The sequence below is a fragment of the Tenrec ecaudatus genome, chromosome 2 (genome assembly GCF_050624435.1).
Source record: "Tenrec ecaudatus isolate mTenEca1 chromosome 2, mTenEca1.hap1, whole genome shotgun sequence".
NCBI lineage: Eukaryota > Metazoa > Chordata > Mammalia > Afrosoricida > Tenrecidae > Tenrec > Tenrec ecaudatus.
The window spans coordinates 95,064,170-95,171,266 of NC_134531.1; the positions used below are offsets into that span (position 1 = coordinate 95,064,170).

Sequence of the window (107,097 nt, forward strand, 5' to 3'; positions counted from 1 at the left end):
TAATAAAAGAAGGTATTCATGCATTGAGGGAGTGTTTGAGTAGAGGCCCAAGGTCCTTCCGCCACCTTAATACTTGACCTATAAATATAGACACATAGATCTATTTCCCCATCCTCCTATATATATTTGCATGTACATGTCTTTGTCTAGACCTCCATGAATGCCCTTTGACTCCTAGCTCTTTCCTCCATCTCCCTTGACTTTCCTCCAAGCAGTAATTTTTATTGGAAAGTTTGCTCCGTTGCAGGGTGGGGAGAGATTCTGTTTTCACTGGTCATTGGGCTTCGCTTCAGAATTGTGGTAAAACTTTGAGACTCTTTTTAGGGCCACACAGAATCAAACACTCAGAAGTTTCCAGTGAAAATACCCCAAAATGTGCAACATAAGAGCTCCAGCAATTAAATATAACAGAGTAAAAAGAAAGCAAACAAATAAAGGCAGAGTTTATTTTACTTAAAAGAAAAGCAAACAGTTTAGTACTCACTAGCTATTGACTTAAAATGGAAGAGTCTGCAAATTCTAAAACAGCTGAAAATTGCACCCTGTTAGTAGCGCTCCATGCTAAACTCTAAAATTACGGAGCATTTTCAGCCCGTGCATTTTATTAACTCACCATGACTGCTGATAATTTACTCACTCCTCTTGCATTAATTATGATTATAATAATGTTATACAAGTCACCTCGTCATGGACTCAAAGTTTTTCCTGCAGGGCATCAAATTGATCTAAATGCAGTGGCCATTCACAATGACCAATCTAAGTGCCACTGCGGGAGGCCAGCGGGGCTGTGGGGGCTGGGTCGTGGGATGGTAACATCTCCCTCAGCCAAGTCACGATTCCCAGGACCTGTTCTTTGGTTTTGCAAGTCTAGAAACTTAATCTTTATCAGAGTGCCCAGGGTTGAACACACTCAAGGGACCAGGCTTGTGCTAACTCAATGCACAAGGGGCTAGTTTTGTAAACTACAATACCAGTTTGCTCATTTATAATGAGAAGGGCAATCATCAAAGGGAGCAGGAGCCTATGATGTGTGGCCAACATCTTCTGTCGCCTGCAGAAAAGTCTTCGTGGGAAGTCTCTGGTTTTTCTTTTTACTTCGGCAAACATTTATGAACCACCAAGGGCTTAGGCCATTTTGATTCTAAGGATATTTTGCATATATACACACTTTACTCAGAATTATGACAATAATAAATGGTCATGAGCCCCTGCCCTGGAGTCAATCTGACTCACGAAGACCCTCTGGGACACAATAGGACTGCTCTTCCGCGTTCCAAGTTGTGGATCTTTAGTGGAACAGAAAGTCTCATCTTTCTCCCTCTGGGTGGCTGTTGGGTTTCAAACGGCATTAAATCAACTTATCACTTCATCAATTTTCAAAGTAGTTTTCCTTTCTGCTTGATTGGGAGGTTTGGCCATTTAGGAGGGACTATGTGCATGATGCCAATAGTTCACCCAATGCGCACAAAGCTGCCCTCTGAATATGGTATTTAACCTGGAACTGCAAAGAAACCTAATAACACAAATAGCAATCACATGTACACTCTTGTGTATATATGCATAAATAGTTGTTTTCCCTTACTAGTTCTCAAATCAGGGTGTGATTAAAAAACTTGAAGTCTTCCAGAACCAACCCAATATCTAAGCCACCAATACCTCCCACCTTCAATATCATTAATCCTATTTCCAGTGCTAATTCTTCTTGACATTTTATAGTCAGTTTAACCTATCATGCCTCATTCCCTGACATCTGCTGCTACTATTTCTACTCATGAACATTGTCATTTAGTAAAACTGTGCAGTCAATGGGACTTTGAGGATGAAAGGTGTTCATTAGAGCAATTTAAATAACTTTGGTAGGGATGTACAAATGTCTATGAGAACACGGTATATACTTGGAGACTTTGGCGGAGTTATATTTATGTGGCGTAGTGGTTGCACCTTGGGCTATGATTCAAATGGTCTGCAGTTCAAAACCACAGCTCCTTGGCTTTCTACTCCCATAAACAGTTACAGTCTTGGAAACTCAGAGGGGACTCTATGGGTCAGCCTTGACTCGACGGCAGTGAGTTTGTTTGTTTGGTTTGCTTTGTTATTAATTTGGCACAGAGAAGCATGATATAAATGAATCTGTAGTGATAGTGACTCTGAGCCTGAAGGCTCAGGACCATCATCTCAGAGGACACCAACTTCAATTGGTTTAATAGGCCACAAAGACAATACCTTGGTGAGGAGCAGCAGGGATCTTAAGAGCTCATGGGTGACCATCTGAGGTGCAACTCTGGTCCTCTTCCTCCATGGCAGAAGGAAGCATGAAGGAAGTCGAAGATAAAGGGAAGCAAGTAGCCTGATGGACTAACGGACCATGAGCAAAGCAGCCCGCATCACCCTGAGACCCATAGAAGCTACTTGGAAAGGGGCCACATTAGGCTTTACACAGAGTGGGGCAAAAACCCCAAACCAAACTTAAGATCACGAAAAAAGACCAGGCTTCCTGATCAGGTGGAGACTGATGGAGCCCTTGAGACTAGGGCCCTAGTTACCCTTCAGGTCTGGGGCTGAACTCACCCCCAGGGCTCAATTTTCAGCCAAATAACCAACACCTCTACAAGAGGAATAAAAATACTAGGGAGGCACACACTTCTTAGAAGAATCAATCATTTGTGATCACAAGGGCAGCATTCACCCAAGGATAAATTCCAGGCGGGTTAGGAAAGTTGGGCGACTAGAAACAGGAAACACAGGGAAGAAGTGGTATCAATGATATAACATTGTGGGGATTGCAATCGATGACATGAAACAAAATGTGTACGAACTGTTGAATGGAAAATTGATTTGCTCTGCAAACCTTCACCTATCACACACAAAAAGTTAGAAATAAAATTTAAAAATTATTCAGAGAATTTGCTAATATGAGTATATAGGTCACAAGCATTGGGTTCAGTAACAAAAATCATAGCACATGGAAACAATTTCCAAACATCAGTTCATTAAAGAAACATTGAGTCTACTACTAAATACCAAGCAGGTGTTTTAGGTTCTGGGAATAAGCAGAGAGAGAAAGAGATTAACAGGGACAAAATCCATGCCTTCCCAATGCTAACATTCTGTTTTCAAAGGCTTTCTCCACAGCACAAGTTTCTTTCAAAGACCTGTTCCTTCCTCATTCACTAGTGAAATGTCACTATTATCTTGTATAGAAACAAGCTTAAGTGTGCCTACATATATATTTTTTCCCGTAATGCTTACTACGGATTATCTATTGGGTGTCTAACCACAAGGGCAGCAGTTTGAACCCACCAGGAGAAAGATGAAGCGCTCTGCTCCATCAAGGTTTACAGTCTCAGAAAGTCACAGGGCAGTTCTCCTCTGTCCCAAAGGGTCCCCATGAGCTGACCCTGACTCACAGCCAGTGGGTCCTAAGGGTTTCACAATACTCTCAGCCGCCTCTCATTACTAAAAGGTCTGTAAATTTGGAATAATTACCTGTCTGTAAAGACACAGTTTTTCTTTAAGTTTGACAACAGGAACAACAACAACAAAATTATGTGTTTAACATTGTTTATTATAATTACACCCACCTTGTTGACAAAACGGAAGTGTGAAAATATCATGTCAAACACTGGTGGAGACAAAGCAGCATGGTGGGTAGGGGCATGTTCTATGGAGCCAGTTGCCTGTGTGGGGACTCCCCGTATCTGCTTATTAGTCACGACGCTGTGGGCAAGTCACTCAACCCCTCTGCGCCCTGGGTTTCCTCTTCTGTAAATTACAATAAGACCAACTCTGCCAATTAAATGGCTCACGGTTAATAAAGAACTCAATGCAATTCCAGACACACAGTAAGTATAAGTATGTAAAGGATTCTAGGGAGAACTCTCATGACTTACTGATGCGAGTATAATAAGTAAAATAGTTTTAATGCTAGTTGAATATTATTTACTAAGACTAGAAATGCTCTTCGGAGTCCTGGTAACACAGTGGTTACCAGCTGGGCTGCTAACCTCAAGGTCAACAGTTTGAAACCATCAGCTGCTCCTACTCCCATAAAGAGTTACAGTCTCAGAAACTCGCAGCAGTTCTACCCTGTCCTACAGTATCACTATGAATCGGAGTAAACTCGATGGTAGTGAGTTTGTTTGTTGTCTCTGTTTGTGGTTTGGATATTGTGCTAGGCTGGGTAGACTAGAGAAACAAATCCAGGGAGATGCATTACTTTTAAGTGGAAATAACAATTCCATTGGTAGTTATATAACTTTCCTATATAAAAAATATAGTTTTTAAAATCCTGATCATTATTTAAAGTATTGTTGAAAGCGACAGTAGAGGAAGTTTAGCTTCCTAGCTTTTCTTTAGTGCCTTGGGTGGAAAAAAAGGCATTTGAAAATGTATTCCATTTTTGAAACACAATCTAGCAAACATCACACTGAAAAAGAATTTATCAAATATAAAAAGTGGGGCACATTAAAAACATCTGTGCTTTCACTTTAACCTTAAAGTGCGTACTTCCCACATTGAGAGACTTGTTCAAACACTTGTTTCTTCATGTCTTTAGAAGAGTTTTACATGCATACTCTAAAGACATTTGCTGACAAAGAGTGTAGCTTCTTTGTTCTGCTTTTTCCCATTTGTGTTTTATGTGTTATTTCAGGCATTTTTTTCTTGGCAAGAAGAAAAACTACTTCCTGAATGGTATGTTGTTTTTGACTTTCATTTTTAAGAAAGTTCAAAACAGACTTTGAAGACTTTACCACTGTTGACTTTTCTGTAAAGTACTGGCTATGGTAGTATACCACTCTCCTGTGCATAGAACAAGTCTTCACGTTTGGAAGTTGAGTTTGAAATCCACCATCTGTCAGCTTGTCCGACTGTGACCTGCATGCCGCTGTGATGCTGGGAGCTAGGCTAGCTGTATATCAAACACTATCAAGGTCACTCCTGCTGGACACGTTTCAGCAGAGACTCCAGAGTTAAGACAGATGAGGGAGGAGGATCTGGCAACCTATTTCTAAAAAGAAATTGGTCAGTGGAAATCTTTTTTAATACATTTTTATTAATAACTAGTTTGAACTTTAAAAGATTATAAATCAAATGAAATGAAAAAAATGTTTACACAAACACACAAACATTCACCTACAGACAATGCTGGGTGCATTATTTTGGTGTTATTAAAAGCAAAACTTGTTGCCTGAGTTTTAACTTTCTATCTTTATACATATTCTTTGGTGGGAACACACATATTAATATACTACAGAGTTAAAAGTTAACTAAATGTTTAGGGCTTAATCTACAGTCATCTGTATGAAGGCATATTGAAAATACGAGGATGCTCACAAGGTGCAGATCTGGGCAGGTAGAACTGTGCTCACGAGCATTCAGGATGCAATCATCAATATCCTTTTCACATCTCAATCCCGCATAGCCAGGGCTGCGTACACAGGAGAAGCCACCAATCCGTTGGCCCTGGAGCCCATGGGGGAAGGTTTCCATATCCATTTCTGCTCTGCAAACAGCTCCATTCTCACAAGGGTTGTTAGCCTCACAGGGTCCAAATTCACAGTTAGAACCTCAGAGCCAGAGTGAAGGAATCATGCATTCTCTCACCAGCTTACAGAATCTTGGGCATTCAAGCCACATCCCACACATACATAACAGGAAGGGGTTATGTTAGAGGCATGCATGTAACAGGAGAGGGACCAGCTGGGGCTATCGGTCAGTGGAAATCTTAAGAACAAAACATCTGATAGAGTATCAGAGATGAGCCTGTCAGGGGGAAGGCACTCAAAACAGGATTGGGATGAGCTGCCTCTTTAAAGTACAGTTGATGGTAACCATGAGGATGGAGCAACGCTTTGGGGACCTTCATTTGCTGATGGGGCAAGACTCAATACGAGAAGAAAAATTGCAGACATTCATTAATAATCAGACCTTGGTGTGTATAAAGTATGAATCTAGTAAAACTGGAAGTTGTCATAAAGGAGATGGAAAGCTTAAAGATTGATATCCTAAGTGTGTTAGTCTGGGTAGACTAGAGAAACAAATCCATGGACACACATATGTGTATAAGAAAGAGATTTATATACAAGAGCAATTGAACATTGCGAAAACATCCCAGCCCAGTCCAGATCAAGTCCATAAGTCTGATATTAGCCCATATTTCTGATATCAATCTATAAAGTCCTCTTCAGACTCACGAAACACATGCAATGATGCCGAATACAGAAGATTACAGGCCAGTGGGTAGAAAGTTTTTGGACCCAGTGTCACTGGAAACATCTCAGCACTGGCAGGGGTATCCCTGTGGCTTCTCCGGCTTCTGAGGTCTGGTTGCGTCCATGTGGCCTGTCTTCTGCAATGTCTCCCAGGGAGTAGCAGAGAGAGAAAGAGGTGTCTGTCTTCTGCCTCCAAGCAGGAAGTACCAGATTTCCCAGAATTCTCAGGAGAAGGCCATGCCCACACAGAAGTCTCATTGGCTATCTCCAGATTGACAGCCTAGATTCCACCCCTACACTCTCAATCCTTAAATTGACATCAGATTAGGTGACTACCACACTAAGACATAGTGAGCTGAGATCGATCGGTATTGTCCATTTTGTATCAAATAATTCTATGGTCTATTATGTTGGGGGGGAAGCAAATTGAAGAGGAATGAATGCCATCATGTTCATAATTCAAAAGGACATTTTAAGATCTACTTTGAAGTACAAAGCTGTTGGTGGTAGGATAATCTCCATGTGCCCCCAGGGATGACCACATAATTTGACTATTATCCAAATTTCTACATCAAACATTAGTGAAGAAATGTAATTTTGTATCAACTTCTGCAGCCTGAAATTGATGAGGCATGAAATGAAGATAATTACTGCTAATAGGAATGAAACAGAAACAAAGGAGAATTGGTAGCCAAAAATGTAGCTTACAAATAGAAAGGACGCTAGAGATGACAGAGCAAAGTTTTCTTCAGGACCAACAGCTTATTCTTTTCAAATACATCACAGGCTATCGAATACACAGGAGTCAAGTCAATACTTCTATGGAAATGGACAATGAAGCAGTTCAATAGCGTCATTCTGGACAAGACCAGGGGCTGACTGCAAAGAGATCATCAATTGTTCATAGGTAAGTTCAAGTTGAAGCTGAAGAAAAATTTAAAAACTCCATAAGAATCAAAGTACCACCTTGAGCACATACACCTGGATTTCAAGAATATCTTAAGGAGAATCCAAAGTAGACACCGGAAAAGAATCTGAAACTGATGACTGAACCTAGAATCACTAAAGGAATTGGAAGAAGTGAAATAATATACAGAGCTGCAGAAAAGATTATGAAGGGTTGCTCAAGAAGACCCGGTAAGTATTAAATGTACAAAGACATGATGGTATAAAATCAAAAGTGAAGAACTTGCCCAGTATTTCACAAGCTTAAATAACGGAAGAAGTCCAAGCCTCTAATTGAACTCCTGAAGGGCTTGATGGGCACATTATTGAACGATGCAAGAAGCACCGAAACAGATGGAAGAACAGAATTCGTAACCAAAAGAAACGACTGACGCCCAACGTTCCAGGAGGAAGCATCTGGTCAAGAACCAACGGTATGGAAGGAAGAAGCCCAATACATTCAGTTCTATACTAAGGGCATTGGTTAAAAACAAAGATCTATGAATCGATGGGATACGCATAGAAATGTTTCGATAAATGCAGAGAGCACTCACTTGTCTGTGTCACGTGATTTAGACAACGGCCAACTGATGGGAAGAGATCCATTTCAAAGAAAGGTCATCCAGTAGAATGTAACAACCATTGAACAATATCACTTATGTTAAGCAGATCATTTAAAAGTGAGGGCAGCCAACTATTAGAACAGTGGTTCTCAACCTGTGGGTCGTGACCCCTTTGGGGATGAAGAGCCCTTTCACAGGGGTCGCCCGACTCATAACAGTAGCAAAATTACAGTTATGATGTAGCACCGAAAATAATTTTATGGTTGGGTGATCACCACAACATGAGAAATTCAATACAGGTGAACCCCTCAGGAACAGTAATGGGAGTAGTGATACCACGAGGGCAGGGGGAAAGTGGGGGGACAAGTGGAGAAAGGGGGGACCAATTACAATGACAGATGTACAACTCCCATCCATCTACCACCCGCCCCCAGGGAGACTAGTGACAGAAACATGGGTGAAGGGAGAGAGGACGGGGTAAAAGAGAGGAGCTGATACCATGGGTTCGAGTAGAAAGAAAATGTTTTGAAAATGATGATGGCAACATATGTACAAATGTGCTTGGTACAAATGATGTATGGGTTGTTATAAGAGCTCCAAGAGCCTCCAGTGAAATTATTATTTTTTTTAATGGTGGCAGCAGACATCAATAGGATTGTTGTTGTTGTTAGGTACCATTGGGTTTGCTCCGACTCATAGTGACCCTTTTACAACAAAGAAAACGCTGCCCAGTCCTGTGCCGTTCTCACAGTTACTCTTATGTTTGAGCCCATCCATGTAGCCCTGTGTCAACCTACCTCGTCAATAGGGAGCGCCTAGGATTCAAGAAAGATTCAAAAGGATGTGGAATGAGGGATCTCGTTGTCGATGTCAGATGGGTATTGTCTAAAACTAGCAAATACCAGGAAAACATTACTGTTTTATTGACTATGCAAGCCATTTCCTGTGTGGATCATATAACAAATTGTGGATAACACTGTAAAAATTAGGCATCAGGGGGAAATTAGTTGTGCTCAGGTGGGCCTTGTACGGAGACCAAGCGGCGGTCACTGGAATAGGATTCTGTTATTTAAACCTCCTCAAGGTTGAAGAGTGCTCATCAGGGTCAACCCTTGTAGTCACAGTGGTATACGGAGTACATAATCTGAAATGCTGGACTGTGTGAAAAAGAAGATGCCATCAGCACCGGAGAAAGTTCATGAACAACTGTGCCACGCAGGTGACACAACCTTGCTCTGTGAAAGGACTTACTAATAAATATCAAAGGCTTCAATATGTTTTACCTCAACATAGAGAAAAAAAATCTTCACAATTGTACAAACAGAAAACATCATGATAAATGGAGAAAATGCTAAAGCTTTCAACGATTTCATTTTACTTGGATCCACAGCCAATGCTGATGGACGCAGCCGTCAACAGATCAAATAATGCACTGTAACATCTGCTTCAAAATATGCCTGTAAGTGCTAAAGACAAAGATGTTCCTTTGAGGATTAGGATACACCTGGCCATGCTATTTTCCCTTGCCCTGTGAGCATGCAAAAGCTAGATAAGGAATAAGGAAGACTCATGGGAAACAGAAAGGTTAGTCCCCAGGTTGTCCCCCATATTACATGCCACACCCAAGATGCTGCTTGCTGCACATGGTCAAGGGCTACACACTTGGAGGTCAACTGCTTAAAGGTCATATCAGCCATCTCGAGCGAGCAGACCCTACAGTCTGTTGGCCCCTTCTGATCAGGATAGTGCATTGTTCCTCTGAAGGGAGCCCAAAGACAAGGTCAAGCCAACTCAAAGGACCAAGGTTATGCTGCCATGTTGATTTCAGAGTCCAGATGTCACGTATATACCTCTAGTGCCGTCCCTTCCCACTGCATGTACACCCCTAGCCTGTCCCCCTCCTGTTGCACGTCTGCCTATTTCACAACCCCTCCCTGTTACGATGTACTTGGGGCAGGGGGAGCTGGATTTGCTCTCTCTGCACAGACCTGGCTGCTGAGGTCATGGCCGTCCGTAGGTGAGCAATTGCATGGTTCATATTGTCTGATGTCTCTTTAATTTTACCCCTCAATTACACAACTGCCCTTTGGACCCACTTGATTGTGGGGGCTGGTACCCCACAGAAGACCGAGGAAGAATCGGTGTATTTGAATGGTGGTGTTGGGAAAGACTAGAAAGAACACTGTGGAATGGTGAGACAAGAATAACATATATACTCATGTATAAGCAGAGTTTTCCAGCACATTTTAAATGCAGTTTTTGTGGTAAAATTAGGTGCCTCGGCTGATATTCAGGCCGGCTTATACTGGAGTATATACGGGAAATCTAGTTTGGAAGATCTACACCAGAATGCCTCTTGGAAACACAGATAGCGAGACTTAGTCTTATGAACTTTGGACATGTTATCAGGAGAGACCAGTCGCTGCAGACGGGCATCATGCTTGGTAAAGTAGAGGGCCAGCACAAAGCAGAAGGTCTTCAGTGAGAAGGACTGACACTGATTGTGAGGATGGCACACACCCGGCAGTGCTTTTCTATTGTCAGAGGGTGGCTATGAGTCAGAACTGACTAATGGGATCCAACAACAACAACTAAATGGGTTGCTAATTGTGTTTCAGAATATCACTATCTGAGTATCCTCCCTTGCCCCCCCTGAACAGTGAACCACACAGGTGTGCATTCAGGCATATTGTCACCTTAATATTATGATCTCATATACCCTTAGGTGGCTCGGGGTTGCTGGGCGAGGAGATAAAATACCGTTGTTGTGGGGTTCATTTTTAGTGGAACTTTTCTTAGAGTCCATTCTTGTTTGAAACCTCCAGAAGCGGAGTTTATTAGGTCTTCCTTCTGTGGGGTCCTTTGATTGGGTGGGTTCAACTTTCCAACCTTCAGGCCAACAGCTAATTGCAGAACATTGGTGCCACGCAGGCTCTTGGTTAACAAACTCTAAATTCATATTTAAAACAAGGTTCTTTGTGATTTCAATCATTTTGCGCTGATTAGTCATCTCCTGTTCACCTTACAGTGCAGCTGCCGAGGGCTGTGAGAACTGCATCTCCGCCCGTCGTCCATTCTTGCATTCCTAACACGACTTTGTAACAGTTTGTTTCCTTCACTGACAAATATCACTCACTGGGCCATTTACCTAGACACGGAACCTGCGACGTGCGTCAACAGGTGAAAATGAACGACGAAGCACCCCGTCCTCACAGCTCCACGAGGTGTGCGTCCGCCATTCCTCAGAAGACCTGGGGCCCACTTAGGCATCAAACGAGGGGCCAGGAATGATTCCTGCATGCACCTTAGGTAAAGCTTAAGTTCTTTCCTCTTTGGGAGTTAAAAAGTACAGGTGTTTATCAACAGCAGTTCAAATATTTTTTCCAGGAATTTCAGGGGTTATCTCTGCGCATATCACTCAGCAGATCCTTGTCCTAGAAGAGCAGCCGTGTTAAGCAAGTAAGGGATTACAGTAGGCTTGTTCTAATAGACTGTGGGGAGAGAGGAAAGTTTACCCTCTGGCCACTAAATAGCCTTCCCCCTCACTCCTCATTAGCTCCTCTGTGCAAAAAAAAAAAAAAAAAAAAAAAAATTACGTTTCTCAAAAGATAGTTGGAAAGTTCTTGTGCCCAACCTAGATTCCACCCTCGCCCTTACCTGTACTTGCTTTCTCTCTGCTCATTAAGGAACCCCCACAGGGTGGTTTCAAAAGGCAGTACACTGTTAATCCCTGCCTCAAGCACAGGGGTAGGTTACTGAGTTACCCTATACACATGGCTACATTTTATCAAGGGAAAAGAACATCGAAGAGAATGAACATAAAGTAGTAACATGTTGCCACTATAAAGGGAAAAAAAAAGACCTTTTGTGTATCCCTCAATCACTTTGAGGTCAGAGGATGTTTGAGAATCCAATTTGTTATACTTTGGAAACTTCGTTAACTATTTAGATGCAACAAAGGAAGGAAATTTATAAACCAAATAAAAATCTGAAATGAAAGTGAAATACTTTTTTAAAAAAGTCTTCAGATAACTATGACGATGACTCAACATGGAGCCTTAGTCAGATTCATCACATGGTCTCCCTAGAGCGAAGACCTAAGAAACGATGTGAAATAGATCCAGATGAAAATCCTGGTGCTCTGAGCACCCCACAGCAGGAGAGAGAATTAGTCCAAACACTGATCGGAAGCAGAGACAAACCAAGAACAGAGAATAGGGCAAATACTGAGCAGAAGTGTTGTCAGACTCTCCGGGAGATACTGTCACCATAGGCCAAAGCAGAGACCAGGTTGATTTGAGAAATTCTAAGTTTATTCCTGTAAGCACTTACCGTATACACCCTTGTGTAAACCGAGTTTTTCAGCACATTTTTAATGCAGTTTAATTAGGTGCCTCAGCTGACATTCTGGTTGGCTTATACTCGAGTATATATGGGACTTGTAGGAGGAAAACAGCCAGGTTTCTCCTCTGAGCTGTTTCAGAGTTCTGTCCTGACCCCACAAGTTAATATACAAAGTTTTTAATAATGATTAAAAGAAACTAGTAGGGTTTTACAATGTCACAAGATGTAAGTGTAGCTGGACATCCCCTTACAGAAGGATATCCGGGAGGAGACAAGCCAGTCAGGGTGCGATGTAGCAACGATGAAACACACAACTCTCCTCTAGTTCCTAAATGCTTCCTCCCCTCCCCCACCCCCCACTATCATGATCCCAATTCTACATTGCAAGTCTGGCTAGACCAGAGGATGTCCACTGGTACAGATAGGAACTGGAAACACAGGGAATCCAGGGTGGGTGATCCCTTCAGGGCTAGTGGTGAGAGTGGTGATACTGGGAGGGTGGAGGGAGGGTGGGTTGGAAAGGGGGAACTAATTACAAGGATCTACATGTGACCTCCTCCCTGGGGGATGGACAACAGAAAAGTGGGTGAAGGGAGATGTCGGACAGAGAAAGATATGACAAAATAATAATTTATAAATTATCAAGGGTTCATGAGGGAGCGGGGACAGGAGAGGGAGGGGAAAAAAGAGGAGCTGATGCCAGGGGCTTAAGTGGAGAGCAAATGTTTTGAGCATGATGAGGGCAATGAATGTACAAATGTGCTTTACACAATTGATGCATGTATGGATTGTGATAAGCATTGTATGAGCCCCTACTAAGATGGTTTAAAAAAATCAAAGATGTAGTGCAGGTTCTGCAGTGATCATCAGAAAATGATCTCTTCATTTCTCCAGGGGCCATTTGACATCCTCCTCTCCGCCCCCCTCTCCCCCCTGCCCACTGAAATTTCATGCCCCCTTGTTTATCTGCATCGGGGTGATGTTGTATGTCTGGCGATTTAGCTTACTGACCTTGTTAGCTTCCTTCTTGAATTGTAACATCTCTGCTAATTCAGCTTAAAGGGAATGTTTATTGTAAGGGAGTGGAATTTTTGTTGTTGTTGAGGATTTTGGTTTTCTTATCATTGAGTTCTTTTTTTGTTTGCTTCTTTTAATTTTTTATTATAAATCATTTTATTGGGGGCTCATACAACTCTTATCACAAGCCATCCATCCATCCATCCGTCCATCCATCCATCCATCCATCCATCCATTGTGTCAAATATATTTGTACTTTTGTTGCATCATCATTCTCAAAACATTTTCTTTCTACTTGAACTCTTGGTATCAGATCCTCATTTCTTCCCTTCCCCTACCCCAATCCCTCCCTCATGAACTCTTGATAATTTATAAATTATTATTATATTTCTATGCCTTATACTGTCCAATGTCTTCCTTCACCCACTTTTCTGTTGTCCATCCACAGGGAGGTTATATGTAGATCCGTATGATCACTTCCCTCTTCTACCCCACCTTCCCACTTCTCTACTCTCATTATTGGTCCTGAAGGGCTTATCTGTCCTGGATTCCTTGTGTTTCCAGCTTTTATCTGTACCCGTGCACATCCTCTGGTCTAACCGGATAACTAGAAGAAAGTTGTATGTTTGGTGCTATACTGCACCCTGACTAGCTCATCTCCTCCCCGCGACCCTTCTGTAAGGGGATGCCTAACACACAGTGACACCAAGGATTCTTCAATAAAAATGCCCCAAACTCCAAAACCAAACCCAAACCTTTGTTCTTGAGTCAATTCCAATTCATAGAAAATCTATATACAGGGTTAAAGATTTTCATATAAATCTTTATGGGAACAGCAAATGGGTCTGGGCCATTGACCTTGGGATTGCAGCCCAATGCTTGCTCCCTAGCACCATCATGTTCCTTTCAATACATAAGATCTAAAGAGCACAGTCAACCAAATTTATGAAGTATACAGACACAGAGCATACCCACAGAAGCACAGAGCCCCTGTGGACCACTCTCCAGGGTAGAGAATATTCCAGACAGCAAAGTAGCCTCCACAAATGAAAAACCTTTGACATAGTACAAAGCGTTTTCTCTAACCAAATTGTTATAAAACTAGGACTAAATAGAAGAGCAAGAAAAAATATGGAAACTGAATAACACCTTGATCAAAAACAACTGGGTTGCTAACAGCAATGAGTATGAGAAGAAAATGTTCTGAAAGTTATTGTGGTGATAATTGTACAACTTTTCCTGATACAATTGAACCATTACATTGTATGGTATGTGAAATATACGCCATTAAAATTATTTTTAAAACTGGGTCAAGGAAGAAATTAAAAACGAAACTTTAAATTCTTAGATTCAAATGAGAATGATGACATAGCTTCTGGGGCACAACAAAAGCAGTGCTGGGGGGGAATTTATACCAACCAATGTACACATGAAGAGAAGAATAAAAAACATCAATGACTTAGCTCCATACGTTGAGCTCATAGAAAGTAGCAGTGAGAGATGTCCACAGACAGCAGAAGAGGGGTATAGTAAAGACAGAAACACACAAACCAGAGAAACCATAGAGAGAATGCACAGCACCATTAGTTGGTTCTTTGACAGGACCAATAAGATGGACAAACCACTGGCCAAACTGATAAAGCAAAATAAGGAGAAGACACAAGTAGCTAAAACATAAATAAAATGGATGGCATTACAGCTGAGCCAAGTGAGATAAGAGAATATTAGGGGGGAAATTGTACTCTAACAAATTTGAATACCTAATGAAACGAACAAATTTTTAGGAACACACTACGTGAAACAAAAACAACAACAAAAAGTGAGAAACCCTAAATAGACTCGTAACAAAAGGTGAAATGGAAGACATCATCAAAAAGGAAAAGCAACAAGAACACGTCAAACAAACAGAAAAGGACTGATGGTCCATTTGAACTACAGCTTCCTCAAGCATGATACCGGAAGGAAATGACCCCTGCTTATCTGACTGGCCACTTTGACCTGGGAAACAATAGAAGTTCCGTTTAGAAGGGGATAAAATGTGGACCCAAACTCAAAGTCCTGAAAAAAGACCAGGAAAAGGCTAACAGACTAGAGGAAACCTGAGACTCTGGCCTGAAGACGCCCTTGCACCTGCAACTCCCTGAGGCTCTCCCTGAGGTTGCCTCTCAGCCAAATACTAGATTGGCCTACAAAACAAGCAATCACACCTATGACGAATGTGCTTCTCAGAACAATCGCCTATGGAAGACCAAACTGGCAATGTGTGCCCCCAACCAAAATGGGAAGGCAAGGGAAACGAGGGATGGCTCCATAGGGTGCTGACACACTGGAGCTGGGAACTACATCACAGCACAATTTGTGGGTGAATTGTGGATCGGAAAATTACTTTGTTAGGTAAACTGCTACCTGCAGACTCATCAGACAGTTTGGCTTTCAGGTTCTGTGATGGGAGAAGATGCAGGTTTCATATGCACACGAGATGGTTGAAAAGATCATCCTCAAGTGACATCTTTTGTTCTCTTGACACTTTCAGGAAATCTTTTACAGCAGATTTCCCCCAAGGAAATATGTCATTTGATATCTTTACTCCTGAATCCAGGATCACTGATTGCAGTGCAAGTAAAATGAAATCTTTTTTCACTTAGACGTTTTCTCCATTTGTGATGATGTTGCTTAGTGATCCAGCGGTAGGGCTGCTTGCTCTTTCATGCTGAATTCTAATCCATACAGAAGGCTGGAATCTTTGATCTTGGTAAGGAAATGCTTCAAGTTCTCCTTGCTTCCATCGGCACATCACAGGGTACTGATGCTTCTCCCTCCAAACCTGATGACATGGTTGCCTTCACAGAGTCTAGCCTCTCAGGCCATTTGCTTAGAAGATAGTACGCATGGGTGTGGTGAAAGGATACAACCGGGATACACACTTTTCCTGATTTTAAACCCTGGCTCTATTTGTATGACTATCTCTTAATTCCATGTCCAGGTTCTACATGAGCACAGTTAAGTTGTCCGGAGCTTCCATGCTTTGCAATGTCCACCATAGATCGTTATGACCCACCAAGTTCAATGCCTTTGCAGAGTCAAACACAAGCAAACATCTTTGTAAGTACTCTCTGCTTTCAATCAAGGTCCATCTGACAGCAGCAGTGCTTGGGAGAGAGATGGAGCTTTCTACCCCCCTAAAGACTTCCAGTCTCAGGAATCTATGTGGGCAGTTCTACCCTGTCCTGTAGGATCACTGGGAGTCAGTGTGGATTCCATGACAGTGAGTGTGTGAGCGAGTGAGTGAGTGAGTGAGTGAGTGAGTGAGTGAGTGAATGATAATTCGACGTCCTCTTTTGAATCCTGCTTGAGTTTCTGGCAGCTATGAATGATATTGTTAAATAATTTCTGCAATATTTTGGGCCCTCTTTCTTTAGAATGGGTATAAATATGTTTCTTTTCTGGTGAGATTCACCATCAATGCCCATTAAAATAACAGATAAGAAATCAAATGACCATGAATTGGGAAAATCTGCTGCACATGACTTCTTTAACATGTTTAAAGGCAAAGGCATCACTCTGAGGACTAAGGTGTGCCCGGCCAAGCTAGGGTATGTCCAATGATCTCACATGCATGTGAAAACTGGCAGCAAAAAAGAAAGATTGGAGAGAAATTGATGTGCCAGAATTACAGTGTTGGCAAAGACTAGCGAATGCATTATGGACTGCAGGAAGAAGCGATGTTGTCTTAAGGGAAGGATAGCCGGAGAGCTGGTGAGACTTTGCCTCACCTACTTTGAACATGTTATCAGGCAGGATTGGTCCCCACTGCAGGACATCAGGCTTGATAAGGTCAGCATAAAATCGGAAGACCCTTGACTCAGTGGATTGACACGTGGCCAACACTGAGGAGGGCACAGACCAGGCAGTGATTTGTTCTGGTTCACATGGGGCAACCAAGAATTGGAATTGACTTGATGGTATCTAATAACAGCAAAAAGCTTCATGACAGTAATAAACACCATTACATTTTCAAAAAGAGATAACCATGGAAAGAATTTTTAAGATATAAGAAAATGAACCACTGTGATATTATATCATTTATAGTAGCTGCCTGTAAGAGTTGTGTCCCAAAGCATCTATTTCATCTCAATAAAGAGAGGTTTTTAAAAATTGTCAATTTATACTGGAAGGACGTTCTGCCACGGTCAGCTATCCAGGCAGTCAAGCTTCTTCCAACCTGCAGTTCTAACATCTTCAAACTCAGGGCTTCAAGCTTGGCCTGGTTTTATTCCAGTTAAAAACGAGAAGGGTAAAAGATCCTTGAAAAGGACACATCTGCTCTACTGCAGCAAGGATTATATTCCATGAGTGAGAACGAATCATCTGGTCCTACTTGCAAAATGTTGGAATATGTATTTTAGCTATGGGGCCTGGAAGCGGAATGAGTCTGGTAAACATTTAGCTGGGCTAGGCTTAGGTTCCTTTGTCTAACATGAACACCACTTAGTCTGAATTTTAAAATCTCCTGTGAAGCATCCTTGCCTCTTCTCTGCCTGCCTTCACCCAGGAATCTGCAGGCAATACTCATGTCACCATTTGTGACTCCTTGCGGAAGCCATGATGCTCCATGTCTCCACATCTTTGCATATGACATCTGTCTCTTTGCCTGATACTCCTTTCCTTCCAACTTCCTCTTCCTCCAAATATGGCAGGCACCTCGTTTCAAAGGACTATTTCCTCTGTGATGACACAGAAGACACAGATTCTCCTTAATGCTCACTGAACTTTAGCCTGCACATGTAAGTGTTACGTAATCTCCTGTCAACTTGAGCCAAGGGTGTAGTCACAGCCAATGATGCTTCTGTGTGGGCATGACTTTCTCCTGAGGATTCTTGGAATGACTGGCTTTCTCAATGGAGGCAGGACACTCATTCTCTCGGTTTCACCTTCATGTTGACAAACTATGCTGACGGCAGCTAGAGCCCTGGACCTGGAGGAGGCACATGGAGTGCTGAGATGCTTCCACAAGACTTTTCACCCACTGGCCTGTGATCTTCCTGCTTTCAGCATCATTGCATGTGCTGTGTGAGTCTGTAGAAGAATTTAGGGACTAGTATGGGGCATAAGGGCTAATATTGGACTTATGGGCTAATATCAAATTTATGGACTTGATGTGAACTGGGCCAGGATGTTTTCTTAATATACAATTGCTCTTTTATCTCAAACCCTCTCTTACATACACATGAGTGTCTCTGGATTTGTTTCTCTAGTAAACCCAGACTAATACAATAAACTTCTGCTACAGTTATTTAAAGGCATAACAATTCAATGTAAAGAGAACCAAAATGCTCACCACACAGTGCCTCTTTGAGAAATAAAGTGCACCTGCCCCAAACCATGGCGTTTTCAATCACTTCATATGCAAGTGAACGTTGAATGTATAAGTGAGACCAAAGAAGAATTGATGTATTAAATTATAATGTTGGTGAAGAATATTCAAAATACCATGGTCTACCAAAAGAACAAACAATTCTGTCTTGGAGGTGTAGATAGAATTCATTTTAGCATGGAGGATGGTGAGACTTTATCTCATGTACTTTAGATATGTTATCAGGAGAGACTTGCCCCTGGAAAGACATCTTGCGTGGCCAAGTGGAGGGTCAGAAAAAAGAGGAAAGCCTTCAATGAGATGGACTGATCCTGTGACTGCAATAATAAGTTAAAATATATCAATTGTGAGGATGGCTCAAGACTGGGTGATATTGTGTTCTGTTATACATGAGGGACGTTGCTATGGATCAGATCCAACTCAGCAGCACCAGACAACAAGGAGCAGGATTTTCCCCCAAAGGACACAGTTCATTAATATCCATATTCTATTAACCCTTGCTTCTCAAGGGCCAAGACTGGGTCCTTACTATCTTAGTAGCCTTTGTGCACAGGGCAGGCTCTTCTACTCATTAACTGAGGACAGAATGGCTAATGTCTGCATTCCTGCAGCTGCTCAGTGACTATACTCTTAGTGTCCTTGTTTTGACTTGTGGATTACGGGAGGGGCCTGATAAGGAAAAGCATTTTCTATGGCTATAAAGGGAGGCCTGGTGGTACAGTGGGTTTGGCTGCTAGAATGCAACGCTGGTTGTCCAAACCCACATCTGCTGGCAGGGAGAGTGAGTCTCTCGCTCCAGTAAAGATGTCCAGCTTCAGAAACCCTAGGGAGAGATTCCAGTCTGTCCTATGGAGTCACTATGAGTCAGAGATCAACTCACTGGCACTAGGTAGGCAGGTAGGTTGGTCCGCAGGCAGGCAGGCAGGCAGGCAGGCAGGCAGGCAGGCAGGCAGGCATTGATCTAACAGAAAAGGTGATCCCTGTGCTCTTGATTTCCTCAGGTTCTAGAAACAAAAGAGTAAGCTGACTGTAGCCTGCAACTGAAATTCTATTACAACAACAGCAAAATCAGTGACCTCTTTTACATGCCTCCTATTTTATCCTGAGGATGAAAAACAATTACAATTACTTTTTCCCTGAACAACAAAACGATTAGCCAAAAACAAACTAATAAGTCCAAATGGATACATAGTGACCCAAAGGGAGAGGGTAGAACGATCCGGTGAATTTCCAAGAAGTCAGTAGACAGCTTCTTTGTCCTACAGAGCCGGTGCTCTGTTCAAATTGCAGCCAACATGCAACCATGATGCCATCAGGGCTTCTAAGCAGAGCAAAAACTCCAAAGAAACCCTCACTGCCATCGAGTCAGTACTGACTCCTAGTGACCTATGGGCTTCCGAGACCAGGAGTAGAGTAGACATCCCAATGGTTTTCTAGTGGTTTCGAACTGCTGACCATGCGGATCGCATCTCAGCTCATAATCATTACACCACTAGGGCCTCAAGTTAAGAAGTTCTAGAGATGCCAAAGGCTTCTTTCACTAGTCTGCAGTGCCCTAGTCCTTCAAACCCTCAAAATAGCTGAGGATTTTAAAGTAGGGGAAATAAATAAATAAATAAATAGATAGATAGATAGATAGATAAATGATTAAATAAATAAATAAATAAAAGGATGAACAAGAACTCTGCGTACTTGCAAGACTCATCATGTTTAAGGAGAAGCTGAGCCCCAGAGCACCCCCTACTGTTCTCCTTGGTATTTGAAGGTGGCCTCCAGTGTGTTCGGAGGTGGCTTGAGGTCCTGGGGGAACGTACATAATGTTAACCTAAGTGCATTGTCATCAAAGCATCTAAAGTATCCTTTCATTAGTATGATTGCCTTTTCCAGTTCTTTGGAGAAACTACAGTTATGTAGCCATCAGGTTTTAGAGGTCATTAGCACTTGTAAACATGTTAAGAACCTCACCCAGAACTTCTTTAAAAAGCTATCACAATAAAAGCCCCAGCACTTACAAACAAACAAAGAACTCCTGCGGTTACTACAATTTGCCTAGAGTTTGCCAAATAGCCCAATATAGCTAGACCTAGTAAATAACCCTTTAAAAGTGACATTAGCAAATCACTTGACGTCTGAACAAAGAACCCTTTCTGCAGCAGCATGAATGATGCCTTTATTTTTTCGAACGAGCATGATTTTCGAAAACAGCTGTACAGCGCATGTTGACAAATGACAAAGCAGCAGACGTGGTAAAATACTTTCGGTCAAGGCCAAGCATGGACAAACCCCTCCCCCAAAGAGGGTTGCCAGCAGAGGAAAGCAGCCTGAATCCCAATCTCCCTTGCCTCTTTTCCGTGGTGTTCTGTGAACCCCCACCCCCCCACCCCGCCCCAACGCCTCACTCCACCCTCCTGGGCTCGGGTTACACGCAGCCTGGCGAGTTCAACCAACTGGCTGCAGACCGATTGGTGGCCGCGGGCTCTCGGGCCGGTGCGCTGCGTTAGTTCGTTTCCCGCTGTCCCCAGGGCCGGCCAGCCGCCCTCCCCACCACCCTTTGTGTCCCGCGGAGGCTCCGGGGCCCCTTGGGGGAGAGCCCTCCACCCCGGGGCCCCCGGCCCCCGGCACGTGCCGCGCCCGCCCGCCGCCGGGTGCACCGAGGGGGCGGGGGTCGGGCTGGGCTCCGCGCCCCCCCGCCCCCCGGCGGCGGCAGGAGGCGGAGCAGCAGCAGGCAGGAGCAGCAGGCAGGAGGCGACAGCTGCGCGGCCGCGGAGGCGCGGCGGAGAGGGGCTGCGGTCAGCGCAATCCACTCCGGGCTGCACACGGGCCCTGCGCGCTCGGCCGCTCGCGGCCACGGCCAGGGAGGCGGGGGTTCCGGCACTTCCTGACTGGTTGGCGGCGCGCACTCTCCGCCTCGCCCGCTCGCTGCCTGGCGCGGCCTCGCTCTGCATCGGCCGCACCGGGTGGAGGCGCGCGGGGAGGGCTCGGCCGGGGATGAGCGGATTGCGGGTCCACTCGCCACCGACGGGCCCCGAGAGGCAGTGAGAAGAAGCCGCTTTGCTCGGAGCCGCCGCCCTGCCCTTGGATTCGGGATCATGTACGTACGCGTCGCCTCCTGCCATTGTCCGGACCCCGACCGCGCGTCGTGCGTCCCGGGCGAGGGGCTCGCGCCCATCCTCGCCGCGCGCCCGCCCGGCCCCCGCACTTCCTGTGCCGATCCAAGTGCTTAGGTGCGCTGACCGTGGTCTTTTCTCCCTCGCTCCCTTCTCCGCCCGTGTAGGTCTATTCACATCGTGGCGCTGGGGAACGAGGGCGACGCGTTTCATCAGGACAATCGGCCGTCGGGGCTGATCCGCACCTACCTGGGGAGAAGCCCTCTAGTCGCCGGGGACGAAAGCAGCTTGTTGCTGAACGCCACCAGCACGGTGGCGCGGCCGGTGTTCACTGAGTATCAGGCCAGCGCGTTTGGGAACGTCAAGCTGGTTGTCCACGACTGCCCTGTCTGGGTAAGGGGCAGCAGCTGCGCTGTGCCCAGGCCTCAGGAGGCTTTGCCTTCGCCTCTCCCCTCCACCCCCTTTCTCCGTTAGCCCCCTTCCATGAGTGCGGGCGGGGCGCCTGGGTCAGTCACCTGGGTAGAGTTGTAAAGCACTTTGCCGGGAACTCTCCGATTCTTTGTTTCAATGAGCAGAGGGAATACTCCCAGTTGCGGAATACTCCTGGGAAGTAAAAAACCCCAGTGGGCATGCGGAGCGTTTACTCTCCACTCCACTACTGTGGGTTGTCCCTTGGTAGACAGCTGACAGCCAACTGTGCCAAGCCCAAGCGATTGGGTCACTGGGTTTCACCAGCAGCACTAGGGAGCAATACTTTTTCATGATAATGTGACAACGTATTCAGGGGGGCCCTTCAGAAATAGGATCCCTGGAAATGGGGGTGGGGGAGGGGCAGACTATGAATTAACTTCCAAGTAATTCATTTCTAGAGTCCACTTCTGAAAATTTTAGTGTTTTTCTTTTGAATCATAATGACCATTCTTTTAGGGAACATTATTGATGCTGCTTGGATTTTTTTTTTCTTTTTAAATTTTGGGCGAATTGAAAGAAATAGTAACAGTAGACCAGTTCCAATTAATTCCTGAGTATTTGATAAAAGGAGAAGGGAATGTATTTCCTCACACCTAAAGGTTTTCAGGATGTAATTCCATATATTGATTGAACACGGCATTTGTATATTAAGTAAAATATCATACAATTCCAGATACTAAATGAACACTTTCTAGATATCATTCATTTAATATTTGGAATTTTCTGATATTGGATTTAAAATTGTAGTTTAAGATAGAATTTTATAATGGAAGAATCTTCAGGTTTGAAAAGAAAATATAGATTAGTATCAGATGAGAGTGTTACATTCAAACAGCAATTGAAAAACAACAAACGCAACACCTGGAGTCCGGAGTCATAAGGAAAGAAAGAGTATATCTTCCTATAGAAATGTAGACAAGTTGAATAGAAACATTCCGTACATAGTTTCCATATTACGGAAAAGACATCATATGCCCAAATGAACTGTCAACTAATGGAAAGTTCATTGTTGCTATTGTGTGCTATTGAGCCTATTCCAACTCTAGCAACCCTGTATGATAGAGCAGACCTCCCCCATAGGGGTGCCAATGCTGTAATCTTCACTAGAGCAGATGGTCCACTGCTTGAATCCACCGGCTTGAATCCGCAAGAACTCAGACCTGGTCTTTGCTTCTGTAAATACTCCTTTCAGGACATCCCACAGCTGCTACCACTTGAATTTCACCCCAAGGCAAAACCAAAACCAAACAAAAACCAGAAACTAACAATAAATAAAACCATGCCTTTTCAATAATTAAGTCCCTAATGATGACCATGGTGATACTGTTCATAAAAAATATTGATAGATAACTTGTTAAAACTTGGATGGCTATTCAAACAACTGAGACACCTCCTTTAGCTCAACCCTTTTGTTGTGAAGAGCCTTAGAGTCTGTCCGCTTTTATTGGATCAGCATACAGTTGAATACATAATGAGAGAGTAGAGTAAATAAATGTAGGGGGAAAAATAAGCTGATTTCGGATGGTAGAATTGCCTTTCCTGCCCCACATCCCGGTTTGAGCTATGAATTCCTTCCTGTTTATGCTGCTAGTTTAGCAAAAAATAAATAATACACTGACCCTATGTATTGTGTACACACAGTGAAATCTTTCATATGGATCCAATAAGCCTCTTTAGTCTGGCGTTTTGCCATACTCTCTGATTGTATGCTTTATCATGTTAATCATTTTTTGTTTGGTTCAACCCAGGCCCTGCTTGAGGCATTGAGTTTGTAATGAGATGCAAGTGTTTAGGTTATAATGGTAGATTTCTAGGGTTAATCTTTATAAAGTGATTTTTTTCTTCTGGTGGTAAGGAAAGCCCATCAGAGGTACCAAAGTTCATTATATCTATCAGCTGATATTTGATTATGTAAAATGAATGGGAATATTAAATATATCAAAAGGATTTGATTTTAAAAGTCTACACTGCACTGAATGACTGTGTGTGTGTGTCCTTGGTCGGCATTTATCTTCTCTCAGTCTTATATTCTTGTCTCCTAGAGCTGTGTAAAGGGTTACATGAGATCCAAACCAAAAGCTCTGTGCTATCAAGATGATTCTGACTCACAGTGTTTCTATAGAGACCATGCACCAGTCTGTACTATTCTGGCTTACTAAGGGTACTTGTTGGGCTGCTAACTGCAAGGTCAACAGTTAGAATCCAGGAGTGGCTCTGAGGTGGGACTTTTTGCTTTCATAAAGGCATATAGCCTCAGAAACCTCTGTCCCATTGGGGTTATTATGAGTTGGAATTGACAGATGGCGATGAATTTGGTTTGTCTAGTCTCCGATCTCTTACACAAAGCAAGAATCAAGTGTTCTTGCACATCAATCATTATTTACACAAAGTACCCCGAGGCAGCGATGTTACCACACATTTGCAGTTAGTAATAGTTACAGTTGCATAGTCAAGTAGAATAAAATTGTTTCACTGTAGAAAATCAATGTTTTTAAATGAAAGATCTTTCCAATGAGTCTCAGTTCTCTAAGTTCAACGCTGTGCCTTGAGTTGCGTAAGGCCCTGGAGGAAATCCTGGAGCTGGTTCACCCAGGGTGGGAGAATTTCATTTTCTTCGTCATTCTGGAAGCCACTTTCTCTTGGACCTCCTTTGACAAGAAGCGCGTTGTTTGAGAATTGGAATGAGATAGTTGTGCTTCTCCTCTGTAGGTCTTTAATCTGCCTCTGGCTCCTTGCCCTGCGGCCTTGGCCCTTTTTAAATAAATATGTTTCCCATTCATTAGCTGCGCTCATTATTTGGTAGCTCTCTCCCCCACCCACTCCCTTGTCCCGCATATGGTTGCATTAGTATTTCTTTGCCCACTTCTCTGTATCTTCCTGTTTACCAGAAAGGCTCCATAGAAGGCAGTGAGGTAATGCATTAACAATGTGTGTGTGTGTGTGTGTGTGTGTGTGTGTATGCAGTATTTGAAACCCTGGTTTGTATTATATGCTTATAATTGTGGTCTCTCTCTTCTCCATTCCATGGTATTAATGATGCCCAAATCCATTTTCTCAAGACAGTTTTTCCTTCAAAGTTTCCTTTCTCGCTGTATACTTTTTCTGGTAACCTGAATACCCAGAGAAAAAATTTTTTTCTCTTTAACTTCTGTTCTTGCAGTGTGAAATGGCTGTTAAATATTGCTCTCCTTTGTATTGAATTTCATGGCCACTCCACTCACTTGGCCACACTCTTTGTTCCAGTTGTATACTTTGTAACACTTCTATGTTGGAAATTGATGAATCAGGCAGATCCAGTTACAACTGAAGGGGTTTCGTGGTTTGGGATTCTGAAATTAGGGTAGAATTCTGCTGGGAAGCTTGCACATTGCCCTGCCCTGTCTCCCTCTACTTTCACCCACTATTGCGTCCTCTGCCTAGTGCAAGCGTTTGCCTTTGTCTTTTTACGCCAGTTGGCCAGTTTTTGACGTGTTTAAATTTCCTTCAGCCAATCTATCGGTCCCACTTGTGCAGTCCTCTGACTGTGGTGTGTGTGTGGGGGGGGGGGGGGGGGAGGGATGGGAGAAGCTTTGCAAGGGCAAAGAGCCCAGATGAAATGTCAAACCCACCACTGCCCCTGACAGAAAGGTGCGGCTGTTTGCGTCTGTAAAGATGACAGCCTGAGGCCATCAGTCTGTGGGCAGTTCTATCATGCCCTTAGGGACGCTGGGAGCTGGAAACTGACAGATTTGCGTGTAAGTTTGGTTGTAGGAGGCTGGGGAGACCCTGGAGAGGCAGCTCTCACAAGGAAAGGGTGTTTCCTGCCTGCACTCCTCAGAGCAAAGGTCTGTCATACTGATGGGGATGGACTGATTGCTTCACATACTGTTACCCAGATTTAGAAGAATCGTGTTTCAAAGCACACACTTTCAAAAGTCCGACAATGTTCAGATCCGTTAGTCACATCCAGTTGTCTATCCCTTATCAAGTTTTATGAAGCCCTAGAAACACATGGCAGCAAACAGTGATGAAAAGTTAACTTGATTAGATTCAAGCTGTGGATGATATATGTGTCACCGATGTTATGAGACATAAAGATATAACCAAAACCTCACGGAATCCAGGTAATTCTGACTCATAGTGACCATAGCTATAGGATTGAGCAGAACTGGCCCTCATGGTTTCCAAGACTGACTCTTCCCGGGAGGAGGAAACCTCATCTTTCTCCCAAGAAGAGGCTGCTGGCTTCAAACTGCTGACCTATGGTTAGCAGACCAATGTGCTAACCAAATATGGAAAATCATTTTAAAATGCCAATATAAACATCCAAGTACTGAGCTCCAAGGAATGCGATTTGTAATAAATTTCTTTTGGTCTCAGTCGCAATCTAAATATTGTTAAAATGTAGTTGTAAAGATTTCAAACTAACAAGATTTATCCTGATCTTTTCATATACTTTTGCAATACACTAATGGCAAATAAATCTCTTACCATGTTAACCCCTTAACAGAAAACACAAAACCTATTTTGGAGGCATAAGACTCCCCCTCTCGTTCCCCCTACCCACATAGACAAACACTACATACATATTGTCTTATCCAAAGAATGGATCAAGTTGAAACATAATATATGAATTTTGGAAATAGGAATGGGAAATGCATGGAATAGCAGAGCTCATAGTTGATTTACCATATCAAAACTCTGAAAATCCGGCAGTGTACACACAGGTAAATAGCCTTTGAAGTGTCTATATTTAATACCAGTGCATCATCTCTGCAGCCATGGTATTGCATATTTGAGATTTCCATACCTGGGATTTAAACAGAATAATTTTGATGCCCCAAAATAGTTGAATATAAATATTGAAAAAGCGTTTATCAGATTCTCAGGGATTTTCTAGGTCTTCTGTTTTACAACTGATTTCCCACTCCCACTCCTTAAGGCTAAATGATTAATTTAAAAAAATTAGACTTGGAAAAAAGATGGCCAACTTAAAACATCTAAAATTTTATGTCACTTTTAAAACATCTAACAATCACAAAGAAGTGTACAAATTAAAATGGAGCAAAACATTTCCTATGTTTCCATGGGTTTTGTGATTGAATTCATATCAAGCAAACTAACAACTACTTTTTGCCTTTTGGTTTAGGATATATTTGACAGTGATTGGTATACCTCTCGGAATCTGATCGGAAGCGCTGACATCATTGTGATAAAATACAATGTCAATGACAAGTTCTCATTCCACGAAGTCAAGGATAATTACATTCCTGTCATAAAGAGAGCATTAAATTCTGTGCCGGTGATCATTGCTGCTGTCGGCACCAGACAAAATGGTGAGTATGATTATTTTTTTGTGTTGTATAATGAGATAGCAAGTACCATAGTACTTACCAAAGCACTGACTTATAAGGAGTGGGGATTAAAATGGAAAGGACAACAAACAATAAAGAAGTGGGATTCATAATAAATTCCTTTTGGTCTCAATCTAAATATAAATATTGTTAAAATCTACTCCCAAAATTAAGATTTCAAACCTAAATAAGGTTTACCCAGATATTTTCATAGAAATAAAATACTCTTACTGCAAATCAATCTCTTACCACGTTAACTCTTTAATAGCAACTATACAATCTTTTTTGGAGGCTTAATATCCCCTCTTCCCCTACACACATATACCTTACACATCTTACATGCACACGATCTTGTCCAAACAATGGATAAACATGATATATATATATATATATATATATTATATATTTGGAAAGGTGAGTGAAATATATCTAATAATAAAGCTGCCATTTCTCTATAACTGTCTATGCTAATACAAATTCAGAGAAGAGTCTCTCAAACTTCTGGGATTCTGATGGATACAAACTTGTCTTCTAAATTGCTCTCCTACCATAGTGAATGAAGACAGTAATTGTGCTCTTTTGACATATGAGAAGTTGGAGGCTGGCACAGTCCTCTGTTTTGGCAATCCATTGATCCGTCCAAGTGGGAAGGATAGATCGCACACAGAAGGATATTGGCAGTACTTCCAGGTAGACAGTCAGTAGTGAAGACACTGACAATGTTGCCCGTAAGAGCAAGGTTTACTCATGACCGATGGGTTTATGAATGACTGATATGCAGATTATTCTAGAAAAAGACAGGGTTTTAGACTCCCGCAAAGATTTCCAGTCTGGGAAACTCACGGGCAGTTCTACGCAGGCCTGTAGGGTCGCTATGAGTAGGCAGGGACACATGGCAACGAGTTCGGTTTGTTTGGGATGCAGATTATTGTCAAATATTCCCAGGCCGACTCAAGATTCACTGTGACTTGGCGGTGATTTTCAGATCATCTTAATGGTTCTCGCCCCACTAAAGCAGTTCTTAGTGGTTGTTGCTTTGTGCTCACTTTTTTATTGCAGTATGGAGCAAGGTCAAGTACCTACAGTTCACTCATCTTAGGGGTCAGCGTAAGGCATTTTCACCTGGGGAGACAGCCTTGCCAGTGTCGCCCAGGTCAAGATATAGAGCATTCCCGGCCCTCTCCAGCTAGTAATCCCTCTCCCCCCAAAGCCCCCACTCCTCTGACATGGAACAACTTAAAGTTCGTGTCTTAAAATGTACTTCAAGTACAGTTACACGGCATATAGACTTTGGGGTCTGGCTGATTTCCCAGGGCTCCAGCATTGGCAGTTCATCCATGCTGTCGATAACCTGTAGTTGGCTCTTCTTGCTGCTAAGGTTCCAATGCATGAATGGGTTTCCTTAGTGCCACGCCCCTTTTGACAGTAGGTCTGGGTCATAGGCTCGCGTATGCTTAGCCTTAGTAGATGCAAATGAAGTAGCATGACTCCCCTTGGACCCTATCCCTACACCACTTCCGTCCCTTCATTTTACCTTGTCTGTGATTCTAGAAAGAGGCCTGTTTTCTTCCTGAGCCCTCCCCCTGACTTCCCATTCCTTCTCCAGACCACTAGGGTCTGACGTCCACTTTCACAGTCCCACGGAGCATGTGCTCAGTCATGTCGCCAATTACATGCTGATTGCCAAGTTCAGTACACTTGAATACCAATTCTTTCATTGAGCTTATTCAAACATACCTTTCCCCCTGCTTAATACAGTTAGTTTTCCTATCCTGGTTCCCCACTCCCCGTGCCTCACATATGGTCTAGTGGTTCCCCAGGGTTCCTTCCATCATTTGGCTTCTTTTCCTGCTCTATGCCTGGACCGCGGGCCTTCCAGTCCGTTGCCCTGGCTTCTGCATTATCCATCACTGCTGATGGTCCAGTTGGCTTCTCTGTACCAGTCTCACTTTGATCTGCATTTTCTTAGACATCATCTTTTCCCACTGAATTCCGTGTCTGGGTAAAGGGTGCTAAGACTGCCCATCCATGCCAGCCAGTACCATCTGGAGCCCCCTTCTCTTGCATCCCCGATAGCTAGTTGATTAGGAGACACTTGATTTTCATGTTAAAATAAGTCTCAAACTTAGCACTCTGCCTTCCTCTCTGTTGGACATCAGGTTTAGTTATTTAATTATCGATAGTAGCCTTATTTGATTTTCCAATGGACCAGTTCTGGATTCTATAAAGACTAAAACTTGTATCATTTGGGGTGGCCTTTGTTTAAAAAAAAAAACTCAAAAAATTACAAGTAGATGTCTCCCTGGCGCGTGCTCTCGCCCTCCCTCCATCCCTCCCGCGGCGACGTACTTTGGGGCAGCACCGAGCGCCCCACCCCCATTCTCTGCGGAATCACCATGGCGGCTGGGACCCTGTACACATATCCAGAAAATTGGCGGGCCTGCAAGGCTCTCATCGCTGCTCAGTACAGTGGGGCTCAGATCTGCGTACTGTCCACAACACCCCACTTCTACTTCGGCCAAACCAACCGCACCCCCGAATTTCTCCGCAAATTCCCTGCTGGCAAGGTCCCGGCGTCCGAAGGTGATGATGGATTCTGTGTGTTTGAGAGCAATGCCATTGCCTACTATGTGATCAACGAGGAGCTACGGGGAAGAACCCCAGAGGCAGCAGCCCAGGTGGTGCAGTGGGTGAGCTTCGCGGACAGCGACATCGTCCCCCCAGCCAGTACCTGGGTGTTTCCCACCTTGGGCATCATGCATCACAACAAGCAGGCCACCGAGAACGCCAAGGAGGAGGTGCGGCTAATCCTAGGCCTGCTGGATGCTCACTTGGAAACCAGGACTTTCCTGGTGGGTGACCGAGTGACCCTGGCTGACATCACAGTCGTCTGCACCCTCTTGTGGCTCTACAAACAGGTCCTAGAGCCTTCTTTCCACTAGGCCTTCCCCAATACCAACCGCTGGTTCCTCACCTGCATTCACCAGCCCCAGTTCCGGGCCATCTTGGAGTAGGTGAAGCTCTGTGAGAAGATGGCACAGTTTGATGCTAAAAAGTTTGCTGAGATCCAGCCCAAGAAGGACAACCCTTGGAAAGAGAAGGCACCCCGGGAGGAGAAGCAGAAGGCCCCGCAGAGCGGAAAGAAGAGAAGAAGGCCGCGGCTCCTGCCCCCGAGGAGGAGATGGACAAATGCGAACAGGCGCTGGCCGCTGAGCCCAAGGCCAAGGACCCCTTTGCACACCTGCCCAAGAGTCCCTTTGTGCTGGACCAGTTCAAGCGCAAGTACTCCAATGAGGACACCCGCTCGGTGGCGCTGCCGCATTTCTGGGAGCACTTTGACAAGGAAGGCTAGTCCCTGTGGTATGCCGAGTACCGCTTCCCCGAGGAGCTGAGCCAGACATTCATGAGCTGCAACCTCATCACTGGAATGTTCCAGTGATTGGACAAGCTGAGGAAGAATGCCTTCACCAGCGTTATCTTCTTTGGAACCAACAGCAGCTCCATTTCGGGGGTTTGGGTCTTCAGAGGCCAAGAGCTTGTCTTTCTGCTGAGTCCAGATTGGCAGGTGGACTATGAGTCGTACACATGGCGGAAACTGGATCCTGGCAGTGAGGAGACAAAGACGCTGGTCCAAGAGTACTTTTCCTGGGAAGGGGCCTTCCAGCACGTGGGCAAAGCCTTCAACCAGGGCAAGATCTTCAAGTGAACCGCCTGCCACTGGCCCACCGCCTGCACCTGCCCTGTGGGACGATGGATGGGGGGGTCATTAAAGGAAGCTGAGCAGTGAAAAAAAATTACAAGTATATATGTGCACAAATGTAATTATTTATTTAGGATATAAAAAGAAAACACAACAAACTAGAAATTTAAAGGGAAAAAAAAGCTGCCAAATACCCACTTTCCAGATTAGCGTGATGTTTTTATTGTGTATCAGTGGGATATTTCTTTAACTTTACTTCCTATATTTTTTGGGCTGAATACTCTTTCATGAAAATTTCCCTTCTAATTTGTGGGTGCTGTTTGCATGTTTCTGTCCCTGTCTCTTCCTCTCTCTTCATCCCCCAGTGGTTTCTAGGCTGTGGCAGGTGGAGGAGGTCCGTGTGTGGGTGGAGGTAGCAGACCATCTTGAAATCAGAAGTGAATGCATCCCAAGTGCGGTAACTCATGGAGTCAACACCCATGAACCTCTTGAGGCACCAAAGCATCCCAAACCCTCAGTAATATGTATTATCATTTTAATTCTCGAATAGAATCTGCTACATATAATGACACATTACCTAAACATATGTTCAGGAATACCAAAAACAAAGCTGAATTTTGGAAAATGATTCTACATTGAATCACATCATTAGGAACTGAGTGGAAACCTTCCTTTCTTTACCAGCTCATTCCCCAAAAAGTTATGGATAAATGTCTGCAAATCCTAATTGCCACAGTATGATAGCTCAAACACTAGAAAATGGGACAAAATCGGTGACTGTAAAACACTAGTAGCACGTGCATGGCAGTGCGACCGGGAAAGACGACTGTCGCTGGTTAACAACGACACCTCGGATAGCAGCACCGAGAAGCTTCACAAAGCAAATGTGTACAGCATCTTAGCCTGTAAGCACACTGATAGAAAAAAATATAAAAGCTAACTAGCAAACCCAAACCAACCTCACTGCCGACTCATAGCAAGCCTGTAAGACAGGGTAGAACTGCCCCTGTCAGTGTGAGTTTCTGCGACTGCCATCTGGATGGCAGTAGAAAGCTCCATCTCTCCCAAGGAGCAGCTGTGGCGTTCACAGTGCTGGCCTGCACAATGGGCTCAATGTGGGGCCATTATGCAACCAGAGCTCCTGCTGCAACTGCAGGGGTAGTTTTAACAATAATACATTTCAGCTGAAACTCTGCTCCAAACTATCAGAGAGTCCTTTTGGTATCACGCACATTGCCAGTGCCACCTGGTACAAGGCACATCCCACTCTCCTACAGACCCCACTGTCCCTACAGCCCCCACCTTATCTGTGTAAAACTTCATATTTATCTTAAATCCTTACCTTTCCTGTAGAATCTTTCACGGTGCTCTCGGGCACAGGTAATCTCTTCTCTGTCCTCTTGGTGACTGTATACTTCTATTACAATGCTTCCCATGTTATGCTTGCTGCCAGTCATGTCTATCTGGCCTCAGATGGGCTTCTTTTATCTCTGTAGCTGTATCCCTCCTGTTCCATGTGTGGTGGGTCCTCAGTCAACATTAGCTCAATGAGTGATTGGATGGCTTCATAAATGATTTAAATAAGTGAGAAACTCAATTTCACGACAAGATGAAATGACCCTACTGCATACAGAATGATTTCAACTGATGATTCAACTCAAGGGCATCCCCTGCCCCCAAATACGCATCACCATGCTTGGAGTTCTCATTGTAACTCCCTCTTAGAATTCGTTTTCTAATTCATTCCACAAAACCATCCGTCTCACCTCTCTCCTTCGTCACACATTGTTTTTGACAAGCTTGGCTCTGTGTGCCTTCTAGATCAGACTTGGCTCTTCATCAGTTTGGTTGTTTTATAAAATGTGGAATGGGTGAATGACTTTAAAGGGAACCCCCCCCCCCAATTCCTTAGAATATGCCTGGATTACATTCATTGCCTCAAGGTCCTAAAATTGGGAATCATTTTGTGTTCTTTTTGGAGTGCTGATAAAGGCTAATACCTTGCTAGCATAAGAATACATGAATAGGCTTCTAAAAGGTTTCTAAACAGAGTTAGCATTCTAAAAATAAGAACTCTACAGGCCCTCAAAGCAATTACTTTGAAGGAAATGCCATTCGTTTGAATTCCAGAGATGCATTTTTTGGAGGGGGAGGGGCGGCTGTTTTCCTAAGTGGACATCTCATTATACTACTGTGAAAGATAACATGGCAGCAGAAGACTGTCAGACGCGTAGGAATAACTCCCAGTCACTATGACCTTGAGACACAGCTACCAAGGATGGGTTGCTGATATAGACACGGCCATGTATGGTGTTGGTATGTCCGCTGAATGTGCCTGCTTAAAGGCTCAAAGTTCAGCTGTGTGGTTTGGAAATGTTTTATTGGCTCTCCTGCTGTACAAGTTAGACTTTTTCTTGGAATGTTCGGTTCCACAGTTGGCCCGTGTGGAAGAATATAGGGATGGTTCGGAAGAGAGCCCCAAATAGCTCAGGATGGATGGAAACTCACTACAAAGGACGTTGTGCAGCCAAGGATGCTCTAGAGTCCGTATCCCGGTTTGCTCAGTTAATTCCAGGTGCTAGTGTGAGAAGGACGAGGCGCTCTTCCTTGGCTGGTGAGCGTGAACAAGAAGACACGACTTCAGTGTGCTGTGGTCACTGCAGAAAGAGCCGCTCCCGAGAGCAGTGGAGCTCTGACGGGGCTTACAGCAGTGGGGCATGCCCTAGAGAGCACAACTCGGCAGACTTGAACCTGAAATTAGCTGTACTTTCCCCTCAAACCGTGATTAGTTATGGTTTTCACATTGTTCACATTGTGTTCACATAGCTTTTCGCTGGAAACACTACAGACTTCGATAGGCTTTCATCCAGGAACCCAGTTTGATAGGATGATCTGCCTGCCCACCCCATCCCATCAGCACAAGGGGAGCTTTGTAAACAGAGGGTCCTCTGTCTTCAGACTTTCTTTCCGAAACCAAAGGCACTGTTTATGAAGCCCTCGTGAAGAATGCGAAATCTAGCATGTTGCATTTTTGAGATAGGCCACATTCTTTGCGAAACCTTTATTTGCTCCAGTTCCAAGAGGATGGTGTGAAGAGCAAAAATTCAAATTGGACTTCTTGGCATAATTTAAGGTCCTCGGGCTTGATATTAAAATCAGCATATCTTTGGCTTCAGTACTTGTTCACTGAAACCACATCTCTGTCTTGCCCATTAACGTCACAGTTCTGCTCTTGTTTCTCTGTCTAACTCACAACGGGACGGGACAAATTGCTCCGACTCTCCAGTTTCAGTTTCTCCTCCAGAAAATGGCAAGGTGAACACAAGGTTTCTAAGCTCTAAATTGCTTTGTATGAAGCCAAAATTATGCAAGTTGTGCTTGTGCACACGCACACACACGTATGTTTGTACATGCATAGTATGCAGATGCATAGCATGTCCCTCGTGTGTAACCATGTGTACACCTCCAGATGCTCCTTCAAGTCCGCTGCGCCTGCGCCCTCCGTCACGGACTTGTTGGCTGCTGGCTCCTCAGAGCTGACAACGTCTTTCAGGACTTGCCCTTTGTGGATGGAAGTGCCTTGCCCAAGGTTATACCCTCGTTATCCAATTACTGGTCAATTTAGGAGTACAAAGACTCGGCCTTCTTTCCCCAAATGGAGAACCGCCTCTACACGGCCATCCGGGCCCTGAAGTGTCCTGTAAGACTGACTGAGGTCTTTGTTGCAGCTGCATATTGCAATTCAGCCTTTTTCCTGCCCGGTCCCATGGCTGTCACCCCTGGGAAGACCTCTTCCCAAGATCACTCTCGAGCCACCCTGCACTCAGTCGTTCTCCGAGTCTTATTTCCTAGGAGGTCATCTATGGCTTCATGCATTTCTTTTAGGGACATGAAACCCCCTCTTTTAATTCAGCTGCCTTTGGAACAACCCATTCACATCTAGTGTGGTGGTCATAGAAAGCAGCAGTATCAACCAAGAGTTGAGCTCACACTTTTAGCTTCCTGAGAGAGTCTTCTTAGGTTAAGTTCATCGAAGCTGACCTATATAAAGAAGAATGTGCCGTCAAGATCGGAGGAGGGCTTATTAACAGCCGGTGGTATGCAGATGATACAGCTCGCTTGCTGAAAGTGGCGAGGACTTGAAGCCCTTGCTGATGAAGATCAAGGATTGTGGCCTTCCGTGTGGGTTACAACTCAATGTAAAGAAGACCAAAATCCTCACAACGGGACCAATTGGTGACATCACGATAAATGGAGAAAAAGCTCAAGTTGTCAAAGATTCTGTCTTGCTTGGATTCACAATCAATGCTGATGGAAGTAGCAGTCGAGATCAAAAGATGAGTTGCATTAGGTAAATCTGCTGCACAGACCTCTTTAGAGTGTTGAAAAGCAAGGATATTACTTTAAGGACTAAAATGCGCATACCCAAGTCATGGTATTTTCCATTTCCTCGTATGCATGTGAAAGTTGGATTAAATAAGGCACACTGAAGAAGAATTGATGCGTTTGAATTGTGGTGCTGGAGAAGAATATCGAAAGTACCATGGACTGCTCAAAGCATAAACTGATCTGTCTTAGAAGAAGTGAGGCAGAGTGTTCTTTAGAGGCAAGGATGGCAAGACTTTGTCTTACATACATTGCGTATATTGTCAGGGGAGACCAGTCCCTGGGAAGGAAAAGATGCTTGGTGAAGTGGGGGCGGGGGCATAAAAGAAAGAGGAAGGCCCCCCCAATGAGGTGCATTGACATTTGGCTGCAACATTGGGTTCAGGCATAAGAACAATTGCAAGGATCATGTAGGACCATGCAGGACCATGCAGGCTTTTGTTCTGTGGTGGATGGGTTGCTGTGGGTCACTGTCAGCTCTATGTACCAGCAGTACCAGCACCTACCTACAACAATAATCATAGACATAGAAATGAGGCCATTCAAATTTTGAGTGAAATTCTCTTTATTCTTCCTATTTAAAAAAAGAATAAAGAGATTGAATATGGTCTCTGTATCTGCACAGTCGAATGATTTGGTTTAATATTTTAAATGTCTAGGTTCATGGGAATATCCTTTGTATGAAATTTATGAAGAGAGTGGCAACTTGTAGTCTTGAATACCCCAGAAAATTGGGGATTCTATTCAGACTTGGTGAATATGTTGTTGTTATAGTTAGGTGCCCTTGAGATGTCTGTGACCTAAAATAACCTTATGCAGAACAGAACACTGCACGAGATCTTTTCATCTCTTGACTGCTGCTTCCATGAGCATTGATTGTAGATCCAACCATGACAAAATCCTTAACAACTTGAACTTTTTTTTCCCATCTGAACATTTTCTCCATTTATCATGATATTACTTATTGGTCCAGTTGTGAAGATTTTGGTCTTCCTTACATTGAGATGTAATCCACACTGAAGGCTGCAATCCTTGATCTTCGTCAGCGAGTGCTTCAATTCCTCCTCACTTTCAGCAAGAAAAGTTGTGTCATTAACAACTTGCAATATGTTAATAAGCCTTTTTCCACTCTTGATGCCACATTCTTCTTCATATAATTCAGCTTCTCTGATGAATATATTGAAAGTGTATCTATCTATCTATCTATCTATCTATCTATCTATCTATCTATCTATCTATCTATCTATGCAACTCCCTCTTCTCCCTGTTCTATATGCATCATTAAGTTTTTCAATTTGTATTCTTGCCTGTTAGCTGAGAAAGAATGATGCTCAGAACGTCAAGGAAGCAGGCCTCATTACTGGCTGGTTGCACTGTAGTCATTAAGTGAATGTAGATAATGTACATCTATCACTTTTTAATCCTTTTGATTTTCTAGAATATTATTTGTTCTTCTTGCAGTTAAGGCTTATTTAATTGCACCTTTGCATTACTACCGACACTTTTGATTTGGAGTTTGTAGATGGTAGATTTACCGAAGATGCTCGAATGGAGATTCTGATAAATGAAACCAAACTCACTGCCATCGAGTCAGTAGGGTAGACCTGCCATTGTGAGTATCTGAGACTGTAGCAATTTATGGGAGTGGAAAGCATCATAGTTTTCCTGAGGAGCAACTGTGGTTTCGAACTACTGACCTCGAGATTAGCAGCCCAGTGTGTCAGCACTAGGCCAACAGTGCTCCTTAGATTTGAATTCTTAATTTGTTATTCGGCACTCACTTTGTCTATAGATCCTCTTTTCTGTGTAACTTTAAACTCTTCTGTTATTCAAATCATTTTCTCAGAAGAATTACCTTGCACGTGCCCGCTCTGTACCTCCGACCGAGGGAGCTGCGTCAGTACCACCGAAGGGATCCAACTCGCCAAGGAGCTCGGGGCCACCTATCTCGAACTGCACAGCCTCGATGACTTCTATATAGGAAAATATTTTGGAGGAGTGGTAAGTGGAAAACCCAGTTACATAAATTAAAGCAATCTCTGAGGTCGACTAAAGAGCTAGTTTATGGAGCCTTAATGAGAATTTTCCTTTAAGAGACATGATTAGTGTTAATTGAGAAACAAGGTAGGAGTAAGTAGAAATGACTGGAGGATCCTCAGCGTTAAACAGTGGTTAAGTGCTCGACTGCTGATAATAAAAGCTTGGTGATTTGAATCCATCACCCCCCCACCACCGGCCACCACCCCTTCCCCCCTTCCCCCCCCCCCCGCCCCCTAGAAAAAGATGCGGCTGCTGCTTCCATAAAGCTTCCAGCCTTGGAAACCCCGGGGGCAGGTCTGCGCTGCCCTGCGAGGGTGCTGTGACTCCGAGTCAGCACTGTTTGTTAGAAAAGGTTTTGTGAGAGTAAAATTAAAATTCCATTTTTCTCTTCAATCAACCAGTTTACATTTCTTAATGTGATGTTGAGTCATTTTTTCCCATTTGGTGATACTTTGGTTCACATGCCAGATGCTTGATTTCGTTCTCAAATCTGTGGCGTCTTTTCATCCTCACCGTCATCACTGGAAGAGTCTGTCGAGCTCACACAGTGCGCCCCAAAGGTCTCCTCTTCCATTGCCTGGTGAAAAGAAGGTTGTTTCTCTCTGGTTGTATGTTTCAGCAAGATTTTTTATCTTCTGACCTTATGGTAGGTTAAAAATATCCAGAGAAACTATTAATAAAAATGATTTATTGTCAGCTCTGCAGGGAGTCAGGAGTTCCTTGCTTGGTTGCAAGGACAATAAGTGAGCTTGCAGGAATTTTGAAGCTCTGTTAGCACGCAGCAGATGCCCTAAATGTTTGGATTGCAAAGTGCTTGAGAAGACAAGGGAGTTGCATCATTTAAGCATTTACTGATTTGGCAACTATCTTCGTAACTCTCCAAATGGTAACTCTTCTCAACAGGTATCTGATACGTGTCAATAAAAGGTTCAGTCCAAAGTAAACCTTCCCATAAGGAGGAGCACCTTGGAGTTCCTCATTGACCTGTTCTAGTCGTACTCTAACGAAACTTCCCTAACCCCAAATAGAGTGAAAAGCCCACTGCCATCGAGTTGATTCCAAGTCCTAGCAAGCCTAGAGAACACAGCAGAACAGCCCCCACAGAATTCCCAAGACTGTAACTTCATGAAAGCAGACTTTTCCCAGTTCTGTAGAATATTCATTATGAAAACTCACGACTGAGTATTTTGAAATAAGGATGTTTCTACAGAGGACAGATGGCTAAAGAAATTTTATTTATTCTGAAGCTACTCAAGGGAGTTAAGTAAATAAATAACCAATTATAAATGGTTGCAAACCAACATAGATACATAGTGATCCGATAGGACAGGGTGGAACTGCCCCTAAGGGTTTCCAAATCCTTGATCTTTGCAGAAGCAGATGGACGGTCACGTCTCTCCCCACAGAGTGGATGGATGGTCACGTCTCTCCCCACGGAGTGGGTGGTGGGTTCCAACCTTGGACCGTCCCACTAGCAGCTGCTTCGTGTTTAACCACGGTGCCACCCAGTCTGCATTTACACACTGGGAATTACTTTCATTGGCTCAGGGATGTCAAAAGGTGTTCATGATAAAGCACGCAGGATGCTATACCTGCAATGATCCAAGACAGTGACAAATTTTTGCTTTATTTTGTTAGTGACACAGTGAGTGGAATGGGAAAGAAGGACAAACATCTAATTTTTCTGTCAAACAGATGCTATTCTAGTGACTTATTAAAATTCATTTTGTCTAAGAATCATCCATTCCTAGGAGTAGACATGGGTGTTGGGCGAAGGCAAAGAGAATATACAGGAAAGGGAACCAGCCCCAAATGACCAGGGCCAAGGAGACATTGAGGGTCGAGCCAGGGCTAAAGGCAAGAAAGGTCAATACTACCACATGCACCGTCCTGCTGGACCATTTCATGAAGGCGCATGCACAGATGGCCGCTCAGGCAGAACGGGGAGGAGGCTAACAGATCTGCATCCCTGGATCTAGGTATAGTTTTGGCAGAGCGTGCCTATGTGCTTACGTGTGCTGCAACTATGGGTCTCTCTTACCTGGAACACAGAATGACAAAGGGACAGACAGTGTAACACAAGGCGGGAGCGGGGGGAGGGCTGCTGTTACATTGTGGGATTGCAGTCAGTGTTACCAGACACAGTGTATGTGAATTGCTGAATGGAAAACCAATTTGCTCTGGACATTTGTACCCGAAGCACAATAGAACACTAAAAGACACCAACAAGCTACATCTCCCCCTCACAAGGCCGTGAATTGACTGCTCGTGGGCCTGAATGGACCTGGCAGCCATGGACAGCTTTGGAAATGAGGTGTCGACATAGGGGTACTCATTTTTACACACAAACACATGCTTCTCTCGGAGGTAGGGGCGAATCTTACATTGCTCATAAGACCTCTGTAGAGTTGGGAGCAAATTCAACTTTGGTGTCGTTTGTTCAGAGCAGAGGAAGGGACTGGTTCCTTTGAGGGCCTTAGATCTCTTTGTTTTTGTTTTAAATTCCTAAACCTGAAATACTCAAGTTCACGGTTCCTAGCTTCCAGACACCTAAAAAGCTGTGAAAGCCAGAGCTAGACTGGATGGCCTTGTTTTTCTAGGTCTCACAAGTTCCTTGCTTTGACAGGGTGCAATCTGAATACTTTTCTGTGGCTCTTTTTAGGGCAGTGGCTCTCAATTCTCAACCTTCCTAATGCAACAACCCTTTCATACAGTTCCTCAATTGTGGTGACCCCCAACCACAAAATTATTTTTGTTGCTACTTCATAACTATAATTTTGCCATTGTTATGAATCAGGTGACCCCTATGTAAGGGTCGTATGACCTACAAAGGGGTCACAACTCTATCCCTTTTTCTTCTCTCTCCCCAGTGTGTGTGTACGCATTCATTTTGGTTTTATGTCGTTCCTGAAGCCTGGGATTGCACCTGGGGTCAGCTGTGTTGAGGACTGTGGTGAAGGATGGGATGAAGACGGGGTCATTTATTTTTGCCTCCACTCACATTTTAATGACACGATAGAAATAAGATCCAAAGGGCTCTTTGTAGGCACTTGAAGGGCAAAGTAGTACTGAAATCTTGCGAAGTGGTGACATTTACAAGAATCATGGATAGGAATGATTGTGTGAGAAAGAAAATCTGGCATTCGAGAATCAGGGATGGATGGAGAGCCATGCAGCCTGACCATGAGACCTGGGCAGGAGATGGGCAGGCTCTGTCTCTGAGTTTGAGAGTCCCGTCTTGCTGTCCTCCAGAACTCCTCCTCCCCATAGAACTTGAACCTGTGGGACACAGACTTTTCCCACAGATTTTTGAAGTGCTCTTATGTAAGGAAGCTGGTTGGTTGACCTTACCTTTTGCTGGACAAATGGTGAAAAAAGATGACCTCAGGGCTTTGGAGTCCCAGCTCAAGCATCACACACAAGGCCTGAAAGTTGCTACTTGTACCTGGAAACTAAATCCTATTGCTTATAGCAACAGCAAATAAAGACAAAAACAAACCCAGAATCTTTTTTTTTAAATCATTTTATTGGGGGCTCATACAACTCTTATCACCATCCATACATACATCAATTGTGTAAAGCACATTTGTACATTCATTGCCCTCATCATTCTCAAAACATTTGCTCTCCACCCAAGCCCCTAGTATCAGGTCCTCATTTTCCCCCTCCCATCCCACTCCCCTCTCCCTCATGAACCCTTGATAATTTATAAATTATTATTTTGTCATTTCTTACCCTGTTTGATGTCTCCCTTCACCCACTTTTCTGTGGTCCGTCCCCGAGGGAGGAGGTCACATGTAGATCTTTGTAATCGGTTCCCCCTTTCCAGCCCACCTTCTCTCTACCCTCCCAGTATCGCCACTCTCACCACTGGTCTTGAAGGGATCATTCGCCCTGGATTCCTTGTGTTTCCAGTTCCTATCTGTAGCAGTGTACATCCTCTGGTCTAGCCAGACTTGCAAGGTAGAATTTGGATCATGATAGTGGGGGGAGGAACCATTTAAGAACTAGAGGAAAGTTGTATGTTTCATCATTGCTACATCATACCCTGACTTACTCGTCCCCTCCCTGTGACCCTTCTGTAAGGGGATGTCCAGTGGCCTATAAATGGGCTTTGGGTCTCCACTCCACACTGCCCCCCTCATTCACTATGATAAGATCAAACCCAGAATCTTGTCATAAGAATGGCTTGATTATTAATTATAACACTGAATGAATTCCTAACTTTAATGATGTTGGCAACTAATGGGAAGGCAATGGCTGGGAAGAAAAGAGAGCGGGGGACATATGGACCATTGATTAGGAAGCTGGGCACATAGAGCCCCTAAATTAAGTCTAATCATGTTTACCAAGAGAACCAGCCCTCTTACTTCCATCTGAAGTGATTCTCCACCTCTGTCATATAGGTCACCTTGCCCAGAAAAAAAGACATTTTTCCTTCTTGATCAGATCAGTCCAGCTCTTCCTGAAGAGTCTTTGCCCGAGACAGGTGTCTTACAATTCAATGCCAAATGTCGCCAGGACCCACTTTCACCAATTTGTTTCCAGCTTTGTACCTAGCCTTGGGATACAGTAAACCCTGAAACACAGTGGTGAAGGGAAATCCTGAGCACCTGCATGTCCGTTTTGTCTGGAAGATGTACGACTCTACTGATTTATTATCCAGTGCGGGTAATGATTTGGCTGAAGGTTAGGTATTTGAAATGAACAAGATTAGAATATTGGTGACAAGAAAGTATGTGGGTAAACCTCTGTGTATAGACTAAAGAGATGTAGATATTTGTGTTTCATATGAATGCTCCCCAAAGGTTGACTTAGTTAGAGAAGGGTTTTAACAATTGTAAAGATAGGCTGACACCATCTGTGGATACCAGCCAGCCTCTTTCCCCAACCACTCCTGTTATTGCCCAGTGGGCTCATGAGCCAAGAGTTCATGGTGGCCAGGATAGAGGTTATGCATGGGTCCAGCAACATGCCCTTAGACACACTAAGGCTGACTTTATGACAGCTACTATTGAGTGCCAAGCGGAGCAGCAGAGGTCCGCACAGAGTCTGCGACAGGGGACTGGTTCTAGGGGAGCTCACCCAGCACCCTGAAGACGCAGGTGGATTTCAATGGAAGAGTTCCATCCTGGAAAAGCTGCTGTTCCATTCGTACTGGGTTAGACAATGTAGATATGGACCTGTCTTCTCTCCATGCAGTCTTCTGCCAAGACTACCATCGATGGACTTACAGAACACCGGATCCACTGTCTTGGTATCCCATGCAGCATTGCCTAAGATCAAGGAACTCACTTCGAAACAAACGAAGTGTGGTAATGTGCCCATGCTTGTAGAATCCTCTGGCCTCACCGTGTTTGCCGTTGCTCTGAAGTAAGGGTGTCATGGCATGGTGGAATGCCCTGGTGAAGACAGTCACCATATCAATTGGTAGCAGCACGGGGTGGGGGGTGTTCTCCAATAGGCGAACTATGCTCTCAACCAGTGTCCAGTAAACGTGCTGTTTCTTCCATCGCCAGGATTCATGGGGCAGGAACCAAATGATGGCAATGGCAGAGGCTTCATTCACTGTTCCTCATAGTGATTCATGTGGAATTTTTTTGCTCCCTGATCCTGCAACCATATGCCTTTTGAGTCTGGTGGGTCGTAGTTCTAAAGAGAGGGGTACTCTTACCTGGAGACCTGTCTCTGATTTAATTGTACTGGAAGTTAATAACACCCCACGGATCACGTTGGGCTCCTCACGTATCTGCTTCGACAGAAAAACAAGGGAGTTACTTTATTGGATGGTGTGATTGACCCTGATGACCAAAGGGAAGTCGATTTGTATGATGTAAGAGGGTAAAGAAGAATAGTTCTGAAATGCAGGAGATTCCTTAGGACTTCTCTGTGACGAAACTACAGCAACCCAATTCCAGCATGACTACTAATGGCCCAAACCCTTCAGGAATGAGCGTTTGGGTTACTCCCTGGCACAGAGTCATGGCCATTTGGGGTGCTTGCTGGGGGCAAAAGGAATCCAAAGTGGATGGGAGAAAATATTTCTAAATACCAGCTCCTACCACGTGGCCAGTTATAGAACTGAGAGGACTATAATTTTTTTCAGTATTTATTTCTTGTTTTGTTTTACATGGTATATGTATATACGAGGGGAGAATCAAAAAGTTTGTAGAAAAATTTCAGTCTTATTTTCCCATGAACTTTTGAAGCCCCCTTTGTGTGTGTGTGTGTGTGTGTGTGTGTGTGTGTGTGTGTGGTTTGTTTTCTTCCCTCCCTTACTCCATTATTTATTATAAATTGTAAGATGTAAATGGGGCTAGTACCATTTTGGTTGTTCACATGTTCGTTATCCCATGCAAGGAGTAAGTATGACTTCGTAATTGTCTTTATGTAGAGTTCATGTATCGGTTAAGATGTACATAAATGTCAGGTGGACACGGGGTGGACTGTAATGGTTATTGTTCTGTGTCAACTTGGCTAAAGTGTGACTCGCAGTGTTTTGATAGATACTATGTAATAATCATCCTCTTCTCTTATTCGTGGGAGTGAGCCAACAGCCTGACTTCTGACCTATTGGTTTTGGGTTCATCAGGCCTCTGGACCTTGTCAGCCTCCACAATGGCTTGAACAATTTTCTTGAAATAAATCTCTCTCTATGCTTCTATCTGTACACTAGAGTGGGTTTCCTCCTCTACGTCACCTCACCTAAGGCGTGCGTGGTTGGTATGTGGACCGCCATGTGCTTTGCTCTAGCCACACAGTGCAGACCCAGAGCCCCAGCAATAGCCAGGGACGGAGTTTCCAGTCACTTGTCAAACAAAGGATGGACTTGAAAGTATTCTGTTCAGGAAGAAGTTCGAGCATACATGACATTTCCTAGTTGACATAAGGATCTGTAGGCAGGGACCCCACCTCGCCTCTGTCAGTTTGTTGTACTGTGAGAGCATGCGTGCTGTGTGAGGCTGGAAGCGCTGTCGCTGGTTTTACAAATACCAACGGGGCAGAGCTCCCAGAGAAGAGACTGGGAAGAAGGATTGGCAGCCGACTTGTGAGAACATTGCCCTGAAGACGTCAAGAATACCAGCAGAACACTGTCTGATGTGCAAAAGATGAGTCCCGCAGGTAGCAAGGCACTCACAACCTGCCTGGGGGCGAGTGGCTTGGCACCGTGGCTGAAACAATGGGCTGAAACCTAACAACAGCTGTGAGGGTGGGGCTGGACCAGGCCGTGTGCCGTTCTTCTGCACGCGCAGGGTTGCTGTGGGTCGGAACTGACCTCATGGAGCCCGACACCAACAGATACAGAGCAGAGCGCTTTCTGCCGTGCATTGCTCCCCGTGTTGAGTCCTGTGATTGTCTACCGGGATGACCCACAGCCACACAGTGGAGGGCTTGGATTGCTTCGTTATTCAAAAGTATCCGTAATCCCTCCACGAATGGATAGTTTATTAATACTTTAACAAGGTACAGTATGTACCACTTCTTTTGATAAGATGAAAGCATTAAAAAATAGATCTGTAATAAACACTTGCTGGAACGTTAGTAGGTTTACATAAAATGTTAAAAGTCTGTTGCTGTTTACATGTAGATAACACACAGTTGGCACTTGTGATTTGGCAGATAATTAATCATGAGATACAATCTTGTTGGTGCTTTCATTGAAATTCTTCTCATGCTCTAGTTGGAGTATTTTATGATTCAAGCCTTAAATCAGAAGACAAGTGAGAAGATGAAGAAAAGGAAGATGAGCAGCTCCTTTCACGGAGTCAGGCCCCCGCAGCTGGAACAGCCAGGTGTGTTGATGAGCAGTGTCCAGCTGTCCCATGGCGCTGGGTCTTTTTGCTTATTAATTAATTCATTTTCATGTAGTAAAATAATATGTCATATCTTTATCCTTAGGAGAGGAATGTAAAGTAAGCAGAGGCAAATGTCCAGATGGGTAAAGCTTATTTTTAGGTGATTCAGTGTTGTGTGTGTGCCTGTCCATATGCAGAGAAGGCAGTTCTGCTGATAATTGCTGACCCTGAATGGAGGATATATGGGTGCTCACCTTTTTTTAATAGTTGGAAATTTTAAGAAGTCACAGAATTTTAATTTGCTTAGGCTTCCACCCCGTCTTCTAGACGACCTGGGAGGAAGAAGCCGAGTGTAGACGCGGGGTTCTTTTCTTTGGAATTCATTCAGTGATAGGAGTGGATTTGCAACCAGGTGAAAGTAAAGGATGGTGACTGCTAAACGTCAGTATTGGGAGGAATGTTTTATTTTAAAAGCAAAACGATAACCCTGCAGCTGTCAGGCCGATTTTGACTCCTGGTGGCCGTCTCGGGCAGAATAGAATGCTCCTGGAGCCTTCCTACGGTTGGAATCTCTATCGAAGCAGGCTGTCACACCTTTCCCCTTCGGAGTAGCGGAGAGGTTTGAACCCGCACCGTCCGTGAGCAGCTGAGCGCATAACTACCCGGCCACCATTGCACTGTTGTGTTTGAAATGGAAATCCTCTGCCTGTGAGTGATTCGGATTCGTCACAGACCCAGGACAGGACAGGGTAGAACTGCTCCGTAGAGTTTCTGAGGCTGCAGGTCTTCTGGGGAGTGGAGAGCTCATCTTTCTTCAGCAGAGTGGCTGGTAGATTCACACTGTCCACATTTCAGCACTTACCCTAGTTCGTTGCTTTTATTTTTTTTTAATCATAACCACCTGCCACTGTGTCCATTCTGACCCATAGTGACCCTCTGTAGAGTTTTGCATCTTTAAGGAAGCAGAGAGCCCATCTTTGTTCCACTGGTGAGTTTGATCTCCTTCGCTGGCAGCTTGCAGGCCAGCACTTGCCCATTGTGCCATCTGGGCTCCTTGAGGATTATTATTTTATTGCTCTCTACATCATTGGATAGGAGCTCTGGTGTTTAGTGGTTATGCGTTTGGGCTGCGATCTGCAAGGTCAGCAGTTCAAAACTACTAGCCACTCCTTGGGAGAAAGACGGGGCCTTGCACTCCTATAAACAGTTAGTCTCTGACACTCAAAGGGCAGTTGGATCCACGTCATTAGTAGGTTTCCTATTTGCACTATAAAAAGTACCATTGCATAAATGCATACATGTTCAAGTGTGTGTCTCTGTTGTGAAATTCTACAACAGAAAAATGCATTTAAATATTGTTCTTAAGTTATACAAAATTGCTGCTTTTATTGGTGGAAATTTGGCCATTTCATTTGGTTCAACCTACTATTTTGTTGTACTTAAAGAAAAGCTGAAATCATAGATCTAAATAGAAATTAAATTTTTTTCTTTTCTTTTTTTTTTTAAAAAACAACAGAGAAGATGCCCGTCTTAAAGGCTGAAGCATCCCACTATAATGCTGATTTAAATAACTTGCTCTTCTGCTGCCAGTGTGTCGACGTGGTGTTTTACAACCCTGATTTAAGGGAAGTCGTGGAGGCCCACAAGATCGTTCTGTGCGCTGTGAGCCACGTGTTCATGCTGCTTTTCAATGTGAAGAGCCCCAGTGACATCCAGGACTCCAGCATTGTCCGGACTGCCCAGGATCTCTTTGCTATCAACAGAGAGCCTGCATTTCCAGGTGCTAGCCAGGAGTCCTCCGGCAACCCACCCTTACGCGTCATCGTGAAGGACGTCCTCTTCTGCGCCTGCTTGTCAGACATCCTGCGCTTCATTTATTCAGGTACTTGCCCAGCCGTTCTGGTCACTTCCACTGCCTTCGGCTCTTGAAGTGAAGTCAACCTGTGTGGTCCTCCAGGGGCTTGGCTTGTTTTCTATCTGTCTTCTCCCTCCCATCCAAGGAAGGACTGTATGGCTACTGAGCTCAGAAACCCGGCCACACTTTCTGCCTTTCTTGCAAGTTGATTTGCCTTATTGCTAAACCTACTAGTAAAAACCAAAATCCCTTTTCCTCCTGAGTGGGGATGTTAAGAGGTTAAGGACCCCAAATAGGAAAACACAAGGATCTACTGTCTAATTTCACTTTCAAGAAATACAAATTTCCCAGTGTATGCCAAGTTTCTAAATCTGCAGACCTAGCTCTGGATTCTTTATTTTTAAAAAGTTTATTATCAATTGAGAATTAATACATATATTATCCCATAGTTCATTCATGTCAAACAGAATTGTCCAATTGCTACCACAGTCAATTTCCAAACATCCTTTTTCTTTCTGAACTCCTTGACATCGTCTTTTCCTCCCCCTCTCCCACTGTAACACGCTCCCCAAACGGATTCTACTTGCTGTCCCTATAGGTTCATCAATCCTGAGTCTCATATGTTTAAATATTTTTTAAATTATAATTTAATAATGTTTAATCTTGAATCTCACAGCTCAGAATTTAAAACTAACATCGAAGAACCAAAATGATAAACTGAAAATAGCAAAAATGTTTTAATGGTGCACTTAAGGAATCATACAGGAGAGTGCTTAGTTTCTCTTTTCAATATGTTCCTGTGGAAAGTATGTCTGACTTACTCAATGAGTTTGCCCATGACACCCATTGAGTATTCTTAGAGACTAGTGAGGCCTTTAAGGTGGTGGGTGATTGCCTGCTTAACATAGTAGCAATAAAAGAGCCAGATGCATTCCCAGTGACTAAGCCTGCAAGTAATGTTCTCCTAAGGAGGAGTGGTTTCTACCTTACTTGCAGGATTAGTCCATGCAGGTAGACGGGGAAATATAGGAGGATGGGAGAAAGGGGAAACAATAAAAAGAAACATTGTCCGCATCTGGCAACTACCAGTTTCCATGACCCTTTCCTGAGAGCCAGTTACTTACTATGTGTCTGATGTCCTCTGATAATGTTTGAAAGAGATGAATATTTACCCACTTCTCACTTAGGACTACCTCCTTATTGACAGGTCACATTTAACATAGTAAACAATCCAACCTACTGTATATACTCGAGTATAAGCCAACCGAGTATAAGCCGAGGTACTTAATTATTACCTGGGAAACCAGAAAAACGGATTGACTCGAGTATAAGCCTAGGGTGGAAAATGCAGAAGCTATTAATGAGTTTCAATAATCAAAACAAATGAAAATAAAATTACTAAAAATTGAGACAAAAACATAAATAAAAGGACAAGTCGTTTAACATTAGTAGATCAGCACAGTAAGTGGAAAATAGGTTCAACAAAAACAATAAGGTATCAACAATGATACCTTGAGTACTAGTCCCTGAGCTCAATCAGCAATGTAAAGAGTTAAGATCCTTCAAAACTGGATTCCTCATCATCATCCGTATCCCAATGCAGAGCTTCAGCTGGTGTGAGGTCATCATCATAGACGCTGTCCTCACTGAGATCACCGTCATCACCATCACGGCTGTCATTTTCATACAAAGCACAGTCTTCACTGCCATCCACAGCATTGCTAATACTACATTTCTGGAAGGCACGTCGCACCATGTCTTCTGAAATATCTTCCCATGCATCTCGAACCCACTTTGCTGTTAACTCTATGTTAGGCTTCATGAGATTTCCTCCTTTTGTTAGTTGGGCTTGACCAGATGACATCCATTCATGCCACATCCTTCACACATGGTCTTTAAAAGGCTTATTTAAAGATACATCCAGAGGCTGCAGTACAGATGTAAGCCTACCTAGAATAACAGCTAAAGTAACTTTACTAGATTTTGCCAGTTTTTTTATGTCATTCGATAGGTGGTCTCTGAACATATCCCAAACAAGTAACGGTGGCTTTTTCTTTAAGGCTGCTCCTGGTTGTCAGTTCCAGATTTCTTCCAGACATTTTTTGTTCCATTTTCACCATCCAGCCTTTAACATGGGCACGCACAGTAATTTTTGGTGGGAAATTGATCTTTTTAGGCAAGGTCTTTCTTTTAAAAATAATGACAGGACACAGCTTAGTTCCATTAGCCACATATGATAGAATAACTGTAAAGTGTTTTTTTTTCATTTTCTGTGGTTTTGAGAAAAATGTTTTTTTTCTCCTAAACTTGCCACAGTTCTGTTGCTTGGAAGATCAAAAGTCATGGTAGTTTCATTCATATTCCCAATATTTGCCAGGTCATAATTATAAATCCTTTTTTGTTTTATAATAAATGACTGGAATGACATAATTTTTTCTTCAAGGTCTTGTGGCAATTTCTGGGAAATCTTTGTTCTTTGTCCAAACTTATTCATGAAGCAGGTAGACTATCCTGCTGAAGCAGCAAATTTTTCAATGCCTGGTGCTTTATATTTGTCATCCTTAGCCATTTGTAGAGCACGTATGTGGATTCCCATGCGTGTTACGCAGTTACCATTTTGACGACTCTCCATAACCCATTTATGCAATTCACTTTCTAGAGCCCCATAAAGAGACATTAAACCACGACAAACTTTTTTAGCTTTTGGAATCTGTTCCAAGTCAGCCTTGATTCTCCACCACTCCCTCACTTGCTTTTCGTCAACAGTATTTGCAATACTGTTATTGCTCTCTTCTGCTCTTGACACAACCTTCATTTTGAAACCAGCCTCATATGACCGGCATTTTTGTTTTGGTTCAATAGTATCCATTTCTAATAGGATAAAAAAGCAAGACTTTGAAAAAGAACTTTCATGGTAATGCCCCCCCACCACCACCACCCCACCCCCCATGTGTTAGTTGGGAGGAGGTCGGGGGGGCACAGTCCATGCAGCTGGCCAGGGATGCAGGATGTGAATTAACATAGAGACCAGAGAGGAGAGAAGGAGCGCAGCCACAGACACATCCTTACCAGTTCATTGGCGGCATAGGTGAATCACTATGGGTGCTTCTGCGAATTGGAGCCTTCGACATCATTGGACGGCTTTGATTGGTTAAATGTGAGTAAACAAACATTCAAAGCCCTGCAGTGTCAGTGGGACTTTGAATGAACAGCAGAGGACTGGCAATCACCTGCTAGTTAACAGGCGCTCGCCCCGTTACCTGGGGGGGGAGCAGCGAGGTGTAACATCTCGCTGGGTTACCACTGACTGTGCAGTAACCCAAATAATAACATCTGGCAGCAGTGAATGCTGAAGTGCAGGGCAAGTGTACTGCTGACTGTGATGCTTATGGTTATGTGCCCACTTGGGTGGACATGATTCACAGGGATATGGCAGTTATGTAACGGTGAATTTCTGCATTTATGTAATGATGTAGTCATTTTCCATTTTGTAGTTCTGATGTGATAATTCTCCATTTTCGAGTAATACCGATTTTAATGTAACAGCTTGCTCTTTGGAGCCTAACCAGGTAGCTAAGTGAAGAATGGACATCCTAGGGAAATAGGAGTTAGTAATCTTGTAATTCTTGGTAGCTGTTGTTTCCAGGAGCATAAAGTGGAAGGTGATGGCTGGCAGGAGTAGAGGCTTGTAAAGTTAAGTGGGAGCTGTTCCTACTGATCTTACCATTTTCTGCATCATATTGGGTTCTAGGAAGCTCATTTCTGGTATATGACAAAACTCAAAACACCCTTCTCATTGTCATCGAGTTGACTCTGACTCATAGCAACCCTATACAAAGTTTTTGAGACTGTGAACCTTTACAGGAAAAGACAGCCTCATCTTTCTCCAACAGAGTGACTGGTGGGTTTGAACTGCTAACCTTGTTGTTAGCAGCCCAATGCCTAACCCACGGTGGCACCAGCAGTACTTCTGATGGTGTCATTCATTCACTCACTGCCATGGAGTTGATTTAAACTCAGTAGGACGCTATGGGTAGAACCACCCTTGTAGGTTTCTGACTGCATTTTTATAGGAGCAGAAAGTTTCATCTTTCTCCCTTCCCGTGCTTGGTGAGTTTGAACTACTGACCTTGTGGTTAGCAGCCCAGGGCTTAATCACTTGTGTCCCCATGGATTTTTTTGATAATGATAGGGGGATGGAATAGAGTGGATTAGACAGGAGCGTGGTTAGAACTCTGAATAGGAGTTGGTTTGATCAGCCTCAAGAAGGCCTAAGGTCTGAGGTGGAGGACTGCAATTGCAGTTTGTCCCTCATGCCTCTTAAATGTTGAAGGGCATACAAATTACCTGATGATCTCGCTAATAGGCACATTCTGATCCAGTAGGGGTGGACATGGGGGTGGGAGGACTGAGAGTCTGTGTTTCTAACAGCCAGCCAGGGGACCTTTTGTTGTAGACCACAGGAGGTAGTTAGAACACTTGATCTTGGCATTCAGCCCAGAGGCCTAGGAGAGGAACCCAGTTAATCAGTCTTGGGCACAGTTAATCAGTTTTGGGGTCAGCAGCAAGGCCTAAGGGATGCTGAAATCTCCCGAGCTTGGGCTCCCTGGACTCTGCTGAATCCACTGCCTGAAGATGGAGGGAGTTAACTGCCTGGGTCAAAGTGAAGTGAGCCTGGAAAGAGATTGGAGCTAGAAGTGCATGATCTGATCTCTTGGGTGTGTCCTGGCCAAGGTGGGAGGTGGTATCAGGTGTGAACAGGGGCCAGATGACTGACTAGGGGTTATAGGGGGACCTTGATGGTGATTGAAGAAAAGGGGGAAAATACTGGTTCTGCAAAGTCCCTATTAATTACTCTTTAATGATTTACAGATATTCCTGACTCAAGGAAAGGCTGTGCATACTATGCTTTAAAAGGTATTAAAGCTGTATTGCACAGCAAAGACATGTTTGGCAAAATAGAGAAAAAGTGAAAACAAAACAGATCACATGGATTCTCACTATTAGGAAAAAAAGTCTAAGCATTTATTTTGGTATTTTGTTTGCCCTCCAGTCTTTGCTTTTCTCTAAGTTTCTGTTTGTTTTTTATACATTTTTATGAAATCTAATAAGAATTTCATTTCTACATTTTATCAGATACATCAAATATGGAAATTAAAAATTTAAAAATATTTCAAACATTTTAAGCAGGTCCTGATCTTTAAGATAGTTCTGCAGTAGTTTCCTCACAGAGAGACTAGTCCACCCACAGGCTATGTTAGGGAAGTGTGTAAGTTAGACTAGTAATGCAGACATAAAGTTTCTTGGCAGGAGTATTTGCTCTAAGAAAACATAGGTTGAAATACCATATAAACTTATCCCTTGCCATTTTCCCAATGAATGTCTTAATCTTGGAATAAAATAGCATATCTTTCTGGCTTTCGAAATTGGAAAATGCATGTGAATGTATATATAAGCATAATGGCTCTGAAAATATCCTTTGTAGGTATAGGTGTGTTTGTGTTCTCAGCAGACTCTCTTTATTTTTAGCCACCCAACTAAGCATTTACTTCCTCCAACATCCACTAGAGAATTCAACAGTGCGCGCGCGCGAGCACACACACACACAGTCCTGTATTTGGGAAGATGCTGTTCACTACTAGTCTGGTTAACATTTTTTTATCTCTCTAGAAGGCTTCAGTTACTAAGTTTTATACTCACATTTCCAAGTAAACAGACACAGTAGCAAGACTGCCTGTTTGGCATAAATTTTCTGTTGGATAATCACCAGCATGGCATAATGTATAACTGTGGAGGGGGCTTCAAAAGGTTCGTGGGAAAATGTCATTCCTTTTAGCTGTTTTTCCACGAGCTTTTTGAAGCCCCACCCGAAGGAGCGATCCCTGGAGGGAAAGGAGCCCTCTGAGAAAGGAAGCCAGGACCGAGCAACTCCGTACATGGTGTACAGTGTGGACATTCTTTAAATATTTGATGCAGCCTTAGGCTGCAACTATTGAGTCTCACGGTCCCAAGTGGTTAGGAATTTAAATATTTGTAACCGCTTCAAGAATTTAGCTTTGGGTTCTTTCTGCTGAGATGGACCTTGGAATTTCATGTTCGTTGTGGAAGTGCTGTCGAGGCTGCGTAGGTAGACTCTGTGGCAAGGGGATTTCATTTCTCTGCAAAGTGCTGTATTCGGATGCAAACCATACACCCCCCCCCCCCCCCCCGCTATGTGTTTGCAACCACCCTTCCCTGCTCCCCAGGTGTTTTTGTAAACACCCTCTGCTAACTCTTCTTTCTTTTTTAACATCAATGTGTAAAAAGAAGTTGGCATCGGGGTTCTGAATAAAATATCTCCCAGTGGGGAGATAGCAGCTGGCAAACAAACGTAGGAGGCGTGTGTTATTCAAGTGAAAATGGGGTCTCCTCCAGTGCCTGGTCATTCTGTGCTCTGTTCTTTACTGCACTGCCCAGACACACAGCCCACGATGCAGGAATGCACCGTTCTGGACGTACATTCAGTAAAGCCCATGTGAAATGAACTAAAAATCACTCCAGTATGCGGATCAAGGGCATCAACTAACAATTCTAAAATTAGGAAAGTGCCCCAGTCATTTGTTTGGCCTTGAGGAAATTCGTCTTCCTTGTATTAATTAGGCATGTGTATATATTTTTTCAAACAGATCAGTGGCCCCTGGGGATTTTTTTTTCCATGAGAGGGGTTGCGTGGATCCTGAGGCCTGGTCCTGCCGTGTGTTATGCGGGAGGGCGTCTCTGTAGGTTATTTTTGTTGTGAGTTGTATGGAAGCAGATCACCGTACCTTTCTTCTGTGGTCTCACTGGGAAGGTTTGAACTGTCAGCCTTTAGGTAGTAGTTGAGTCCAGCCATGTGTGCCACCCATGTACCTCGTGGAGATTTACCTGTTACTAAATCTGTGTGTGTGGCGGTGGGGGGTGGGAGGCTGTGGAAAGAGATGACGGAGAAGCTTAATGTCATCAGCCAGAACAAGTCCAGAGCCAGCTGCAGAACAGGACCATCAGTCGCTCACACACACATTTAAAGTAAAGCTGAAGATGATTGAAACAAGTCCCTGAGCCCCAAGGTGCTACCCTAAGTATTCCACCTGATACCTGAAAATGGCACAAAGGCATTAAAATGTCGGGAAAGACAGAAAAGAAAGTCAGGGGAGATTCTGAACTTGCTCTTGAGCATAGAATAACGAATGCAAAAGGAAGAAATGATTAAATAAAGTTGCTGAACAGAAGATTTCCAGGGGGAGGGGTGGGATTGAAGAAGTACAGTGAAGTACTGTACTGACCTGACTCGACAATCAAAAGCAGAATCCTCCCAGCATTTCTGAAAACTGGAGGGGAAACTGGTTGCAGCACTTCAGGATTCTCGGGACAAACTATTAAAGACCTTAAAAACACCTTAAAAGACCACGGAAGAAATACAGTCACTCTACCAAAAAGAACTGCTCGGTGTTCAACCAGTTCAGGAGTCGTGTATGACCAAGAACCATTGGTATTGAAGGAAGAAGTACAAGTTGCATTGAAGACATTAGCAGGCAAGAAGACGCCAAAATGGACATGGTGGTGGGGATGGAGGTTATGCATGGGTGCAGCAACATGGTGAACTGGTGCATAGTGTTGCTGACTGTACGGATGGCCTGTCTGGATTTGACTTTGCTTCTGGATGCACACTTCACAAGGTTCCAACTGGAATGAAGACTCTTCATGTTGAAAAATATGATTGTCTTTTCAGAGCACTAGGTTGATGTATATAACTGGGCAGTATATAAATTGGATACCCAAAATTGGGGGAGAATAAAGGCATGAAGTAGTTTGCTTTGGAGACAGCACACCAACTAAAATGTTACCACAAATGGACGCAGTGTTGGATATACTAATTTGTATATGCCAAGAAATTTGGAAGGTATGTACCTCACCGCCTGGCTGGAAAAGATCCATTCATACTCATACTAATTTCAAAGAAAGGTTACCTCGCAGAATGTGGAGATAGCAAACCATATCAATATATGTACGTTAACGGGACTGTCAGCAATGCAACCCCTTTCAAAAAAAGGATGTGGAATGGGGACTTTCATTGCTGATGTCAGATGGATCTTAGTTGAAAGCAGAGAATACGAGAAAGATACTTGTGTTTTATTCCCTATGCAAAGTCATTTACTTGTTTAGGTCTTCACAAATTATGGATAACATTGCAAAGAAGAAAAATTCCAGGACATTTGATTGTGCTTTTGTGGATCCTGCACATGAACCAATAGGCAATTGTTCAGACAGCTCAAGGGGAGACTGCATGGTGTCAGGATGTAGCCTTTCACCTTGTTAACTCAGTGTGCGTGCTGAGCAGCGACACGGGACTGTGTGGAAAAGAGCCCGCCATCAGGATTGGAAGAAGGTTCAACAACATCGGATAAACAGATGCTGAAACTTGCTTGCTGGAAGTGAAGAGGATTTGTGGCGAAGCCTGATGAAGGTCCGAGACTCCAGCCTTTCTTATGGGTGACACGTAAACCTAAGGAAAGCCAGAATCTTCGTTACTGGACCAAGAAGCAACGGCATCATAAACAGAGACATTTGAAATTGTCAAGAAGTTTATTTTCCTTGGATCCAGTCGGCACCCATATTGCATCAGGCAAATCTGCTCCCAAAGACCTCTTTAAAGTACTCAAAAGCCAGTATGATACCACTCGGAGGATCTCGGTGACCCGAACTATGGTGTGTTCAGTCACCTCATGTGCACGTGCATGCCGGACATTGAACAAGGACAAGACTGAAGAGGAATCGGCACATTTGAATTAGGAGGTTGGCTCAGAGAAATGAATATAGCATAGACTGCCAATCTTGGACGAGCTCAGCCAGAATGCTCCTTAGAGGCAAGGAATGTGAGCTTTGTCTCATGTACTTTGGACATACCATCAGGAGGAAGCAGTCTCTAGAGAAAGACATCATCCTTGGTTAAGTGAAGGGTTAAGAAGAGAGAGAGAGAGAGAGAGAGAGAGAGAGAGAGAGAGAGAGAGAGAGAGAGAGAGAGGCCCCTCAACAAGCTGGATGGACACAGTGTCTGCAAAAGCAGTCTCGAACCTAACAACTGTGAGCAGGACCAGGCAGTGCTTCATTCTGTGGTTCTGTGGGCTCACTATGAGGTGGCACGTAACAGTAGCAACATATAATTGGATTATTTGCAGCTGCTTTCAGAGAATCTGCTACGTGAAGTTCTTAGATAGGTGTTCTCTAGGTGGTATTTGGGTGCTAAACAACATCTGTGTTCCCTGAGTGTAGACCACCAAAATGGCTGGCATCTTCGGTGGCTGGGAGTCCCTAGGTGAGGAAGACAGGCTGCTTGGCTGCTAAGCAAAACTTAGAGGAGAGAGTCCACCCACACGCATCACAGAGGAAGGCCTGGAGATGACTGCTGGAAGTCCCCCGGGAATTCCTATAGAGCACTGTTCTCCTGAGACCCACGGGGCCTCGCCGTGCCAGTCAGACATACCATAATCCCCCTGAGTTCTGATAATGGCGGCCATCAACATTCAATGCTCATTTGAATCACTTGGAAACTTTTAAATAGTCTGGATGCCTGAGACCCAGCTCCAGAAAAATCTAGTTTAATTGAGGTGATTTTATAGAAGGTCTTTGTGTAACTTTAATGCACAGCTAGGACTGAGAATCCCCGGTACAGGGAAGATGCTTAGAATCCACTGGACTCTACAGAATTCTTGCAGGCCTGATGTCTTATGTAGACCCCCCCCCAAAAAAAAAACCACCCAATTTTAATAGGGAGCTAATCCAGCCATCATACCATTCCATAGTTCAGTCATGTCAAGCAGTACTGTAAAATTGCCCTCAAAATCAGCTTCAAGCCTTTTCTTCCTTCTTGAACTCCTTGATATCTCTATACAGACTTTAATGTGCATGTGTGCTGGTGAAATTTCCTCTAGAGGAGACCTGAAGAAGTGATTTGATTTTAAAGAGTCTGTGAGCCCCCTCTCCCAAAGTTAAAAAATATATATCATCAGCACAGGGAGAGAACAAAAAGCTTCGAGCCACCTCGATTCTAGACGGGGGTGTCCTTGGGAGTACAGGGTGGAAAGAGAGCTAACAGAGGAGTCCGGAAAGCAGCGATCAGAGACAGGAAGCTACAACAGGCCAGGCAGACTGGCTTTTTGAGAGACTTTATTAGTCTTTTCCTCTCTGTATTCTGCGATGTCTTGATAATAGTCGAATTTGTCCAAGGTTGGGACTACTTAGACCACAGAGACGGGGAAAGGACTCCCCCCCACCCCACCTGCCGGCACACACAGTAAACAGGCAGACCGCGGGAATGGGGGTGAGAGGATGTGGGAGGGCACCGAGTGCTGCAGGGATTCAGTGGTAATGAGACCGCAGGACTACAGGTGTATCAGATTAGCCTTCTGACCCTTCCGAGTCCGGTCGCTGCTTGATCTCCTTGTTGAAAAAAAAATTATTGTGTGCCTTCCCTACTGCCAGATCCATGAAAGCATCTAGCAGCAACGTGGCTTGCCCACGGGAAGCATGGGGAGACACAGATTGGGAGCAGATGGAAGAGAATCTTGAGCCATGCAGACAGGTGTGTGCACTCAGTCCTGCCACTCACAACAGACAGAACTAGAACTAGAACCCCGGTCTCCCAGCTCTGTCCTCCCCACGACACCTTTTAAATGACTTAGAATCAGGGATTTTTTAAAGCCAGAATTGTACCTTGCAAGTCTGGCTAGACCAGAGGTTGTACACTGGTGCAGATAGGAGCTGGAGGCACAGGGATTCCAGGGCGGATGACACCTCCAGGACCAGGGGTGTGAGGGGCGATACTGGGAGAGTAGAGGGTGAGTGGGTTGGGAAGAGGGAACCAATTACAAGGATCTACATGTGACATCCTCCTGGGGGACGGACAACAGAAAAGTGGGTGAAGGGAAACATCGGACAGGGCAAGATATGACAAAATAATAATTTATAAATTATCAAGGGCTCATGAGGGAGGGGGCAACGGGGAGGGAGGGGACCTGATGCCAAGAGGACCTGATGCGAAGGGCTTAAGTGGAGAGCAAATGCTTTGAAAATGATGAAGACAATGAATGTACAGATGTGCTTTACACAATTGATGTATGTATGGGTTGTGATAAGAGTTGTATGAGCCCCTAATAAAATGTTTTCTTTAAAAAAAGCCATGAAGTAGACAGAGACAGTAAAAGCCAGAACCTGTGTAAGGCAGAAACCTGTCAGAGGAGGAACACATAAACGGAGTGAGCGCTAGAAAGTAGGAAGGCTGTGTCCTCTGAGAGCTCCGTCAAGTCTGGGCTCTGCGGTTTCTGGGGGTGTTATGAGCGGAATGGTCCTTGTCAGCATGGAAAACATGGGACAAATTGGACAGGGGAAAAGAGCAGGAGCCGGCAAGCTGTACAGGATGCTGCCCTTGACTAAATGGGAAGAGTCCTTGGAGGAAAACACAGAAAAGGGGTTTCATGAGGAAGAGAAACAGTATCTAACATTCATGTAAGACACCGAAGTGAAGTGAACCTAGGAGAGAGAGCTGTGAAGTGTCTTGGGTCACTATAAGGACAAGAGAGTCCTTGTGGCGTGATTTCATTTTAATGACATGATCATGTAGCGCTTCCGAAAATTAGCTCCTCCTTCAGCTTGGTTCCATAGAGTTGGCTCTTGAGCATCCTCACCTGACCTTTGCAGTGTACCTGACCTTAGCCTCATCCTCTAACCTGCTGTAGGCATTGCCCTTCTTGATTCCACACCCACACCTACTGCCACGGAGCCGATGGTGACGCATGGTAGGGTCTCTGCAGATAGAAATCTTTATGGGCACACTGAGCCTCCTCTTCACTCCATGGAGTTTCTGGTGGGTATGAACTGCCGACCTAGTGGTCCCTCACTTACCCAGGCTCCTTCGTTCCATGATTACTAAAAAATCAAATCACTGCCATCGAGTTGTTCCCGACTCTTAGTGATGCTACAGGACAAGATAGAACTGCCTTTGCGGGTTTTTGAGACTGGAACTCCATGGGAGTTGAAAACCCCCTTTTCTCCCTCTGAGTGGCTGGTAGTTTCAAACTGCTGACCTTTGGATTAGCAGCCCAACATTATGTAACCATGATGCGACCAAAGCTCCTTCCTTCCACGATTAGTATGGTTTAAATCAGCTGTGGAAGAGACCACATCTGGACTCTTATCCAGGGCAAATACCTAACTTGGGTGGTGGACCATATGTAATGTCAGCTCCTATACTGGCCGCCGCCGCTGCTGTTCCTTCCCTATTACAGAGAGGCAGAGGCTCTTCCGAGAGCAAGGCTTCGTGCCTTGAGAAACAACCTGGCAGGGATAAGAGCCATTGACACTTTAGCCTAATTACAAGGCTATGTGCCTAATAAAGAAAGAGTAAAAGAAAATACCAAGGAAAAGGAAACATTGTTAGCTAGTAGAGGTTTTCTTTTTCTTGCTTATTGCTAAAGAGACAAATTTAACACACATTAATTTGTTTACAGGTGCTTTTCAATGGGAAGAATTGGAAGAAGATATCAGAAAGAAGTTGAAAGATTGTGGAGATGTTTCCGATGTAATTGAGAAAGTTAAATGTATTTTAAAAACACCAGGCAAGGTAAGTTTTTTTATTATAAATTAGTTTAGCTTGGCTTTCTCTGAATTATAACTGATAAGCTCTGAATAACACAATATTGAGTGGTGGAAACATTTTCTTTAATGTATTTTTGCCATTTAAATATGTTAGCATTAAGATATTATATTTTTCACTATCTTAGATTTTAATTTTGTAAGAATTAAAATCATCATGACTTATATAAGTGGTTCTCAACCTGTGGGTCATGGCCCCATTGAGGGTTGAATGATCCATTCACAGGGTTCACCTGATTCATAAAAGTAGCAAAATTAAAATTATGAAGTAGCAACAAAAACAATTTTATGGTTTGGGGGGTCACCACAACACAAGATGCTGCATTTAAAGGGTCACGGCATTAGGAATGCTGAGAACCATTGGCTTATATCTTTAAAGTGTTCATTTGTGGATTCCGTCCTCTTGTAGCTCCAAGAACATACAGTCTATACCAAAAACCCAACAACAAAACAGAACTCGCTGTCATTGAGTGGATTTAGGGGAGCAGATCACTGCATCTGTCTCCCCCTGAGCAGCTGGTATATGTGAACCTCAGACTCTGGTCGGCAGTTCTGCGCGTACCCAGCAATGCCACCAGAGCCTCTTCCGGCAAGAGCAGAACTAAACCAAGCGCACTGCCCTGGTCTCCATGCCAGCTCGTGGCGACCCTACAGGACAGAGTAGAAAGACCCTGTGGGTTTCCCAAACTGTAACTGTTTATCTAGGAGTGAAAGCCTCAGCCTTCTCCCAGGGAGCGACAGGGGGCTTTGAGCTGCTGACCTTGCCGGTAGCAGCCCCACACATGCTCCTCTGCACCACAGGGGCTCCTCTGCTTTGTAGAGTTGGGGTTCACCTAATTAGAGGGGATGCCTTTTCCCCTCTCCAAATAGCCTTCGGCAGCAAGACAGTGTGCTCCTTGTTCAAGGGTTCTGAGAAATGATCTATTTAACCAGGGGTAAGGTAAGATTTTTTTCTCCTCGAGGTTCAAAGTTTCAAAGTAGAATCAAGTGTTTTGAAAAATACATAAGGTCCCAAACTTCTGCACATTAAAATGCTAGTAACTAAACTTGCATGGAGCTTTGTAAAGGCCTTGAAAGTAGATTTATTACATTGTAAGATAAGAAACCATATAACAGACTTTAAAAACCATAAAACTATGGTTTAATGTATAACATAATTGTTACACATTAACTCCTGTAAAGTCTATTATGTTAGAAATTTGAGGTACATACAATGGTTCACGAATAAATGGGTGGTACTTGGCATCAAAACATTTTAATTATTACTGTGTTTATTATGCTTTAGTGTATCTGGAACTATTTCTTGTGTGTGTGTGTGTGTGTGTGTGTGTGTGTGTGTGTGTGTTTTAATGGATAGAAGGGTGTCCTGTACCCTGCGTACAAGGAGGCGTCCAAAAGTTCATGGGTAAGTGGAATGAAGAGACACTGGGTTTCCCCGAGCATTTGGAAGCACTCTCAACACTAAGATAGACACTTAACGGACCAACATAAGATGAACACCTTACTTCTCACTTAGGTACGAATTGCATTTAAAGGCAGACTTACAGAATTCATTTGTAACTAGAAGACTGCCTGGAATTTTAAAAAGTGATTAATCTTTTAAGTTTTCACAAATGACTTTTGTAGTTCTGAAGTCTAAGTTAGTAATAGCTTCAGACTGATCTTTTAAAAATGTTAAACATTAGGTTTTAATGGTGATTCCTGACTATTCTTTATTTGGGAGGGGCGTATGTTTGAGTATGGAAACACGGACTAAAGGGACGTCGTCCTTGTCTTGTTGCGACACAGTGAAGCGGATGGACACACAGCAGTAGCCCAGCTGTGCATTTTTGGTGGCGCGGTAGTGCCCTTGTCGTTTCCTTGGACTGAATCATCCTTTCACAGTACCACGACTTAACACAGGCTGCTTCACTCCCGCGTTGCTCGGGTGTGTTTTGTGCCCCTTGTGCAGGGGTAGTGCATTTCCCTCTTCTCTACGATATAAAGTGTCCCCCTATGTGTCCACAGTGGATGGATCCCAAGTGGGGACTATATGGAAATACACATACATGTTGGCTCTGTGTGTGGGTGTGTCTGTGTGTGTGTACATGGGAGAGAGATGGGGCTCTCCACTCCTGTGGATGGTTCGTCGCAGAAACCCACAGGGGCAGTTGTACCTGTGGGTGAACCAGCCCTCGCCAGGCTCTTTGCGATTGTGGAGACCTGCTGAGTCACTTTGACTCCGGTTGACCCAGTGGCCCTTTTCCTCTAAGGCCTCCACAAGTCGAAGTCAATTCACTGGCAGTGCGTTTGGATGTTGGTTTGCATGTAAATTCTATTCACTCTCATTCCCGCTGAGTTTGTATATTAGATGATTTCTTAGAGATAAAATGGGCTGTGTTCCAGAGCTAGCCAAATAGGCCCAGGGCTTTCATTGGAGCTGAGGCTCTGAAGTTCAGCAGGGAAGTGAGCGGAGGGGAAGGAAAGGGGGAATGACCCTCAGCTTCTGGAGTTAGAACAAACAGATGTCTGAAACGTCCATGGTAGGGGATAGAAGTGGGACTGAGGAGCACAGAAAGGACAAAGCCCCCAGCTCTGAATGGGAAGCCAAGAAATGGTGGGGAGAACCAGGAGACGGAGACCATGTTGCTGGCAGCTGCCAGCTGAACTAAGCAGGTGTGAGAGGATGGATGGAGAGGGTTTGCCCAGTGAAGAGATGTTCTGACATTTCAAGTGAGAGATCCAGGGATCCTTTCATAGATCCGATAGTCTCTTACGAGTAGTGGGGAAGGTATTTAGGATTGTGACATGGGATATAAAAATGGAGATGAACCAGTCTGTCACTCAAGTATTTTTATATCCATGCTTTGGGGAGAAAATCCTGAGCTAGTTAGCAGTAATGGGATATGATGTGATAGAAAAGAATACAAATTCTGTTATGTCATTTAAAAAATTACACATTAAACGTTTCCGTCTATCCTTAATTAGTGACCAAAATGGCAGATGACACATGAAAACATGTTTTACTTGGCATTCATATAAGGTTGGACTGGTATGGGCTCTTTCCCAGAAAACAAAGACTTGTAGGGATTCGGGCCCATATAACTCACCAGCTGTAGTGATTGACTTTCACATGGTCAACACTGAGTAAGTGCAGTGTTGCTTATTAACAGGGAGCAGATATCATTCTTTTAATATCGTTATTAAAAGATTATTTTATTGGGGGCTTTTGCATCTCTTATAACAATCCATACATCAATTGTATCAAGCATATTTGTACATATGTTGCCACCATCATTTTCTAAACATTTACTTTCTATTTGAGCCTTTGGTATCAGCTCCTTGTTTTTTCCTCCCTCCCTCCCCCCTCCCACCTTCATGACCCCTGATAAATTATAAATTATTTTCATATCTTACACCAACCGCTGTCTCCCTCCCCCCATGGTTTCTGGATGTTTGTCCCCTATGGGAGGGCGGGGCAGATGTTATATGTCCATCATTGCGATCGGTTTCCCCTTTCTCCCCTCTTCTCCCCAACTTTCCCCCACCCTCTTGGTATCGCTACTCCCATTCTTGTTCCTGGATTCAGCGTGTCGTGAGCTCTTACCGCTTATCTGTACCTGTGCACCTGCTCCTGCTGCCTCTCACTGTGGGCTAAACCAGATACCAGTCTTGAGAGTAAGTTTCTCTGGAAGCTATGATCAGACTTGCCAGAGCGTACTCATTATTTCTTTAGAAATTTATCACCGTTTTGCATATTCTCTAACAGCTCATGTAGATTCTTCAGGCATGCTGTACAACCTCACACCTTGTTTTCTTTTGTTTTTACTTGTAGATTAACTGCCTGAGGAATTGCAAGACCTATCAAGCCAGAAAACCTCTTTGGTTCTACAACACTTCCCTCAAGTTTTTCCTTAATAAGCCTATGCTCGCGGATGTTGTCTTTGAAATACAAGGTACGGGTCAGCTGTTGAAGAGCCCTTTTACGCGGTTTTAGCTCTTACTTTGTGTCCTCAATTTCTACTGCAGCTTTGGATACTTTGGGGGAAAGAAAGCTTATTCTCTGTGTCCTATGTAGGTTAACATTCCTGAACCTCAACACGATTTTCCAGAAAATGAAGATATAATTATTTTATCATATACTTCATTAGCTTTTGAGGTCCAATGAGTTTGGGCTAGTCTGTATTATACCGTTATATGTCTTTGATTGTTTATTTCTTAAAGATCCTAGTTTTTTTACTGGTCTGAAACCAGCCCTCATAAAATCACTTTGTTACTGTGGAGAGCCGTTGTGTCACTCTTGACCCAGATGGGTCCAGTGGGCAGAGTAGAACTCCCCACAGGACTTTTCAGGGTGTGATCAGATTGCAAGGAAGCCTGGTGGCACCGTGAATTAAGCATTGTGCTGCCTAACTGCTTAATCAGCTACTTAAGATTCGACCAGCCCTTGCAGGAGAACAGTAAGACTTTACTCCCATGAAGATTATAGCCGTGGAAACCCGAAGGAGCAGCTCCACTCTGCCCTAGAACCCCACTGCAAAACCCCAAAATGACGATCAACAAGTGGGTTTGGACTATAGGCCAGGGTAGAACTGCCCCTTTGGGGTTCCTTTAAATCTTGACGGGAGTAGAAAGCCTCACCTGTCTCACAGTTAGTGGGCTCGAACCACTGACCCCGTTGTTGGCAGCTCAGCACACAACCTGTTACCCCACTAGAGCTCAGCGTGGCATCACTGGCAGCGGGAATGGCCCTGGCAGGGATGTGGTTCGGTTTTACCCCGTGGAGCCATGGGTAGGTTTGGAGCACCAAACTTCTGGGCTACAACCAAGAGTCCAGCTTTTCGCATCAGTACCACCAGTTGATGTTATTCGGTCTCCTCCTGCCTGGCCTGGAGCCGGCCCCAGTCCTGTGTGTCTTCGCCGCCACACCGAGCGTTGTGCTCACAGCCGCTTTTCTGGACGGAGAAGAATGCGGCCTCATTTTAACCCAGGTGAAGCCTTCTAATGCCCATTGCTAACTACGCTCCTGGGCGATTTTCCCATTTCGGGACATTAAAAGCAAAACCTTACAAAGGACTTGTCAGATAGATACCTTCAATTATGCAATTAGGATTGAACGAGTTGTTTCCAAACTAACTGTATAGAGCTTCAGCCGAGCCAAGAGGGAAGGGGAATTCTGACTGGTAGAAATGTATGGCTGCTAACAGTCAGTTTACATTGGCAAATCTCACCCAGAGAGATTCATTTTGTATCTAATGTTGGTCACTTGCTGAAGCAAACGGTGAAGTGGAAAATTCCCCAAAGTGCCTTCAACAAAGCTCTGTTAGCACTGTGTGCACTCTGAGCCTGGACCTTTGAGAACGGGACAGGAATAGTGACTTTGACGCGCAAGCGTGCGCTTGTGTGTGTGTAAAACCAAACCAAGTTCATTGTCATCAAGTCAGTGATGTCTCATAGCGACCCCCTGTGGGTTTTCCAGACTGTTTACAGGAGTAGAAAGTTGACTTTCTCCTTTGGAGCTGTTGGTGGTTTCGAACTGCTGACCATGTGGATGGCAGCCCAACACATAGCCGATACATCACCATGACTCATGTATATCTATGAATGGTATGTGTATGTATGTGCATGTATATATGTGCACACACACACATGTATGAAAGGTTTGAAATGCAGGTATTTTACTAGAGCTTCGTAGTCGATTTACTCCAAGTCAGAGGAAGAAAGAGGTTTTTTTAGAAGGTAATCCCACAGGAAGACGATAGGAAAGCAGCGGTGCCCTGTTTGAAATCAGACACAGGGCATATATACCCGTCTCTGGGATTTACACTTTGGGGAGCCACATGCTGACGTTTGACATTAACATCTGTTTCAGGGTAACTATGGGAAACCACCATTGACGGGAGCAGGCAAACAACAGAATGATGTTCTTTAAGGCGTAAGCCCGTCTCAGGATGTTTTTGTTGACTCACTAGAGAGGGGGGTCTAGCTTTTAGTCCAGGACATCGGCGGAGACGCTCAGCGTTCCTGAATCTTTCAGGTGACGTCTCACTCCATCCTGCCTGCTTTTGAGCAGCATAGGCAGTGTGAACAATTCCCCAGAGCCTGCCTGAAGAGCCGCAGCTGAGGCTAACTGCATTTTGTGAGGGGGACTTTTCTAACTACATTAATTTAGGTTGCAGCGACAAACGAAGCTAAGAGGGAAATACAGACCACATAATCCTTTTGCCATTTTAGAACACCCGCTGCCCCCACCAGCCAAAATGGCCTCTGAATTAGTCCCTAATATTTTTACAGCCTGATTTACTAGTTGCTTGAATAAAACTCCAACTTGTTTTTCTAACACCAGCTCGCATAAATTATTCATTGAAAGTAGACCACGCCTTGTCAGGGCCAAGGCTCTGGGTGATTTCAGAATCCCTTGACTAGCTTCTTAGAGAAACAGCCCTGTGAATGGTGGTATTTAGTAAAAATGCGTGGTATATTCTGTTCATCCAAGAAAAACAGTGATGATTTTTCTTTTACAAATCATCTAATAAGCTTCACATTCAAATAGAAAAAACCACATGCATGGCAAGAATAAATGTGATCCGCAAATTAGATGATCTCTCTTTCCAAAATTAATTCAGGAAAAACAACACCCTCCCCTCCCCCCTTGCATCTAGAAAGACAGCACTGAGGTATGTGTTCCCAACAGAAGTTGCAGGTGCCACAGGCAAAGCCCAATGCTGCTTTTCAGATAAGGAACTCTCCCTGGGCCCTGAGCTCTGGCCCTGGCCATGATGGTGTTGGGGGTTGTTTAGATTCCCACTGAGCAGGCTCAGGGAGATGGGCATAGAGGGAAGGCAAGCATTCCTGGCAATAGTCAAGAAAACGAAACAAAACCCTCTTGCCACCACACTGTTTATGACTCATGGCCACCCCTGCATTTCAGTGTGGATCTGTTTCCCACTGGGTTCCCTGTGGCCAGCAGAGAGCCAGGCATTTTTTCAGATGTGCCTCTAGGTGGATTTGAACAGTCAGCCTTGAAGTTAGTGGCTAAATGTTCACCTGATTGCTCACTCAGGAATATATCTGATAATCTAGGGCACTGATGTTCATAACCAGAGGTGAAAAAGAGGATTCTGAAGATTGTATGCATTTTTTAGTGGCTGTTTGCATTTTCTAGTGGTGTTTATTTGGGCCATGGTGAGTTCTGTTGAGTGTCTTCGACTGTATGATAAACTACAGTGTTCTTATTGATGAGATGAATCACCTTTGACCTGCCTGGATGATGCTAAGAATAAACACTGCCAGCTACTGGTTCTTTGGCCTGGGCTGATTCACTTCTTCCACATTATTTCCTGACATAGTATTTTCTGTAAATAAGGTCCAATCCATATAGTTGATTAAGTACCCACTTCGTGAATCAGAATCATGTTCTAGCTCTCCTTCCTTTTGCCCGAGGGACGTTGAAGGGTGATTTGAGTGTTCCTCACTCTTCATCATCATCATTTAGAGACAAATTTTTGTGGGATTATCTCAGAAGATTAATGACATCCTTCATGCGTGTGTTTTTGAAGCTTAACTAGAAGAAGGGAACCCGATTTACTGATCTCACAAGGAAACTTAGAACGACCATTGAAGAAAGGCGCTATGTCCTTACATTTCTGTGTTCTTCACAGTTCCTATAACAAGGCCTTGTTTAGTAAATGATTACAGTTGACTCTTGAAACGCACGTGTTTGGGCTCATTCACACGTGGGTTCCTTTTCCTGGTTGCTGTTGAAGTCAAAAGGGGAAGGTCAACCTAAAAGGACGCCCTTGACAAGAGCCATTAGCATAGTGGCTGCAGTAATAGGCTCCAATGACGCCCACTGTGAGCTGGTGCAGGAGCGGGCAGTGGGTGGTCCTGTGGGGCACAGGGTGCTGTGAGTCCGAGCTGAGTCAACAATACAGCAGCAACAACATGGCGGCGAGCTCACGAGCGACTGCTTAACCTGCTGCTGAGTGAGACGAATCATTTCCGTGAAAGGATATGTTGTTGTCTCTCCAGGAACTGCAAGCGTCTCACCTTTCCATCTCCCCTAACTGGAAAGACAGACTACTCAGGTGAGATACTGCACATCACACAGATCACCTGTTGAGCTCACCAGGTATATGCGGCCCCTGCAGTTCAAACCCATATTGCCCGAGGGTCAGTTGTATTGTTGACTTAGTGATCCGTTGATCCTGAGGACCAACAACTCATGCACAAATGCTCTCCAACATAGACATTGCCTTATAAAGAGTCCTAACATGAGAGACGGTTGTTTTTCTGCCAGAGGCGCTACCGAGGTGGCAAAGTTTGAGAGCCATGTTTCTCGGGGACCCTGCATAAATGTGTGATGCTACTAGAAGCTACTGATGTAGGGATCGTCTCCTGTCCCACCTTGTCTTTCTTGCTGCATTATGACATGGCTGTCATATTTTCTTTAAATTTTTTATTTTATCTTTTATTTAACCCAATACATCTCAAGTATTATTTCAGCATGTCTTCAATATCATTAACAATTCAAGATCACTAACAAGGTACATATTTTTTTCATTCTAAATCTTTGCAATGCAGTGTGTATTTTACTCAAACAGCACATCCCAATTTAGATCAAAGATGGCTAGTGGCCTTGTAGACAGCAAAGCTCTGTTGTTCTTGTCCAGTTGACCCTGACTCGATGTGACCCTGTGTACTCCTGGACAAAACTGCTTGGTTCGTGCCGTCCTCTCAGCTGTCCCTGCTTGCTTTTAGTTGACATAAGAGGCATGTCTAGTTTGGTAGGTGTGGAAATTCTGACTCTTGGTGACTCTATAAAACAGGAGAACAGCCCCTGTGGGTTTCCAGGCATATACATCTTTAGTAGAAAGCTGAAAGCCTCATCTTCTCCTGCAGATGGGACTGGTGGTTTTGAACTTATAATCCACTCTGCCATTAGAGTCGCTGTAAATTAGAATCGACTCAATGGCAGTCAGGAAAAAAAAAAAAGAACGGAAATGCATTGGATGGTATGCAGCAATAATACTTTGTGTAAACGCAATGCCCCTGGCTAGGCACTGGACTGCCAGCCACGGGGGCATCAGCTCAAACCGACCAGCCGTTCGGTCTGCAGGAGAAAATGGAAGCTTGATGCCCAGAGAGACTGACAGCTTCAGAATTCCTGTACAGAGGCACTTTGAGTTGGAATCAACTCCATGGCAATGGGCTTGGTTTGTTTTTTTGGACGGGTGGATATCCAGTTGCTGGCATACAACAATAATAATTGATGCGAAAAAGCATTGCCCCAAACAATATGCCGGTGCCGCCCACTGAAAAGATGTCAGAGGGAGTGTGCAGCCTCTGAAGACACCAAGTTATAGTGAGAAGAGGTAAGCAGAGAATAATTTCACTCACTCGCTTCCTTTTCTGCCATTATTCTGCCTCTGACTCTTGCCAGGACCTGTTCCCACTCCCCCACCTACGAGGGTGACTGGGGTCAAGAAGAAAGAGCTATTTGTGTGCCTAGCAGCAGCTGTAGGGCACCCTGATAGCCTCCCATCTCAAAAAGGAAGGGCCTCGGGGAGTCAGGGACAGAGTAGCAGGAATGTGGTGGGATGAGGAGCCAGGGAAGCGGGAGTAGTGTTACAGAAGGCCACAGTGTTTTCTGTTTTGAGCCTACATTCTTCGCTCCTGCCTTGGCTTTGCATTTCAACTTGAGTCCCTGGGCAAAAGGCAGTTCCCATTCCTGGACTTCCTGACTGCTCACTGGCCAAAGGAGATGAATCATATAGATTCTAAAGTCTGTTTTGGTTGTTAATAGCCTCCCTTCTCTGATTCCTCCTGCCCAGTAGGTAGTAATGCCAATACTAGGGAGAAATTCTGAGTTGGGAGAAGTTGAGGATAAGATAGGAGTTGTCTTGCTAGAAAGTTGGGGGTGTTTTTATTCATGTCAGTGTGGTCACTCCGGCCCTGTGGCGGCAGGTCCAGGTTACCAGGGCAGGTCTCTGATGATCTTCTGGAATTCTTCCAATTCCAGAAGTATAGGGGAGTGGAAAAGCCAGAGGCATGCTAGAGGCGGGAGGACGTAGAGAGAATCACTAGTCGATAGCTCTCCCAAAGTATCAAATAGTTTGATAGTCATGAAACTATATTCTTCTGATTTTGAAAGTCAGATGTGATTGTTACATAATAATAGTGTGTGCAGAATGATACCATTTATAGAAGATATGTCTGTTAGGTTTATAAATGTAAAAGAAAGTTTTAAAAGGTATTTTAAAAATAGAAGACTCTGTAGAGCATTGTGAGCAGTAGCTATTTTTTTTTTGCAGTAGCTATTTTTCAAGAATGATATGGGGTGTTCTGATTAGAAAAAATGGCGTAATTGCTGGACCTTTTAAAGTATAAGGAGAATCCGATAATACATAAAGACACCCATGCAAGATCATAAACAAATGTATTCAAAAGATTGATAGCACATAAAGATGCACACAAGTCCACTCATACTCTGCTCTCCAATAATAATCACTATTGACATTTTAACACATTTCCCCGTAGTCATTTTTCTTCTGTTTAAGAATAGGGGTAGGTAAGAAAGAGTATCCAATTGTGTATCTTGTTTTTAAACATGTGCCACAAGATTTTGCATGGCGTTAAAACCTTTAATAGCATTACGTATAATGTCATATGTAGTTATGTCCTGTTTTTCTGTTTGGACATGAATTTAGATGTTTTCTACTTTTTCAGTATTACAAAAATTTAGCTGTATTAAAGATCTGTCATTTTCTCATTCTGAAATTAGAATTACTTCCTTGTGCTAGATACTTAGGCAAAGGGTTTGAACATCTCTCACTCAGGTCCCTGCCGTTGAGCTGATGTCGACTCATAGGGACCCTGCAGGACAGAGTGGAACTGCTGCTGTGAGTTTCTGAGACTGTCACTCTTTATGGAAGTGGAAAGCCCCATCTGTCTCCTGTGGAGCAGCTAGTAGTTTTGAACTCATTACCTTGTGGTTTGCAGCCCAACACATAACCACTATGCCACCAAGATTCTCTTTGAACATCTAAATGCAGGCAATTAAGTTATTTGCTATTAAATTGTTTATGCTCAGAAATACTGTACTAATGCCCATTGGTGGTGTCTCAAGGGTGGTTGTTTTACTAAGTAAGCCTCTGTCAGCATTATGTATGCTTATATAATTTTTTCTTGCAAATTTGGTAGAGCCGCTTGTTTTTAACACTTAAGCCGTGTTCATAAAAGCCAACTCTGCACTAAGCCATTGAAGTTTTAGTATCAAGACACTCTTAGATGAAGGATAATAGCACCTATGTGCTGGCTGCAGTTCTGCTAGGGATGATGCATGTCCATCAAGCTCAGGTGCCTCAACTGCCCCCTGCTCGGTATTGTCATTCCAACAGTTGAGGAGAGGTCAAGTAACTATTTCCATGTCACAGTATAGTCACCCAGAAGTAAACCAAACCAAACTCTCTGCCATTGAGTCAATACTGACTCATAGTGACCCCATAGGCCAGGCTGGAACTAACCCTGAGAATTTCTGAGACTGTAACTGAAGCCGCTGGTGGTTTTGAACTTTGGACCCTGCAGGTTGAAGCCCAACCTGTAACCAGCTCTACCACCTGGACCCCTTACCCAGAGATAAGGAAACAGCCATTTGCACCCAGACCTCTCTAACTCAAAGACTAGTCCAGAGAATATTTAGCACATATGACTGAAAAGTTTAACGTGATCCTCCGAATGACTGAGTCATAACTTTAGTTCCGTTCACAGTTAAAGTGTGTTCTCTGCTATACACTATTTTAAATTTTAACACCTGCAAAATTTACACAATAATACCTCGGTAGTCTAAAGCCTCCAAGCTCGAACTTTCCACTATTCATAACAGCTAAGATAAAAAAGAAATCTGCTTAGTGTTTGTAACTTTGCTCGATAGTCGAATGAAATGCCACTTGACAAACCTACGAGACATGTGTCTCATGTCGCCTTGGACACAAAGGGACGACGCTCAGTCTAAGTGGCCCCCCTTGCTCAGACGACGTATGGTGCTTATGTTAGTGTGTTAAAACATTCGCTGTTGTGCTTTTTTTAATGTGTATGTGCTTTATTTGTGTAAAACGGGTCCTCAAACTACGGCCCGCAGGCCACATGCAGCTCGCTGAGGACATTTATCCAGCCCGCCGGGTGTTTTTGCCCCATTTTGTGTTTTTACTTCAAAATAAGATATGTGCAGTGTGCATAGGAATTTGTTCATAGTTTTTTTAAACTATCGTCCAGCCCTCCAAAGGGGCTGAGGGACAGTGAACTGGCCCCCTGTTAAAGAAGGTTGAGGACCCCTGGTGTAAAATATCATCACCATGGTCGTTCCAAAGAAAGTTCATGATACCAGCCGTAAAGCTTCTAAAGAAAGTAAGTGATTCCAAGACTGTAACTCTGTATGGGAGTAGAAAGCCCCATCTTTCTCCTTAGAAGCACTGGTGATTTCAAACTGCTAAGCTTACTGTTAGCAGCCCACTGTGTAACTGCTACGCCACCAGAGCGTTGGTGCGTGGGCTCAAAAGGAGAAGAGGGGAGGCTGCGAGGTGTTCCCAGTCTTCTTTCTGCCCCAAATCAATCAAACTCGAAGCCCAAGGCCAGAACTCAAGGTAGCATTTGGCAGACAGCGGCAAATATTTTCTCTCTGAGACGTGCATCAGCCACAAATTCAACTTATCTGTACAGCACATATTTTGAAAAGCCTATTAATGATACAGTTAAAGAAAGAAAGAAATTGAAAAATTTGAAAAGGAGAGAAATCATTGTGGAATATGAATCAGGTTGTTGCTTGTCTGATTTAGCAGCTGACTACATGGTTAAGACCACATTATCAAGGTTTTATTTAAAATCACCTTTAAAATAAGTTGTATACACATAATCACAATCGGTTCTAGTTCTCCCCCACACCCCACATTCAGTTTGCTCCCCAAATCCCTTCACCCTCTCTATCTCTCCCCTGCTATGTCCCCAATAACCATTGCATCAGTTATTGTCTCTGCACAGCTACTCCGTCTGTGCTTCACAAACTGGGAAACCCAACAGAAATAATTTTTTAAATGGCAAGGATAAAATAATATAAAGATAAACATACAAATAATGAGTAAGAAAGAAAAGACCACTATTACATCAATATTTAAAAAGCCAGGGAAGAAATTTTTGTCATGGAACAAACAAGAAATACTTGCGCCTAGAGCATGTTCAGGTTGGGTCAAGAGGGAGGTCAACTGACCAAGTATCAAGCTCGATCCAGCATGATCAAGTTTACTCAAGATTTTTGAAAAAAAAAAGTGATTAAAGCAGCCAATATAGTGAAAGGTGTTGTGGTAGTTACCTTATTCATGCCAACTTACAGACGAGTGGAGTCTGACCTGTCAGTCAGGTCATAGTGAGGCCTCTGTGTGGGCATGGTCTTTACCTGAGGATTCTGGGAACTCCTATTGTTCTTCCTGGAGGTGGAACACACACACACACACACACACACACACACACTCTGCTTGGTATTCCTGACGACAAGCCATATGGAGCTACGCTGATGGGAGCTGGAGGAGCCACATGGAAACCCACGCCAGCACTGAGATGCTTCTTCTGTCACTGGATCCACAAGACTTTCCACCCACTGGCCTGTGATCTTCCAGTATTTGGCGTCATTGCACGTGTTGTGTGAGTCTGAAGAGAAAATTATAGACTGGTTTCAGACATCTGGACTGATATTGGGCTTATGGACTTGACCTGGGCTGGGGTGTTTTCTTAATATACAATTACCCTTTGATATAAAGCTCTTTCTTAAACACATATGAGTACCTATGAATGTGTTTTTCTAGTCAACCCAGCCCAACAAGGTGGGAACTCGTTAACTAGGAAATAAAGAATCCTGACCATCGAAGAGGTTGGAAGGTGATGGCTAATTTGGATGAATCAGAAACAGCTCGATGGTAAAGCGATAAGCGAGAAGACTACAAACCTCCATAGTGATTTGAAGTCTGTGAAAAATGAAGCTATAAGAGTCATTTTGGAACCTTAGAAGCAATTATTTGGTTTTCCATTATGGGAAAAGTATAGTCAGTTCTCAAACTTTGCTGTGTTGGAACACGAGTTTGGAAACAGTTGATTCAGTTCTCCACTGAGGCTTTACTTTGCACCTGGCAAAGAAATGTGCTGTTAGGTTAGGTCCTATTGCTGCCTCCCAGGGGGCAACATTTAAGGCTCTTGGGCTTCAGTTGCAGCCAGCCTTCAATGTCACTCTGGAAAATTGGCTCATGTCTTTTTTGCGCTGTAAATTAAATAGCTGTTATAATTGTGAACATCTTTCTAACTTTCTGATGGGGAAAGAGCATTAATATATCTCAAATGTATTTATATTGAACTTAAGATTGACTCTCAGAGTAATAATTAGATGACAACCTTTCTTAAATCTTAAATATAAAACTTGCTTTTTAAAGTTACAATGGAATTTTCAGAAGACCTTGCAATTTAAATTCTTTACCTAAAATATTTATAATGCCAAATATACATCTTTAAATATTTACATTTGTGACATAATTCAGATTGAGCTGCCACTTTGTTCTTAATATAAAGTTATATAAAGTAATTAGAATAGCTTAAAATTAATTATACATATAAACATAATTTTCTACTCACGTGACAATAGTAAAGTTGATATTGTATGTAATAACTTCACTTCTATTTTTAGCATCAATATGACTCAACCTTCTGAGAGACTCAATGAAATATGACCGAGAATAGACTCTGGCTAGGTCACGGCTGAAGGGCTGAGGCGACAGCCAGATGAGAGGGTGGGGAAGGGAGCCTTGGATAGAAAGACTTGGTTGTAGTCACTGCTTTGAGGCAGTGTTACTGCAGTGGTCTGGGGGAGTTACTTTCTGGTTCTGACACTTTGTTCCTCACCTGTAAAATAGGGATATGAAGTTTTTCTTCATACAGTTTATCACAGGATGGACATGGAGCCCATACAGGACTAGCGGGGGCCTGTAGTGTAGAGTCCACTCTGTGCCAATGCTGTTTGATCACGGTATTCTTCCTTACTGAAACCAGGTACACAATCAAATCCTCCTAAAATGTCCTAGCAACTAACGGAAGTAGACATGGGACCCAAAACTTCTTTAATAGCCTTGAAACAGCTGTACATTTTCCTTGCCATCTTCAGCTTCTTTGTATCCGTTTGCATTAAGTAACAAAAGCTCTCTGGAGGAATCACAGCTCTGTCCTGATTACTCATGTTGTATCTCTTTCAAATCTCTCTCGAGCTAGGAAACTATCCAGTTTTCAGTAGAAAACAATTAGCCATCTTATTGTTGAAGCTGAAATGCAGTTTGAAGAAGGTATGACTAATTTTAGGCTACAGCAAAAACAAAGATCTTTGACGATTAAGCAATGACTACAAAATTGGGGGCGGGGATTGTATATTTTTGTCTCACTTATAGTTCTCTCCCTTATAAAAATGTTCTTCAAACTCTAACAGCAAAGGAAGGAAGGAAGAAAGGATCATTTGGGGCCTTGACATTTTCAAAGTACATGTTTATCTTTTAACTAGAAAATTGATGTCTTGTGGAGGTATCTTGTGGAACCTGATGTTGAATTTAATTATACAAAAAAAAAAGCAAAAGTATGACTTTCTCCCGAAGGAATTCTGCAGCTGTATCCTATTGCTGACTGGTATATCACCACGCCATTTTCTTGATTCAGCATATTTTTATATATGGTGTTTAAAAACACGACTATACTGAGGTATCGTACAGCTTCATAATCAAATGCCCACAACACCAAAACAGCAGCCTGGAAAGGTGGAAAATTGAAGCTGGTGTTCTCTGAGCCCAGCTGTTGTCAACCTTTCCTACAGTTCCTCATGTTGTGGTGACTCCAACCATAAAATTATTTTCATTGCTACTTCATCACTGCAATGTTGCTACTGTTATGACTCGGGCGGCTCCTGTGAAAGGGTCATTTGACCCCCAGGTGGAGAAGGCTGTGACTTAGCTGAACGTATCAGGGCTTTTCAAACTAAATTGCAAGCCTGAAAAAGATTTGAAAATACTCAGGGCGTGGAGGGTTTGGCTGGTGCTCTGTAAGCACAGTAACTAACTGGACAGCTCAGTTCAACTGTCAAGCTTACTTCTAAAATTCCATGCCCCCGTCCTATCCTATAGCCGATGGGTTTTTTTTCTTCTCTATATTCAAATGATAGGCTATTTAGGTTGCTTAAAATCTATTTGTAATTTTCCCTCCTTTTCTTTTTTTCATGTTACCCTGTTTAATATTTGAAAAACCTTAACATTATAAGTCAAATGTTTACTTATTTGACTTGCTTGTTAATCACCACGTACGAGGAGGCGCCCCAAAGTTCATGAAAAAATAGAATGAAAAGATACCGCGATTATTTGTTTCAAGAACTCCTTGAAGCCCCCCATGCAGATCACGTAGCGAGGAGGGCTGGCACAGTTCACGTGGAAACCGGTCCCCCGATGGGCGCTGTAACAGTGCATGTGAGCGCCAGGGCAGGCGAGGAGGCGAGCTGCTGCGAGGCGAGGCAGGGATCCTGCTAGTGGGTGGGATTGCTCATGAGCGGTGTGCTTGGGCTAATCACAGGTGTAAGCGGAAATGGCTCAATCAGCTAGTGCTTGCTTGTGGATCCTGGGGGGGTGAGTGGCTTTGAAGAAAGAACTCTTTTCTTCCTTCCTAAGCCAGGAAATGCCTTGCTTGGGCTTAAAGGGAATGGAGCACTCCATTGTGAGTACTTTAGAGAATGATTCCTGCCCTTGATAGGCTGTTTTAGGGATGTGTAAGTGAGCCCTCCGGCACCTCAGAGAGTGGCTTTCTGGAAGAGTGTGAGCTCCATCTCTCAGACTGCCAGTGGGATTTTCTACCACACTAGCACCTTTGCCTGCCCCAAAGTGCCCTCCTCTTTGTCTCTTTAATGCCCCACCTGGTGGGTGGTCAATAAAGATCTATTGAGCAATTCTAGCCTGAACGGAAGGCTCACAGTGTGGACTCGTGGTTTCCTGAGGCGGTCCCAGTGGCTAGCACCCTGCCCTCCTGTCTCCTGCTTTGGAGCCATCCTGGGGAACTTACCAAGCTGTAACTAGCGTGTCCGAGGCAGCCAGCCACCGGCGAGCAAAGGGCCCATAGGCGCAATTGTACAGCGGTCCTATGTGAAGTGCATAGTACATCGTAGAGGCTAGGAAAGACAGGAGAGAGAATAAACCAAGGGCTCAATGCATCTTATGGCAGCATGCCTGCCTCAGCTCCTCTGGAGGGTCCACATGGAACTGGGAGAGGGAGAGGGAGAGGGAGAGGGAGAGAGAGAGAGAGAGAGAGAGAGAGAGAGAGAGAGAGAGAGAGAGCCTTTATTATGTTGGGACATGTATAGGGAGCCGTAGACGTTCACATTCAGTAGTTCCATATGTCACCAGGTGGGTGCATTCTACGTTAAGGTCCCTGAGCTCATAGGCAAGGAAACGGAATACCTACATTGGGGGAGGTGCCAGGGGGCTGGGTGACATGGCAGGAGGAGACAGCAAAAGGATGTCTGCTTCCATAGGGAGAAAAATCAGCTGTGTGCTCATTTTAGGGCAGCACAGCTGTTAAGGGAAGAATCTGTGGGAAGATTTAAAGCAGGATAATGTACTTGGACTTGACCTCTAAGTTACCAAAGTGGAGGCTTTGCTACAGTGGAATACCAGTCTTCCAGATCCCCTCTGTCATCAGTTAGGGATATAGTCCTTGTCTTATTCCCTCAGTGTTAGTGTCCCACACAGAGCCTCAGTTTAACGAGCTTCAGTGAACAGGATAGGCCGAGGGGCCGTTTACATTCAAAATAGCTCTAGCTCTCTCAGAAGCTGATACGGTTTGTGTGGGAGAGAGAGGTCCCCTAGGGAGGCAGCATGGGTACTGTGGTCCTGTCCTTCCAAATTTTCCCTAAGTTCTGAAATGCTCTTCATGACTCCGCAAGATTCAAGAGAACCCTCTTGTCCTTCCTGCTGTGACCGATGGACCACTTCTGTCTAGAGTAGTTTGCATTTTAGTTTTCTGTTACTAAGAAGAGGAAGCCTGGCAAGAACTCTGCTCTGAGCATGACCAAGAAGGGTGAGGGTGTTTCCTGGGAAGGCACATGGGCTGGCGGGGTGGTATTATTTTAAGCCAGTTGGAAAGGGAAAATGTTTCACTATAAAAACATGAAGCACAAATATGTTACCCGAGTCCCTCTATTTTCAGGAAATACCAACTCAGTAACCAATAGTTGTAAAGTGTTGGTGTCAACATCAACTTTTGAACTCTCCTTTTTCCTTTAAAAACCAAAACGTTAGCATTTCCTTCCAAGTTGGGTTTGGTCTCACTTATCTATAATTTAGTCTTGTTTTGTCCATAGAGCTCTGGGTGGTGTAGTAGTTACGTATTGGGCTGTGATCCACATGGTCGGCAGTTTGAAACCACCAGCAGCTCCATAGGAGAAAGATTGGACTCTCTACTCCCATAAACAGTTACCGTCTCAGAAACCCACGGGGGTTGCTGTGAGTCAGCGTTGACTCGATGGCAGAGAGTTTGAGAGAGTTTTTCTGCCTAAGGAGAGGGAAACTGGCTAGAAGAAGCACACTAAGTATCATACTTAGCTGCTGGTTACCACTGTTTCTCTTTTGGCTCTTGCAGGTGCAACGGTGCCAGCCCACAGGGCCATCCTGGTGGCCCGTTGTGAAGTGATGGCAGCCATGTTTAATGGTAATTACATGGAAGCAAAGAGTGTGTTGATTCCAGTGTACGGTGTTTCCAAAGAGACGTTCCTCTCATTTTTAGAGTACCTGTACACCGACTCTTGTTGCCCAGGTGAGAAAGTATAAGTTGTATCTCGGAATTCATTCTTTTCTTTTCACTTGTTTTGTTTAATTGTTTTTCTGCCAAATCGGCTACGTTTTATCACAATTGGGACCGTGGGCTGTGCCGAGCAGTGTGTGGTGGGATTGGCACAGCAGTGAATCTTCAGTCAGCTCATGGAGGCGAGCAGGCAGAGAGTCCCTGTGGGCTTTCTGACGAGCATCATCGCAGTGACGTGATGGCCATTGTAGGTACCCCATAGGTTGTAGGCTGCTTTTGGTAACAAATAATGAGCCCAACCCTACAGGTTAGATCAAAGGGCTCTCTTCCAAGAGGGAGGTGGAAGTAGGGGGGTGATGCATGCTTTTATGGAGCTGATACTGGGATTTTTAAGACTTGGAGTATCCTGAGACATTCACCCACTCCCGTGCCTCTCTCCAGACTCCCCTGTCCCCGTGTCCCAGAAGGTATAGGATATTTTTCAACAGCCTACCTCAGTGTGGCTTATTCTACAATGTTTTCTGGGGCCAGATGTTATTCTCCTTGTATTACTGATATAAAGTAACCCTCCTTGGTACCGACAAAGTTGAGCACATCTGGTCAATCAAAAGCAAACTCACTGCAATCAGGTTGATAACAGCAACCCTATAGGGCCGATTCGAAGTGCCCCTGTGAGTTGGGATGAGCCCTTTATGGGAGTAAAGAGTTCTATCTTTTTCCTTAGGAGCAGCTGGGGGTTTCAAACTATTGACCTTGGGGGTTGTAGTCCAATGTGTAATAGCTATGCCACCAGGGCTAGAGGTACCTGGAAGACTGCAGAATCCTTTCTGTAGGCCTGGAGCCTTGGGAGGCAGTCACGGAAGCCCTCCCTCTGTTTCCAGTCTTCACCCTTCCACCTGTGCCAGGAGCCTGGTGGTATATTGGTTATGAGTTTGGCTGTGATCCTCAAGGCTGGCAATTCGAAGCTACCTGCCACTCTATGGGGGAAAGACGGGCTTTCTCCTCCTGTACAGTTGCAGTCTCAGAACTCACAGGGGCAAGTGAGGGAGTTTCTTCCTCCTTTGGCCACCAGATGGCTCCCACTACAAACACAATTAGAACACCACTCAGCCCCAAGAGATAGACCTTGATTACAGAACCTGCCAAGCTCCTCAGCACATGTAGAAAACACTCATTTGAGACCATATCTCTCTTCGGGTTCACAGTTTTACGTTGAGATTTGAACTCTCCCTACATTTGGTAGTGAAGTCTCTTGTCTTCATCAAATCATGAGTCACCTGGTGAACGTTTTCAGAACTTACTAAACAAGACATTTGTATTTCAATAGAGTCATTTCTGGGCTTACCCCTAGTCATATAGTATTTTGGAGTTGATTACAATCATGAACTGTCAAGGATGTAAACTAAGATACCATATTTACTTTTTAAAAATTGAGGGGGAAAAACAAAGCAAACTCCCTGTGCTCAGGTTGCGTCTCACACATAGCATCACTACAGGAAAGAGTAGAGCGGTCCCTGTGGCTGGTGGCTTTGCACTGTTTGCCTTGCAGTCAGCAGCCAACTTACAGCCCACTACAATAACCCCACCAGGGCTCCTTATGAAAAACGAAGTTATTGGTTTCTATTGAAATTAAGGCTTACTGCTTAGAAAGAAATGATTTCCATACTGGACATTGTGTACGTTGAAGTTAAATTTGACCAGATTTGAATTCATAGGGAAACTTGGCTTCTTAATCATCTTCTCCCTAGAGACATTGAAGATAATTTTCCATTTTGCTTTCCAATTAGGTAAAAATGCTCAGAAAAGCAAAAGTAATCACAGGACAAAGCACGCTTGAAAAATTGATTCAAAGGTGTTGGGAGTGGGTGGTGGGTGGGATGTGAGTGAAAATAAGAATTCAGCAGTGAGGTTGCAGCCCAGAGCCTATGCAGTAAGAGAACCACAGAGAGCAGGCTCATCCATCCAGTGCTAGTGTTCCAGGTTCAGTAGCTACAGAAGAATGTATGGCGTTTCTGGCTTGCTAAGAAATAGGAGTTACATTAAAAATCAGATTTCTAAGGAAGTGTCAAAAACACAAATCTGGGCACTCAAGCCAGAAGAAGCATCAAAGGGTTTGAGTTTAGCTAACAAGAAGGTTTAGTCAGCAGCCCTGGAACTGATTATTAAGGGCGATTGTAGAATTCCCCTATCTCAAGAGTTGAAAATAGAAAAAGATTAACTTCTCGGTGTAAAGGTTTACATTGCTTTTTCTGCAAATAGAGTCATGGCGTAAGAATGCTGATTCCTTCAGGACTTCTCCTCCATTTGATGGTATGGCCAGCATTTCTTTAAGGTTGTAAAACGACTTAGTGCCTATGTTCTTTCTCTTTCCAGTCGGCATTTTCCAGGCCATGTGTCTCCTGATCTGTGCTGAGATGTACCAAGTGTCCAGACTGCAGCACATCTGTGAGCTGTTCATAATCACACAGCTCCAGAGCATGCCGAGCCGAGAACTGGCCTCCACGAGCCTGGATATAGTGGACCTGCTCAAGAAAGCCAAGGTAACCGCTCTGGAGTCTGTGGTGGCGTTTAATCTTGTAAAACAGAAAGAAACACACACACACACACACACACACAAACGACTCTTGTTAAAGTTTTTGTTTTTGAAGTAGTAAAGCAGGGGCTCCAAAAAAGTTGGCAGGAAAATGGATTCAAAGATCATGACTTTTTTTTCCCCCATGAACTATTTGGCGCCTCTTCTTGTATTATGACTGTGGTGTTGATTTTGGGGGGGTAAGAATTAATAACAATTTACTCTCAAGGAGTTGGCGATTGAAAAAGTCTCAAAAGTCCAAGTCTCACAAGAGGCTAATCTGCTCCACGTAGTCCCCACTTGTCCCTTGAGCATATCCCCCACTGTGCAGGGTTCTGTGAATTGCTCTGGTGCCCCACAGAACGCATGAACATTTGAGGAAATGTCTTACGTGGTGGTAGGTGCGGTTGAACCCAAAGTCTGAAGGTCAGGCAGGGTTCAGCCAGATGCTGAGTCCAGAGGACACACGCCACTCCTGGCTCCTGCAGCTGATGAGCTTACACCCTCTGCTTCTCCATGGACTCATATGCAGCAGGATGGCATTTCAGGGACTCTTGCTCCCAATTATTCACAAGTAGATTCTTTCAGTATCTTCCTCCGCCTTCTAACCAAACCCATGCAGAGACAGACTGGTGGATGGGAGTTAACCTGGTGCAATCAAATTTCACTCAAATGTAATCACCGTGTCTCCATCCCTGGACTGTCTCTTATTTACACACATATGACCCGAGGATTCTGGCAAGATCTTTCCAGTAGGCATTGACCCCCTGCTAATCTTAAGCAGCCAGCTTTCCCCAGGCCACTCCATGAACCGGTTTCTTTCTCTTCTCAGCTGTAGTCTAGGATTCCTTACACCCATTGGAAGTACTAGTAACGAAGATAACCATCCAACCAATGTGGTCCGATTCACACCCTCTACTGAGGTCAGAACTAATCTCATCCGAGCTCTGTTCATTAGCAGCTCATGCCCTCCAAAATGGGTCTGTAGGCACAGGCATATGCTGTCCAGAATGCACAACATGTCGCATAAGGGAGCAGGGCCTCAGGGTCCTATTAATTAAATATAACTCGCTGATCTTGGTTAGGAACTTTGGCCTAAATCATGCTTCCGTGGCCTCACCGTAATTTCTATGGCCAGCTAACTTAGTCTTAGGGCTTTTGTGCATTCCTTTTTTAAGGAGGTAGAATTGTGGGTGTGAATCTTTTTCCAACTAGATCGTGACCCTTAAGGAGGTTTGGCGGCTTAGTGAGCTATTAGTGGGCTATGCATTGAGTGCCTAACCGCAAGGTCAGCAGTTTGAATCCAGCAGCTGCTCAGCGAGAGGAAAGTGAGGCTGCCTTGGAGACCCTGTCCTGTCGGGTTGCTGTGCATCAAAACGCACTCGACGGCAGTGAGTTTGTTTCTTTCGGCTCTCACTTCGGACCCTTAGCAGGTTATTTGAATATGGGGCGGTCCTAAAACGAGCACACGGGTGGTTCCAGACAGGGTAACGGGAGCCTGGTCCATTCCTACTAGGAAGCACTAGGTGTCTTCAGGTCATTGTCACTCACAGTGGCCCAGCCTGTGCACAGCTGAACGAAACCCTGCCCGGGCTGCTCCGTCCTCACAATTGCTAGGTTTGCGCCCACTGCTGTAGCCACTGCATCAAGCCTCGGATTGCAATCTTTCCTGACAGGAAGACCTTATCTCACATGCTTTGGACAAGCTACGAGGAGGGATTAATAGAGATGTTTAGTCTCAACTTAGTCATATACTCCTTCAGTCTTGATTTACTTTCAGAAATAAGTGTTGAGTCACAGGTGGGGAGGAACGCGTGGTGGCCTGCATGCATGTTTTCAAAGCTTCCTGTGGTGGTATGTCTTACTGTATCGGGAAAATGTTTGAAGTCGAGAATCACGGTGGTCCACCGTGTGACCTCTGAGCATCTTCTAAGTTCACGGGCCCTTTCCCTTTTCAACATTGTACTGCCACTCACTCGGGGCCATCGACGGCCCTTATACAGTTCAGCTAATCCAGCGTAATCACAGTCACAACGGTTCCAAAACTTGAGTCTGACGAAGAACTGGACCTCGTCTGGAAACAAGCGAGGCCAACTCTCTGGAAATGTACTTTGTGAGGCCACACGCACCGCCATCAATTCAACGCTGACTTATAGCTGCCCTATAGGACAGGGAAGAACTGCCCCTGCGGGTGTCCCAGACACCAGCTCTTCACGTGGAACCGACTCTGTGCTGTAATAGAAAGCCGCCTCTGCTCCTGTGGAGCGCTTAGTGGTTTCAATCTGCTGACTTGCTGTGAGCAGTCCGACAGGTAGCCCCGGGGCCCTTCCTCACAGGTGTGGGCCTCGGAAAGAAAGGCCCAGCTCCTTCCTTCTGGCCGCTTACATTTCTGAAAGGGTCAGTGTTCTGAGCAGGCCCGTGCTCTCCCCGCTCGTTCTCCCATTGTGTCCACTCCCCTCAGGCCGTCGGAGGGCTCGCTGTGGATGGATGTCCTGCCTGGGCAGTGCACAGAGCCCTGTAGACAGTGGCTCTCAACCTTCCCAATGCCGCAGACCTTTTCCTACAGTTCCTCATGTTGTAGTGACCCCCCAACCATAACATTATTTTCGTTGCTACTTCATCACTGTCATTTTGAATCGGGCGACCCCTGTGAAAGGGTCATTTGACCCCCAAAGGGGTCTGAACCCACAAGTTGAGAACTGCTGCTCTAGGCCTTTTTCATAGAAATATATTTGATCCATCAATACAAATGATAAGGAACTTTTTAAAAAATCTCTTCTTTAAAATATTGATATAGTAAATATCTGTACCCCCAAATTTGTGACTTTAAACATGTTTAAGGGTACAATTCTGTGATATTCACCCAGAAGTCCTGGTGGCAGAATAGTTACAGTCCCAGCTGTGACCCCAAAGGTTGGTGGTCCAATGCCACCAGTCACCCCCCCACCCCACTCCCAGGAGAAAGATGGGACGGTTGACTTTCAAAAGGCTTCCTGCTCAGAAATGGTGTGAGGCAGGTCTCCTCTGCCCGGTAGGGCCACTGCATGTCTGAATCAACTGGACACAGTGGGTTTGGTGTTTGTTTTCTGACTATATTCACCACAATTGCATAACCAGCGCCACAACCTGTTTCTGAACGTTGCCCGACTCTTCGTGAGTGTTCTAGCATTTTTGTAACCTCGATTTTAATGTTTTAGTATCATACTATTACACCAAACTGTGTTAGGCTGGAGGGACAAATCCAATGAGACTCATCTATGTATAAGAAAGAACTTTATATTAAGAAGCAATTGTACTTCAAGAAGGCAGTCTAACTCAAGGCCCTAAGTCCAATACAAGCCAGGGCCTCTTCAGACTCACGGAGCTGATGCTGATAGGTGAAGCAGGAAACAGGCAAATCACAGTCCAGTGAGTGCAGTCACGTGGACCCAAATATGGTAGGGCACTGACCATTCTCAGGCCCCAGTGGCCCCCGTGGACTGCTCCTGGAGGCAGGCACATGGTCCCAGTGATGTCCCAGCGAGGGGAAGCTGATCCAAGCCATGGTATTTATTCTCCATTGCCTCACATGCATATGAAAGTCGGCTATTGAATTAAGAAGACCAAAGAAGAATTATTGTACTGGGGCGTATTGAAAGTACCACAGACTGCTAACAGGACAAATCGATCTGTCTTGGAAGAAGTAAGGCCAGATGTTCCTTAGAAGTAAGGATGGCAAGACTTTGTCTGACATATTTTGGGCATGTCATTGGGAGAGACCAGCCCCTGGAGAAAGACATCACGTTTGGCAAAGCGGAGGGCCAGTGGACAAGAGGCAGGCCCTCAAGGAGCTGGGTTGACACTGTGACAGTGACCGTGGGCTCAAGGCAAGGAGCAGTTGTGAGGAGGCCCCAGCAGTGCCTGGCCCTGCTGTGCCCAGGGTCTCGATGGGGCACAGTGGACTCCTTGGTACCTCACAACACCAACAATATTCCATCTCTTACCAAGAGCCCACAGTTCCAATAGCTTAAATCTTGGTTAAAATTATAATGCATTTTAGCTATGCTTTTGTAGTCAGTTGCTCGTTACCATGATCTCCCTCCTCTTCCAAAATTGCAGCCCTTTGTCTCCTGACCTTCTTGGGGAGGGCATCTGCTCTGGAGTAATCATCTCATAGTGCTGCGGGCTTCCCCTGCATTTGCTAGACTCCATGAAGGCCACAAACGTTCATCTGCAATAATATAAGAGGGAAAAGATGTGAAATGTCAGGTGGGATTAGATGAGCTGTGGAGCCCCTTCCAAAAGGAAAATTCTGATTTCATAAGTAATAAATCTGAAGTCAGAAAATATGGCCGTGGTGATAGAAACAAAGCTGGAGATTACGTGATAACATTTTGGGAGTCCAGGGATGCCTTCATTGAAAATGCCTTTTTACAACCACACAGAAGGCAACTGTTCCCGGGACCCCTCCACATGGAAGGCACAAAATGCCCATCGATGACCTCTCTGGGGAAAGACCATGGAGAAGCTCAGTCTCAGCAGCTAAACCAGACCAGCGACTGTGAAACAGACCACCCAATGCTCACCTGTAAGTTCAGATTGAAGATAAAGAAAATTAAAACAAGCCTATGAGAGCCAAAATACATCCGCGAGTCTGCCCCACCTGCATGTCACGGACCTCTGAAGAACAGGTCTGATGCGGTGAACACCGATAGCAGAAGAACTGATGGCTGTGGGAGAGACCTCAAGAACATTACACATGGAGAAAAGTAGGTCAATCAAAAGACAGGAAAGAAAGAAAAGATCTGCGTGGATATCAGAAGAGACTCTGAAACTTGCTCTTAATCTTGGCGTAGCTAAAGCAAATGGAAGAAAGGATGTGGTCAAAGAGCTGAATCGAAGATTTCAACGGGAAACCCAAGAAGACAAAGTCAAATACAATGAAATGTGCAAAGACCTAGAGTTCGAAAACTAAAAAGGAAGAAGACACTTAGCATATCTTAAACCAAAACACCCGAAGCAAAAAGTCAAGCCTTGAGTGGCACTATTGACGGATTTTATGGGCAAAATGTTGAATGAGGCAGGAAGCATCCGAAGATGGAAAGAATATACAGAGTCTCTGCACAGAGTAAAACTATGAACCTTCAACCATTTCAAGCGGTAGCACATGACAAGAAGCACTGGCCCAGGTGCTCAAGCGGGGGTGGGGGGGTGGGGGTGGGGGGCCGTGGACACATCGCCGCAGCCACGGGCGGAAAGACAAGAGCCACCGCGAGGCTGGCACAAGGCTGGAAGAGGCTTTGTTCTGTTGTGTATAGGACCGCCGTGAGTCAGCGCCAAACAAGTTGTGAAAATGTCAGTTTTCTTATAAAAAGATTCCCATATTATAACTTTTGATTTTAAAGAACAACTTTTTAATTTTGTTGATTTGAAATTACAGATGTCTCCTAACTTTTGCATTATTTATTTAGAGTGCCCTCCACAGAGCTGGGCTCGCGTATGGAAATGTTCTGCCAGCAAGCTGGTGTGGCTGGGCGGAGAGGCACAGGTGACTGCATGGCCACCAAGGGAGTGATGTCACAGCCATGTGGCGCTGAGTACCCCTCCTACTAGCAGCTGTTGGCACTCCAGCCGAGGACACATACAGCAGTCACCCCTCCGCTGTCTGGCAATACTCCGCGTTAGGAGAACCTGTTCAGCTAGAACTCTCTTACAGAAATGTTTACACATTGAAATCCACATTCTTAGGGCAATGCTATTTTCTCTTCAAAAATATTTTTCAGTTTGCTCCTTGGAGGACCTGGTTTGGATCTGACCAAGAATATATACCATGGTTAGCCGCCATTTCACCACTGCCACACAATGGGCTGTGAAGGCCATGCCTTCGAGTAAATTTAAATGTCAGTTCTGTCCCAGGGGGAAAAACCACTTTTGAAGCCTCTTCAAATTTAAAAACCTAAGTGTTCATGACATTGAAAGATCATTTTGCAAAACAGGGAAACAAAACCAAATTACCTTTGCCAGAGAGCTCTGAGGAGCCTCACAGATCCAGAGGTGGGTGCGTTTGGGGCATATTTGAATAGGAAACACTTACAAAACTGTAGGTTCTGGGGTCTTGGCTGCCCCCCTCTGCAGGGATCAGTCTTCTTTGTCAGAGTAGCTGGAAGTGACAGGATTTGGGCTAACCTAGGGTTCCTGGAACAATTATGCAACACAGGTATCGGTGCCATAAATGAGGGGCTTGGGGGCATTTTCTGAGACTTGGCTGACCACCAAAGTCACATGTTTCCTGGCACGTTAGATCTCTAGACACTTGTAGCCCAGCTTCTGAGGCCAGCAAAGCTCAGAAACAGTTTCTGAAATACGGTTACAGGAGTAATAATGGATTAGATGTGTATTCTACTGGTGGATGGTGTAAACCAGCAAAATCAAACAGCTTGTCATAAACACAAAACTATCATAAATTAAAATGCTTAGTAATCTTAAGATTAAGGGGAGAAGAATGATTTTGATGCACACAAATGAAACAACCCCCGCCCAAAAAAAACTAAAGGCATGTCCGTGCTTAGTGTTAGTTTAGCCTCATTAGCAGTTGCTCTCACAGAAGCTTAGCTACAGCTTGTTGTCTTTCTACGTGAGAACTGTTCCTATCTCAGTCGGAGTTGCAGTGGAAGTTTTTACAGATGGATCCTACGACTCTGCTGTGGTCCTCAGAGGCACAAAGCAGTCTCTGAGGACAGGAAGAAACCTGGGCTAGACTTTACTTAAAAGTCATGATAAGAGTCTTAATTTTTAGAATATTTCCCCTCGTTCCTCAAGAACTTCGAAGTGAGCCAGTAGGACAGGGTAGAACTGCCCCTGTGGGTTTCAGAGACTGTAGCTCCTTACAGGAGTAGAAAACCTTGTCTTTACAGGAGTAGAAAGCAGCTGGTGGTCTTGAACTGCGGACCTTTCAGCTCACAGCCCAAGTCATAACCACTACTCCACCACGGTTTCTCATCTGCATGAAGAAGGGGGCTATTCCAGCATCCGTAGCTTGTGATCTACTTCAGTGTTTGGCTCACAGGGAGGTGGAAGGTCTTTTGGTTTCGTCATTGAATGCCGTTATGTTGTTGTTGTTTGTTAGTAATGCCCCCTTGACCTCGGGCACGGCTGCAGCGCACGGGCACTTTGCACGAGGCGATGGCCTCCCAACTCCACGCAGACTAGCCCATGTGTTCCGCATTGCTGACGGCTACGTACAAAACTGTTTCGCTCTCCGTTTCCCCACAGTTCCACCACTCGGATTGCCTTTCGACCTGGCTGCTTCATTTCATTGCCACCAACTACCTCATCTTCAGTCAAAAGCCGGAGTTTCAGGATCTTTCAGGTAGATTGCTGATTTTCACTGTGAAAAGAAAATGTGTTCTGTTTTTGTTCTTAGGTTTGAGACGTAATTAGTTGGAATGTTAAAATGTGTAAGAGTCGTCACTGCTGTGTAATTCTTTTCAATCGGGCGGCGAAGTGAGGATGGTCTGCTTTGCAGGTACTTGTGTTACCTTCGCAGCTAGACTTGGATTGTGCAAGGCATCTTCTAACGATCGCCTGACAGTGCTCACCCACTGCCCCCACGGAAAAGCAGACAATCGGGGGGAGAAGTGCATTCTCAGCCTGCCTTTGTTGGTAGGAAATAAGATGACGGTTTTAAGCACTTAAGTGAGAAGCAGCACTTAAACAGGTCGGCTTTTAAAAACGTCTTGTGAAAGAATTATAACCATTGCTTATTATTTATAACATATCATTTGTATATCTTATTTATAATTATCATAGCATTCTGTTCTATTGAATTATAGAGTCGATCATAATGCTTTGGAATTTAAAAAAAGCAGTGTTTTTTTGGTGAAAAATTTTTAAAAACTTACTCAGCCAAATGGATCTGTAAATGTGATTTTTAAGTGAAATTACAAAGGCCAAAGCCAAACAAAGGGTGACCTTCCAAGTACTATAGAAGAAGAAAGAAATTGAAAATGAGTCACCAGATTAGACTATCGGTTTAAAATAGCTTGGAATGTTCGTGCTGTTACCACGAACAGCACCAAGGAATGTTAGAACTGAAAAGGCAGGGACCCGAAACACCACTCAGTCAAGTAGTTTTCAAATGCTGAACAGGCCGTAGCTGCTCATTGTGCCCTTCCGGGAACCAAAGGGGCACACTAGCCCTTGTGACAGCCTTGTTCAGCCGTTCAGAGTAGGGCCACTGGCGCCTCTGGAGCCTCTTTGTAGCAAGCTCAATTACGAATCCGGGAGATTCACATAATCAAAGCCAAACAGCAAAACCAGTTGCCGCAGAGTTGTTGGCCAACTCGTGGTGGCCTCATTGGGTCACAGAACCGAGTTCCAAAGGGCTTGCAGGGGTCAGTGTTCTGTATGCAAACCCCCAGACTTTTCTTCCAAGGTACGTCTGGGTGGACTCAAACCCACAGTCTTTCAGAGAGTAGCTGAGCACTTGACTGTACCAAGCCCCAATTACATGCCAGAGAAAACCAACCTGTTCACACAGATGAGCGGGGCTTCTGTTTGCTGTCAGTGAGGTTTGGGTGATTGGGCCCTGAGTCCGCACTGCGCCCCAGTGGTCCCATCCCCGTACACAACCGAAGAAAACACCGCCTGGTCCAGATCCCGCCTCACGGCTGCAGTTATATATGAATCTGTTGTTGCCCCCGTGGTGTTAAACCACTCACCGAAGGCCTTGCTCTTTGTCTGTAGTAGGGCTAGTTTATAGCCATCCGTCTGAAGTCAAGTAACAGACAGGGCTAACATAGCGTTGCTCTCATCATGCCATCGTAGATCGCCTTCATTTGCAAAAGCAGAATGAGGTTATTTTCCACTTACTCTCTTATAAAGGGTACCTTAGTGGTACAGGGTTTAAAGCACTCGGCTACCAACCAAAAGGTCAGTGGTTCAAAGCCACCAGCAACGGTCTGGAAGAAGGATATGGACATCTTCTTCCATCTCGTGTTACAGCCATGGAAACCAGGGTGACCATTTACTGTCCTATCGGCCACATCCACTGGGCCAACTTGATGGTGGTGGGTCTTTATCTTGAATAGTTGCATGTCAAGAAGATCCGAAAAGAGGATGACATGGCATTTGACTGTATGGCTCCTAACAAACTATGGATAATCTTGAGAAAAATGGGTATTCCAGGACACTTCATTGTGCTTATAGGGAGCTTGTACAGGGATCAAGAGGCAGTTGTGTGCACAGAACAAGAGAATACTCTATGGTTTAAACTCAGGAAAGATGTGTTGTATCCTCTCACCATACTCGTTCAGTCTGTATGCTGAGCAAATAATCAGAGAAGCTGGCTTATATGAAGAAGAAGGTGGTGTCAGGATTGGAGAAAGGCTTATTAACCCCTGTGATGTTCAGATGACACAACCATGCTTGCTTCAAGTGAGGAGGACTCGAAGCACTTGCTGATGAAGATTCAGGGTTTCAGCCTCACGTATGAGTTATAGTTCATGTAAGAAGACCCAGATCCTCACAACTGGACCAACAGGTAACATCAGGATAAACGGAGGCACGATTGAACTTGTCTTACTTGGGTGCACAGTCCGTGCTCACGGAGGCAGCGTCCAGAGATCAAAAGGTGGGTTGCATTAGGTAAACCTGCGGCACGAGCCATCTTCACAGCGTTGAAACACAAAGATGTTCCTTTTAGGACGAAGGTGCACCTGACTCCATCCATGGCCTCCTAAATTGCCTCCTATGCACGGGAAAGTTGGGCATTTATCAAGGAAGACAAAAGGGAACCAATACATTTGAACTGTGGGGCTGGAGAAGAATATTGAAAGGACAACCCAATCTGTCTTTGAAGACGTACAGCCAACCATGGCGAGACTTTGCCCCCCATACTTTGGCAGCGTGCTCAGGGAAACCAGTCCCCGGAGAAGACATCATGTGTGGTAGCAGAAATGAAGGCGGCCCCCAAGGGGACAAACTGACACAGCGGCTGCAGGAATGGGCTCCAGCATAGGAACAATTGTCAGGATGGTGCAGGACCGGGCAGCGTCTCATTTGATCAGCCCTGATTCTGTGGTACTTAACCCCAACATAGACGGATGATACTGTGAAGGAAGATTTTCCACAAATTTTTTAAAAGGTGCCTGATTGACTTGCATGGTATTATATTAGACTATTGCCTGCAACGTCCAAACCTGACATAGTCAAAGAAAAGGCAGGTCTACGGGCCTTAGTTTGAGACAGCAGGGCAAGGCTCTGAGACTGTGTCTTAGGTTGCTTTGAAGGGAATTGAAAGGGCATCGTGAGTTCTGGGTCAGCGGTGATTGCGCAGGACCAGGAGCCCACTGGGAGGCCCCTTTTGGGGCAGAAAAGAACATTTCTTCCAGGATAAGAGAGAATTCGATAGTGTGCATCAGAGATCACAAGCTAGCAGTCCTAGGGATCAGTGCAGCCTGCTTAGGGTTTTCTTGTGTGGGGAAAGTTGCACATTGAATAAGGAAAAATGTGGAGGAGTCAATGCATATGAATTATGACGTTGGCGAAGAAGATTGAAAGTACCGTGGACTGCTAGGGGAACAAAGAAAATCTACCTTGGAAGAAGTACGCTCACAGAAGAACAAACAAATCTCTCTTGGAGGAAGCACCATCACGATTGAGGACGGGAGCCTCCGCCCCTGTGCTTTGAACATGTTGTCATGAGAGACTAGTCACTGACCCTCAAGGAGATGGATCGGTACAGGGGCCGCCACAGCAGGCTCTGACATAAGTAACAACTGGGAGGCTGGCACAGGACCAGCGAGTGTTTCGTTATGGTGTACATGGGACTTCGTGAGTTGCATCCAACTCAGCAGCACCTAACAACCACAGGCGCGTTTTGTTTTGTTTTGTGGGTAGATTTTTTTATTTAGTCATCACACAGTATTTTTTATTTAGTGTCAATGACAGAAAATTGTGACATGTCCCCAATTCTAAGGCTTCCGCTCTCTGGCTTCATTTGAATAGCTAAGAGATCTGGGAACTCCAGCCCACCTCCCTGTGGCAGCAGTCACCTGGAGACAAGCATCGGCTGTGTATTCAAGGCTCCCTGCTCTCTGTCCATCAGAGTCCCTCTGCTCCTGCGGTTTCATGCCTGGCTCACACGTGTGAGAAATGTGTCATCCTGAACCCTGCTGGCATTTGAGTTGGTGACCTTTTAATGCTGTGAGAGACACTTCAGGGTCCCTTGTTGTGGGCACACATGAAAAAGGACCTCTGTCAGCTCTCTGTTTAAAGATGTGAATTGAGCAATAAGGGTCTTTTGCCCCGTGGGGCTCAGTTCTGGTGTTTTCATTTGTCTGTGCTGTTAGTCGTTTGCTTGGCCCTGACTGAACAGATTAATATCCTCTTTCATACCCCTCTGCGCTTCAGAAGTTTTACATTTGTATTGTTGGGAAGGTTCTGTTTATTAAAGTGATTTCTCTGGAGATTTGTGCAGAGGTAAAGGGATATGAGCCGCAGATGAGAGGTTTGTTCATATTTAGTCTTGTCAACTCCCCCAGCTATTGGAGATTTTATTAAAGTTCCCAAATGCTTTTCTCAAGCATCAGATATTACCTCTAGAAATACATTGTGTTGAGATAGGGAACTGGTGGGGCAGGGGCCGATGCTCACATACACAGAGTAATTCATGATCTCATAACCAATTCCTTATTTTTTAAACTTTAGGAATCCTCTCAGAAAAATGTATTCAGATTTTTTCCCATTATATTATTTTGTAATACCATGTCTCTATCTTTTTTATTACACTTTGAAAGTCTACAGAACACTGTTTTCTATTGAAGAATGTATGTCTATAATTTGAATACTTTATATACATTTTATTTCCTGCCCTGATTATAGCCCCCTTAATGTAACAGCCCTCTGCCTACTTACTCTCCGAGTATTCCCTCTTAGCAGTCTTCTTTGGGCCCCTTCCTGTCTTTTGGACTTTGGGGCAATTACTCCCTTTGGGCCTCATATGCATATACTTAGGTGTGTCATCATTCACTGTATGGTGTTGTTAGGTGCTGACGGGTCAGTTCTACCTCAGCGTGACCCTGTGTACAACAGAACCAAACACCCCCCCGGGCCCGCGCCAGCCCCACAATTGTCTTGATGGGCGAGCCCAGTGCGGCAACCACAGTGTCCATCCATCATGCCAAGGGGATTCCTCTCTGCAATGCCCTTCTACTTTACCAAGCGTGAGATCCTTCTCCAGGGCATGGTCTCTCTTGACCCCAGGCCCAAAGTATGTGAGAGGAAGCCTGGCCATCTTCCTCTGGGGAGTCTTGCCCATGTTTCCTTCAAGAGAGATTTGTTTGTGCTCTTGGTAGTCCCCGGTACTTTCCTTTGTAGGCCTGTCTATGGTTTGACCGAAAATTGATCTCCAAATAGTGGGTTCAGTTCAGCCTGGTGGTGTGTCCAAGGCCACAGTCTTAGGTATATACCTGTCTCTCTCAGATCAACCAATCTGGTATTTTGTTTGATTTGGATTTTTCCCCACGTTTTCCCCCTCTCCTTTTGTTGTTGGACCTTCTATTGTGAATCTGACCAGAGACATCGGTAATGGGAATCAGGCACCACCGACTTCTCCTGGTCTCGGGCTGCGGGCCACATGGTCCACCAGTCCTTTGAATGAATTGTTTTCCCGAGTCTTTCCTTGTCGCCCCTGTCCTCTGCTCCAGACGGAGAGGCCAGCTTTACATCAGCGGTGCAGTGCAGAGTTTTAAGATTGCAGTCACTACTCACAGCAGCGGACTGTCGAGCCTTGTCTTTGTGAGCTCACTTGTGCCAGTAGAACTAGATGTCCCCCGAGACTGTGGTCTGAACTCCGCAAGCCCAGTGATTGAGTCGATCAAGATGTGAGGGTTAGGCTAAGACTTTCTCAGAATGCCGCCCCCTGTAGGCAGTATTATATCTTTGGATATATTTACAGCGCATACAGATACATACGTAGAAACGTCCCCTGCCAGACGCATAAAGATGTGTGGTTGAACCCCCATTCATATTCCTGCATCTCTTGAGCTTACATGTTGTCCTCGTAAGGAAGTTGAGAGGCGCCAGAGACCAAATCAGTCGAATTTGAGCAAACAGGCTGGGGAGAAAGACCCAGCCTGGGCGAAGTCCCACGGTCCACAGTGTCTGGGCCGGAGGAGTCCCACTGCAGGCTACAGGGGTGATGCTTATATATGGACAGGTGTGTCCGGGTTTCTGGAATGTAAGGTGTCTTCCTGGTTCCGGGCATATTCGTGCCGGGTGCAGAGCGGTGGGCAAGAACAAAGCGGGCACTGAGCCAAACGGGCCATGAATAAACGGACCGTGAGTAAAAGAAGGAGAAAAACGTGCAAAGCTGCTGAGAGGTTACATAGCCAGCTGTGGTCAGCTCCACAGGTGGGGTGGGGTGGGGGTGAGATTCAAGGCCACTTGCTGCTAGTTGTTTCAGCCAGCTCTGGTCAGCTCCCCTCAGGTGGGGGAGATTCAAGGTCACTTGGTGCTAGAAGCCGGCCTGCCATTGATCTGGCCATACAGTCGTATGGTCATATTTTTAATTAGCCTTTATTTCCATGGACCCCTTAAGAGAACTTGTTTTTCTCTGGGCCCTGGGTTGACTGCTCTCCCCACCATTCTGATGTCATTTCCCACCTCTCTCCCTGCCCCTTGCTGTGTTCCAGCCACCCTGCCCTGCTTACCGTCCATCCGACTTGCCAAGCCTATTCCCGCCTCTGCCCACAATGTTCTTTCCCCACATCTCAGCAAGGCCCCTGCTTCACTTCATTGGGATCCCTTTTTCCAAGCAGCCTTCCCTGACCGCCTGACCTGCGTGGCCACCCCTTCTCTGCGGGCTTTCTGGGCTTCGTTTTGGGTAGAGCACTGCTTGCCCCCCGATATTGCCTCTTTAAGTGTTAGTTTATCCGTTCATTGTCTGGCCCTACCACTGCTGAATAAGCTTCCTACAGGAGAGGGACTTTGTTGTTCTGCATTGCTGCATTGCTGAGAGGCCTGGGGACGTGGTTGTTCAGATGCGCCACTGAAGACCTATCGTTGGACCCACCAGCCACATTTTGTGGAGGGTGTGTCAGTCTCCTTTGCTGAGAGCTCTACTCTTGGGAACTCTGGGGGCACGTTGACTTTGCCCTCCATGCTTGCTATGAGCTGGAAGCGACTCAATGGGCAGTAGATTTAGAGATTTGCTGTTTTCTTTTTTTCAGTTTACTTTAGCTTAATAATATATTGTTGTTGTGAGGTGCTATTAAGTCAATTCGGACTCATGGGAGCCCCATGTGACAGAGTAGAACTGTCCCCATGGACTTTTTTTCTCCTCCTTCTAAGATTCTCTAGAAACAGACTATAGGTGTTTCTCCTGGGGAATTGTTAGGTGGGTTTGAACCACCACCTTTGTGTTAACTCCTGAAAGTTGAACCATGGCTCCTCCACACTCGTTCATGGCCATGTAGTTGATGCTAGGTGCAAGATAGCATTCTTGGAGATGAAAGACATGAGAGCAAAAGTCAAACAAATAGTAAGATTAAAGATTTAAAAGATAAAGTTAAAGTCTCCCAGGTGAAGACAATTTTTAATAATTGGAAGCTCAATCCAGGTGTTGCAGTAGCTAACTGATAGAAGTCCATGGAGAGGGGAGGGGAACCCATGAGGAAGAATGATCCAAGAAGCAAAACAAGGAGTTATTCGACTGCTTAACAATCAGAGGGAACTGGTGGAAAGGACTCTCTGAGTTTTCAGCTCTGGGCGTGTTTAAGGCATATCTTTGGGAATAGTCAGAACACCGAGTTTAAGTGTAGAACATCGGATAGTTTTTAGGATTTCAAAGCAAACCAAACAATGGTGCAGGTCACATCCGTGACTAGGAGTTTGAAAGGCAGTGGAGTTCTGTCTTCTACATTCTGAGGGAAGTTTTCAGCCTATAATTATGCACCACACCAAGTGATCCATCATACATCATTATCAATCATCAGTAGCCTAAATGATCACAAGTCCTGCCTCAAAATACTTCGTATGTACCCCTCCCTCATGACAGGTGGTTCTGTTCCCAAACAGAGGGAGGGGCCTGGCATCAGGTGGGAGGAGCAGGCCCAGGAAGCAGGGAGGGTGGGGCTGTGGCCACAGAAGACCTTGGGAGCAGGCAAGGCAGGAATGGATACTTAATCTGATGCTGTGACTTGGTGGATTCTAGAAAGGAAACCAATCAGAACATCAAGTTAACCACCAAGACAAACACATGAGAAAACACGTCCTTTGTCATCTTCAGAGGAAAAAAGAAACACAAAAATGTTTCATTAAAAAAAGAGAGCTGTCAAGTACTTCGTTAAGCCATGGACAAAGTGTATCTAATTATCACGCGAGTACAAGGTCCATCCTGGTTATTGCTGTAACCAGACCTGCATGATAATGGTCTTGGAAGATTTGATGGCTGGGTGAGGAATGGCTAATGACAGAACTTGACCCCCACTATTGCGGAGAGCAGCAGTGAATCTCTGAGAGTTCTAGTTTCGAGAGATGGAGAAATTAGCAGGCAAAGCCCAGAAGCGGCAGTGAGCGTTGAACGTGGTTGTGTCTGGGGAGCGGGCGCCGCGCGCCGCAATGGGCATTGACTGGCAGGGGGTCTTGCTGGTTTGCGTTTGAGTCTTTGCAGTGCTTGGTTTTCAAAAAACAGGTGTGTGTATTACTTGGCTCTAAATGTGAAACAATTCAAATAAAACGTGCTCAACTAACACTCTCTTTCTAAACGTTTCAGTGGAAGAACGCAGTTTTGTTGAAAAGCACAGATGGCCTTCAAATGTGTACCTGAAGCAGCTTGCGGAGTACCGGAAGTACATCCACTCCCGGAAGTGCCGCTGCTTAGTCATGTAAGCGGGGCCTCTGCAGACTTGCCCGTCCTTTTCCAGTTATGAGGATGGAGAAGGGGAGAAGACTGGGTCCCAGGTAAAACTGCTGTGACACATAGCAACATGGGTGTTTAAAAAAAAGAAATCACCATTCGGCTTCATGTGACCGTTCGTCCTCTGTGAACACACTAGCAGGGCCTTAAAGGGGAACGAGAGACACAGTAGGCTAAGGCTTTAAGCCGGTGCAGAAAGCTGTGCTAAGCTACCTTTTCCCTTTAATAGACCCTCTTGCTTCAGTGACTTTAGGCTGCCTAGTTAGAAAAAGTTTAAATGAAAACAAATTTAAAAGCCCCACTTAGGATTAATACAGAAATTATATCATGTCTAAGTGCTCTATTAAAATAAGGGGCATTGAAAGATCCAGTATGGCTATTTGTATAGTGACAACTCTAGGGGAAAATGACCAGTCTAACTGGAGATTTTGGGAATCGAAATTTACCTGTGATTCTGGCAATGAAATGCCATTTTGTTCCAAATCAGTGACTGAGCCATCATGACAAAAATAGCAAGTCATTTTTCATATGGATAAGGCAACTGAGGCACCTTGTCTCCCCAGGGACTCAGGTTAGGCAGCTGGGTGGTCACAGGGGCTCTATGCCCATCAGGGCTTCGAGTTTGGTTCAGTGCTCGGCTGCCACCGTTGTGAAACTCTGATTGATCTTGAACAAGGAGCCTGCAGGCTCGCTGTGCAGTGGGCCACCCAAATTCCGTATATATCCTGGGAAGAAGGGGCATGTTTTTGTGCTCAAACATCATTCCCTCTGGAAACAGAAGAGGTTGCTGCTATCCCAGGGCAGGGATGCAGGCGGGAGGGAAGGGAATGTAGTCGGCCTCCTTCCTCGGGAAATCTCGGCAACCACGGCTTCCACTGAGGAGTGAGAAACACATTAACTTCTGCTTAGCTTTAAAATAGTCACAGGTCTGGCTCTAGATCCTTTTGTAAGACCCGGATATTATGAGAGTGATAGACCAGTGTGGCCTTTATACACATTCAAAACAAAACTCGTTTAAAGAAAAGAAAAAAAAGACGTTGTTTGGAGAACTTGCTCTGTAGCCTCAGGCTTTCTTGTTTCGGTGTACTTACAATTAGAACGTCGGCGGCTTGATGCATTGGGATTCTTTCTAAGGACTCTGCACTTCATGTTGAAGAGTAGCACAAATCTTGTCCTTTAAACCTAGTGAGTTCAAAAAAAACCCATCTATATAAATCAAAGGAACCCTAGAGACACTGGCACTGTTGGGTAAGTGTACCGCTGACTACCAGGTCGGCAGTTCAAACCCACCATCCACTCCACAGGGATAGTTAAGGCTGTCGACGCCTGTAAAGGTTTATAGCCTGAGAAACCCTAACGAGGTTTGCTGTGAGTTGAAATAGACTTTGTGGCAGTGGGTATATATATGAGTTAAAGACTTTTGGTACCTGTAGAGAAAATGGTACTAGAATAGGGGACAGAATCTTAGTTTCTCTGGATCAGACGTCTATACAAATATATCAGAAGTTCACAAGCCTACAGGTGGAAAACCAGATTGCTATTTGTTAGTGTCATTCCATCTGAAATCCAGTATTGAAATGTATTTTCCTTTTAACTTCCAGTGATGTTAGAATGCCCACACTTGTTCCAGCTGTTCAAAGGTTTAGTTAGTTCTGTACTGTAGTTTTAGGGTCACGGGAAGTCGGCCCTTGGGTAGGTAGCTACACTTGCAGAGAAAACAGAAAAAAACCCTCCCTTCCAGTATATACTCATAAACCTGACTTTAATTGGACCGTGTCCATGAAGACTAATGGAACACACTATATATGTTTGAAAAATTGTTTAATCAACTATTTACAAATCCCACTTGACAAGATTAGTATTGTAAAGAATAGATAACTGTATTCAAATTTCTAGAAATGTATTCCCATTTAAGAACTTTTAAAACAATTTATAGCCTTTCATCATAAGCATCTTCTTCTCAATGAATTATGATATTTAAAATTCTAAGTAGAAACTTTTAATGTAGCCTGTGGGGAAATGTAACTTCTAAAGCAAACCGGTTTCTTGAAAATGCTATTTAAAGTTTAAATAGACTGTGGGCAGTTCTTTAGGTTGCTTGGCCCCAATGGAAGCTGCCTTTGGAAGCAGCATGTAGATCTATCACTTTTGTTCCTGCTTTGTTTTGCTGTACTGAAAGCTTGTCACCACTTTATGTGACAATCACCCACCCACATGGTGACAGCTGTCCTGATCCAGTCAAAACAGCAATCAAATTCGCGTTTAAAGGCCTTTGGAGGTAGGCGCCGAGTTTCCACCATTTAAAATAACAAGCACAATTTAAAAACTCTATTGGAGAAATCAGTGCTTTTCTTGAGTTTTTGTTTGAATTGAAGGATTATTTGTAGAAGGATATGTGCTTTGGGCTGATCTCTTGCTTCAATATTACCAAATCTATGAATTAGAATAGAAACAATGTTAGAAATAAGGTCTTTCTCTCGTGCGCTCTCCTTTTTTTTTCTGAGCCAGGTTTTTTGCCTCATTTAACTTTCTGTACACTTTTGAGTACTATGCCTCATATTATGGGAGGCTAGACTTGTACTCGGGAAGTTTCAGTGACATTCATGAAATCCACCTGGGTCGAAGCCAGCATGGTGTCTTTGGACTTAGTAGTAGAAGACTGGAGAATTGGATAAATTTTAAAACAGCTAACTAACCTTTTCACCTGTTTGAAAATAACACTACACCGAGGTAACTAGAAAAAAAAAATGTCTTCAAAGAATTCTTTATTTTATTTAAAGCATCTGTTTAATTCAACCTTTAATAATTTTGCAAAGAAGGGTATGTGTATATTTTAATATAGCCTGACATGAATTTATATGTTTTTAGCTTTAGTATTTAATATTTTGTAACAAAATAAACCTTTTTTTAAACAACTTTACAAGGGTGTGCTGTGGTCATTTTTGCCTTGGATATTGAAATACTGAAATAACGTGAAACACACACCACCTTGCACAATCATGCTTCACACGAAGGACGTTCCTTGTTGTGTGTAAAATATTTGGAATGTGAGTGCGGCGAAGTGAAGAAACTTGAAATAAATTGGTGTGCGGGCATGTCAAAAACGATGGTTACGTTCTGTTCCAATTCATATTTCACGGATTTTGTTTATTCCACCCAAAATATGTCCCTGTACTCAGTGGGTGGTTCCAGGCCAGTTCCCTCAGGGAGACACTGGTCTCAGCAGAGAGGTCGGTACAACAGGTTGTAGAGACCTCTTTGGAATAGCTAAGGGGCAAACTTGGTAGAGTTTCTCAATGGACTCAGGGTGAAGACAGGCTTATCATGAAGTTTCCGAAGATGGGAGAGCGCCCAGGTGAGGCAACGGGTTCGGCAAGTGAACGTGTGCTTCTTCTTGACGGTGACTGTGCAGCTGCTCCGGCTCTGAGGGCAGCCAGGGCTTTTCCTGTGAACGTTTTATTGGGAAGCCTTCTCCCAGCTACCCGAGAGCCCTGATCTGGCCCCTTTGATTTGTTTTCATTCCCCAAACTCAATAATATTGAACAGGAACACATGGGAATCTCTCTGTTTGGCATCAAATGCCATCAAGCCCCGCTCTGGCTCCTGTATAAGAGCTCGAAACACTGCCCGGCCCAGCACTGGCCTCGCAGTTGGTATTTTGAGCCTAGTGTTGCAAGCCATCCCTTGGAAGGTCTTCCTCTGTTCCCTGTCCTCTACTTCACCCTTCGTGATGTCCCATTCCAGTTTGGGTTTCTCCGGATAAGCATGTCCAAAGTGTGTGACACCAGGACTCACTCTGCTCACTTTATGCTTGGTACACTTAGCATTCCTAGTATACTTCCTCCAGCACAGGTCCGTCTGCTCTGGCCGTCCACGGCGCGGTTACAGCTATTCACCAAAGCCATCTCTTGCACTCTGACCTCCTGATTCATCGGTTAGCTTTCACATGCCTGCAAGGTGACCCACCATACCCTGGCTTGGGTCAGGCACACCCTTGTCCTCAAAATGACATCTTTGTTTCTGTGAGCACTTTACAGAAATCTCATGTAGCAGATTTGCCCAAGGCCGTTGTCATTGGGATCCTTGACTGCGCTGCCATGAGGGTTGATCGTGGATCCAAGTGAGATGAAGTACTTGTCAACCACGGTCTCTTCTCCATTTCTCGTGAGTTGTATGTTGGTCCCGTTGTGAGGAGTTTTGTTTTCTTTAAATCCCTCAAGGATGACCAACCTGCCATTTTGACATGGCGCTAACCGAGGAATTTCAGGGAAGGCTTAGAGAGATGGAAGGCCTGTCTGCAGTCATGTACAGGCGTGGATGAAGGATATGTAGAGAAACAGGAACTTCACATTTGGACATTTTTATGTTTCTAAATTAGTAGCAATAATTTTTTACTTACCCTGGTATTGCTACCAACACCTGGTACCAGAAATCTTAGCTAGATCGCAGCTTTTTTTAGGAAAATACTTTGATAGTTATTTAGCATTGAAGTGATCCTTCTGCAGTCTTGAGTGCCCAGGGACAAGACTTTGGAGAAGTTGCACTGCATAAGGTCAGGCTAAGAACTTGGAACTTGCTGTAATGGAGGAAGGATGTTCGTTGCCATCATGGGTTCGGGTTTGGGCTGCTAACCACAGAGGGGGAACTCAAACTCGCCACCCACTCCAGGGGAGAAAGGTGAGGCCCTATTCTTTTGTAAAGGTCTACAATCTTGGAAAGCCTCACGAACAGGCCTTCCCTGTTTTATAAGGTCACTGTGAGTTTGGAAATATGGAGACTTGGTTCTATAGTGGGTCACGTGTTGGGCTGCTAACATGTAACCCACTCATAAAGAGTCAATAGTTCGAAACCACCATGAGCTCCACTGGAGAAAGATGAAGCCTCTGAAACCCAAATGGGAAGTTCCACTCTGTCCTGGAGGCTCACTGTGCATCTGAACCAAGTCTCTGACAGGAGAGGAGTTGAGATAGAATCGATGGTAGTGACTCTGGGTCATGCAAGGTAGGAGAGGGAGAGAGACAAGGCCCTCTGCAATTATCTTGATTCTCTAGTGCCGCTATAATAAAAGTACCACAAGTAGATAGCTTTAACAAGTTTATTTTCTCACAGTGTAGAGAAAACACCAAGTTCAAGGTGATGGCTAAACACACCAAGGCTAAAACACCAAGTTCAAGGTGATGGCTCTAGGGAACAGCTTTCTGTTGATTCTGGAGGAAGGTCCTTGTCTCTTCTGAGCTGCTACTCCTGGACAGTCTTCATGTGACTTGACATATCTTCCCCTATGGCTGCTTCTCTCCTCAAACCGAACCAAACTCAATGCCATTAAGTCAGTGCTGACTCATAGAGACCCCCGGGGAATTTCCGAGGCTGTAACAGCTTACGGGAGTAGAAAGTCCAGTCTTTCTCCTATGGGGCTGCTGGTGGTTTCAAACTGCTGACCATGAGGACTGCAGCCCAACCGGGTAGCCACTACCCCATCAGGGCTTCACATTTCACTCACTCTTATATCTCAACAGAAATTGACTCTAGGTATACCCCACATTAATCATGCCCCATGGCCAAAACAACCCATTCCCCCAAAGAAACTAACCATAGGCATAGATGTTAGGATTTACATATACTTAGAGGGGTGCAACTAGAGGTAGTTACATAGTTTCATGTCAACGTGAAGATATAAAAGTATAGGGCTGAAGTCTAGACTGTCAATCAGGTCATAGCCTGATGGTGCCTTCTCGTGGGCGTGACCTTCTCATAAGGAGAGTCCTGGAAACATCCCCTCTCCCCCCTTTGACTTTTCCTTCCTGTTGATGAACCACACTGACACCTGTGTGAGCCCTGTAGATGCATCCGCTGCCATGGGATCCACAAGAGTTTGCACCCGCCAGCCTGTGATGTTCCTGCAGTCTGCATCATTGCATGTGGTTTCCTGAGTCAGAAGAGGGACTTAGGGACTAGTTTCAGATTTAAACGAACTTGAGATGAACTGGGCTGAGATGTTCTCTTAATATATAATTACTTTTTGATATAAAGCTCTCTCTCAGACATATGTGTCACTGGACTTATTTCTCTAGTCCACTAACACAATCCTTCCTCTAAGGATTCCCAGTTTTCAAGTTGCAAAAATGACATGGAGTCTATATCTGACCTTCTCTGGCTACAGCAGGGAGGAGAATCTGACTCTTCACCAGCCCAAGGCTGAGCTCAGACCTGCCTCCCCGTCTGTGCTCCTTTCTCTCTACTCTGACACCACCCGTGACAATCTTGGATGGGTTTGATCCTCTGCCACAGTAGCCACACAAAACTCACAGTCAATACTCATATTGTGAGGGTGGGGGAGTTACCCCAGCCAGGGTCAGAAAACATTCATGATGCATTCATTGGTCCACAGCAATGCCTTTCTTCAACCAATAGCCAAGTCCTGAGCCTCTCAGCCCAGGGGACCTTGGTCTCTCCTTCAGTGGGTCAGGAAGTCCACTGCTCTGTCCACAGACCACAGCCTTAGCACTGCTCCTCTGTTCTGTCTCAGTCATCTTGCCTTGACCCCTGGCATTAGCCTAGCATGTGTCTGCTGCCTCCATCACTTCAACCAGAGATTTCCAATGCACTTCTTTAGTCTTCCTTGGTGGTCCCTGGAACTATTTTTTCTCTTTCTGCTTCTGAGATAGTTCTCTTATAGGCAGAAGAATGGCTCTGATGGATGCAGGAGAGTGAAGTATTGTGGTTCTTCTAGCCATAGTCTGTAACTCTCACCAAACCACGTTTATCTGATGGGTCCAGGGAAGAGAAAGGGGGCCGGGGGGAATAATGGTTGGATTCTATTGTGAATACTTGTCAACAGGATTCATTATGATTGCTATTCCACTGGGCATAAATATTGAGCTATTTTGGAAGCGGGGGAAGAGTGGGACAGGGAGAGGGGAGGGGAGGGGAGGGATCTCACTGAAAGAGGAGTGGAGTGTGTCCTCTAGACCCTGAGATCTCCTTGATCCAGAAGACAGCTCTTGTCATCTGAGAACTGGCAGAGAAGCAACAGAACCAGAAACCAGATCATGAAAAACAGCTGTGCACTTTCTAACCCTCCAAAACTGTTAAAGCTGGGTGTTTTGGGGACAAGAAGCTGGTGTATGGAGTAGAATACTTCTGAGCATTTAACTTGCGGAGTTGGGTTTGTAGATCCTTGCAGCTTGAGCGAATGTCTCCAGGGTTGAGGCATACTGGAGTGAGATGCCCCTAGGCCCTTCGTACAGTGATCTGTGCTCCCCATCCATGGAGCTAGAGCTCATTGCCTCTGACTTGAGTCCTACAGTGGAGTGGCATGCCTTTTGGGTTTAGTGGGATACTTCTGGGTGCTTAATTGGGGACCCACAGAGTTGAAACTGAGTACCTTTGGGTGGAGGCTTACAGCAGAGTGATGTGTATTTTTGTCACATGTCCTTATTGAACAACTCCATCCTGAATCTTTCCACCTGAATTGTAACCTGTTAGCTTCCTCCATACGCCCTGTCACCAGGAGCACTGTCTGTGAGTTCTGGGTGCCTGCGGCGATGTGGTGCAGAAGTGGAGAGCACTCTGAGGCCCAGAACAAGAAAAGTGCATAGTCTTGGTTGAGGATGAGCAAGGGAAGTGTCCTTTGTGTCTTTCAGGCCCTGCCCCCCAGGCAATAAAGGGGGGTGACTTGGCTCACACTCACTAACAGAGGAGACTGGAGTAATCCCACCTTGATCCTGTCCATTAGCATAACAGAGAACTGCCTTCAAATGGGATTATAACCACCATAGAGAGGCCAGGATTTACTACAACCACCAGAGATGTTAGCTTAAAGGGCATATTAATCGATTACATTTTACAAGTCAAGTCACATTGCCGCTAAACTAAACTGCAAAAGAGCTCTCTACACTTCCATTGGGTTTATGCCTCATACACAAATCTGAGAGCACAGTTACCTTTCTAGAAGACCCCCATTGCCTCTGAACCAGTGGTTGTCAACCTTCCTAATGCTGCGACTCCTTAATACAGTTCCTCAAGTTGTGGTGACCCCCCCCCAACCATAAACTTTATTTTCATTGCTCCTTCATCACTGTCATTTTGCTCCTGTTATGAATCAGGCGACCCCTGTGAAAGAGCTGCTCGAGCCCCAGGTTGAGAACCGCTGGCCTAGACGCAGCTCCCTGGTCTGCATTAGGTTCACAGTTTCCTGTGCACTGAAGGCTGGACCGCCCTTGCCGACTGTGCGTCTGCGCACCTCATACTCTCCTAGGGGTTGCTACCTTGTCTACTTCGAAAATTTCTACACACCCAATAATGTCCAATGTAATAGCACCTCTTTTTTATTTTTAAACATTTTATTAGGGGCTCATACAACTCTTATCAGAATCCATACATACATCAATTGTGTAAAGCATATCTGTATATTCTTTGCCCTCATCATTTTCAAAGCATTTGCTCTCCACTTAAGCCCTTTGCATCAAGTCCTCTTTTCCCCCCTCCCTCTCCGCTCCCCCCTCCCTCATGAGCCCTTGATAATTTATAAATTATTATTTTGTCATATCTTGCCCTGTCTGATGTCTGGCTTCACCCCCTTTTCTGTTGTCCGTCCCCCAGGGAGGAGGTCACATATAGATCCTTGTAAGGCCGTTCCCTTTCCAACCCACTCACCCTCTACCCTCCCAGTATCGCCACTCGCACCCCTGGTCCTGAAGGTATCATCTTCCTTGGATTCCCTGTGCCTGGAGGGCACCAGTGTACAACCTCTGCTCTATCCAGACTTGCAAGGTAGAATTCGGATCATGATAGTTGAGGGGGAGGAAGCACTTAGGAACTGGAGGAAAGCTGTATTCTTCATCGGTGCTACATCGCAACCTGACTGACTCATCTCCTCCACATAGAGGGGATCTCTAGCGGCCGACAAATGGGCTTTGGGTCTCCACTCTGCACTTTCCCCTTCATTCACTCTGGTAAGATTTTTTTGTTCTGATGATGCCTTATACCTGATCCCTTCGACACCTCATGATCGCACAAGCTGGTGTGCTTCTTCCATGTGGGCTTTGTTGCTTCTGAGCTGGATGGCCGCTTGTTTACCTTCAAACCTTTAAGACCCCAGACACTATCTCTTTTGATATCTGCACACCATCAGCTTTCTTCGCCACATTTGCTTATGCACCCGTTTGTCTTCAGCGATTGTATCATGGAGGTGTGCACTCAATGATATGATTTTTTGTTCTTTGATGCCTGATAACTGATCCCTATGGAACCACATGATCACACAGGCTGGTGTTTTCTTCCATGTGGGCTTTGTTGCTTTTGAGCTAGATGGCCGCTTGTTTATCTTCAAGCCTTTAAGACCCCAGACACTATCTCTTTTGATAGCTAGGCACCATCAACTTTCTTCACCACATTTGGCTTCAGTGGTTGTGTCGGGAGGGTGAGCATCATACAGTGCCAATTTAATAGAAGAAAGTATTCATGCATTGAGGGAGTGCTTGAGTAGAGGCCCAAGGTCCTTCTGCCACCTTAATACTAAAACTAGGCATATAGATCTATTTCCCCATCCATATATATATTTGTATATGTACATGTCTTTGTCTAGACCTCTATAAATGCCCTTTGCCTCCTAGCTCTTTCCTCTATTTCCCTTGACTTTCCTCCTGTCCCACTATCATGCTCCGTCCCCACCTGGGTTTCAGCTACACCTCTTCCTTATCTTACCTTTGATCATTCCCTATCAGGCCTGCCACATCCCCCTCACCACCAATTTGGATCACTGTTGTTCCCTTGTCCGTGAGTTTGTTAACACCACTTCCTTACCCCCCACGGACCCCTATCCCATGTCCCCCGGAACTATCGGCCCCGTTGTTTTTCCTCCAGATAGTTCATCCAGCCTATCTTATTTAGACAGACCTGTGGAGATAATAACATGCACAGAAACAAGACAGAGGAAAACAAAACAACAGTTTACAACAGCATACAATGAAACAACAACAATAA

General features: G+C 44.5%; 1 protein-coding gene and 1 pseudogene across 2 annotated transcripts; both read left to right on the forward strand.

The window, feature by feature from the left end:
* The first annotated feature begins 20,968 nt into the window (after positions 1-20,968).
* On the forward strand, positions 20,969-100,029 carry RHOBTB3 (Rho related BTB domain containing 3). 2 transcript variants are annotated; one of them, XM_075541297.1, is made up of 12 exons: positions 20,969-21,546; positions 21,730-21,955; positions 27,162-27,348; positions 37,302-37,453; positions 45,174-45,285; positions 46,805-47,170; positions 59,665-59,777; positions 63,624-63,744; positions 78,482-78,655; positions 81,017-81,183; positions 88,467-88,563; positions 96,970-100,029. In XM_075541297.1, coding segments are annotated over exons 1-12 (1,833 nt in total). In that variant the 5' UTR covers positions 20,969-21,544; the 3' UTR covers positions 97,086-100,029. The 2 variants fall into 2 exon arrangements, with proteins under 2 accessions (XP_075397412.1, XP_075397411.1); XM_075541296.1 differs by having other exon boundaries at positions 20,972-21,546; positions 37,299-37,453.
* On the forward strand, positions 29,748-31,072 carry LOC142440905 (elongation factor 1-gamma pseudogene; annotated as a pseudogene).
* Positions 100,030-107,097: the final 7,068 nt, after the last annotated feature.

Bases quoted from the DNA above. Each gene is read 5' to 3' on its own strand.
- RHOBTB3 (XM_075541296.1), top strand. The intron at 21,956-27,161 runs GTAAGGGGCAGC...CTTTTGGTTTAG, and splicing joins TCCACGACTGCCCTGTCTGG to GATATATTTGACAGTGATTG. The intron at 63,745-78,481 runs GTACGGGTCAGC...TGGCTCTTGCAG, and splicing joins TGTTGTCTTTGAAATACAAG to GTGCAACGGTGCCAGCCCAC.